Below are 144,179 nucleotides of genomic sequence, written 5' to 3'. Positions count from 1 at the left end.
TTTTTCCTAGATCCACTTTTATAATACCCATTGCAACGACAATTATTGTACCATTTGAAAGAAGTTGATTTCTGTGTTTCTCAATGAAAAAAATGCAATTGAGTTTTCATGTCTCACTCTACCACTCTTCCTCAACGATTGATTCCTTACAACTTTTACAATAAAATTAAGCATACCAAATTTAGGTTTGAAGCAAAAAAAAAGTTGAGATTTTTTTTTTTAATAAATAAACAATAAAAAATGTTTTATCATCCGGAAAAATAAATTAACGAGCTGATGTGTGCATCACATGACTTCCTTTTAATCCAATTTTAATGTTATTTCCCATTATTGACAATTTTAATGTGATTCAATAGTTTACTCTCTAAATATCACCACCAATGGCTAAATTGAAACCAGATTTTAAATTTAAAAAAAATCGCCAAATTTGTCGTCTACATTGAATGGCGATGTATTGCCAATTGTCTGTCAAATTATAACACCACTTGAGTGTACATCGAAATTAGCAATGATTTCTCCCAAAAAGGGGCAAAAGACTCCTTTAGAAACACCCGAATACAACTAAAAGGGGAGGTGCACAACTAGACCCCACTAGGAGTCTACGTACCAAATTTCAACTTTCTAGGGCATACCGTTCTTGAGTTATGCAACATACATATGCACATACATACACACGTACATACGAACGCCACGAGAAAAGTCGTTGTAATTAACTCGGTGAATATCAAAATGGATATTTCGAGTGTTTATACGTTCTTAGGCACTTATCCGCGTGTGGTCGGGTTGAAAAAAAAACTCAACATTAATTCGGGGGTGAACAAAATGGAAATTAAAGCCGAATTTTGAGTGAAATTTTTTTTCGTGAATACAATACTTCCTTTTTTGCAAAAGGAAGTAAAAATCAATTTAAAGTTTCTACGAGATCAAAAATAAATGGAAAAACCAAAGTAATACGAATATAACTCAAACCAAGTATTTCAAATAAAGAGAAATGTCATTGTCGTTAAGCTGACTGACATAAAAAAAAAGTACAATATTTCACACTAAACTTAAGAGGAAAAAAATAGCAACGTAACATGATTTTTGTTGTTGTTACATATTGCTCCCAAATAATCTGAAAAAGGGACAAAGCTGAAATGAACATTTTTATCATTTAGTTAACTGAAACGCATATCTTATTCTTTGCCTTCAAATAGTTCTATTTAAACTTTAACAATGCAAAAACGAGTAACATTTATAATGAGGCTCCTATGGGAGAATTAATTCCTATTTTAACTCCAAGACCTGTAAGCAGATTAAGGGAAAATAAATTTTTCAGGCACAAAGCCTTTTAACTAAAAAAATGTATAGTTAAAGGGAGAATAAATTAAGGACACGTTACAACTTCTGTTTCAACAGTCAAAACATATAAGTGTCCAGAAAAGATTAATAACTGTAAATCATTAAATGCCTGAAGTAAATCCAAAAGGATACGATTCGAAAATTAAAATACTTCAAGGTTCACATTCCAGTTATTGGAGAAAGAGATTAGCAACAAAAGAGAAAAAATATATATATATTTTTTTTAATTATTAAGCAATGAAAAAAATGACCCCAAAAGGAAGAACCCTCTTTTAGGGTGGCACACAAAAGGTTTTAAAGAGTTAATGAAAAATGTAATTATTATATTTTTAAAATTTCCCCAATATTTAAATTATACAAAATATATTAAATCCAGTAGCATTCCTGAAGAGCTAGCGGGCACCGAGAACACTATGGTCTATCTGAAGACGAATTTTTGTTTAAATCTGGAGATTACTTATTTCATATGTATCGGTAATTCTAGAAGAGAAAAGCTTTTACTGCACCTTATTCCTTATAACTGCTACTGTCAAAAATTTAGCAGCTCTCTATTCAAGGAATTTAGCATACAATTTTTTCTTTGCATGCGTGTCTCTCTTTTTGTGGCATAGCAGTAACGTTTTGAAAAAAGGAAAGTTTGATTGGTCTAACCCTTCAAACAATAAGCTTCAAACAGTAATCAGCAACAATTCCCATGGATGTCAAGACATGGTACACAATTTTTCTCGCTTCCATAGCTAACGTTTCGAATCAATAGTACAACCAATCGGTAACGTGCGCATACAGACATTTTCTACTTAATGTGTAGTAGCCATCACAAAATCTCTTTTTATAGATATCATATGAAGGCTCCAGACTGAAGTATTATGGCAATTACTTCTATTTTAGGACTTGGCGCTCTTCCAAATTTATTTATTACGCCCACTAAGTTGGCGGGATTTGTTGTCTTGACAGCAGTTCAAATAGAACACGATCAAATGTCTGGACAAAATTTCAAATTTGAGTACTATGGCAACGTGGTGGTTGCTAATTGCTGTCGTAGCGAAATTTTAATTTCACTGTGCTATCGTAACCAAGCTGACATGAGCCGCGATATTCAACAGTGCATGAAACTGAATGAAAGTTGGTACTTACTGGTACAAAATGTTCTTAGATTTCATGCTGCTCTTTTCGAGTTAACGTGACTACAAAAAATCGCTTACACACATACAGGATTCGTGTTGACACACACACAGACGGACAGACTGGCAGACATTTCCTGAAAATGTTTAAAATAAGTTCCGCTTACCGCAAAAAAAGCAAACCCGCCGAAAATCCATTTTTCTACAAATTCAATACTTTTTTTTCTGTATTTAAAACATAGAAAGAAGTAAAAACGGGTCTTCAAAGGAATTTTTTGATAGAACGCCAAGCGTGGTAGCTTTATTTTACGTTATGGCATTAATAATTTTGCTGTTTCACCTCATATTTTCCCACAATAACATTTTTTTTTCAAGAGATTTTTCTTGGCTAATATTTATGAAATGTTAAGAACAGGTAAAATTCTTTTCCTCAATAAAGTCATTATTTCGGAGTTTGTGGTAAAATTACAATGAAAATATTTAGGTAGTAAATAGTTTCGCACTTTCATAAAAACAACCATTAAAGATCAAGCAGTAAAGGTCATTACTTTCCTGAAGAACTTCGTGATGCAGCCTCAAATGAAACTTCTTCTGGTCTTAAAAAAAAGAAAACTTTCATTTTCACATTGTTTGGTTTTCATTTCATTGCTTCGGATTGGCGACACATTGATCGATTAGTAAATTGAACGAAAACCAGAAGGTGATTATTTTTCTTCATTCTCAGAGTTCCAAAGAATAAGTAATAAAAAGTGGGATGTTTGCTTCCTATTGTTAACTAAAAGGGACAGAACCACAATATTCTGTTGGGCAAAACTCTCTGTTTCTGACAAAACTGGTTTTTTATTGAATTTAAAGAAAGTCTTCACTTAAAATAATTATGTTAATAATAACTGGGTAATTCCATGCTTGGCATGATCAATGGGGCAATTTTTCCTTATTTGTGTGGTTTAAGTATCTGATATTACTTTTGAAAACACTCTTGGAGGTGGAAGCAAGCTAAGTTATGAATGGTAGGTTTAGTGACCATTAAAAACTGTTTTTAATAGTTTTGTTTAATTTGTTACGCATCTAAAGATAAGATTACTATTTACACTACAACAGCTGTAACTAACGAAAACTGCTTAAAAATCCGTTTCTTATTGACTGCTTTATCAATGCACAAAAACTTGCGTTAGTTTTTATGTTTTTTGTGAAGAGTCTTAAATTGCACGAAATGAAATTCAACGTGGAAGCAAGTCTAGTAATGCGTACGTACTTTAGTAACTTACAAAAACTCTTCTTATAGTTTATTTGAACAATTACTCTTCTAAAGATGGGTGTATTAACAACACTAAAACAGTGGGACTAATATAAATTTTAAAAATCCTTTTCCTACCAACTGCCTTGTCAGTGAATACAAACTTGCTGTAGTACGTTTTTTCTAAAGAATCTCAAATAATACAAAATAAATTTCAAAAACTTTTACTTTAGAATGACTTTATTTACCACCGAACATCGAATAGCGCCCCTTGCATAGCCTTCTGAGTTAGGGGCATAATAAGTTTGAAAAGACTGTAACAAAGGACTTGCTGTTTGCTTCGTTATAATTTTCTAGTAAAAGTCATTAAAACAATATAGAATATATTAATAAGCCAATTGTAGTATTTTTTTTCTTTTGGGGGCATTTTTAAACATACATACAAAAACTGTATGTGGGTCATTCTCACAAAAAGGTGACTTTAACAGTCCCTTAGTAATAAATAATAAAAACTTCAGTATATTCCTTAATATTTTTTTCATGTGTTTTAGTTAAGTTTTGAACTAATTAATTTTATGCATGGCAATTAAATAAATTTAATATTTCAGTTTTGTTTTTTAATAAATGTTGCTTTAAAATCCCCTCCGTGGACGTCCCTTAGTCTGTGAGACAAAGCAATTTGTAATTGGTCTCAAACTGTTTAAATTGGTATTAAATATCTTTGATTGTATTAACTAGCTAAGAGTTCTAAGATGTTTTTGAAATAAAATTTTTAAAAAAATAAATTGAATTTATAAAGAAAATGACTCATAAACTTTGTCCCTAAGATTGAAGTCTCCCTCCGTGGACACTTAAAATAACTTAATAAATACATAATAGAGGGCAACAAAAGTCAAGTCCAGATAAGGTAAATGGTAGGATACTTAGCCATTTTGTTTTCTAGTGATCAACTTTATTTCTCTTGTACACGTGTTGGATTGTTGTGTCTCAATCTGGTTTGGCAAAGTTCTTAGTGTACTCTCCGTGGTCATCATACAAAAGGTAAAATAAAACTGTTTTGTATTTGAAACATCATTTTTAGAGAGCAAAAGTAGTATATTTGATAAAAAGAAGCATTCCATTTTTTTTACTTTAAAATTAAAACTCTGAAAATTTCTAAAGCTTACTTTTGTCTCCTCTGTGGACTTCCCCTCCGTGGACGTAGCATATATATATATATATATATATATATATATATATATATATATATATATATATATATATATATATATATATATATATATATATATATATATATATATATATATATATATATACATATACATATATATATATATTCTTTTAATAGTAGAAAAAAATGGCAAAACCAAAAAGTAAAAATAAGTCAGACGTTCAAATCCAAAAGAGGAGGGAACAAAAGAAACTTAGCATGAGACGTGCTAGACAGAAATTTAAAAAAAAAATCCTCTTATGTTTGAAGAAAGTAAGAAAAAAGAGAGAGAACGTTACTACCAAAGAAAGGCTAGTGGAAAAATTAAATGTGTTCAAGAAATGAATGAACGTGAAAAAAGAAAAATAAGAAAACTTTGGAAAGAAAAAGCAAGGAAATATCGTAAACAAAGAAAGTTGGAAAGAACTGAAGAATTAATTATAGATACACCTCCAAGCACCTCTTCTCAATTGGATAATAGTAACAGTGCCAAGGAAAACAAGAATTCTGGAATTTTGAGAGGAAAAAAAAATAAGAAAAACCGTTATAAACTAAAGAAGAAGATAGAAGAATTAGAAGAGAAAAACAAAAAATTAAATACTAGACTTGAAAAATATAAAAAAAGATTCAGCAGATCTCAGAAAACTGAAGAAAAGAAAAATGAATCACCACGAGAAAAAGTTCGAAGAGAATTGAATAGTAAAGATAGAAAAAGCAAATCCAATGTGTTTAGAAAATTATTGTTTGCTGAAGCTATTGGCAGACAAATACAAACTAAGTTTAAAAGCCAAAAATCTCCCAAAGTGAAAAAGACATGCTAGAAGTTTTGTCTGTTAAAATTATGAAAAAGTATCGACTACTCAATAAGGTAAAAAAAATAACCTCAATCAAAATGCTTAGCAATTATGATAACAAAACTGTGTCAAAAAGAGATTTCACAGAAGAATCACAGCTAAATGTTCAGAAATTTCTAGAATCTGACAAAGCAAGTCGCTTGTGCCCAGGGAAAAAAGAAACAATTACAAGAAGAAAAGAAAAAAAACAAAAGCTTTATTTAAATGATACTATGTATAATTTGCATAAAATGTTCATAAAGGAATGCCCACAATATCAAACTCTTAGTTATTAAACTTCTTGTCGTCTCCGACCTTTTTGGATCTTATTTCCGAAAGTTTCCGATCCGGAGACATGTTTATGCAAAGTTCACGAAAACATAAAGCTTTTAATAGTAAAGTTACATAGCCTTGTTATTATAAATGAAAAATAATATATCTCAAGTTCTTAAATCAACATGTTGTGATCCTCAGAGAGAACTTTGCCTAAATCGTAAATGTGATGCCTGCAAATTAAAAGAAATTAAAATAAATGACTTTCAAGATGAACCTGTGCTACTTCAAAAATGGGTTAACAAAAAAGTTACTATGAAGATTAAAGGTGAAACAAAAATTTGCCATAGAACCATGAAAGTGTATATTGAGAGTACAAAAAAAGAATTAGTAAAATTATTTTTTTCTGATGTCATCAAATTTTTTAATCATACATCTAACATTGTACACCAATATCAAATGATTTCAGATATAAAAACAAATTTGAAAAGGAATGAAATCCTAATGCATATTGATTTTGCCGAAAATTACATATGTAAGTTTCACAGAGAAATTCAATCAGCCCACTTTGGTTTTTCAAAGCCACAGGTAACTATACATACTTGTGTTGTATATTGTCATAAAGATATTTAAGAAAGTCCTATTTCATATGGAACAATCAGTGCATGTAATAGGCATGATGCATCAGCTGTTACTGCTCATTTGCTTTCACTCAAAGATAATTTAAAGTCTCTTATACCTGATTTAAAAAAAAAAATTCATTTTCTCAGTGATGGTCCCAGTGCTCAGTACAAAAACAAAACATTGTTTCAGTTAATAGGTGGATATTTATCCTCTCAGTTTATTGTGGAGGAAATTCACTGGCACTATAGTGAAAGCTCTCACGGAAAATTTGCTCCAGATGGAGTTGGAGAAGCAATAAAAAGAACAGCTGACAATTTAATTGCCCAGAAAACAGATATCCCAGACTGTGAAACTTTAGTTTCGGTACTTCAAAAAAACTGTAAGAATGTAATAATAAAAAATGTTGAAGAAAGTTTTATAAGTGATGTAGATAAACAAATTCTAAAGCACATTTCACCGTTTCCAGGAACAATGAAAATTCATGAACATGTATTTAAAAAAGACCAAATAAATATGGAAGCAAGATACCTCACCTGTCTAAATTGTGGTGATCAATGTAAACATTACCATTTGGGATTAATTCATCGAGAAAGGATAAGAAGCAAACCAAAAATCAATGATTATGTTGTTGTACAGCAGGGATGCACAACCCATAACCTGCGGGCCAGAAGCGATCCGCGAAGCTTGTTAAAGCGGCTTTTAGCAAGTTCTTCAAAAAAAAGAAAATGAATTTTTTTTTTTTTTTTTTTTTTTTGAATTAAAAAAAAAATATCTTTTGATTTATTAGGGTTTTTTTTTTTTTTTTTTTTTTTTTCTCATTAATGAAACTAAGAACATACTTTCGATAATTTTTTCAATAAAATAAGATATTCATAAAGAGCGAGGTCCTGAGTCTTTATTTCAAAAGCCTCCACATTTTAATTTGTTAATGTTAAGTAAGAGTCACATAATAGTTCATATAGCTTTAAAACGCATGTTTACTTTCATAACAACCTTTTTTGACACTTTCTTACATAAAAAATCTCCTCCGTTGACTATTGTATCCCCTCCGTGGACGAGGTGGGATTTGAAATATTTGAAATCTTTTTAAAAATAAAAAAGAAAACTTAACCACTACTATAGGGACATAATTTATAAACAAACAAAAACATTTATGCAATTTTTATTATTTTTTTACTTAGTTTTGTTAGAAGGATTTTTTTGGTCTATTTGTACCTTTTCTGTGAGAATGATCCATGTATGTTTACATACAGACAAAATACATGATTATAAGAAAGAAATATTCGACAGATACAAAGTCTATAGTAAACCACTATCTACAAAACTCTACAAGTATGAACACATAGCCTTAAAAATTTGTGCGCCAAGGCCATGAAACGTTTTGCAGGATAATATATCGTTTTTTTTTTTTTTTTTTGTTTGTTTTTTTTTTTTTTTTTTTGACTTTCTCAATAATTGGTTTTGTGGTTTTCTGTTTTACTAATTTTACTTTACTGATTTGACTCTTGAAAGATTTTTGCATTTTTTGAGAAGTTACACATGTTTTTAAGAGTCATATTAAGTCGGATAATGACCTTGAGTAATTCTGTATTAATTAACAATAGGGCTTTCATTTGATTTTTTTCTAGTTCCTTGCTTCCCATTAGTGACAATTTTATTATTAATTATTTATTGCTTCTTATATATATATATATATATATATATATATATATATATATATATATATATATATATATATATATATATATATATATATATATATAAACCTTTAGTGCTTCTGTTAGGTCAAATAACATAGTTTCATCTGTTTTGTATCTGTCATGTCACAGATTCTTGGAGTATTTCTTTCACTCAATTCAATTCAAAGTCTGGCTTCGTCTTTTTTTTCTGTACGTTTTACAACCTTTCGCATATAATAATTCTCGGTATTCTACTGAAAGCTCTTTACATTTCCGGCTTTTAGCGTTCAGCAATTTTATATAAGGCGCTGTCCATAAATGTCACGCTTTTTTCTACCATTTTGGAGCCCCTTCCCTTTGTCACAAAGGGAGGGGGCTCCAAAAACTCCTTACAAAGCCCCCCCCCCCCCCCCCTTGGCACACTTCACGGCAATTCATTCTCGTGAAGTGTTTTCGAAAAACTTTTTTTTTTCATTATCATAGTCTGGAAAGAAGGCGTGATGCCACACTCCTTGTTAAGCTCCTCCCTCCTCCTGTTGCAAAGTGTCACAATTTCATTAATCCCGCCCCCCTTGAAAACTTTACATCATTTGTGGACAGTCCCCAGGTCTTCGGAAAAATGACTTTCTTAAGATTCTCATCGATATTTTGCGGAAATGTTTTTAACAGTGAGGCATTAATAATAATTTTCATCACCTTCACTAATAAATCTGGCAAAGTGTTAGTTTCCATAAAACGTGACATCAATTTTTTCAAAAACAAAAAATTAAAGTGGAAGTACTTATTTCTAAATGTTACAGAAATAGTTAATTTAGTATTTTTTTGCGTTGGTGTTATGGTTGTTGGCGTTTGAATACATTTAAATGCAATTAAAGTGGAAGTACTTATTTCTAAATGTTACAGAAATAGTTAATTTAGTATTTGTTTTGCAACTAAGATTGGAAACATACTTTCTCGAAAGTTCGTACAATGGCATCTGTCAATTGAAAACTACTTCCTTCCTAAATTCGATTACAGCTCGACAACAAATCTAACACGCTTTCTAAGTACACAAATCCAACCAGCTGCCTTTCTGTGATAAGAATTATTCCTTGTTGAAATTGAGAAAGTAGCTCTAAAAATTAAAGTACGTTTTGCATACGAGCTGATTTTATCGTAGACCATTACCAGACGTGTGGCTCTAATGCTCTGATTTGTTTCTATCTGAGCTGCTGTTTTTCATAATCTGGTAAGGTTCTCCCTTATTACATCGGAAGAAACATCTGCAGACCTTTTCACTCACATTTTATATCATTTGCTTCGTGAGGAGGTTTGGTCTTGCACGTGAGGAGGTTTGGTCAGTATGAACCCTGCCGTAGGCAGGTAAACAGCAGTTTCTACATAAATAAGTTTTCGAGATATTTTAAGATCGCGTTTTAGATTCAATATTAACAATAGGAAAATGTTGAAATTTCACGCTTTTTTTTTTCCCCTTCCCCGCGCTTTTTTTTTTTTTTTTTTTTTTTCTTTTTCTTCTTTTTCTTCAGTGCAAACCAAATAAGCAACCTTGTTCAATAAAGCTAATACACAATAACTGCCAAAAATACAAAATATAAAAAAATGAAAAATTTGCAATTACTGCCCATTACTTGTATCAATATAAATGCATATATTCTAAGTAAAAGATGCATCATAGGTTTCAGCAAAAATTACTTTTTTCTTTAGAAATGCATTGTTAACATTAGAAACTGAGCGTTCGAAGTACAGACCATCATGTTCCACAGTTTCATCCATTTTCCAGTCAGTTCTTCGATACTACGTAGTAAAAACCATTTTATTATGATTATTATGATGGTAATCAAAACCAGAGAGCGACAAAAACTAAATTCTAGGTGCCAAGTTAAAGACGTAGCCCCCAGACATATCATTTCTCAAAGTTTATAAGAAAATTCAGTATGACATAGCTTCTGGAAAGTTTTTGTTCTTAAATGACTAGTCGCCAAGATACTTTTTTGTTGCCACAGGGGCAACCTGTCACACGGGCTTTGTTGGACCCAGATCATAACCATTATGATAATTGTTGTCATAATAACCATGTTGTAGCAGTGATCGGGGATCCAGAAATTTTTATTAGGGGGGGGTCAAGTTTCAATGGTCAGCGTTGTATTTTGCACATTAAAAAGTATCAGGTAAGCAACGCCGCCCATTCCCCAAGAGTGATGGCGCGCCCCTTCATTACGGAGCATCATCCCACCCAAAGAAGATCAAAATTCATTCAAATTCCCCCCCCCCCCTTAAATTGTTCACTGCCAAAGTCTGTGCCATGGATCATATTCACTCCAATTTTCTTCAAAAATTATATTTCTTTAAGCAAACAGACTGGTCATATTACCGTAAGCTTTGAACACATGATATTACAGGAATAAAATACAGTTGAACTCAGTTAATACGAAATGGCAAAAATCTATGAATTATCTATTAGCCGTACACTTCTACTACCTAAAAAAATGATGAATAGTTTCTAAAAACGAACATCTTAAGTAAAGAGGTCAGAAATATTTGTTAGTCTTATAGCCGAGACTCGCAATTTATTGTACGTATTATGCGTGAAGTTTTTGATGTAATAAGATAGCAAACCAAATTTAACGAACAAAATGTTCGTTTTGGCCGTGATTTCGTATTAAACGTGATCGTATTAAGAAAGTTCAAGTGTAGTTGGAAATAGCCCACACACACATGTAGTTTGAGGTGGAAGAGTGCTCTGGAAAAAAAGTTAAGCTCAACAGAGATTATTATTCTTTTGAAAATGAACAAAAAAACTCAAAACAACCCTAGCCCAGTAAACGAATAGAGTCAATCCTTTGAATTATGACGAGATGAGAAGAAATACCTTACAAAACCAAGCCAAAAAAGGGCTAACATTGATTCCATTGATAATGTTTCGGACCTAAAAAAAATTAAGTTTAATAAATAATAATCGTGACAAAATTCTTGTCACAGGGGGGTCAGCTGACCCTTTAACCCTCCCCTGAATCCGCCTCTGGCAGTGATGATGCTGATATGCATGATAAAAGTGAAGAGAGCTTTGTCCTTTAGCATCGCGTACGTTTAATATTGTCTCGGATGCATTTTGGCCTCGCTCGAACTCATAACGAAAATCTTTTAACTAACTTATTCTGGCTGATCATTTTGAAAACGTCGTATCAAAACTCAAGCGTATTGTGCTAACTCCAGTTTTTTCATTGGCTGCATTTTTCAGTTCAAGCACGTGCGCACACGTTAACAGTATGTTCGAAAAATTTGCATACGTTAAATATAGCAAAACTTATGATTCACCATAAAACAAAAAACAGCAAGTAACAGCTTTAATCTATACTCATTTCAAGTTTGATGTGAAAGAACATGTTAGTTTTTCAATAATGAAGAAAATATCAGAGCGAAATGCTAATAAGGTACGTAAATAAACCAACATGGCAATATCGTCGCCTCAGAGCAAGAGTAAGACATATAATCCTAGAAATAACGCTAAGATATCTTACTGTTGCTCAGAGGCGACGATATGATGGAACTGACACGCATCAAAAATCAGAGGAAAATTAAAATTAATTTCTTTTTTTCATTAATTCCGTTTTCAAAATCCTGTGCTAAATCTTTAAAAAAAATCAAAATCTTTTATTCTTAAGTCTTTTACGCAAATAAAAAATAGGTTTTTTTTTCTTAACTTAAAAACAATCTTCTAAAAAATAAACAATAAAAAGTTTAAGTCGAGTTTGGGCATTTTTCATCTTTACGCGTGAAATTATTGATGAAAAAAAAATGTGTGTCTCTTACATATCACGCACTCCAACGTAACACAATTAATGGTCATTTTTCCATGATAAATGACGATTTTTGTTATCTTTACTACACAAATAAATCTCTAAAGCTACGCAAAAAAGGAAATTCTTGCTCCATGTTGAGCACGTAAACGTATCAATTTTTCATCGCTTTGGTAAATGAGAGAGTTTTGTAGATAATTCATCTATATTTCCAGAATTTCTTCGGTCAAAATGACAACATATGATATCAGTCGGCGAAGATAGTGAGAAAGAAGGAGAAAAATGTACACAGTTATTGTTTGTTTGTGAACAAGTGTACCATTCATTGATTGTACTTCAGAAAAATGATTTATTTTCCGAATTAAAGAGGAGACAAGACAGCATTTCTTGTTATCAAAGTTTGATTTATTATCTGGAATCAAAAGAGAAAAACAACGTAATGGGGTTTTGGAGCAAATATTTCTTATATTCTATTCGAAATATAGTTATGTATATATGTCACTGACAGCGAACAGAAGTAGATTTCATCTTAAATGTTCCACAAACAAATGTCATGGTTAAAACAGAAGTTTTGTAAGTCGTTATAAAGGGCTGTCCACAAATGATGTCATACTGTGAGGAGGAGGGGTTTCGTGAAAATGTGGAAGTTTGTGATAAGAGGGAGAGAGGGGGTTACAAGAAGTGTGACATCACGCAATTGTTGTAAGAATATGTTATTGGAAAATAGCGTGACATGGGACAGGGGGGTCCAAAAGTTGAAAAAAAAGGGTGACATCCTTTATGGGCAGGTCCTAACACCGTTTCGAGTAACTGAAGGATTTATAAAAATATCTGCGAAAAATCAAGACTGCGTGAATTTTAACTGCAAGAGTAGGATTTCTATTAAACTAAAAAACTAAAATTTTCAATTTTTGTAACGGTTAAAAAAAAAACTTTTTTCAAACTTTTCAAACTTGCGCCCTTTCAATTAATTACACGACGCTCTATCTAACCGAGCCAATGTGACTTCGTTTTCAGATGCTAAAAACAATAACACAACTAAAAACGATTTTTTGACCGTGGGTTTTTTTTTGTAAATAGCCGGTACGGTAAGCTATAAAAAAGCGGGGGGTAAATCAAGGAACTTGATAAAGGAATAAGTAAGATCTCACGTAGGGCGACAGGAAAACAGGCTAAAGAAATAATATAAAGATTTTTAAAGCAGCTATAGATTGCTCTATTTTTTGTAAAGTCCAAACAACTTTCACTTGAGGTGTGAAGGTCATGGAATTAGTCACTAATGATATGTCACTTTGCCCATGTAAATATCGCTGTCGAAACTGAAAATCATATTCCCTCTCTCGTCTGATTGAAAAAAACATAAAGCTTCCCCCTGTTTTCTTCGAAATTTTCTTCTGTTTTTTTGTAGTAGGAGTGTCTACTATCCTCACAAATGTCTTCGGAGCTACTAGAATACCGCAGCACACCCGAAGACAGAACTCCAGTACGTCAAAATATTATCCAATTTTCTTCACCAGCCTGAGGTATTGGGAGACTTTTAGGAGTAGTTTTATCGATTTATCAACCGCAAATGTTGGAAAGACATCTTCCAAACATTTGTTAATGTCTAGAGTTTGATTATTGTACCTTTTTTTTTCCTTTCTTCCTCATAAGAGTAAAATAATCAAACATGTGTGACATACTCCTCTTTTTTTTTTCTTTTTTGCACAATAGAGCTCGAGATTTTCAATGTTAAATTTTTGTAAACAATTAAACACTTTTTGGAACCAGGCATTAATTAGTAATGGACGTTCTCAAATATAAAGGGACATCAGTTATACAACCAACTCGTAAGATTACCAAGCTCAGGCTGACTAAATACGGATTCCCTATTTAATAGCGAGAAAGACTGCGCCATCTGTAAAAGAAACTAGAAATAGAAGTTCAAAAGAAGGAAAATCAGATTAGCATTAGCATCCCAGAGACCCCCGTACCTTTTATTTTTCTTGAGTTAACCGGTTTGGGGTGGGCCTCCAGAGAATTTATTTATATAGAACTAAATGCAATATTTTTTTTCTTTACAATTAACAATTTTGAAGTTACAGGTTATACATTGACCAACATATGAAGCATGACAAAGATTGGTTCAAACATTTTTTAGTCATTTCACAAAACTTGTTTTGTTCTTTACAGATTTTTCATACTATAACATTGCTATCTGTAAATTAAGTATTGAATTAAGTCAGGAGAACCAGATGTAAGGGTATGTCCACATGATGCGTTGCGATTACGCTGCGGTTAGAGATAAGCGTTTTAGTGAAACACCAAGTGATCTACGAAATATTCTGTATGCAATTCTGGTTGATTTCAACGCATTGATTTGGAAAGTTGCTTGTTAACTCTGTTTAATTTCAAAAACCTATGCCTAAACTGATACCATCGATTATTGCCACGTTTAGTAAAAAGCTTTTATTATTGTTAAAATAACTCAAAAACTCCACTGATCATTCCTATCATAAGTGGAAAGCCAGAGGAAATGTAATAAAATTTATTATCTCTAAATTTATTCGGAAGGGTAAAACTAAATCAAATTGTTTTCTACGTGATACAGAGAAGAAAACACAACTTCAAAAGCACCTACCATACATATCGTTTATGCTATCCAGAGACGGCAATTTCACCCTTATTAGTAAATATCTTTGGTCTTTCTAGAACAATCTAACAGATCTGGAGGTTATAAATCTCTCATTAGGAGCTGAAATATGACTGTAAGGTAAATATTAGTTTCTCTGAAAGTTTTGTTACTTCCAGCTCCATTATAGATATTAAGGAGTGGTGGTCTCTAAAAGGTGAAACTTCAACGAGCTGTTTGATATTTGTTTGAAGTTGCAGCTTCTAGTTTGCTCCAGATAGAGGACATAACTTACAGCTTAGACACCACTCCACTCTACTCCAGGCTCTCCGTACATGCCACTGTACCTGCTGTAACCGGTTGAATGGGACTCTAATGACAGCTCTGTTTTTTAATCTAGACCAGTAGCAGAGCATTCCCTAATCTAGAACTCCAGAGGCTTATTTTGGAATGGGAGCTTGGAGGACTTTGTGACCACGAACATATTTAACGTGCCCCAGTTACCTTTAATGAGCACGGGGGATCTTCAATCGGTAGGCATTGGACCTGGAACACTCCAATTACGAGTCCGATGCCTTACAGACCAGATCACCACGGCCACTTACAGCTTATATAAAGTCCAGAGATCATAGAGCTTTCCACCCACAAGCACTTACGGCTAGTAATTCTATTATAATGAAAAATTTCAAAAATTCTCCTAAACGTGAACCTCACCCACGTAATGACGAAATAGAAAACAAATCAAATGAGGCAGTGAGAAACAAAGGAATGTTTTTGTCAAATTAAAAAAATGTGGAGATAAGCAGTACAAATGGTAGGTAAACCTTTCCTCTGTCTAGGGGCAGGAGATAGAACTAGTAGCCCTGGTAGTTGATGTTATACAGCATGATTTAGAAAAACTTGTCGATAAAAGCCTACCTAGGACCGGAACTTTAAACACGTTTTACTCAAAACTTAAAAATATCCACTTGCGTCCATTTGCTTCTCACTGCTTTAAATGTTGTGAAGTTTCCTTCTTTCAAAAATGAAATAACACTGTTCTTTGTGAGGGAAATCTTAGCACATGAAAATTCTTTAGCTGTACTCCTCCATATTGTAAGCGTTTCAATTATGTTTCAAAATGTATAATTTTAATGTCAAAAAAAAAAATTGCTTCTGTAGTACCGTGATTATTTACAAAACATCATTTATTTTTTAGTGTATGTCTTTTTGTAGAAAATTGCTTAAGATTTTATCTTATTTATGTCAACTTTTTAACTTTAGTCTTTAGAACACTGGCAGTGTTCTAAAAAAGGGAATTAAGGATAGCCAAATAAAACTCCTGCTCAAAAATCTCCTCGAACTTCTTTTGTATCTTTTGCATATTTTATATTAGACAATGCGCAAGAAGCGCTAAATCTTTATCCTAAGATTTATGAAATTAGATTACTAAGTAATCCTTTTTCAAAGAAGATTTAGATGTGCCTTAGCGGAAATCTCTTTTAAACTATCGTTTGGAAGCCAGCTCCTTTACGCTTCATTGATTATGAGAAAATAAATTTAAAGATAAGCTAGTTAACTTGGTTGAAGTTTTTCAGGCATTAATTTCATAATTCCCCCATTCTGTCGAAAACTAAAGGTTTTTTTTTTCTCTTCTTAAAAACAACATGACTTTTCCTTTATTGGAACAATGGACCTTTTTTAGACAATATCATTTTTTATTTTAATATTTCGGAAGTAAGATTTTCATATAATGCAGGAAATAGTAAACTGATAAGATGAGTTACATCTATGTATCTTTTTCTCTTTTTTTAACACGCTTTTATTAACTTCACCTATATATATATATATATATATATATATATATATATATATGTATGTATGTATGTATGTATCTTGTAACGGAATCTTGCAGCTCAAATTTCGCCCACTTCCTGTGATCGGATTCTTTTGAAATTTGGCCCGTGACCTCAGACCCGATGACAATGCAATATTCTACAATCAAATTAACTCTTTTAATTGTTAGTTTCCTCCAATTTTAATCAATATTTTGGCATAAATCCAACAATGTGAAAAAGGAAAAATTTTTAAAAATACATTAAAAAATGATCGCAAAAATTATTTAAAAATATCTACAAAAACATTTAATTTTTTTGCATCAGACAAAATTTGTTCCAATGTTCTAAGGTAATTAGAACATGAAATATAATTGTTTTTAACTAATTTCATCCCAAAATTTAGGTGAGCCTTCAATTGGAAATTCATTGCTGATGATCACACCATTGTTGAACAAAACTTTTATTCAAATGCATCTCAAATTTTCAAAGTAATATAAATATGATTTCCGCAAACATATATCGATGACTCACAGTAGCTTCCCATCGGGGTGCCTTTGTCTTAAATTTAAGATATTACCCCGCACTCGTTTTATAAATAATTTCATCGCCTGATAATTCTCCAACATAAGACTAAAAAACAGAAAAATAAAATAATAGTTTAAAAAACTAAAAAAAAAAACACGCTTTCGTAGCAAAATGAACTAAAACGTGAAAAATACTCTTTGGATGATAGTAGTTGACCAATCACTTAATTTTAATGTACTACAAAAAAGCGGGGGGGGGGGGGCTTTTTATCAGTTGTCTCGAATTTCTTAAATTTGTTGTCCAAGATAAAATGTAAATAGACAGCACCCTACGCTTTTTTGTATTACATTAAAATTAAGTGATTGGTCAACTACTATCTTCCAAAGATTATTTTTCACTTTTTAGTTTATTTTGCTACGAAAGCGTGTTTTTTTAGTTTTTTAAACTATTATTTTATTACTGAATCAACATTAAGTAAATGATTACGCAGTTGTAATGTTTCATTTGGTTGTATTTAATTGTCTAAAGAATAACTTGTGAAACTCTGTAGGTAACTATTCATTTTGCATTTATTTTGTACTGCTGGATGGCTTTCAAATTTCTACTGTACATGGATAGTTTCCGCTTTCAAATTCTACTTATCTGCTGGTCAAATGTTGCCAAAATCAATATCGATGAAATTTTATTTTTAAACAAAACAAGACTAAAAGTTCTATAGAAATCAGAAGAAAATCCGCCAAATAGTTAAACCATTACAATATACAGTATTTTCCGCCAAACAGAAAAAAAAATCATTGGCTAATGTGTAGAAGTTTGCTAAAATGTAAAATTAAAGTAAAAGAAGCAAAAAGAATATGAGTTGAATAAATATCTGTGCGCATGATTAGTAAATTACGATGTTACAACGTTTGATTGCGCAAATATTGCAGATTGCTGCAGACACGTTTTTCAGTGTAACAAGGAACGCCTTTTTCAATGCAAAAGAGGAGAGCTTATCGATGAAAAGGCATCCGAAAAAGTGCTTTTTTGCATCATATTTTCATCCATAAGCTCACTTCTTCCGCATTAAAAAAAGTGGTCTTTGTAACACTGAAACACGTGTCTGCAGTAATCTGTAATTTTTGTGCAATTGATCATTGTTATGTCTTATTTTAAAACTAGTATGTTGTGGCCATCACGAAACATTCTTCTTCAACTTTCTTATAAATTCTGATCCCTCCCCATGCTTGACGAGGAAGCAATATTCCCAACAAAAACAAAATTACACATGCAAAAATTTGACGACTATCCCAATGCCTGAAATATCGCAAAAGTAAAGCAAGGAGCGAAAATTGAAAGTTATTTTAAAAGCCTTGCTTAAATTAATTACACATATTTTACTTGTTAACAAACATAAGATGACAACAGTTCAAAATTTTAAATCATTGAGGTAATATTTCCGATCATTTCGCAACAATTATAATCACTCGAATAACGCAAACAGTCTATCACGATTTATCTTTCTTATTGTTGCATTAATAAAACTATTTTTATTCGCACAAAAAAAAATCAGCTCCTCTTGGAGTGATTGGGACCAAAATTGAACCAACACCTGTTTACGTACAGGTTCACATTTCTTCCAAATTTCATCCAGAACGTAGCATTACTTCTTGAGATATGGCACTCGCAATGTAAAAGAAAGAACATTCGATTGTGCCACCCCCTTTTCAGCTATTGACGCCAAAACAGAATCAGCTCTTATACCTGCTAAGGGCTACTTGTCAATAAATTTTTGTTTTATTTCGTTCATTATTTCTTGAGATATAGCAGTCACAATTGACGACGAAAAACGTTCTATAGCTCAGCCCCCTTTTGAGCTGCATCAAACTGCATCAACACCTGTACATGTTGAGGTCAACATAAATAACAAATTTTGCTTGATTCCGACTGTTACTTTTTGCGGAATGGCAGACACGCATAACTCAAACGTTCCATTGCTCCACCCCCTTGGAGAAATCCGTGCCAAAAACCAATGGGCATAAGTTCACATAGGGACTTATATGTGTACCAAATTTCGTTCGATTTCATGCGGTAGTGTTTGCTGTAGAGCGGCCGCAAAAAACCGGTCACACATATACATGACACACACACGGACACGGACACAGACATTTTCCAAAAATGGTTAAAATGGACTCAGCACACCTCAAAACGTTCAAATCCTTCGAAATTCGAAAATTTGCACGAATCTAATACTTTCTTCTATATATTAGATATAGAAGAAAGTAAAAAGCATGGTTATATACGAGAAGGGAAAATTCTCTTCGATTTGTACATTTTCCACGTTACGACAATTTCAAACTTTCTACTGCTTTTGGAACATAGATTTTCACAAGCCACATGACATGAAGACAGCAGCATGAGTCACATAATTTTCTAGCCTAGAGCTTTTGACGCGCGTAGCTAAAGCAGGAATAAAGCCGCATTTCCTTCAGGAAATTCGATGTGCTTCACTAGATAAAGAATTTAATTAACATCTTGACGCATTTCTGGCCTAAATAAATAAGAGCAACATTTCGACCTTAGTGATTGATGAAAGACTAATTGAGCCATGCAGTTTAATAAAGTTTCCTGATATTATCGCTAACGGTTGAAGAATTCTAGTTCAATTTGAAAATTAACAACCGGGCTACGCTTGGCGATCAATATGTGGACAGTTTTCAATTCCCCCACAATAAGATATTAAGCATTTGCATCAGAAACCGCTTTTCGGGCAACCTTTTCGTTGTCCCCACACAGTGTCAGGAGGCAGAAATGTCCCGTTTCTGAAGGTTAGCAACCTACTCCAGAAATTTAGAGCGGCGATCAAGTTAGTCACATCTATGTAAAAAAAAAACAGTAAAAAATCGAGCAAAGTAAGCATTACCACGCAATTAGTAGATTCGTACAGTAAATATTAGCCAACTATTTGGCTTTTTTTATAAATCATACTTGGCAAATTAAAAGAAAATCAAAGGAGCGGCTATAATATCGCCTTAAAAATAATATGTTAACCGTGTCTACAGTTAATGAACTACATGGAAAGATTAGATGTTATTACCCTGAGAGGTTTGACTTCTTTATTTAAATACAAGACAACACCAAAAAGATTTACAGCACAAAGAGAGGAAATAACACCTAGGGCACCGATAGGAATCGAACCCACTACCTCTGGGATACGAAGCAAAGTATCGAACGCAATACTACTGAAGCCCCAGTTTTTAATTCAAAAGTTCAAACATTTAGAATTTCCATACAAATTTTAGTGTGCATTAGTGAAGTGATTAACTTTACTACAGTCCGTCTCTGAGAAGTTGAACTATGGCCTTGAGCAAGTCCATTTCTTTCAAAGGAGAGCAATCAGTGAGAAAAGGAATTTTTAGCCGCAGAGTTGGGCTACCACTGCAACCCTTTTATTGGCGAGAAAATCCTGTACCGCTTGCGACTTCTTACCTGAATTATATTGTTCGCCAAATGGGCAAAAACACTGCAAACTAAATCCGCAAGTTCTTAACCACTTTGGCGGCCCTAATTCAAGGAAAAATTGTAGCCATATTGCAGCAGGATTTCGCGCGTTAGTTTCACTGCAGCACATATTGGAACTCTGCTTCTCCCCCTGGAAAGTGCCAAGGATTTCTTCGACCACGCCTGCCTTTTAGTTCGCACGAGTGACTTCCAATGCTCCCCATTCCTGGGCGTGTTCGACGGTCAGTTGTAGAAGGGTGTAAAAGAGAAGGAATTTGAAAAGCATTGAAAACAGATACTTAAACGCTTGGCTTCGTTCTTCTGAAACAACATCATGTTGCTATACTTTTCAACGCAATGTGTGTATAATATTACACATCAAAACTTAGACACGAGCATACACTATATGACCAAAAGTATTGGGACACTTTGAAAAATTCAGTTTTACGGATTTCTCCAGAAAAAAAGAAGCTAATTCTGTGTATTTTTTTTCAAATAAAAAGTATACTCCAGTTATCATTTTCCAATAAAAATTAAGCCTATTCAGTTAGGGGACTAGCAACAATATGAGGAAACAAAAAAAGGTTTTTGATCTTCTTTCACTGTAAATAGCTGGGAATGCGCTACAAATTTCAAAAATAAGTTAAAGAACTATGTAGAAGTTATTTTTATATTTTGGTGAAAGTATCATTAAAAACTACGGAGATATAAGCATTTCTTTGAAAAATACAAACTGTTTTTGACGGTTTTCGGCTCATAACACGCAGTTTTCCGTCAAACGTTACTAAACTTTCAGAATATTTGACAACATACTTGAGAAATATAGTAAGAAAATTTTAAGTAAAAATATTGAAAATTTGATGAAATACGAACGTTTAAAGCAATTACTTTCACTGTGCATGCGCTAACCATAAGAAAATTATAACTTTCATAATCCAAATTCCAGATATATCCTCCAACTATTGAAAAAATTCCACTCGATATCTTTAAAATTTGAAAAGTTGTCAGCGATCTAATAAGCCGAATTCATGGATAGGCGACGAAGCATGAGGGATCGTTCGCAAATAATCCGTTTTCATCATGAATCATTTTGCACGATAAGAGGAAAGTTTTGCCAGTTTGAGAACGACCCCTTATCATTTGTTGCCTAGCCAAGAATTATTGAAATTCAGCTCATTTGAACACTGATAACTTTTTAAATTTTAATGATATCAAAGTGGAATTTTTTTTATGAGTTGTAAGATCTATCTGGAATTTGAATTATAAAGGTTGTAAATTGTTATCTTTTGCGCATGCACAGTGAAAAAATAATTGCTTTAAACATTCCTATTTCATCGAATTTTCAATATTTTTGCTTCACATTTTATTATTATGTTTCTCTTGTACGCTGTCAAATATTCTGAAAGTTTAGTATCGTTTGAAGGAAAACTTTGCATGTTATGAGCCAAATATCGTCCAAAAAAAAATTGTATTTTTGAAAGAAATACTTTTATTTTCCGTACGTATAAGAGATACTTTCACGAAAATATAAAAATAAACGCTGCATAGTTCTTTTACTTATTTCTGAAATTTATAGCTTATTCCACGCTGTTTACAATGAAAGATGATCAAAAACCCTTTTTTGTCAACTCAATTTGTTGTTGGTCACCTAAATGAATATTAGTAGACGTAATTTTAATTGGAAAATGATAACCGGAGTATATACTTTTTATGTGCAAAAAACTACAGAGCAATTGGTCTTTTATTTCTCGAAAAATTTGTAAAACTGTGAATTTTTCAGAGTTTTCCAATACTTTTGGTGATATGTTTATGTTTGTTTTTTGCTCCACAATATTAGCTCTTCCTTTCCTCTTCGAAAGTGCTGCATCTGTGTCGATAAGTAATTTATAATTTCATTTTCTTTTGAAATTTCCTCAGAAGAACCACTGAAATCTTCCTTCCCAAACGTAGACTGAAGTTGATTTCAATTCGAAAAATGAAATTGGAAGGAAACCCCTTCCTTTTTCAGTTCTTTTTAAATAGCTTATAGTTGGTTATGTTGCAACAAATAATTAATTCTCTTAGCTCATTCAGTTATGGAATTGTCATAGGCTTTTTTTAATTACTCCCTGAAGTTTTGATAAGTACATATGAGCGGTATAGCGACAGATGTGAAGTAAAATTACATTTTTCGACTTTTTTCTTTATATCTATCGATTAATATTATTGTGTAGTTTGTATAAGTAGCAGCGGCATAGCGTAGGTTTCTGCCGCCCGGGGCAGGCACAAAATTTACCGCCCCTCTTACACTCTCCTGCTAAATGCCCCCCCCCCTCCACCTAAAAAACGACATTTTTAGTATTTTACAGAACGAAAACATGATTTTATTATCCAAAACAAGTTTTACATTTTAATATAATCTTAAGCCAACACAATTTGCTTTCGATTGTACTTCTCGATGAAAAATCAAAATATCGGCTTCATTTCCATGAGTTCCATGTCCGAAAAAATGTGCACGTTGAAAAAAAAACATAAATAAATAAAATACAATGAATACAATTTTTTAAAAAATTATACATCTTGAAGCACCGTATGTTGCATATGAGCCGACTCCACAGACCTTTAGTGGCAAACCTTCCCAAATTATTTATACTTATTGAAGTTACGACCACACATATAGTGTCCGTTTTTCACGAGAAGGCACGTCGCCACAGAGTACCATTTTACGCGTCTCGTGAATCTTGATTGCAAAATACATAATTCGAATTCAAGATGTAAAATATTCAAAATTTTAAATTTTTTTATATCACTTTATTTGCGTCCTCAAACGTGTGCGTCTTCGTTTTTTCTTCTATTTTTCCGCCCTCTAACCATCTGTGCACCTTCGTGTTTTTTCTTTTTCTTTTCTTATTTATTTATTTATTTATTTATTTATTTATTTTTGCGCTCTTTGGTAGTCAAGGTTGGCGCCCTCTGGGGGGACTCGGTCCGCCCCGGACTGCTTGTCGATTTTTGTGATATTTATTATTCTCTTCAACGAGGTTGATCTCTCCCTTCTAGTCTTACTATGTCAGCTAAAGTGATCAATACAACACATACATGTTAGTATTCAGTATTTCGTGCTCGTGGATGAACGGGAAAATTTTCTTGAGACAAGTGCCCTTTAAAAAAAAAAAAAAAAAAATTAATTTTAATGTAGTGTTACAGAATTTGCCGCCCCTAGCATAGTGCCGCCAGGGGCGAGTACCCCCTTTGCCTCCCTCTACGTTACCCCACTGATTCGCAGCTCTCCCCCCCCCCCCCCTTAGAGACATGAGGAACCCTTTATATTAGGTACACCACCATATTACTGTGTTTCAAGAAGCCACACATTGTGTTTGCTCGCTGTAACGGAGATTTCGTAGCAATTTAATTCAAGCAATTTAACAGCAATTACCTTGGGACTAAAAAATCATTTCGCAGAAACAGAAATTTTGTTTTATTAGTATGCGTTGTAACATGATCTCACTATATGCAGTGCTGTAGTCGAGAAAAAATATTTTGAGTTGTGCGCCAAATAGAAAAGGTTAGAATAACAATTTACATTACACTTGAATCGATTATTTCAGAAAGGGCATGTCACATTTTTTTTTTTTTTTTCAAAATCGATTTCGCTGTGGTGTTAGTTTTACCATACTTGTATGTAGAGAAATCGACTAGTATAGCAGGGAAGTCTATCCTTGTACAACAAAGCACTTTATTGAGGGGTCACATTTTTCGTTAGTGCAGAAAGGGCATAAGTCCCAGACTTATGTCCTTTCATCACTTAACACGAATGACGGAATAGTAAGACGCACTGTGAATGTATGGCAAGATCACAGAACTAGATTTTTTTGGAGTAATACTTAGATCTAGCATTATTACGGTAATGGTAGGATCGTCGGTTAGGGGGGAGGGGATTCGAAATCACAACCTGGATAGAGATAAGGCAGAAAACTATCAGAACGAAATTCGCTAATTTATCGGGGATTTTATTATTATCACTCTACCATCTATATTACCCAAAAAATCACGTGATTTACAAATCCGTTCTGGGGAATTGTGAATGCCTCATACAATTTTATTTTTGTAAGGAATTCGTTAAAAGGTTGTGCGATACATTCTGATTGATGTAAAAGTTTGGATGTAAGTTCTAAAATGTGATACTTTTAACCACTTTTTTTTAAATTAATGATTTGCCTTGAAAACATCAAAAACCATTCACAATTATCGGTCAATCACAATAGTTTTCTATCTCTTTGTTTATTAAATTTAGGTCTCTGTGTCATATGTATTTGTAAGTACAAACCAGTTAGAAATGATCTTAGACCATTGAGACAAGCTCTCCTGCTAAACACACGTGTGGTAGAAGATCCCCCAGGAACGACCCCCAAAGCCGTTTTTCCTCACCCCTCTTTCAACAAAAGGGATCGTTTAATCAGTCGGGCAGAGGAGCTCAACTTGCCAGAGGTGGACAGTACAGAGCTTTTAAATTGTATAAACAAATAATGAAAATAATTCTGGATGACTCGCAAATTTTGAAATTCTGACATCTTAGCTTTCGCAACTTTTTAGCTGTCCTTTTAAATTATAATTTGGTTGTTTTTTGATATTTTCTTGAAAAAGAAACTCAACCCTTAAATCTTCTTAAAATCAAATTAATTCCTTTTTATTTAGTAAATGTTTATTTCTAGACTGGAAATTTCATTCAGAAAAACAATTACATAACCAAAATGGCCGAACAGCAATTTGTTCCTAGTTTCTTTAAAAGGAATACTTTACAAAAAAAAACCGTTAGCATTCCCCCTAAGCAGTTAAACTTTCAGCAATCCAATTTCCTTGGGAATTTAAATCCAGTTTGCTTTCAGTAAAAAGTCATTTATCTTAAATAGAAGGAAAATATTTTCATATCTGCTTCAGCAATTTTTAGCCATTTTTCATCCGATTTTATCAAAACTATTATCTGTAATTGAAAAGCAATTCATTTTTTTTTCTTACGTCAGTTCAATCATCCCTGAAGTTAAGGCTTGAATATTAACTTGAAAATATACTTTTAATTCCATCGGGAGTTAAATCTCGCCTGCAAAAAGCCAAAATTTAAATAAGAATTTAAATATTTAAATAGTTCAATTATGCATCATAAATGAATAAAACGTTTTTCCTCAAATTATTTTTATTACAATTATGGATGACTGTGGAGATATAGAAAAAAAATCATTGTTAAATATTAAAGGAAATTACTCTAAATAACATTTAGTTCAACTGAAATTGTTTTGCTTAAATTTTCCGTAAATTTAAGGTTTAATTTGCCTTTCGGGGCATAAATGTGTTTGACAAAAACGGAAAACAACTTCCTAATTTGAAGTTTAAAAAATTTAGACTGAGCACTTTTGATTACTACTTATCTTCACTAAAAGGTTTTATTTTATTTATTTATTTATTTATTTATTTATTTATTTATTTATTTTGAAAAATATGCTGATTTATAGTGCAGCACAAATATTTTTAATAGTATTAAACATAATTTTTACGTAGCATATCATTGTTTATTCTACAGTGTATTTCCAAGAAAATGTTTTTCATTCATGTGCCATTCCACGAAAAAGCCGCCATTTTGTCTCTCAAATGACATCTCATATTTTTCGTTAAAAAGTAATAATTTTAAAATATAATGAGCGAAATTTTTTGCTCAAGAAATCACACATACGCTTGTGATTTCTGAAGCAAACACATTTTGTTCATTACCCTTTTAAACTATTCTATTTAATAAACATATAAACTGTCACGTGCGGGAAAGAAATTCCGATTTTCTATTGAATGGCCTTCCTTTTAAACAACTGAACTTTTCTTCAACTAATAACCATCCGTTCTTTGAAAGAAGAAGTGCAGAAAAATGTATCAATACTGAACTTTAAAAATAAAAACTACAACATTTTCTTCATTTTTTGCTACTGACAAACTAACTTCGAAAAAATAATTTAATTACACCCGATAGACAAAATTTTCAATTACTTGGGAAGATTTAAAGATGCTTTCGCCCATATACAAAATAAGAGTAATTATATTCATGATAGTAATAATGATGATAATAATTATAAAAATGATAATAATGAGCAATGATGATGATAATGATAATAATGAGTAATGATGATGATGATGATGAAAATAATGATGATGGTGATGATGATAATGAAAATATGAAAGATAAATATAATAAAAATTGTAATAGCACTAATAAACTTAATGATAATAATAATGATAATAACAGTGATAAATAATAATGATAATAACAATAATAAATAACAATGATAAAAATAATTATCATGATGATGATGATAATAATAATAATAAAAGGTAGTAAGGATAATAACTATCACTGAAGCAGCTATAATAACGTAAACATTTATAAGTGTGCAGTAGCAGAGTGCTTTAAAGTATGAAATATCATTTGCACTCATCTAATAAAATTTCTAATTAATATCATCACTATTTTAAACTTAGTAGCGATAATTATAGTAATGACAGTAACTAGATAAATAATAAGAAAAACACTTTGGTTGCACCAGGAATCGAATGTAAACAATACTACGTGTCTATTTGAATACAATATAAACAATTGCTACTAACTGCTTGTGGATGCTGTTCCCAATGGATATAAAATCAATAGTGCGAAAGTTTCAATTATAGTAACGCAGTAATCGAAGCAATACTTTAGCTGGTATAATGTATTCCATAATGTGAAATCTAATAATGTAAATGATAATAACAGTGAGCAAAGTAACAACAATACAAATATTAATAGAAAGTTATAATAGAATAAAGAAAAAAAATGTAGTTACGAATGAACTTAGATAGAATATTAATAACAACTATCACAACACTCAATTTTGTATAGCAGCATTGTTCAAAGCATTGATCGTTGCATTAGAAATGCTGTTTGTAAAAATACCTTTAAAGTAATAAATCAAAATGTAAATTTCAGTGTTACGAAAAACTCGTATGCAGTAATCTGACATTTTGTGAAATTAAACGATAGTTCATATTTTACAAATTAAAAAAAAAGTTTTTAATAACAAATATCACACGAATGGCTATGTAAAGTTTGATAACTAACCCAAGCAAATTTAGGAGCGAAAATTCTTTAAGAATGTTTTCTATAGATTGTTTCATATTTCTATAATATTTCAATACACGTCCCTAAAATCAAACGAGCTCCTTTCAGAAAGAAAACTCAATCAATGTAAGTTAGCATCTAAAATGACACATTAACAGAAAACAGCATTTAATTTAAGACGAATACAACAAAAAGAAAGTGCCTTTTTAACATGCCCCATTTAAACAACAGAGTATCAATTACACAATTCGAATGTCATTATCCCTTTGCCGATAACAGACAACTGATATAGAGCCTCAATTAACCGACCGAATACGCCTTTACGGTGTCCTGAGCTGCTTCATGGGGTTAGTTCCATTATAGAACGGAGGATAATTTGAAGACAAGCGATGATCTCCCGCAGCAATTTGAATTAACTGATTTTGAAGAATGGGCTGGGATCTGAACTTGGTGTGTTGTGTTTACATAGATTTAGAAAGGTTATTGTAGTTGCACGTGCCTTGTTCTTGTTGTGTTAGTATATCAAGTTTCTAAAAATTACAATCGCTGGACTGACCGATAGAAGCTTTGCTTTTCTTGAATAACATAAGCTTATAACGTTGAAGTTGAATATGTTGAATTGATAAATTTAACTGTATTCACTGAAACGGAATTTGATTTGTTGTTTTAACAGATATTTAACATAAAATGTTCTGTTATTGAAATAAAAAACATGGCTTCTGTCGGCCTTTTTTGTTTCTGAAGTGAAAAAACATATCATTCTCCGGATTGAGTTTGAACCACCAACCTTTCAGTCAACATCTGATTGCACCTCGAAGGCTTCCCTCTCGATGAATTGTTTACCAAGTTAATATAAACAAAACTCCGCTCATGCGCCATGAAGGTAGTATGTGGAACGCCTGTTTGCAACCAGCTACGAGTATGGATATTTTGCATTTAGTACTTCCAAGATCTGAGACCAGTTTAAATATTTCAGCATCAAAAGTAGTTTATGAATAAAGTAAACATTAGGAAACCTTTTATTTTTGTTTTCATATATTTTGGCACCAACTTTTTCACCAAGTGGACGACAAATGTTAGAATGCATTGACAACTAGTCGCCAATTTATGATGCTATTTCAGTTTGCATTAATATTATTTGCCACAAGAACAAGTAAAAGTTTCTTTTGGAACATCTGATTCTCCCAAAATAGACGTTGGACAGCACAACTGAACTTCTTACAAAAGAACCAAAACGAGAGCCAAGAATTAAAAAATGGAGCCTCGGTTTTCTCATTCTTAAAACGTTGTTACGAACGTTCTAATAGACTCGAAAAGTTCGATATATATATATATATATATATATATATATATATATATATATATATATATATATATATATATATATATATATATATATATATATATATATATGCATGTATGAAAATCAGAAATGCACTATATGACCAAAAGGGACACTTTCAAAAATTCACATTTTTAAGGATTTCTCACGAAATAAAAAAACAACTGCTTTGAAACTTTTGTCACATAAAAAGTATGCTCCAGATGTAATTTTTCAATAAAAATTATATCACCCTTGCGTTTCGGGAGTCAGTAACAAATTGAAGAAAGCAAAAATGTTTTTTGGTCATCATTCATCGTAAATAGCTGAAAATAAGCTGTGAATTTCAGAATTGTTTCAGAATTTTAGTAAGCTTACTATGCACAATCATTTTTGAAAAGGTATCACTGATATGCATGAAAACATAAGCATTTCTTCCAAAACTACAAATTTTATTCCTGGGTATTTGAACCATAACACGCACATTTTTTCATCAAAATTTCCGAAAATTTCAGAAAACTTGACAGCATACAAGAGAAGCCTAATACTAGAATTTGAAATTGAAATGTTGAAAATTTGATAAAATATAAACAGTTAAAGCAATTTTTCACTGCGCGAAAGATAGCAATTTCAAATTTTCATAATCTAAAACCAAACTAACTTCTTCAACTCATAATAAATTTCTAGTTCAATATCTTAAAAAATTAAAAAGTTATCAGCGATCTAATGAGCCGAATTTCAATAATTCTAGGATAGGCGAAGTACCGTAAAGGGTTCGTTCGCAAGTTTAACATTTGCTTGCAATCGTTCAGTGCGATTCATCATAAAAACAGCTTATTTGAGAAAGATCCCTCGCGATTCATAGCCTATCCAAGAGTTATTGAAATTCGGCTAATTAGTTTACGGATAACTTTCTAAATTTTTAAGATATTGAACTGCAATTTTTTTATGAGTTGAGGAATCTAGTTGGGTATTAGATGATAAAAGTTATAAATTGCTGTCTTTAGCGCATGCGCAGTAATTAATTAATTGCTTTAAACGTCCATATTTTATCAAACTTTAAAAAAAAAATTTCAAACTTAGTATTATGCTTCTCTTGTACGCTGTCAAGTTTTCTGAAACTTTAGGAAGCTTTGATGAAAAATTTTGCTTGTAATGAGCCAAAAACCTTCTAATAAAATTTTTAATTTTGAAAGAAATTTTTATATTTTCGTGAATATCAGTGATGCCTTCTCAAAAGTATGAAAAGTGATTGTACAGAGCAAGCTAAACAATTTCTGAAATTTACAGCTTATTCTGAGCTATCGAAGATGAATGATGATCAAAAACCTTTTTGTTTTCCTTAATTTGTTACTGACCCCTGAAACGCAAGGCTGATATATTTTTTATTGGGAATTGACAGCAAGAGCATACATGTTAGGTGACAAAAGTTACAAAGCAATTGGTCTTTTATTTCTTGAGAAATCCTTAAAAATGTGAATTTTTGAAAGTGTCCCAATACTTTTGGTCATATAATGTATATTATGCGTGCGCGCTGTGGGTATACACGTGAAAAGACCACTAAGTGAAAATATTTCTTCAATATTTTCATCTCTCTCTTTTTCTTTTTAAATACGCATAATGCTGTAAGCATATTGAAACTTCCTATTTATGATACAGAAACTATGAAATTATATCTGACCAGACCGCAAAATAAAAACATCTTAATAGATACTAGAACTGATCAGTTGCAAATTCTGGTGTAAACCGATACATTATCTTGCTGGAAAAAAAAAACTCATAAAAAGCACTTTTAGCTCACCAAACTTTTTTGTTCACCGAACTTGTCATTTTTTTCTGTCAGCTGTAATATGAGACGTAGTGCTAAGAGTGCCCTAACGAAAGAAAAGCTCTTTGGAAAAATATGTCTGTAAACAATGTGTTGGGTAAACATTATTCTGAAAGGAAGAAAATATATTAGCTATCTGTTACACAGACAACAGTGAAGAAAAAAAAAACTCACAGAAACATATTAGAGACTACTTCATATTTAATTAATTATTATATTTATTGGCATCGCTTGTGTGGAAATTTTTCGCATTTGATTTCATACGAAGCAAAAGTTAAATATTTCTGGAAATGACGTGTTATGTTTCCTTTTTTGTGTTTGGCTGTTCGTGTCACGTTTCTAATGAAATAAAATATTTTACTACGATAGTTATACTGTTATTATCATAAGGGTATTCAAAAAAAAGTTATACACCCCTTGGGGTATCTATATGCTTTTTAACTTAAAAAAGGGGTATATAAAACAGAGCATTTTTTCAAAATTTATGTGGTGCACGCAAGGATTTTTTTTAGGCAGAAATAAGGAATCATTTATCATTTATCTCTTTTTTGCATATTATTCTTTAAAAAATTGGCCTTTTTTTTCCAGAACCCCTGATCAGGTAAAGTCAGAAGACGAGTGGTAGGTGTCTTAAGGATATTCAACAAATTTTCCAACTTAATTCCTAGTATTATAAATATATATTTTAGAAAGTCACATTGAAAAAGGTGTAGGTCCGAAAAATATCGAATTATTTTCCGCTAATCAAAACTAACATGATAATCTCACCAGTAATTTAATAATGTATAGAAATTGTGTTTTTAATTTTTCAAAATAAATTACAGAATGAGACCCCCCAATTTCAAAATCTCAAATACGGGAGACCCGAAATCCGGAATTTTTTACTTTAAAAAATTAAATTATTTTTTTTTAATTCCATTTTTTTATCTTTTAGGTTTAAAAGTTCAAAATTGCTTCAGTTCGGCACTTGTTGAGAACTCTACTTTCAGTTCAGCTTTTTCAAAACGTTTTTCGATGACACGTGTTATGCGTGAATAAGCGTTTTGCTGCAGTTGTGCAACTATCTTTTGACATCTACTTTCGGTTAACAATAATTCTTTTTTCTTCTCATAAGTATGCAGCCCGAAGACTATTGATCAAAAGCGCAAAAATATTTTTGTCAAAAATATGAGTTATTAATTTTATCAATCGGCACATTGAATAGTAATAAAAAACATCCATTGCAAACTATCTCCGACTTTTATTTTATCACAATAGAGTATACTTGCATTCAGATTTTTTTTTCATCAAAATAAAAAAAAAAAATTAATTGGAACGTTAGCGAAACATGTAAAACGTAATCAATATTGCGTCACAGAAGAGTTTTCACTTTTTTTCGAGTCAGAATGCAAAATCCGGAAAATTCCGAAATCCGGAAAGGTCGTGGTTCCAAGCATTCTGGATTTGGAGTCTCATACTGTATTACTTTACATAAAAACTGTTCTGGTAAAAATTACGCATCTCAAATACTTTTTTCCGATTCACCTGTAAAATTTGATTTTTTGGACTTACATCCAATGTCAGTGCATCAATTGTATATTTATCAAATACTAAATTCAAAATTAGAAAATCTTCAAAAATAACGAATTCTAGAATCTCTAAATATGACTTGCATTTTTCATGAATTAGGAGCAAGAGAATTGTTGGGAAATTATCTTTAAATACCAGTTCGAATGTAATCTCGGTTTATTGAGATAATTACTATCCCCAGCTCAGTTGCGGCTATTCCAGACAGATAAGAATTATTCATGAGAGTGAAACAGCACTCTCTGGATGCTGTTTCGAGCTGTGTGGTATTTCCTTGTACTTTGGCCTTGCTTTGGCTGAGGGGTGTAATTTTCAGTTTAATTACCGAATGCGTAGCGTTTTTACATTTGGTTTGCATATTTTGTGTCGAAAATCAAAGTTCTGCACTTAATTTCTTTAATTTCGTCAATATAAAAAATTTACATTTTATTTTCCCTCGTTTTTCGGTTCCTTATTTATCCGGACATTAAAATTAACTGTTTTCAATCAATACAAATTTTTAATCACCCATTGTTCGATTACAACCGTTCACATAGCACCAAGTTTTTGAAAAAAAAAAAAATGCAATATTAGATTGGTCTTAAGTTGCAATCACATAAAATAATAAGCTGTAGTGATTGATCTGACCTGAACCGATTAAGATAACAGGAAGTTTTTTTTTTCTTTAGATATATGATGTATTTTTCCACTGATAATTTTACACTTTTATGGAGATATGTTTTTTATTCAAAAGGAAAACTATATCTCAATGCTTATCAATGGCTCGTTTTATTTAATTGGCGGGATGTTTTACATTTAAATGGTTTTAATCGCTCTATTTGTTTATTTAAAAAATTATTTTTCATTTTAACGGAGCTTTTGATCTTGTTTAACACCTTGTTTCCTTTGAACTTACTGAAAAGCAAAATAATGTGTGAGTAACAAGTTTTTCCACGTAACGTTTTTGCCGATACCTAATAGAGTGTCCATACAATTGCAGAATGTCGCCAAATAAACCACGATAAACACATTTCAAAGCCCACGTATCCTTTTTAATACGCTATGGCCCAGGAGTTTTTATGTTTCATAAATACAGTCGGATCCCTACTTACGCGAGGGATGCGTTCCAAGACTCCTCGCGTAAGTCGAAATTTCGCGTTGTGGAAAAGGATATGTACATTATTTTTTTTCTTAACATACCAAACTATTTTGGACATTTTTAAACACCTTTTCAAACTGTTTTAGACCATTTTTTAGCTTTCTATAACTGTTTCTTACATAAAGAGCAAAATTTTTACAGTATTTCTGAAAAAGCTGCATTATTCAACATAAAATACCGTATCGATGCACAAAACCAATGATAAATTGGAGTGAGAGATATATAAAATAAAACAGTACGGTACGTACAGTATGTAATAATAACAAATTGCTGCACCACACAGTAGATACAATTATAGTTACTTATAACTTAAAACATTTACATTCATAACTTAAAAATTGAAGATGAGGATTTATGATGCGCAATCAGATCGTTATTCTAATATATTTTTCTTAAACTGTCGCAAACTTTCGCTTTTTGTTTTTATCAAACTTGAGATGAAACAACGTGCCTAGGTGCCACGCTTATTTGATCACCTTTCATATTAAGTACAAACGAATGAAAAATGTGGAGTGGTTATTGATACACATCAACATTGTGATGTTTGGACTAGTGCGGTGTGTGGGAACTTGCACAGTCAGCGATGCTTAAAGGATGGAAGTACCTTCACGAAATCAATATTTAGTAGTCAGTAACGAAACCGACGTTTAGTACCCTGATTCCTTTCCAAGTATGTTCGTGTTGCGAGCGAGAAATTCGCTGAATCTCTTAAATTCGTTGCTCGTAAAAAAACTCGCGTTATAGCCTTTTCGCGTAAGTCGAATCGCTTTGCATCGACTGTATTTCAAAAAAGAACTGTTTTTGCACATCTTACCACGTTGAAAACCATAACTTTTTCATATTTTATGCAAGATGCGTCTATCAAAATTAATGAAACGTAACTTCATTTATAGCAACAAATGCACTACTGTTTGTCTATTATTGATTAAAATGCCATCCACAGCCGACAATATCAGCCTCTACGTCACAGCGCCTAAAGCAACTGTCAGAAGTCTGGAGTTTCGTGATCCGTTGCTGTCTTGTGTTTTTTTGCTTTAGATGACAACCGCCAGAAACGTCTTCGCTATTGTGACTGGAATAGTCTTTTTTTAACCAATTTCCTGTAATTCTCTTCATTTCTAGAAGTTACGTGCTTTGAAAATCATATTGAGTTTGCGTATCATATAGCTAAGGAGAGTTAATTACAAAAAATGTATTTTGGGCAGTTTTTGAAATAAGTATACTTTTATAAAATTCTGAAAACATGTGTTTTTATTGACTCGGTTTGTTATGTGTTCGTAAGGGAACATATTGGAATTGATTTTTAACTAACTTCTAGATGAGCTGGCTTGACGTTTTGAACGCAGGGGAGGCCGGGGTAATAATAGACAGCGGTAATAAGAAACGCAGTCAAAAAATATATTTAGACTACTTTAAAAATGTAATATAAAGTACCATATGTATACTTTATGACAATACACTTATTTAAAAGTTTATAACATGCTTTGAATTTTTGTTCATACGAAGAAAAACACCTTCACTTTATACTTACCTTAAAAGTTCGTGACTTTTTTTACGTTTTTATTTCGTAGGTGAGGTGTTTGGGAGTTATTAATGTATAAAATTCTGACCAAGACTATGACTATTCGTGTACTATTTTTTGAAATCTTGAAAGATTTCTTTATTTATAGGTCGTGGGCCAGTCTGTTATTACCCCATTTTTATTTTTTGTGGGGTCTCTTATAACCCCATTTTTATTTAGTAGGGGGTAATAGAGACGGGTGTCTATTACCATATACTAACAAATTTGTATGTTTTAGGCAAAATACAATGAGTTTGATGGTTAGTCTAAGTTTAGCAAGTTGTTAGAATAGATTTTTTTTTTTTTTCAGCGTAGCCTAAATCTAAAATCAGCTATTCTCATCAGGGTAGACCATATTTAGATGTTATAAATGTACGATTTTATGCGTAGAATGTCTGTAAGTTATTAATTAGTCACTACTACTTCATCAGATAATAAATTGCCTAAGTTCATTTATACTTAGAGACTGGAGAAAATCCCTAGTAACATTTTTACGAAGACACGTTTTTTAACATATTTTTGACTATGCCTTAGAGAGCTTTTAAAATATTTTCTGGCCACATTAAAAAAATAATACATTGATGTTTTTCGTTAACCCTTGGTTACGTACATTATTTAGAATTATCATTAAGTCTAATATTATATTATTTAGGACCTAGTATTATAAGAAATGAATTTCACAAACACATTTGTATACATTAATTTTTGAGAAAAAATATTTTTTAGCGAATGAAAATATCAAAAATTTAAATATATAGGCGGACTCAGAATTATTTGCAGATGCCTCTCATTAGCCCACATGATTGTACCTTGCTATATGTGTGGAGTTGCAGCCTTAGTCTCTTATTACCACACATGGTGTTATTAGAGACAAGAATTTATTGAAATTTTTAAACATCTTGTTAACCAAAATATTTAAATTTAATAATCACGTAAAAAATCAAGCAGAGTCCATTTAATTCAGTTAATATGAGGTATTTGTTTCAAGTTGTTTGGAATATTAACATAAATTTTATGTTTTTTTTTTTTTTTTTTTTTTTTTTTTTTTTTTTTTTGTCTCTTACTATCCTTTTTGTTTCTTACTACCCCAGCCTCCCCTGATTCAGAAAAGGATGACAATGCAATGAATTGAGTTAAACACATTCAACAATGTTAGAAATTTAAATTTAAAACCATAAAATTGCATAAAAAAAGCTCTTTTGAATACAAAGGAAGTATGTATCGCTCCGCATTTCATATCATAGGAAAACCTGTAAAAACCTACCTTGGATAATGTTCGTTCGAACAATGTGTGACGTTTAGAATGCTTGGAATAATTGTTTTTTTTTTTTTTTTTTTAAATTCTAAACCAAATAATTTAAAGGCTGTACTTCATCTAATGCAATTTATCGTATTGAATAATTGCCGCCAACAATAAACTTTTGATGTGACAAACTAAGAGCGACCTATTTAAAGTTAATAAAAGCGTTTTGTTTTTATTTTATTTGGTGCTGTGAATCTCTCCTTACGAGCTTGGCTAGGCTAGTACTTTACCCGAGCAGGAAATATCGCAGCATGCAATTTTATATAGTACTACTGGTACCCGCACGGCTTTGCCCGTAGTAGAAAATTAAAAGGTCATTTGGTTAGCCTGTATATTTACAAATAATGGATGATGAAGTTCTCGCCAATTTGCTATGGCTATTTGCTCGCCCATGTTACGGTTCCATGTTATGATAATTTGGTAATTTATTCGTCCACGTTATGATAATTTGCTAAGTAAAATTTTCTTAAAATTGGAATAGCAAAAGTACAAAATCGAATTTTCGAAAAATCGCTTCGAGGTGCACACACCCCCATGCACCCAAAATTGGGTGCCGAACTTCACGAAAATCGGCCAAACGGTTTAGGCGCTGTGCGTGTCACAGACATCCAAACGGACAGAAATCCCGATATCCAGACAGAGAGACTTTGAGCTTCATTTTTAGTAAAGAAAAACAACGTGTGACAGCTACTGTCTCATTTCTTCGTTTCACGGAGCAACGATAGAAATACCAAAGTTAACACTGAGATGAAGTCAAAATTCATACTGCTCTTCCGAGTGTCGGAACTGAAGTAGTAGAATGAGTAATTGTTTTGTAATGTTAATCAATGAAACCTTAGTCACTAAAATCACTGAAATTTGATTCTAAACAAATGGGAAAAAACTACTTTTTCAGTTTTTTTTTTTTTTTTTTTTTTTTGTGAGAGTAGAACATTATATTAATGCAAGAACTTATATGTTTAAGTTACATTCTAAAATAGTTATGCTGATTTAAAAAAAAAAAAAACTTTTCGAGCGATATTCATACATAGATTAAAAAGGCAAAACTCACAAAATAATAATAATTTACTTAATGAGAAGACCAAAACTGCATGTGTTGTTGTCGTGTGCCAGCTAGACTGGCAATTTGGGGTCCCGCTGCTTCACTTTTCAAACTGTAACGTAATTTGGTGTGAAGTCCAACTGCCGCAGTACACACATGCCATAAGATCCCGTTTATAGGTTAGACAACCATTCACAGCATAACAACACATTCACACAAAGAAAGAACAAGGACAGGAGAGAGAAAGTACGTCCATACCCGAGCTGGGATTCAAACACTGGACTTCCCCATCACATCGCAGTCAGACTGACCACTAGACAAGGCGGAAGGCAAAACTACATTTAAAAATAATAAAACTAAAAAAGTTGTTTTTTTTTTTCTTTTTAAGTGTTCAAATAGCCCAAAAATGAAATAAAACAACTAAATTTTGCACTCAGTAAAGTAAATAAGTACAATAAAGCAAAAAATAATAAAAGAATACACGTAAATATCGTTAATAATCGCAGATTTTCTTTTCCAACAAACGCTACACTATAACTAAGTTTACAAACATCATAAACACTAGTATAAAAGGCGAATGTTACAAAGAACTAAATGTTCCCTTAGAGAACAGTTTGTTTAGCAACTCATGAAGATCTTGTTATTTACACTACTCTTCTTCATCAAAGTAACACCTTCTTGAAATATCTGATATTGTTGTGAAAGTGTAATTTATCTTTGTCTACTTGACCTCTATTGCACGTTACTATATTTATCTGTAGATGATAAATCATTTTCTTTCTTTTATTAAAAATTATTTTCCTATGATGGATTTTCGGATCACGAATGTATATGAAAAATAATTATTATCATTAAAGGATATTCTTTGGTCTAAAAATGGCACGTAAAATTTTAATTGTTTTAGAGTATTATGGTGTTTTTTTTTTTTTTTTTAAATGGTTGTAACAAAGTCCAGCAGCGTAGTAGCCAATAGTAACGGAACTATTACCGCAATGTAAAAAAAACATACATTATGATTTTTTTTAATGAGAAGAAAGACTATCTCAATAATTGTTTGTGTAAAAAGTGAAATTGGTTGCATGAAAACAAAGGTGATTTGAATTCACTTTACATTGGTAATTACTTAATCGAGTTCTTACTTTCCTCAATGTGAAGTTACTGAGAAATATATTTTGCATTCTACTTATAACGTTTTTTCTGTTTCTTGAAACTGTTTTATCGGCTCTTTGAAACTGAAATGTTGGAATAAAAAGAGTTGAATTTCTTCCGTAGTAGCTAATGTTAAAATTTCTGATTTTATTCAAAAAAATACGTTTTAGGAAACCAAACTGACAAACACGATTTAGTGATTGTTTGAAATTATAAGAACTTTCCAATAATGTGTATTCAACGCAAATCCACCAGTTTGATGAAGGTTTATTATGGCTCCAAATTTCCTTGTAGAGTTTCTTTTTTTTTTTTTTTTTTTTTTTTTTGAGTTGCTCAGAAATGGACCAAAAAATGTTTTTAGTTCATGATTCTTACAGTTTAATGAAAAAACTTTTTGTGTACTACTGTATCTACATTATGAGCTCTTTCCAGTAAAGTTTGTTTGAAGCGAAGATGCCTGTATGACTAGCATTCATTTAGGATCAAAATTTCTCCGTAGAGCCAATGCAATTACAATTGTTTTTGGGTTTTTTCAAAATTGGATGAAAAATTGCTTTCATAAAAAAATAATAAAACGTGAAAAATACTTAAGTCCGAGTAGAATTCGTATTACAAGGGTGTAAGTGTCTCTATCTGATGAGAAATATGTCGTCTAAATTATCAAGCAGCAGAGATATAGCGAGAAAAAATGACGTGTAAGGATTTATTAATGCCCGAAGGGGGTTACTTTTTGAATCGAACTTATAGCGAAGTGGGTCGGGATTTGGGTTAATGCCCGAAGTGTGCAATTGACGTATAAAAAGTAATCAGAATAACTAGAACAACATTTATTAACCTTTACAAGACGTAAAGGTTAATAAATGTTGCTCTAATTGTGTTGCTTACTTTTAGCATTTCCAATTTCAAGTTTCTAACCAGGTTCAGGAAAATTAGCTCTGATATTGCTTTTTGACTCTTTGTCCTTTAAAATACATTCTATTTTAAAAAAAAATTAAAGCTCCAAGAAGGAGTTGTCAAAATGAAACGAAATTTTACATGGGTGGGGGCAACATTGATATAAAAAATTGATTACCGTGTAAGCAAAATGATCGCTTATTACTGGCAAAAGTCCAACTGAATAGAGGTACAGTAAAACCTGTAAAGTTGACCCCCCTTGTAAGTTGACCACCTGTCTATGTTGACCGCTTTTGTCAGGAACGGAATTAGCCCTATCTCATATAATGAAGGAAAAACCTCTGTAACTTGACCACCTCTCTATCTTGACCACCTGACTATCTTCCGTATGACCGTATATATAATGTACGACAAATTTGGTCTGGAGTATTGTAAAAAACCCTTTGTAAGTTGACCACTTGGTTTATTTTTTTAAACTTTCTTCAGCATATTATTTTATTTTATTACTTATTTATTTATTATATTTTTTTTTTTTTGATAGCGTTCAAAGAATGTTTTTAATGCTTTAATGACATACTAGCATTTTACTAACTAAACAGCAGCATAAAGTTTATGCTGCTCTTTATTCTCCAAACTTGTTTTTCATTTGTTGTTCTACTTGAGATGGCTTTTCGTATTCCTTTCAATAAAAATAGATGTCAGTAGAAAGGTTCGTCTTTTCTTTCAGTTGCAATACGGTGTGGCAACACAGGAATTCTGCTAAAAAGAGCAGGCCCGGATCTATACATTTTGGGCCCCCTGCAACAAAATATGTGGGCCTCTCCCTAGTGGCCAGCACTGTCTATTTGAAAAGCGATAAGCCTAAGTGCTAGTTTTTTCTCTTTTTTTTTTCTCTTTTTTCATCAATTTCTAGGGAAGTTAGCCCCTTTAAGGACGCGGGCCCCTCGCACTGCGGGTGAGTAGATCTGGGCCTAGTAATGAGTAAAGTTACATGTTTCTGGTGCAAGGGATTAAGACATTTTAATTTTGCCTTTATGAACTGGGAGAGTCGAGCTTGTTGCTCTTTGTGCTATAAATTTTACATAAAAAGGCTTCAAAAAGAAAGTTAGTGGAACTTGAGATTAATAAAAAGTATGAAATATTAAGAGCAATTGAAAATGGAGAAAGCCAGAGAAAATTAGATGGAATATTTGGAATTTCTAAATCTACAGTGTCTAATATAGTTAAAAACAAGGGAAAATAACAAAAGTATTTGAATAGTATGTTTAATTATTGTTTCACTTTCAATAATGTTAAACAATGAAAGTGGAGCTGAACAGAAAGAGTAAGGGTGAATTCCTCAAAAAATGAATACATGGTGCAAGAAATGACAAAAAAAAAAAAAAACATTACCGCCCTTTATAAGTTGACCACCTGTCTAAGTTGACCGCCAAAGTACTGCACCGCGAGTGGTCAACTTACACAGGTTTCACTGTATTAGTGCTGCATTGAATGTTTCTCAATAAAGTCCAAACTGACAGGCCCTTTTCAGCTTACTTTCCCAGTAAAAGTCAGAAAAATAAGAAAAAAGCGTAAAAGAAGGCTTAATGCATCTTAAAAATATCGCGAAAAACAAAAAAAAAGTCAAAAATAAATAAAATAATTAAATAAATATCGAAAAATTAAAAATTGGAAAGTAGGGTATTGAGATGGGGGAAAATGTCTGTCTGTCTGTCTCCCCCCCCCCTTAATAACTTTTGAATAAATAGTCCGATTCGAACAAACATTTTTGATCGAAAGATCTCGGCGAGGACAGCTCATTCTCATATTTCACTTTTTAATTTGAACTACAATATTTTTTGTTCAATTCTGAACAGTTCAAAAAAACTTAACACTAGCGACTACGGGGAAATTCAAGGCAATTCCGAACTGAAAGGCGAATTTGCTTTAAACAAACTTTGTAGGAAAAAGCTTTTGATGAAAAACTTGTGTATAAAATATTTTTTGATTTGAACTATTTTCCGTTCAATTTTGAACAGTTCAAATCCCTTAACATTAGCGCCTACGAGGAAACTGAAAGTCAATGTAGATTCCGTACTTGAAGGCGGATTTAGTTCAAACAAATTTTGTTTGAAATAGCTCTTGACACCAAACTCCAGATTCCGACTCCGAGAATTTAGGGGCACCTGACTCCGACTCCTGTGCCCGACAATTAATCGAACTCCGACTCCCCGACTTCGACTCTGACTTCGTAGCTTTGGTAAAAATTTATACACAGAGGACAAATGACTGACTCCGATTCTTGGATATTCGGCTCCGACTCTTTTATATCAAAATGAGATTGACTCCGACTCCGATTCCGCAGCTATGGTTTTAACTGTGAAATAGTTATTGTTGATATGACTAGTTTTTATTTTCACGCTGAAGTTTTAATTTAGGTATTCAGTTTTCGGCGAATAAACTCGAAGTCATTTATGTTTCTACATAAAAATATGGGCAGACGATTTTTTTTTTTTTTTTTTGACAATGAAAATTATTTCTTTAAGTTGACATTTTATTGTTTTTATTTATTTTGGTAAGTGCATTAATTGATTTAAAAAATTATTTTTGGCAACAGGGATAAAAGAAACGATTATTTTTTAATATGATTTATTTATTTTAATGAGCTTTTTAATTTGAATTATTTTTTCGTTTTGAAAGCTGTTAAAGATTTTTTTAATGGAAAAAAGTGTATTAGCTGCTTTGTTTAAAAAGTGCTGCTTTTTTATTTGTTCGGGTTTTTTTTTTTATTATAGATGAGTGTGAGGAATATATATTTTATTTCTAGAAATCAGCTTAAAATATTTTGCGATTTTAACTATTTTTGAGAATATTGATCAGGTATTTGAAAGTAGTATGGGTATACGGGAAAGTAGGCTCGTTTAGTTCTAGACGGAACTTCTTGTCAAATACTGTTTTTGGATGAAAAAAATTAAATGCAGAAAAACCTTCTTTAGAATTAGCCTTATGTTTCAATGTTTCCTATCGAAACACAGAAAATGATTAAATATTTACATGAAAGGAAATAAAGATAGCACTTAATTTCTTTGACTTATCCTCTCGCCAATGGGTATTCGGTATTTTAACTTGGTGGCTGTCAAACACCAAGTATTAATTGCTAATAACAAAACACATCCACTCCCATTATGCATTAAGATGTCTTACTGGAGGCAGAAATATGTCTCAAATAGCATCATCTGCTTGTTTGTGTATTTATCTATTCAATATAAAGAATCGAAGTTTTCGCGCTACATTAAGATGCCATTAAGAATGTCTGCGTCAATTTTTAAAAGCTTTTAACTTTATGAAAAGTCTTGAAACCACTTTTAATATTCCCAGTGAAACTGTGGATACATGTTGCGAAGCATTTGAAAACTAGTGTACTGAATGATTCCATGTATTTATTATTATCCTCACTCTCCCAATACATTAGTGCGTCGTGTCCTATTATTTTTTTATTCTTATATTAAATTAACTTTTCTCTCTGTGCATTAAAAAATGAAATTGTTTACAGGTTTATAAGTACGTTTTATTCGTTCTAAAACTAATACATTGGTATAAATCTCACTAGATGAAAATATCGTCTGAAAAACAATTTACTTACCAAAATATAGAAGAAAAGCCCAAAAATATAGATGAGCTAAATTCTTATAAAAATTGTTGATAATGATTTTAAACGTGATGCTGTAGCGTAAACTTGTTACTTCTTAGTTGTCTTTAACAGGAAATTTAAAGGACAGTATTCGTTTTTCATTCCTTAACAGTCCATTAATTAGTCCGTTACTTCAGTTCACCCCCTTTAATTTGCTTTTTTACCCCCCCCCCCGGGAAAAACTTTTAAGACTATAATATCACTGACATGTCAACCTTTTTTTTTTTTCTTTGAGCAATCACGAGTTGCTTATTCCTTTCACTTGACCGCAGTGATGTTGATCTGATTTTTCAGATCACCATGACGACGAGGATGAGTCTAGCTCGTTATTTTTGATACTTATAAGAGGACTAATTTTCGTCGCTATGGTTACAAGTCGTTCGCTTTTTCGTTCATTCATTTCTTTAAGGCTTAACTCAAACAGATTTTACATTAAAAAGGGGGGGGGGTGGGTTCTTTAGCAAAATAACGTTTTTCAGGAAAAAACCTATTAAGATAAACTAAATGGGCAAACTTCATCTAAATACGATATTTCCAGATTCCTGATTTCTATCATTTAAGATTGATACGAAATAAGAATATCATAACGGTGTACGCTGTAAGTAAAATCTTTATGATAAGTTTACGGGTGCAGATTGGCCGTAATAACCATATCTTAATCATCGAATCCTAGTTACCGTTTCTTTTGCTATGGACGAGCGTCTCCTATTATGTAATCTAGAAAATGACCAGTCATAACATGACAGTAAGAAATTCTCCATTTCCATTCCATTTAATTTTTAGCAACTAGAAACACAATGAATAAGGTCCTATCGCAATGGGGTCGTTTCTCAAGTTTTAAAAGTATTTTTTTCCTGAAAGAGCATGCTTAAAAACACAGGATCTGACCATTTTAAAAATAATTTGACCAAGTTTAATATTTTTTAAAAATTACTTAAATTGGTGCGCTTTCATTGTTTATTCTTCTGCCGAATGACATCACATATGATGAAATGATATTCAGGGTTGCCAATCACAGAGCAAAATATTTCATTCGCATCTTTACTCACGTGTATTGGCAACGATATTGTTGATATCAAGCATAGAGCGCAATTTTAACTCGCTTCTTGATTATCATAACGTGGAAACAAGGTAGAAAGTTGCGCCAAAGAGCATCATTTGTGACGTCATCAAGACCACGCCTTGTTTGAAAAAGCGGACATTAAAAAAAATTAATTAAAAAATAACTGTTGGGGAAAATAAATGTATTTTCTGGTTCCATGCTATTTTTCTTGTTTATTCTATCAATTTCAGTGCCTAAAAGTAGTAGTTTTGACTGAAGGAAACAACCCCATTCGGGATTGCGGAAACATAATTTGAATGCAAGACGTCAAAATTCAGTGGATTTTTATTTTATGTTATTTTATTTTTAATACTAATTCCTTTTTTTAATAACTTATTATTATTTTTTTATTATTTTTTATTTATTTAAATTTAATTCATTTATTTGCAGACATTCAACGGTTTCTGAATAAACGAAAAAAATTATGAGGGCCAATGAGAATGAAATTACGAAATGTCTCTGTTCACCGAAATGTAATAGTTCAAGAATTTCATGAAATTATTTGTTAAAATTTCTGTCAAGCGATTGCTATGTACTAACACTTGTAAGAACTACCAGGTTTTCAAAAGAAAAAGAAAACATTCAAAACGTCCAAATTCAAATTATTTTTTTATTTATTTTTTTTTTTTAATATTTTTTTATATAATTTTTTATTATTTTTTACATTTTTTGTTTTTTATTTATTTAAATTAAATTCTTTAATTTAAAGACATTTAACGGTTTTTAAAAAACGGGGAAAATAATAAGAGGAGCAATAATAATGAAATTACAAAAGTTCTCTGATCACTGATATGTGATAGTTCAAGAATTTCATGAAATTGTTTATTAAAATTACTCTCAAGCGATTATTATGTACTAAAGTGCGTAATAATTGCAAAGTTTCAAAGAAAACATTACTAAAGTACAATACATAACCAGCACCATCTTTAGCGTGAAAGCGTTTAACGATCACACAACCTACTTAATTAAACGAGCAGAGTAAATCACGTTGCTTATACGAATTCCATAACTCGGGCATCCTATATGCCACGGACATTATCTACTGGGAGGAGCTTTCTCTTGATTAAATTTACCAAAACGGCTGTTTAGATGAAATTTATCTGCACCCTGTAATGGATTTTCCGTTCATGAATCTTTTCAGCGTTCTAACATTTCGCAAAAGGATACACTAGTTGTCATTGTTTAAGTTAGACTGTTTGAGCTGCAAAGTTGATGGTTAAAATTTCCCTTTCAAGCAAATTCATATTCCGAGCAATTTTGTAAAGGATTTTAGGATTGTTAAGTAAGATAGCGCTTTTGAAAGTTAAAATTCATTCTGTTAAAATGGTTTAATTTTCCTTTTGTTCTGAAAATCAAAGTATTCTGGATATGTAATGTATGAGAAAAGAAAATAAACGAGCTTATGTGTGCATCACGTGACTTCCTTTTACATCAGTTTAATGTTATATCTCCATTATTGGCAATTTTAATGTGATTCAATACTTAACTCTTTAAATATCACCAACAGTGGCCAAATTGAAACACATTTTTTAAAAAAAATCGCCAAATTTGTCGCCAAGTTGGTGACTAAAAGACTGGCGATATATCGCCAAGTGTCCGCCACTTGAGTTTGCATCGAAATGAACAATGATTTCCCCCAAAAAGGTGTAAAAGACCCCCCTAAGAGCACCCGATTGCAACCAAAAAGGGAGGTGCACAACTAGACCCCACTAGGAGTCTACGTATCAAATTTCAACTTTCTAGGACATACCGTTCTTTAGTTAAGCGACATATATATGCACATACGCATATACATACATACGTACATACGGACGTCACGAAAAAACTCGTTGTAATTAACTCGGAGATTGTCAAAATGGATATTTCGGGGGTTCATACGTTCTTAGGCACTTATCCACGTGTGGTCGGGTTGAAAAAAAAAAACTCAACACTCATTCAGGGGTGAGCAAAGTGAAAATTAAGGCCAATTTCTGAGTGAATTTTTTTTCGCTAATACAAAACTTCCTTTTTTAAAAAAGGAAGTAAAAATAAAGAGCTTAATATCAAGTAAATTTCAGTTAACGTGTTTTAAAAAATAATCAAAGCGAAAAGAATACTTATTTAAGACGAAACTGATTTTAAAGCTACTTTTTGTTCTGTTGTCTTTGATGATCTTGTCGTGAAAATTTTCGTGGCACTATATATATATTTTTTTTTTTTAATTACCATGATTTTTGCGATTAATAAACGTTTCTTCATGCAAATGTGAAGCATGCAGTAACTCAAATGATTTTTAATTATTTTACCTTTACGTTTAACTTTTTAATTAAATATTTTAAACATATTAAGTTTTAAAATTTTTAAATAAGTATAAGAGTTTTATTCCTATTCCGTAACTCTTAAGCTGTTTCAATTTCGTAAAAAATAGACTAATTCCGTTAAAAGAAAAAAATGTACGTAAATTAGGACCACTTGGACCAGAAATTTCATAATTTTTTCCGAGTTTTACACTGAATGCTTTGTTAAATTCATAATGTGAACTGATAACCTTGTTTTTTACAATTTTCAGACGTTCTGCTGCCACATATAGCCTTTTCAAACAACAATTTTAACTCTTTATATATTTTTTCTATTTTTAAAAATTGGGTTCAAGTAGCTCCGCGCTGGGGCAACTTGGGCTCAATCACCAAATCCATTAGGAAAAGTTATAAAACAGCTATTGGTATCAAGAAAGACCAATGATTTTGAAAAATAAACTCAAAACGAACATTCAAGTGAGCAAACTATTTATATAAATTGCAAATTTTTATATAAATTGATATAAAATCAACGTATACATAAAAACATGTTTTTAAGCAAACATAATTTTTTAAATAGAAACGTGATCTAACTACAGCTAAAACCAATTGAAATGTCCAGGCTTGTCTTGTGAACGATTTTTTAATTTCCTTTTTTAGATTTGATATATTTAATTCAAAATGGGCTCATGCCATTCTCTGACATTTCTGCGGAATTCGTTGAATCTGGACACAATTATAAATTTTCCTCTTAATGATCCGCACTATTTCCTACTTCAATGGGTTCTCTTTTACTTTTGGACCCTTTTAATCCCCAGATCTGCAAAAAACGGGTATAAATAGTAACTATCCTCTTTTTTACTTCCTTTACAAAAAAGGAAGTATTGTATTCGCGAAAAAATTTTCACTCAAAAATCAGCCTTAATTTCAATTTTTCTCACCTCCGAACGAATGTTGAGTTTTTTTTTTTTTTTTTTTCGACCCGACCAGACGTGGATAAATGCCTAAGAACCTACAGACACCCGAAATATCCATTTCGACGACCCCAGAGTTAATTACAACGAATTTTCTCGTGACGTCTGTATGTGCGTATGTGTGTATGTATGTATCTCGCATAACTCAAAAACGGTATGTCCTAGAAAGCTGAAATTTAGTACATAGATTCCTAGTGGGGCCTAGTTGTGCACCATCCCTTTTGGTTGCATTCGGATGTTCCTAATGGGGGTCTTTTGCCCCTTTCTGGGGGGAAATCATCGTTAATTTCGATGTGAACTCAAGTGGTGTTAGAATTTGTCGGACACTTGGCGATATATCGCCAGTCTTTTGGTCGCCAAGTTTTGTCGCCAACTTGGCGACAAAGTTGGCGGATTTTTTTTTTTTTTTTTTTTTAATTTGGTTTTAATTTGGCCACTGTTGGAGATATTTAGAGAGTAAACAATTGAATCACATTAAAATAGCGAATAATGGGGAAATGACATTAAATTGGAGTAAAAGGAAGTCATGTAATGCACACATCAGCTCGTTTTAAAAAAGATTACAAACTTTACTTAACATAATTTAGTGATGAAATGTGGTTTGGGGCTGTTTGAACGCTGGGTTCAAGTAGCCCTATTTTAAGGTAACCAGGGCACTTTTACTAACTTATATTAGTTATTCTGATATAGCTATAACCTTAAAACACTGTTATTTTATTATGAAATAGAATGCAAACATAAAACAATCTTGACCTTGATGATATCGGATGTTTCCATAAACTTACATGTGAAAGTCTGCAGACATAAAAAACAACTGTTAAGACAACTTGCAACCATAACCTCAATCAGAAAAAGGCTGGAATAGCAGAAACTTTGTTTCATGCTCCAGCCTCTACCTAGTAATGCTATCTGTCATGGAGAAAGTTTTTTAAGTCTATGCATTGAGTTATAAAGGACCAAGACGGATTTTAAACACTTTTTTCTCATGGGTTCAAGTAGCCCCTGGAGGCTCAAGTAGCTCCCTTTTACGGTAGCTTACATAAACTACACAGCAGTCCACGTTCTTGTCTACCCCTACACGTGGGTTAACCTGTTGGATGGAGCCCTGAAGAGAGCTCTTTTTTTTATTCAAACCAGTGCATGAGAAACCCCTGATCCAGCGTTCCTAGAGTTAGACCTTTAAACTCAAATTTTTAGTTAGTCGCCAGTGGAAGGTATAGAGTCTAGTAGTCACTTTTCAATCATGAGTAGCTAGCTGCTTTGTTCAAGACTCCTTCTTTTTTACGAAAACAAAAAGGCCCTACACTAAAAGGCAAGTTGCGGAAAAAAAATTGCCGTATGAGACCTACGTGAAATTTCATTCATTTGCATTTCTTTTTCTTCTGTCTAACCACAAGATGCACTCAAATCTTTTGCAAGGGCCACAAGCGGGAGCTTGCGCTTGCAAGTTCTTGAGGAAGGGGAATCGAAGAGGAAAGTGACTTTTCTTATCCATTGGTGATAGGGAATACTATGTGGGAACTTAAAATTTTTATATCACAAACTAAGCGAAAAGAAATGACTTGTTTTGTTAATAAAATAAAAATCAATAAAGTAATAATTATCTGCCGTAGGTTTAATTTTCAAAAAGTGGCCAGCTGAGCATATTAGTTAGTCTCCAAAGTAAGTTGTTTATTTGTAAGCTGTTGATTGTTTATTTTCAAATTCACTTAGAAGTGATGATTGAGAATGAAAATTTGAAGGATTCTGTGGCCCTGACAAATTTAACATGAACCTTATAACGAACGCTTAGAATCTTTAATCAGTTTACATCGAACTAGGTACCCTCCAGTTAAAAGTCTTATCCATTAAGTCACCAAAATATAGTAGCTTATACATAAAATATTATGATAAACAATTAACTAAAAAAAAAAACACTTTGCAAGTAACAAAAGTGAGGATCGGGGGAAGAAGAAAGCACTGTTTTAATTTTTATTGTCATTGTAGTAAAATATAATGCTTCAAGTGGTAAGCAAATACCCATCAAGTCCATTTCTCTTTATGCAATTTTTTTACCATATATAATAACACTAAGAAAATCGAAGAATTTGTGTACGAAATACAATCGAACAATATATTGTTATGAAATGAAATAAATACACACAGCGAAAAGGCTAAATGAGTTAGATTCGACTTAAACACGAAATGTGAAAAATGATCCATTTGACGAACGAAATAATGGAATCAGTGAGAAGGTACTGAATGCAAGATTTTTTTTTTTTTAGTTTTGAGTATGTCACGGTCCAAGTCCCAAACCTAGGTAGTCTTACATTGAAAGGTTTTTGTAAATAATTATGTATAGCAGCACATATTAGAGCTACTAGTACCATCTTTATTCCGCAATCGCATTTATTTTCCATTCGAGAAAGATGCCAAATTTATAAGATAAAATTGCGTTCAAAACTTTTGGTATTAAAATTGCAACTTATTCACAGCAGTGTTCACAGATGCTGGTAAAATTAACAAATTCTGAACGCTAAAATAAACGAAGCACAAAGCAAATGAATAAGAATGATATTACTTTCGCAAGATGGAGAATATATATTTTTAATAAATATATTCTTTGAAAAGAAGTATTATCTTTATGTTGAACTTTTATCTTCTTTCTGTTTCTCCCATTAGTCAAAGATATTTTCATCGCTTTTCTATTCCCAGATGTCTCTCTGAACACTTTCCGTACTCTGAGATTTAATCGTAATCTTTTGCGCATTCCATTTGTCTCCACAGAAGACAGTTGTCGCTTTTGGCAACACGTGCAATGAATCTTCCTTTTCTTTCGTGAATTAAGGCATTGCAGAATGCAGAGTTATTTAAGTTAAAGCCACGGAAAATGAAAGCTGGAAATCTCACAATAAAAAAATAAAATTTTGATTGCGTATAATTAATTAAGTATACGCAGTAGCGTCATAACGGGTGGACAAAGAGGGTAGTTCGCCCCGGGTGGCATATAAGCAACTTTTACTTTGATAGAGAACAAGTAAATATTTAGAGACTGCTGATTGGTAACCACGTAAAAACGTCATTCATCTTTTTTAGATTTTTTTTTTTTTTTTTTTTTTTTTTTTTTTTTTTGCATATTTAAATTATTGTTTCCTTTTGAAACAAGGTCTTCTAGATACCGTGTTACCCCGTATTATCCAGCATGCCGTAAAATTTACCAGATTTTCAATAGCACTTGAATATATATTCAGCTTAAAAAATAATATAAGTTTTATACATATTTATTAGTACTAATAATCAGTTTAATTTCGTAAAAATATTAACTAACAATGTCATTTGTTGTTTTAACAAGAAAAATATTATTAATTAAGCATAATTTTATTTAAAAAAATAAATTATAACTAAGCAAGCATTTAATCAGTGAATCACCGCACCTAAGCCAGTGCTAAAGAATTTACCATAACTATTCAGTAAATAAAAATTTAACTCGACTCTTCTCTAAAAGGAACCTAATATAATTTATTTGAAAAAACTATGAACGAATCGCAGTAACAATGATTTCTTTTGAATTGGTTCCGTTATTGGCATGTAATTAAATCCGTTAATAATGACCTACCATAAATAACAAGCACGTATTAAATGCAATACACAATTGGAACTGAATGGGGAAATTTGCTTTTGTTTTATTGCAAAATAAACCTGAAATTATCCGGCATGCCGGAAAATTCGAATTTACCGGCCTGCTGGTCAACCTCGCTTTTTTCCGGCATGCCAGATAATGCAGGGTAATACAGTATTATTAGAAGGGAAGATATTAAAAACTTTCAACTGTGAATCCACAACTTCTGAGGACAAAAATGTGTGCACATCCGTTGCATTGGGGAAAACATGGTCAACAAGTTTGAGTCAGCTGACCAATCAGAAGGCCCAAAATTATTACAAGGTTTCAGGCTGAGTAAAAGTTGTTTACATCCCCCCCCCCCCCCCCCAGTGTCATCCGTCTGGTGGTTGACACCCAAAACTTGCTAGATAAAAAAATACTTCAAACTTAAAAAATATCCCAATTATTTTATATTATATTTACTTAATCAAACTATGAGCATAGCCACTGAGGAGGACGGGGGGATGGGGGAAAGAAGGTTGAGCAAGTGAAAACGTCCTGACATTGACACCAAAATTAATTTAAGAGCAATAAAACTTATGAAGGTACTTCAATTCGAAAAAATTTTCACAACATAAGCATAAAAACAATATCATAAAATGCGAAGTATCAAATGTTCCTAAAAATATTCAATGCAATGGGAAAGAAGTGAGTCGCTGCAAATTGGATTTGAAAAAGTTTGTCGCCATATTTCAAAATGTGCGAATATTTCTCATGTTTTTTTTTTTTTTTTTTTGGATTCGATTTTTGAATAGAGTGTCAACGTGTGATCGAATACATGACTGAAATATGTGACTCCCCCCCCCTCTGGCTGCGCCATTAAACTCCACAGAGCATCAACGAGACATGGCGCGGATTTCAACAGTGTTACGACAGGGATGGTGTTCTGTCAATGTTTATGACTAAGACTTCAAAGAAACTGAACTGTGCATAACAAACATTCAACTATAATTGACATAATGCTGAAAATAAGGGAGGGGGGAGCCACTTTCAGACCATTCTGTAGTAGGAGAGATTTTAAAACTTCTCAAAAAAAGCTTCCAAACAGGGGTTGCAAAATTATTGGCTGATACAATTAGCTCTGTTCATTGTTGCTAGTTTCTCTTTCCAAAATCAAAAGTAAGCAGCTGATTTTACAATTGAATTGTTTACTTCAAAAACCTATCAAGCGACAAAATTGTTAATTTTAGGAAAAGATCTCTGTCATTCTATTAAATTATAAATGATGATTACAATAGTGCTTACTGAAAGAAATACACCTAAATATGTATCTCTTTTAGTTTTAAACATTGTAATCCTTATAGAAAAATTTTAATACGAAGGTAAAAATTCTTTTTCAAAATTTTGGAGTGTGTCGCTTTATAGGTTTTTGAAATTAACAGCTCAAGTCAAAGTGCAGTTTTTTTTTCTTTTTTTTTAAAGATCCAAATACTAATAATCAACTCTAGGTAACTCGAATCCTTATTGTGTTCCATTGCGTTCCATTTGTGTTCCATTGCGTTCTAAATTTGTGCCATCTAAATGTGTTCTATTGCATTGTAAATGTGTTCCATTTGGATTCTATTGCGTTCTATTTGTGTTCCATTGAGTTCTAATGAATTTAGAACACAAATAGTACACATTTAGAATGAAATAGAATGAAAATTCTTATTATCGAAGTTTTCATTGGATCCCAAACTCTTGAGAAGGTTGTGCGATCTTTTCATAACTCGAATTACCGATAACTCAAAGGTATTAGCCAGTTCTTCGGTCCTTTGTTACAGTTTTCTATTAAGGGGTTCGCCATAAATGATGTCACGCGTTGAGGGGGTGGAGCTCGTGGAATTGTGATAGTTCGTAACAAGGGGTAAGGAGGGGGTAACAAGACGTGTGATATCACGGATTTTTCAAAGAATATGTTTGTCAAAAGTAGCATGACATATGATATACGGAGGAGGGGATAAGGTGAAAAGTGACATTTTGTGACAAAGGGTGGAAGGGGTCGAAAATGTGAAACAAAAGTGTAACATTTATGGACAGCCCCTAAGTAAATAAACGTCTTTAACACAAGAACACGTATCTGAAAAAGTTTAAAATGAGAAATTAATTTTTACAAGACCACATTTAACTTTTTTATTCTTTTTTATCATATAGGCTTTCAAACAGAACGAATTTTAGCAACCTATAACTTTCTATGCTTTTACAATTTGTAATGTACTAGAATGTTTACAAAACAAAAACCATTACATTATTTTGAAAAGTTTGTATAATGAATGAATAGCCATTTTTAACTTGAATTGTAAAATGATTGATCAAAATCTTAGTAAAAAGAACAAACACCAAAACTGAGTTGAAACAATGTTTTCCTTCAATATCCTTCTTCAAAAACACATTAACTTATTTATCTAAAGATACATTCTTTCGCTCGTTACGTCAGACAATATGAACTAAGACTTTCAAAGTTGAAACTGAATCGAACTGTCTTAGCGGATAACTAGTTCACTCTCCTGATTTGCTGAAACTAGCTTTGACCTTAAAACGTTTTTAATGAAAGGCACTTTCTGCTCTGTCAATGCCACTTTGAGAAAGTGAGTGATATCTTTGGCTTTCTTCGGAAAGTTTCTAATTTTTTTAAGGGGAAAAATCAAGTATTACTAGAAATGCATTTCAGATACTTGTTACTAAAATTTCATTACACTATTTTCTGTTTTTTGGATTCTATTTTATAATAATTAGTACGCACATAAATTGAAATTATAAATTACTTGAATTCTACGTTCTTCCTGTTTCCTAAGATCAAGAAAGTATCTCGTTAAGAAATAAAGTAATATCCTTTTGAAGAAAGTAAATATTACAACGTTAAATTGCACAAATTTTGTAGAGAACTGCAGACATGTGTTTTGGGGTTTAAAGGAACCTCTTTTTGATGAAAGAGTTCAGCTTATACATGAAAAGACATTCGAAAAAGGTTATTGTGGGATATATTTTGAAAAAGGTTTTCTTGTAAACCCGAAATGCGTATCGGCAGCTTTTTGTAAATTTGTGCAAAGTAACGTTGTAGTATTTTGCATTACTTTGAGGGTTTTTTTTTGTTTTTTAATAAAGTTGAATTTTGTTTTAAACGGGATTTTCCAAAAAAAAGAAGTCTCTTTCATATTTTACAGCGGGTTGAATTACGGAGTGTCCTGTTTTATATTCTTGGTCAGATTACATTCGCATTTATTGAAAATACCCTCGTTTTCAAAATTTCTGAAATTGTTACCGATATTTTCAAAAATATATGTTTTACTTACACCTGGCAATGTCGTTTTTATAAAACTAATTAAATCAACAGCTTGGAATAAAATACGGAACCCGTTTTCTACTGCCAAAAGAAACTGTCTGTAGGTGACTGTACTTATGTAGTGCTTTGATGTCTCGAAGACGGCAAAGGGAAAGACATAAAAGCAAGTTACTTCGTCAGAATAAAGGAGAATAATTCGCCTGCATGAAGATGGGTTGTTGGATTGTTCTGCCGCGACTACGGGGCTTAATACTTCTACAGTAATGTGTTCGGATAAGCAAAACACTAAAGAGCATCAAACGTGTTGAAAATCCAGTATTGGACCATAAAATATTGTAACGGATTCGGTGCGACTTCCACTTTCTTGAAATGAAGACACAGTTCTTGATAAAAGCACAGGAAATTTATTTACACTATGTACAGGAAAGATCGTCAACAACTGCTAAATTATTCATCAGCAATTAAGCAATTATCACACAACACCGTAAACTCAACATTTACACACGTATTTACTTCCAAATACGAAAACAACACAGCGAAATGCCTCGCAATAAACAGAGCAAAAATGCTCTCAGTTCGAAATCTCAATCGAAACTCAACTGTTTATCACGTGGGACGCCTTTATAAACATCGAAAGAAATCTCTCAAATATTCCACAACATTCTTTCGGCTTCCCGAAATGCGTAGACCGTTATCAAATTTTATCAATGAAAAGAAAAGGAAATAGGGGATCGTATACTTTAGCGGAATGAAAAGGGGTTGTATATTCATTACGGGAAACTATTTACAGGTTACGTTACTACAATAATTACTATTTAAAGAATTTGTAACATTGCCCCCTTCCTATGGACTGCACGTCCCGGGCAGTACAATCCCCAGAAAGGGTGCAAACACAAGTCTATCACAAGTTCACAAATACACACAATAATTAATAACTAACAGATACAGAAAACAAAATAATAACAAGAAATATTACTAAACATTAAAAGCAAAAATTATCTACAACTTTTATGTTATCAGCCATGGTTGTTTACGTAATACTCATGAACTATGGCCATAGTATGGGGCTAACCGATCATAATGTACAACCCTAGGTTTTGCATTAGGTGATTTTTGGATCCTCACTACGACGTCATTTAGTCGGTTAAGGACTTTGTAGGGTCCATCCCAATGCGACTGCAATTTGGGTGACAGACCTTTCCGTCGGATGGGATTCCATAACCAAACCTTGTTGCCTTCGTTGAATTCATGTCCAGTAGACCTTGTGTCGTATCGGGTCTTCATCTTCTCCGCCGCGATGTTGATTCGCTCTCGTGCGACGTTATGAACGTCTTCCAACCGGGCCTGGAGATCCTGGATGTACTCCTCAGGCGATGCAGGCGCATCCGGAGGACGACCGAAGACGAGATCACAAGGTAGCCGAAGCTCTCGTCCGAAGAGCATCTGAGATGGGGCATATCCGGTAGTCTCGTGGACAGCACTGCGATAGGCCAGCAGGAACAAAGGTAGCTTCTTGTCCCAATCCTGTTGATTTCTGGAGACCATAAGCGAGAGATTATTCAGGATTGTGCGGTTAAATCTCTCCACCATGCCGTCCGATTGTGGGTGTAGTGGTGTTGTCCTAGTTTTCTCAATTCCGAAAATTTGACATAGGCCCTTAAACACAGCAGAGATGAAATTCCTCCCTTGATCGGAATGAATCTGCAAAGGTGTTCCATATCTCGAGATCCAGTGTTGGACTAGAGTCTCTGCTACGGTGGTAGCTTCTTGATCTGGAATGGGATACGCTTCGGGCCATTTGGTGAAGTAGTCGATGGAAACAAGAATGTATTTGTTCCCATCAGCAGTTCTTGGTAGAGGACCCAGGATGTCGATCCCAATTCGTTCGAAAGGAGCTCCAACGTTGTACAGATGTAGCTTCCCTCTGCTTCTCTTCTTCGGTCCTTTACGAGCAGCACAGGCGTCACAAGAATGGCACCACTTCTCCACGTCATCCTTCGCCTTGCTCCAGAAGAAGCGCTCCCGAACTTTATTGAGGGTTTTCAAGACACCAAAAGGCCCTCCAGTCGCACTACTATGTATTTCTTTCAGAACATCTGATATCCTTGATCGGGGAAGTAGTAACTGCCACCTAGACGTTTTGCCGTCATCAGATTCCCATTTTCGGTACAGTACGCCGTTCCGTAAATGGAGTGAATTCCATAAAGCCCAGTATCTTTTTGTTGCAGGACTGAAGATGGAAACGTCCTGCCAGCTAGGGCGTCGACTGTCACTTTCCATGAACTGTAAAATTGGTTTTATGTCAGGGTCTTCAAGTTGATCTTTTCGAACTTGGTCATCACTCCATGGATCAGGTTCTGATGATGTTGGAGTCACTGTCACCTGATAGGCGGTAGGGCTAGTCGGTCCATACTGTTTCTCGATTCGGGAACAATAGTGGCAGTTCTCAGGACAGGGTCTCCTTGATAAAGCGTCAGCATTACCGTGAGATAACCCTTTTCGATGCTTGATCTCCATGTCATATTCCTGGAGCCGCTGTATCCATCTGGCTATCTGGCCTTCCGGATTTTTGAAGTTCAAAAGCCAAGTTAATGAGGCATGATCTGTCCGAAGCAGAAATTTTCGGCCGTAGAGGTAATGATGGAAGTGTTCTACAGCTTTCACTATGGCCAGTAACTCCTTTCTGGTGACGCAGTAATTTCGCTCCGACTTTGATAAGCATTTGCTCCAGTAAGCGATGACATGTTCATTTCCGTCAATTTCTTGGGATAAAACAGCTCCGATGCCCTCGTTGCTCGCATCAGTGTCCAGGATGAAGGATTTTTCAGGCTGAGGATAGGCGAGGATAGGCGTTGATGTTAAAGCCTCCTTCAGTCGTAGAAATGCATCTTCGCATTCTTTGGACCATTCGAACTTTTGCTTGCTCTCCGTCAGCTTATGCAAAGGCCGTGCAATGTTGGAAAAACCCTTTACAAACTTCCTGTAGTAGGTGCAGAGCCCCAGGAAACTTCGCAGCTGATGGATGTTTTCGGGACGACTCCAACTCTTGACAGCAGACACCTTTTCTGGATCGGTTTGTACACCTTCAGAAGAGATGATGTGACCAAGGTAGTTCACTTCCCGGCGGAACAAATTACATTTGGACGGGCTTAACTTCAGATTGGCTTCCTTAAGCTTTTGCAGCACCTTCCTAAGATTTGCCAGATGTTCTTCGAAACTGCGTCCCACGATGATGATATCGTCTAAGTAGACCAGACAGGATTCGTAGAAAAGTCCTCTTAACACTGTCTCCATAAGACGCTCGAAAGTAGCTGGTGCATTGCAGAGGCCGAAGGGCATCACTTTAAACTGCCATAAGCCTTGTCCAGTTGTAAACGCTGTTTTTTCTCGGTCATCAGGGTGTATCTAAACCTGCCAGTAGCCGCTCTTCAAGTCCAGGGTCGAAAACCACTTGTGTCCGGAAAGAGTGTCCAAGGTTTCGTCTATCCGTGGAAGAGGGTAACTGTCTTTCTTGGTGATTTCATTCAGCCGTCGGTAATCTACACAAAATCTGGTGGAGCCATCTTTCTTTCGGACCAAGACGATGGGAGAGGCCCAAGGACTGGATGACGGTTCGATTACATCATTCTCCTTCATCTCTTTCAGAAGGGTTTCAACCTCTTCCTTCTTAGCGAACGGTAGTCGTCTTGGATGCTGTTTAATAGGGGGGTGTTCTCCAGTGTAGATCCTATGCTGCGTTAAATTCGTACGGCCAACATCCTCCGATGTAGATGAAAACAGATGCTTGAAGTCATCCACCAATTGTTCCGCAGCAGTTCTTTGATCTTTCGATAAGGGTGCACTCCCAATTAACTTCGATGTGAAGGACTCAGAAGACACAGTCTCGTGGGAATTGATTCTTCTAATGATGCAGTTTACTGGAGTACAAGTTGCTAACACTTCACCTTTCCGGATATTCCTTGACCTCACAGGAATTACATCCTTAGAAAGGTCCACAAGCGTAGATGCTACGAGCACTCCTTTTGGGTTATTGCTTAAGTTGGGGGATTCAATGAGTCCAAATCGAAAACTATTGCTTTCTTCAAGGGAGCCAGGTATTAATGATTCTGACCTTGAGGGAATCGATAAATCTGTTTGGGCTATTATTTGATGAGCGGATTTTACATCACTTTCTGCGGGGAAAACGGCTATGTCTTCTCTCATCGAGTGCAGCTCATTAGTCTTGAAGTCGAGGTTGAAATCATACTTCTTTAAAAAGTCCAATCCGAGAATGAAGGGGTCCGTGATATCAGCAACGAATGCCGTATGATGGTAGGTGGCATTCCCAAACACTATTTCCAAGTCCACTTTACCCTCAATCTCAATTTTGTCACCTGTCACAGTCTGGAGACTTACGCGTGGCGATGTCCATAACAGTTTCAATCCAACTTCACGAGCCACATCTGTCCTAACGATTGTCACATTGGCTCCAGTGTCGACAATCAGTTTGCAAGGATTCCCATTTACATGTGCGTAAATGAAAAGTCCATCACTGCCACTACTAGTAGAGGAAATCTGCAGAGCTCTGGTGGAGGTGATCTCTTTCCGTCGCGTAGCTTGGCGAGCCGGACAACTCCTTCGCAGGTGTCCTTCACTACCGCATTTCCAGCACTTCTGCTCTTGTTTCTTTTGGGCAGTTATGCTGCTCAGATGTCTTTCCAAGTCACCGAGTTGTCTCTCAAGTTCAGCGAGGTGGGACGACCTGGAATCAGACTCATCAGCTTCCTGAGTCCGGATTAGATGGCGACCCACACGGGTTGCTTCTTGGGCGGCCTCGTATCTCATCGCATACACAACAGCAGAATTCAGGTCTTTGACATCCGCCATCCGTAGAGCTTTCTGGATTTCCGGATCTCGAACCCCGTCGATGTAGTAGTTGAGTGCCAGGTTGTCTCGAACATCAGCAGGGCAGTCGCAAAAAGCAAAATGAGACAGTCTCTCGATGTCCGCCGCAAGCTCTTGCAGGGTTTCCCCGGTTTTCTGGAAACGGGACTTCAACTGGAGTCGACTGAAATCTTTCTGGCACTTCTCACCGAAGCGAAGCTCCAACGCAGATGTGAGGGCAGCGAAATCCAGGCGCTGGCTGTCCGGAAGGGTCTGGAGAATGTCCGCTGCGTCACCTCTCAGGGATGCTGCAAGATGACAGGCCTTGGTAGCAGAGTCCCATCCGTTCGCTTCCGCCACTATCATGAATTGAGTTTTGTAAACCTGCCACGAAGTTTTCCCATCAAATGTGGCAAGTTTAATGGACGGTCGAGCAACCGATGTGGGAGCGCCAAACTGTACAGAGCTGCTTTCCGCGGTCGCCAATCTCCTTTCCACGTCCTTAAAGATCTCTTCTTTAAGTAGATGAAATCTTCTATCTTTTTCTTCAAATTTATTTTCTACAGCATTGAATCGGCTTTCAACCGTATCAAATTTTTCTTCAATAGCATCAACTCGATGCTCTATGTCATTAAATTTATTTTCCATCACAGTCTTTACCGAAATAAGGTCGTTTTTAATTTCCTCTTGGTTAGACGCTAAGTCCTTTTTCAGCACCGTTAAATTGCTTTTTAACTGGTCTTGATTTGCCAACATACTTGCAGTCAGATCACTTTTTAATTGTTCTTGATTAGCCGCCATATCATTTTTTAATTGTTCTTGATTAGCCGCCAAACTTTCAGCCAAGTCGCTTTTCGCAGCATTAATTGCTTCCAGAAGTTGTTTTAATTGGTCATCCATTGCGCGAGTAATCACCATAAAAACAAAGTCTATAAATTCAAACAGTCTTTATGAAAAAATGTCCAAAGTCACACTTACTCCAAGAAAGTCCAGAAGAAGCCCCACGTTGGGCGCCAATTGTAACGGATTCGGTGCGACTTCCACTTTCTTGAAATGAAGACACAGTTCTTGATAAAAGCACAGGAAATTTATTTACACTATGTACAGGAAAGATCGTCAACAACTGCTAAATTATTCATCAGCAATTAAGCAATTATCACACAACACCGTAAACTCAACATTTACACACGTATTTACTTCCAAATACGAAAACAACACAGCGAAATGCCTCGCAATAAACAGAGCAAAAATGCTCTCAGTTCGAAATCTCAATCGAAACTCAACTGTTTATCACGTGGGACGCCTTTATAAACATCGAAAGAAATCTCTCAAATATTCCACAACATTCTTTCGGCTTCCCGAAATGCGTAGACCGTTATCAAATTTTATCAATGAAAAGAAAAGGAAATAGGGGGTCGTATACTTTAGCGGAATGAAAAGGGGTTGTATATTCATTACGGGAAACTATTTACAGGTTACGTTACTACAATAATTACTATTTACAGAATTTGTAACAATATTACTTCGCACTTGATGAAAAATACCTAATGCGCATTGCAGTGACGGAGCACACGGAAGAATTTCAACGATTGGCACAGAATTGTAGTAAGGTGTGTTGCTGCCTTATTCCGCCGATTTCTTTCCAGCAAATGTGCAATTAAATGTATTTACGGACTCCTTTTTAGACATGAGTCTCTTGATACTGAATCACCAATTCTTCCTTCTATAAAGGGCTCATCAACAGAGATACTGCTGCCCAGACTGATAATTAATCATCTGCTCTGATGAAACTAGTTTCAATTTGCAGCACAAAGATGACCGAGTTTTCCCTAGATGATGTAAAGCTGTCGTTCAGAGGGCATTATCCAACCTCACATTCGACAAACTCTAGGCTTGGTACTCTAACGTGCCATTGAGTGTCATGGATGATCTCGTTTCGGAAGAAACTAGTGTACTCTGAATAGCAACGTTTCATTTCTGCACAACAGATTTGGCTCCTTCGTTTACCTCTCCTTCATCGGACAGGTCGCCTATTGAACATGCCCTGGATTTTATCAGTCGACAACTAGCTTTGTGATGCTTTTCAAGTAACCAATACTCCTGAATTTTGGGTCAAAACAGAAGAAATATGGAATGATGATCTTCAAACACACGTTTGGTGTTTTTTTATGACACAATTGGTTCTGTCAAAGCTTCTATCGTATCGCGTAGAGGCTTCAAAAATGCTAATTGTTGCAAGTGAATATGCTTGTATAGTTTTAAATCTTGACTCGTATGTTTCTTTTGCTATTGCCGATAGTTGCACAAATTTCAATAAGCTGTGATAAATTTTTAATGGTGCTGCAAGTTTAACAAATTTTAACGTACGTCCTTATGTTTTTTTAAATCAAAATATGAAAAAATAAGGGATTAATTTTATAAGAAAAAAACTTCGGTCCTAAATTACTTCGAAGTTAAGAACAATAGCACAGAAAGGCATTTGGGTGAAACCTATTGTTAAAACATATTGTTTAGTAGTTGAATACACTTCATTAAAATAATAATACAACTTTTTTTTTACTTTTCGTCTGAGACGACATTTTCAATTAAATATGGTGATTATTGATAGCTACCTCTTAAAATAAGAGTAATTTAAAGAATTAAAAAACTAATTACAACTGACGCCTTTAATTAGGCTTTTGAACAATTTTAAACTATTAATTCCGGATTCGGAACAAATAGGATTGTTAGCATTTTTAAAAATATTTATTCGTCGCAAAGAAAAAGGATTGCAAAATTACTAATTAAGAGATTCAATGATTCAAGTTTCAAAGAAACTCTCTTTTATGATAAAGACGCGACACATTATTTAGACCAAGCGAATTTTCTGCAAATTAAACGGTATTAATTTATGATTGGTTAAATTCAGAAATTAAAGAAAACATTAAAAGATTTTATCACACACACACATTTCATATGCATTCGGAAACTTTTTTCGAATACAAGCATTTCTAAATTAAATAAATAAATACTCATTGCGTAACTAGTTCAAGCCTAATTGAACTTTTACTTCCTTTTACAAAAAAAAAGTCCTAGAAAGTTGAAATTTGGTACGTAGACTCCTAGTGGGGTCTAGTTGTGCACCTCCTCTTTTGGTTGCAATCGGGTGGTTCTGAAAGGGGGCTTTTGCCCTTTTTTGAGGGGAAATCATTGTTAATTTCGATGCAAACTCAAGTGGTGTTATAATTTGGCGGACACTTGGCGATATATCGCCAGTCTTTTGGTCCCTTTGTCGCCAACTTGGCGAAAAATTTGGCGATTTAAAAAAAAAAATATTATTATTTTTTTTAAATCTGGTTTCAATTTGCCCACTGTCGGTTATATTTAGAGAGTTAACTGTTGAATCACATTAAAATTGCCAATACTGGGGAATAACATTAAGTTGGTGTAAAAGGAAGTCATGTGATGCACACATCAGCTCGTTTACTACTGTGCGAAATATATATATTTAAAAAAAAAAAAAAAACATTTTTTAGATTGCACATATAGCAATACAATTTTAAACACGTATTTTTCTGGGTTACAATGAATCCCTTTATCAATACAAAGCAAGGAGCTTTTGCCGGCTATATTTTCATGCCAACGCTCAGTTCTTTCTATTAAAAAAGGGCTGATTGTAAGCCCGAAACACATGCGGGCGATACTCTTCCTGTTTGTTGATTTAGAATGTTTGTAAATATATAAATTCATACTCATTACAAAAGCGGGAATGGAAATTTGTTCAATAGTAAAAAAGAAAAAAACTTTTTTTTCTTCTGGCTTCGATCGCTAGTTCGTTCGAATTTAATTAGGTTATAACGTCAGACGACTATGTTGCGCACAGTATACATGGGGTAAGTGTACCATTGCTCGGCCAGGCTACAGAAATCGATTACAACGTCAAAAAAAATTCTATAAATGGTATATATCTAACTTAAATCAAGTATGACGCATACCCGTACCTTTCACAAATCATCAGATAATAGCAGTCAGTGGCCTGTAATAAATCATTTTATTTAAAGCATTGCGCTCGTCGTTCTAGTTTGCCAATCAGCTTCCTTGAATGGCAAGTGCTCGTTTGTTTTTAGTCCTGTTGTAAATTTTAATATCTTTAAATTTAAAGAAGTATATAATCTAAAGTTTGAATTTAAAAAAAAAATAAACATCTCTTTGGATCAAGTGTTTAAAGGGTTAGGCCGATCAATGTGTATTGGTTTCTTCTGCTTGCATTTGCGGCAGTTGGTCATTGTAGGTTGACTTGCGATACTGCGCTGTTTGGGGTTTTGGGTTGATTGCTCGAACCTGGCAGACTGCTATTGCTCCCACCTTATATCATTACTCAAATTAAATGTCTGAGTGAAGAATGTATGAGTGAATTAAATGTATGGGTGTACGACCATACAACCAAATTTCATAAAATTTAATACAAAAATACTTTTGCACATAGTTTTAAGCAAAATATCTGTGTAGTCAGTTGTGTTTTTTACTAATGCGTCCATTCTAATACGACATCGGCATCAACTGTTTTATAAACAATTTGAAAGTGGAATTAAATTCCTCGTTCGGTACAGCGTAAAAGGTTAAGACTCTTTAGGGGAAGAAAGTTCCTAATTGTCACCATGTGTGCAAATTGAGGTGGACACGGATTCTTTGCAGAACAACTTGATTTTCTGTGACTTTAAAAGAATAAACAAGCCCTGACATGTTAAGAAATTTCCCCTGTGGAGCTTAAACCTGGGTCGGAAGAAAAATGACCGACTCCGGGAACTTTAGAGCATTCGACTCCGACTCCGCCTCTGATTCCGCTAACACTGGCAGTTGCGGACATTCGGGGACTCCGACTCCTACTTTTGAAATTTTACACCTTCCTCTTCCGACTCCTAGTTTACTCCGAAATGAGTCCGACTTCGACTCTGACCCCTCAAGCTCTCCCCAGTCGGACATTACCTCTCAAGTCCGCGACTCTGGCAGAGTTGTGGACTTCCTGGGAAAATGTCCGACTCCGACTCTGACTCTTAAAATGATATCCCTTTGACGCCCAACTCCGACTCCTTTACCCCAAACTCACTCTGACACTTTAACTACAATTTCGCAGCCCTAACTTAAATAGAGATATTGGATTAAATGGCAGCCGGTGAATCTGACAACTATACTTATTTGTAGTAAAATTTTATGCATCATTAATACTATCAGCATTTGTTTTTGATCAAACCAAGGTGGTGGTGCATCGATCAAGTGTTCCGTTTCAACTTTATTATTGGACAGTGCTTGGATAATTGGATAGGTTTAAACTTTCTAAGACATTGTTCATCAGAAAAGGCCATCTAATAAATGTGTCTAACAAGGGCATTAAGCATACTTCTAACCGTCGTGATTATTGAGGGAAGTTGAAACATTTTTTAATTATTTCAGAATGAGGGATAAAATATAAAAGAAGAATCACACGTACACTAAAATATACTGTATACATTTACTCTCGATTTCTTCTTTGTTGCATTTTTCGTGTTTCAAAAGTATTCCACCACGGTAAGACCTACGCAAACTGCAATTCTACTTCTAGTTGAAATATTTTTGGGTACGATTCTCGATTCTCTGAATCCTCCACGGAATTAAATATTTATTTCATAATGTATTATCTACTTTTCTTATTTCAAGGAGAAGTAATTGTGGTGCTTAGGCATTCGCTTAATTATCTTTGGCTTCCTGGTGCAATCCCTCAGGTTTAAGATGTGGTGATTTGCAAAAGACGAAGCAGATCTAACTGCGGAATTCGATCGTTCTGTCCCTAGTGGATTCATTCAAAGTACGTAAAGTGTAGTAATTGCTGTGATTAGTTAGCTTAATCATAAGTAAAATATTGTGTTTCTTCTCGCTAATGCAGATGAACTAACGAAAACAGTGAAATTACTTATTCAATATACATAAGCGAGCTTTCGGAATGTAGCTAATGAAATTATTAGCAGTTTTCAAAGTAATGCTTTCTGTTCCACTATTTTGCATTAACTTTTTCGGTCCCACAAAAATGTCATTTACATTGTTATTAATTATGGTTTAGTAATTTTATTTCTAGAATTTTCCGTTTATTTTATGTTGCATTAAAGATATTATTTTTAAGAAACGAATTTTAAATAATTTTGTTGTTTTATCTTTTGTTCAATTTTTAATCTATTAATGCCTGACATTTTTTTTTCAAAGATTTTTTGTTTACAGGTTGCAAATAGTGTTTAATAGACAGGAAAAATAATTAAAAAAATCTAATGCAAAAAATAAATGTTTTATTAAAAACAGAAAAATCGTCCCTAAAAAGGGACGCTAGGCATCAGAGGGTACATGCTTTTTCAACGACAAATATTTTTTTGCCGACCATTTAATACTTGAAAAAAAAACATTTTATAAGATAAAATAAGAACAGAAATTAACATAAATCGTAAATTGAGTTTAAAGGACAATTAAATATTGGTTTCATTTAGTTAGAAAGTCAACAAAGCATTTGTCGTGTAAACCTACATTGCATTTGCTGCATTTCCTATAGACTTTTTTGTCGCAATAAGCACATCTTACTTGAGTTTTATTTACAACAACATAATAACTTTCTTCATCATATCTAACTAAATCCGGTACCATTGAGTTTAATTTCCCTGGTTTACCAACAGTCTTCCAGGTTTAAAATTACGATCTGCATTATATTTTTTAAAGTACGCCAAACATATTTCTCTTCGGAATTGCAGCAGCTGCAATGGGTTTACATTTGATGAAGGACAGTCTCTGTACAACTGCCATGCATTCTGCACAGCAGCTTCTAAACCAAAAATGAATAGAGGCCACCACCATTTTTTAGATCGGATGGAAAAACGGTAATTGCCAATATTTTGATCCATGCGATCTGTCCCCCCCATGCAACGATTGTACTGGGCAACCATATTTGGTTGATCTATTTCAATTATTTTCTTTTCGCTATTTGACCATCGCTTGGCCTTTACTATAGGGTAAACACCATAAACATTCGACTAAATAGTTACGACGTTGATGTCATTCCACCTAACCAGCATGACATTATTTTGTTTCGCATCAAACATGTATTCAAAACTTCCTCTCTTTTCTTTTTTGAACAACGAAACTATTGTTAATGGGCATTTTTCAATCCGATTCTTCCGTCGAGCATAGAGGGTGCTCTGAAAAACAAATTCATCCAGTATTTCATCTGTAAAAAACTCTTCAAATATTGACCTGGTGTCCATTCAACATTCAAAAAGCTTGGTGTTTCCACATGCCATACATTATTATTTTTTTATTGATGGATATATCTTTCTTAACCCAATTTCTTTCTGTATTTTTTTTCTTTATTTTTCTGCGTTTGCTTGGAAGATGCTGCTCAACATCATCACTGTCACTTGAATGACTATCTCCAACACATACTACCTTATCCTGGTTAACTTTTCTAATGGTCATTGTAGCAGAAGATTTCAACTGTTGACCTGATAATTGATTAACATCAACTGAGTAATCCGGCCCACTGTCTTCGTCAGTAATTTCACTAACTTGTGAAGGTGGACAAATGCATATATCAGCCTCCTTGAATTCTTCATCATCAGAGAGCTGTTCCAGAAGTGCTAAGGCTTCTTCAACAGTCAGACTAAACAATGAGAAAATCTCAATGAGTTATTGAAAACTATTAATGTCAAAAAATAACTCAGGTTTCAAAGAAGTTAATTTTTGAAACAGTTAGCTTTTCAAATTTACCTTAGTATTTTTCGAAATTGCAGAAAAAATTATTACTGAAATATCTTTAAAAAAGGTAGTTTTATTATTAATTAGTCTTTTTAATTTTTAAAAATAAAACATATTGCCTATTTTTTAGTCTAAAAACATTTAATAACTTCTTTTGAGGCCGATTATGAATTCTAAACAAGAAACTAGCAACGATTCATCAATGCAGCCTTTACTGCCTAGTGTCCCTTTTTAGGGACGCTCTTAAATTGCTATAAAATCCATGTAATTTTTAAAATCTACAAAAATGCAAGAAAAGATAAACTGAAATATTGATCAAAGTAACATATGTATCAAATACAAATTGATTTACTTGTTAAAAATTTCGAAAACTTACTTTTTTGTTCTTGACATTGTGAACAATGAAATTCTTCACGAAGATCATAACAAAATGGTTACAGAACCCACTTTATAACGATTATGTGCTGTCATCTGTTAGTAACGAATTGAATCAATACTAAAGTAATAAATGAACACAATTATTGAGTTGAAATGTTTACTTTTGTGAAATTGAGACACAATTTTTGGACCGTCCCTAAAAAGGGACGCTAGGCATTAATGGGTTAACACAAATCCGTTATAAAAAAGACAAGCATTAGTTTTCCTCAATTAGATAAAACATTTAAATCATAAGTTTTTTTTTTTTTTTTTTCAATTTTTTCAATTTTTTTTTCAACTGTAACTATGAGTCTCACGTTTAGTTTCATTTATAAATAGAACACACCCTCAATAAAGAATTAGAAGGTGTTCATACCAACTCCGACTTCTTTATTGAAAAGTTCGCAACTCATAAAGATTTTTAAAAAAATACTAAGCTATTTTCATAATGAACTCAAAGGGACAAAATAACTTTTCTGGATCAGAAACGACAGTTTCAGTATTCCTGTATTTTTCAACTGTTCCAAGAAAATGACACCACAAACGAAAAAAAGTGCGGCTCAAGTCATGAAGAAAATTTCTTATTATTATCTATTATTATCTATATATTTAGCTTTCAATCATAACTTTAGTGTTGAAAAATGCATATTTTTCTTTTTGAGAAAAGTTGGTTTGAAATTACTAAAACCGCACCATTTTTTCATTTGTGGTGCCATTTTCTTTGAATTTTTGAAAACTACAGGAATACTTAAATTGTCCTTTCTAACTCATAAAAGTTATTTTGTCCTTTTGAGTGCATTATAAAAAGTGCTTAGTATTTTTTCAGAAATTCTGTTATTTTATTCTTTTTAGTGTAAATATATCTCAGAAACAGAATAGTGTTACCATCACAAAACTTCACTTTATTTTTTCATATAAATGCTCCGCACTAAACGGGGGAAAAAAACTATATATGAGTCTAAAACTTTAAGAAGTTGGCACTAAAAATTAATCCTTGATCCTCTCTAGGGTTTAATTGTTTGCTAATTTAGTTAAAATCATTTAAATATTAAAGGTTTCCCAAACTAATTTATGTTTCCCAAAATAATTTATGTTAATAAATTATGTTAAACATACAAGTTACTCGTGATAAAGATCCTAATATGTATCTTTACTTAACCTCGTTATCGATTAATGTCATAGACTAGAACAATGATAGGGAATACATTTCATGCTTGCTCCAGAGAAGCCATCATTCAAAATTTTCATTATGATTACTATTACTATTGTAAGGCAACAAATATTTGTAACAATGAGTATTAGATTTAATCATTTAATGGGGAAATTACATGAAATTTGCTATTTTCCATCCTAACCGAAATAATAATTTCATTTTAGAATTTTAATTTCTCAGCGTTAAGTTGTACCTTAAGATTAAACGAATTGTTTAGTGAAAGTCCGAAGTCTCTAAATAGTCTAGTTGTGGAGATATAAGCAGAAGCAGGCCTCAGATTTTTCCGTGACAAACATGCCTGGTTTTATACAGTGCTTGATAATGACAAATTAATTTAGGCAACCCTAGGTTAGGTTGATGTGTAAAATCAAGTGGTGGTGTTGTTTTTTAATCTTTACATGGAAATACAAAATTCAGTTAGTTTTACATATTTTTTTTTCTAAGCACAGACTTCCTTTGAAATTCTTTGGCTCCTCACAGATTGAGAACCTTTGACTTTATTGACTGATAGAACGAATAACTTAGGCGTGCCAGGATAAATTTATTATCGGCAAATGGTTCAAAACTTGAAAAGGTTCAACTTTCCATTGATATTCAAAATAAGTTACTCATTCCAAGCACTTTAAATGTACCTGACAAGAGCAAAGATCCTATTTCTAACAATTTTTTTTGAGAGATGTTCATTGTTCAAATATTCGTTAACTAGCGTTACCAGTACGGCTTTGCCCGTAGTAGAAATTTAAAAGGTCATTTGGTTCGCCTGTATATTTACACATAATGAATGATGAATTTCTCGCCAATATGAAACGTTCATTTGTTCAACAATGTTATGGTAATTGACTCGACCATGTTATGGTAATTTACTCGTACATGTTATGGTATTTCGCTCGGTAAAATGGGCTTAACATTGGAATGGAAAAAGAACAAAATCGAATTTCTGAAAAATCGCTTCGAGGTGCTCACCCCATGCTACTAACTAATTCTGTGCCAAATTTCATGAAAACTGGCTTAACGGTCTAGGCGCTATGCGCGTAACAGAGATCCAGATATCCAGAGCTCCAAAGACACAGACTTTCAGCTTTATTATAGTGAAGATATAAAGCCGATGCATAAAATATATAAGTAGAATAACACACATATTAATTAAGTCATATCACGCATTTCCCTTTTAATATGCTACCTTGTCGATATTTCATAATTATTTCACTACAATAAGTACTACGTAAGCCTAAATTCCATTTCTTGTAGGAACATACTTACTTACGATTTTCTGAAATTTCTAAGACCTTATTTAATAAAGGGGATAATATAAATTATCTATTAGGATAATATAAATTATTTATACTATGATTATTTATAGAGCAATAATTGATGATCAGGCTTTTATTTAATTATCTTCGGGTTCTGGCAATCCTTAAAGTGCAGGATGCGGTGATTTGCAAAAGACGAAGCAAATCTTAATGCAAAATTTCGTCATAGTGCCTCAATGGAATATTTGAAAGGAAGAAAAATTCCGTAATTGCTGTGATTAGTATGGCAAACCATATGTAAAGTATTGTATATGCCATTAATGCATTTGAACTCACAAAAGCAGTGGGATTGCTTACTTGGTATGCATAAGCCAGTGGCGGATCCATGGAGGGGAGTAAGAGGGCTACATCTCCCCTCCCCCAGATTTATTTAGATGTCATTAAAACTATGAAGATTTCCACATAAATACATATTAATATTATTTAATGCCCATGTTTTCGCTTATAAATGAAATTATACTATGCTGCAAATGGAAAAAAAATGCTTGGGGGCTTAAAAAAAAGAAAAATTTTACAATTAAGTACATGCAAACATCATACAAATAAATATATGAAAATAATTTACATAACATTTTTTTTTCAAAAAAACGGAGACGGCGTTCTCCGCGACCCCTCCCCCCCCCCCCCTCCGCAATCTGCAATACTGCATACATACAGTATTAGACATACAAAAGCGAACCAACCATTAAAGGTTATCATACCTTACGATGAAAAGAAGCCATTTTAGTTGATTTCCTGTAAGTGCTTTCAGAATCGTCAGTTTTATGAAAATGTATAAAAGAAAATAAGATGTTTTAAATACCAGGTATGAGAACCAAACGTTGTTATTTAAAAACTTTTATGTATAAGAAAAAATTCACTAAGATGGTTGAATCCATTTCAACGCTAATGTTATCAACTTTTATTTAACCTCTGAAGCAGACCATGAACCAACATTAAAGTAAGAAAAACAACGTTACCGCTGATATATTCCAAAGTTTATAATTTTGTATTAGACATGAAAATGTAAAAGAACTTCAGAAAAATCATTTGGCATAAAAAACGAGATTCGTTTTTCCGGGATTTCTCCGTGGAACAGAATGTACTTTGTATGTGAAAAATGGAGTTTTTATTGAGATTCAAACCTGACAGCTTTCAAACGCAATGGAATTTTATATTTCTAAAATATCTTCGCAATATACTGTTTGTATACTATTTATATCTCACAGACGGTTCCCAGTTTTCCAGATGTGATATAAAGAAAAGGGCTCTTTTATATAAAGACATTACGTTTTCTGTCTTGAAACCTGTCATTTTTCTTCGATATGATTTCAAATGCACGCAGTTTATACTGTGTCGAAAAGTTGAAACATTGGAAAAATCAGACGTCGTTTGTTAGGAGACGGGAAAGTCATCTTCCTCTACTGTTTCAAAATTTACAAAACATTAAACGTATTTTATTTTTTGAGTAAAAAAACAATAGACCCTCGTTTTACGCGGGTTTATTTTACGCGGTTTCGATTATACACATATAAGATTTGACACCTTTATTTACGCGGATGAGTTTCGGTTTTACGCGGATGCGGCAATGCAAACACATAAAATTTTCCCCTCTTTCAAAATCCAAACTCCTAAATGTTGCAGATTACACGTAATAAACTGAATTTTGGCAAGCTAATAATCGAGCTTGGTCCACTGGAGACATTTTATCCAATTGGTTCCACAGAAAGAAGTAAAGTTATTTAACTTACACAGTTCAGAACTCACTGGAAGGAGAGCTTTCAGGAGTGACAAAAGATTCCAAAACCAACTAGGATACCGACATCGGTGAATGCACAACCAAAAACGTTCACATTGAAAATTTTGAGCCATTTCTTCTAGACAATAGAAATGATTTTTATTATTTGATAGTGAAGGAAGATTCTATCATTGGAAATGACGCAAGTGATGCGTTAATGCTCTGCAAAGATTGGGGTGGTTTCCTTCAGTCAAAAGCACTACCGTTAGTCACTGAAATGGATAGAACGAGCAAACAAAATAACATGGACCCAGAAAATACTTTCATTTTCCAAACAGTTTTTTTTTAATTAATTTTTTTAAATGTCCGAATTTTCATACAATGCGTGGTCTTTACGATGTCACAAATGATGCATTTTGCCGCATCTTTCTACTACGTTTCCACTTTATGATAATCAAGCAGCGAATTAAAATTGCGCTCTCGCTTGGTACCAACATATCGTTGCCAATACATGTGAGTAGATGCGAATTAAATATTTTGCACTGTGAATAGCAACATAGAATGGCATTTCATCATTTGTGATGTCATCATCAAGAAATGTAAGCAATAAAAGCGAAACGATTTAAGTAATTTTTAAAAAATATTACACTTAAACAAATTATTTAAAAAATGGTTAGATCCTATGTTTTTAAGCATGTTCTTTCAGGAAAAAATACTTTTAAAATTTGGGAAACGACCCCATTACAGAGAAAAAGTCTGCCAAAAGTATGTCAAATTTTTTGTGTTAGTACTTTTTTTTCATTGGATATTATTTCCCTAAATATAAGTTAGGGGACCTAGGACCCGTATAAAAAGTTATATTCTGTATTTTTGACTCAATTTTTTTTTTTTTTTTTTTGCTTTAAACTTTCAATATCTTAACCTAGCATCAGACTTAGAACATTTTTGCAGCTGGAAGTATGCATCTAGGACTAACGGTTTCAAAAATAGAGGTCTTGCAGATTAAACCGGAACACCCTGTATATATAGCTCCACTAGTAGGTAATGTAAGCAAAAGTTTTGCCTTGGAACTGGAATTTTTAAAAGAAATTACTTCGTATCGACTTTTTTAAAACTGGTTCTATCAACCTTCGCAGAACTACTGCGCAATAGAAAAACTTTTAAAAAAAAGACAAATGTTAATTCTTTACTTTTTATTTTTGATTCCAAAATTCTACATATATATTTTTCTTTCTACATGCAAATATGTAGTTTTTCATATCATTTACTTAGTTACATTTTTCCATTAAGCATTTTTTCCCCTTTATATCGATGAATAGATGTCAGTCCTTTAGATATTCACATGTTCTAAAAATAAAGCTCCATTTTTTCTATTTCCTCCATTTAGTATAAAACATGTCTCCAGCGGTTCACATATTTCTTTTGAGACCAAACACCAGACATCAAATTCGAAGACAAATGGAACTCTCGAACGAAAAGAACGAATATTGTTGCGGAAGGAGAAGAAATTATAGACAGTAAAGATTGGTAATGGAAAACTGATGAGATTCTGCTTGATAAATGGGTGAAAAAAGTTACACAAAATCTTCGGGGAGCGAAAATTCTTCTTGCAATTCTTGATCTTCATCATTGTGCTACATGAAAATAAAAGGCAATATAAGGTTTTTTTAAGTAGGGGAATATGGAGCAAAGTGAAATAGCGGGGCAGAGTGAAATGGTGAAATATTTACTCTGCTTTTAGCGCCACATACCTGATAATATTTTAACTACGTAGAAGCACATGCAAGGTATACCAGTCAAGAAAAAAAAATATCGCCGAATGTTAAAGCAATACAAGCAAATTTCAAAAATTGATGCTCATATAGTAATATTTTGCTGTAAGTTAAAACAAATTTTGCTGTTATAAAATGATAAAGTTCTTTTTATTAACATTTTAAATAAGAATTGAGACCTTCTATGTTCGGTGCAGTTTTTATTTATTTAATATTAAGCTTATTTATGTTTTAAATATTTTGTACAATTAATCAAGTACATTCGGGGCAAAGTGGATGGGCAAAGTGAACTAGTTTATTTACTCACTCAATCATTAGGTTAACCACTTACAAATTAATTTATCAATTAATTCATTTACATTCCTTCATTTAGTAATTCACTTATTTATTCATTCATTCACTTATTTTTTTATTCATTTGCTCTTTTACTCACTCATTTTCTTTTCTTCATTTATTAATTAATTTCTTGACTTAATTTAGCCATTTATTGCTTCAGTAACTTTTCATTTATTCATTCAACCTTTTACTTACAGATTCATTTGATAGAAAATATTGTATATAATAGAGTAGAAAATATTTCATTGTAAAAAAAAAAATTTCACTTAGCCCCATAAAAAAGGTTTTTTTTTTTTGAAGACGCAAATTCACAATTCATTGCCAAAAATTAAAAATACTCTTTCATTGAAAGTTTTATTTTAAATGCAATGTTTCTTTAGGTACTGAAATTTTCAAAAGAAATTTCCAATTTGTCCATTTTGAAAAAGCTGAGTCATCTTAACTATATCACTTTGCCCCACATTCCCCTAAACGCATAGTATACGTACAAAAAAAAAAAGCCCTTTTATCTTTTCAGAGCTAAAGTATTTTCTAAACTGTGCTGTTTATGGCATCCAAATATGTTTGCTGTAAAGTTCATGAAAATTATAAGGGACATTCCACAGAAAACAGCCATTTTTGTCCCGCACGTGACAGTTCATATAATAAAAATAATTTAAAATGGCAGTGAACAAAATTTTGTGACTTAATAAATCACAAACCAATGTGTGATTTCTTAGGTAAAACATATTTTTTTATTCATATTTAAAATTAGAACTATTTAATCAAATACGTGATCTGTCACGTGGGGATAAGTTGGTGACTTTTCTGTCGAATGGACCTACTGTCTGACCACGGATAGTATGGAAAAACAAACATCCGTTTTACAACCGGAAATGGACGAATCTATTATTTTTTAGCGATGCCAGCTTTTGCAGAAGCAGAGTCTCATTCAAATGAGCGAAATACCGGCATCAAATTTTTACTTTTCCCCCTCATTCAGATAGATTCGTCTTATCTGGACGTTTGAAAATTCCGTACAATCCGTAGTTGGAATTATATATCTTTTTTTTTTTTTTTTCAAAAGTTCAAATTCTTATTTCTCAACGAATAAGATATGTTTCCTTTACATTGGAACCTTAGCTATGAAAACTTACACTTTATTTTGTGATTGCTATAAAAAATAAATAAATAAATAAAACGAAATATTTAGTAAAAATACAACTACTTTAAGTCTTTGAACCAAATTTAATGATTAAACGAGCTGATGTGTGCATCACATGACTTCCTTTTACACCAATTTAATGTTATTTCTCCATTATTGGCAATTTTAATGTGATTCAATAGTGAACTCTCTAAATATCCCCAACAGTGGCCAAATTGAAACCAGATTTAAAATAAAGATGTAAACTTAATTTTTTTTAATTATTTTTCCCTATTTAAGGATACCAAACTACAACTTTCCAAAAGGGAAAAATCGATTTTTTCGAACTACCCTAGTGCACTACTCTAGTGCTGATACCCAAACTTCAACATTTTACGACATACTGTTTTTAAGTTATGCGAGATGCATGCGCCCATACACTCGTACGACGCGAGAAAACTCGTTGTAATTGTCTATGGATCGTCAAAATGGATATTTCGGGCATCTATACGTTCTTAGGCACGTGCTGTAGGGTTAAAACAAATCACTCAACTTTCATTCGGGGATGAGTAAAATGGTAAATTAGGACGAAATGTGAGGGAATTTTTTTTTCGCGAATACAATACTTCTTTTACTATCTAAAAGGAAGTAAAACGTTCTGTACAGATTAACATTCCCAAAATTGGCAATTTTAATGTGATTCAATGATTAACTCTCTAAATATTTCCATCGGTGGCCAAGTTAATACCAAGTTATTTAAAAAAAAAAAAATCGTCGCCAAGTTGGCGAAAAAACTTGGCGACCAAAAGTTTGGCGATACGTCACCAAGTGTTTACCAAATTATAACACCACTTAAGTTTGCATTGATATTAACAATGATTTCCCCCCAAAAAGGTGCAAAAGACCCCCTTAGGAACATCCGAAAGCAACCAAAAGGGGAGGTGCACAACTAGACCCCACTACGAGTCTATGTACCAAATTTCAACTTTCTAGGACATACCATTTTTGAGTTATGCGAGATACATACGCACATACGCACATACGCACATACGCACATACACACATACGCACATACATACAGACGTCACGAGAAAAGTCGTTGTAATTACCTCGGTGATGGTCAAAATGGATATTTCGCGTGTCTATACATTCTTAGGCACTTTTCCGCATGTGGTCGAATCGAAAAAAAAACTCAACATTCATTTGGGGGTGAGCAAAATGGAAATTAAGGGCGATTTTTGAGTGAAAATTTTTTCGCGAATACAATACTTCCTTTTTTGTAAAAGGAAGTAAAAATGTGTTAACTATTGTTTAGCTGTTAGTTTTTGTGCCACAGAGAGGAATACAGCTCATCAAAAAATAAATAAATAAGAATTTCCATAATCGTAATTAGAAAGAATTACTTTTTTGCATATTTTAAAAGAATCCGAAATAATACAAACTTAATTCTTAAACATTATTTCTTTAATTGACAGAATTGCTTTTATTGAAAAAGAAACATAGTTGTTAAATCTTATTAATGATTAATTACTCGTTCAACTCAGAGAATACATAATTGACAAAAAAGAATTGCAATTTTTGATCTTTTTTTTTAACCCGAAAGCTCTCATTTTTGCTGAAATAATTGAATCATTATCTGTTACTCTTCAAACATAAAAGAAAAACGTAATGCAATAACTTTTTCGCTGAATTTCAGTCAAAGTGGAAATTTAATTGGACAATTTTAATGAGGAATGGGTGTAGTTTATCTTCATTTATTTGTGATCATATCAATCGTAGTTTAAAAAGGTAAAATATGAATAGGGTTGTTTCCATCAGTCAAAAGTACTACTTTTAGTCACTGAAGTTGATAGAATGAGCCAAAAAAAATAATTGTAATAATAATAATAACATGGAGCGAGGAAAATCTTTTACTTTTAAAACGTTTAATTTTTAATTATTTTTTTAATTGTACAATTTTTCAAATAAGGCGCGATCTTTATGACGTCACAAGTAGTGCACTTTGGCGCGTATTCCTCCGGCGAGCTGAATATTTACGCTTGCTGTCTACCACGTTCCAGGATATGATAATTCAGACGGGAATTAAACATTGCGCTCTACACTTGCTATCAACCATATCGTTGCCACTACATGTGAGTAAAGAAGCGAGTTAAATATTCCGCTCTGCGCCAATGGCATCAGTAGATGGCATTTCATCACTTGTGATGTACAGAAGCGCAAAAAATGAAATTGGTTCTGCTCACCGATTAAAATATTTTTTAAAATATACTAAATTATTTTTAGAAAATGGTCAAATCCTATGTTTTTAAGCATGCTCTTTCAGAAAAAAATACTTTTATAATTTCGGAAACGTCCCCATTGAAGTAGTGGTGTGTATTTATAAATGCAAGATTTAGTGACAGAGGGATAAAGCAGAAAATTTAAATATTTATTTTAGAAGCAGCTCTTGGTGGATATTTTTTAAAACATAAACTTTTAAAAAAAACAATCAATTTCTTTTTTTTTTTCTTTTGCAGAATAGCATTTTTTTCACTAGAAATTCCAATCCTACTTTTGTCATTATATCCACCAACAAGAAGACGTATTTATGTGTTTCTTTTTTTTTTTTTTTTTCAGAGTGAGAGAGTGCGCGCACTGCCGTGTCGCCGCGCATGTCTCAACGAGAAAACACCAATTTCAAAGACGAGTACAATAATTACATTCTGAAAGAAATAACAACGCTCTATTATTGTTATGAATAAAAATAACAATTGAGGACAGTAACAAATATTTGTAATGCACGCCAGTTCAAGCGCATTACACGATTTGAAAGCCAGAAATACACTTAAAAATTTCATTTCACTTTTCGCAATTCAACATTTAGTAACATAAAAACCATTTTAAAGAACTGATTTAGGATTTTTGCTAACAATTGTTTTTAACAACATATTGTAGAAATAAACGTAGCATTTCTTTTAGAGATAATTTTTCTACATTCTTCTAGGGGCGCCCCGAACTTAAATTTTTGGAAGGGTGGAAATTCTCAATTTGCAGAATAGAACTTCAAATTTTGTCGAATGATAAAATATGGGTATGCACACATAAATACATCTAATGACAAGGGACTTTCGGGGATTGAAAAATTGCAATATTGCAAATATGTCTCCAAATTTTCCAAATTGTCAGACAAAATTTGCCGAATGAGGAATTTTTCGAAAGGTCACAGTGACTTCCTATGACCTTCCATCCAGGCGCACCTGCATTCTTCATATACTTAAATGCGTCGGAAGTAGTATTAAAGTTTGAAGAAAAATGTTTGATTTGTCGGTATACATAAAAACATTATAAAAAGTGCACTCTCATCATCTTTTAATAAGAAAAAAAGAACCGACTTCCAAAAACTAAGAGGAACTAAAAATTAAAAAAATAATGGGTTAAACTAACATACGATTTCAAACCCAAACGTATAAATCAAATTTATTTTACAATTCCAGTACAAAAATCAACTAAACTAAACACCCAATTATAAAATAAACACTGATTTTAATTACTATACGATGAATTATTTTAATACCTAACGAATTATGTACGAGTTCTTAATTTTTAATAAACATTTGAAGTCGAGGCCTCCTATAAACTACTACCTAACGTAACTGAGTAGGTTTAGTTTTAAATACTTTCGCATTTTGTAAAATTAGTGTTTAACTCAGGATTTGGTGGGTTTTCATCAGATTCAGAAAAAATTAACATGGGACCATCTGAAAAGTATACCCTTCCAAACAAAAAAAGAATTTTTCAAATCGGTCCAGTATTCTTGGAGAAATACGAAAACATACATAACAAGCCGCAAGACTAAATCATAACCTTCTTTTTTGAAGTCGGTTAAAAAAGAACATCAACTTGTCATCAAAATTACGGCGTAGAATGAAAGTTGGTGTAAAAATTGACCCGAAGCCCCCAAGGGTTGCTGATGGTGCCAAATGGTACCCGTTTGGTACCAATCACTCCAGCGTGTTGACTATACGTTGATCTAAGTTTTTCTAATGAAAGGTAATTGCTCCATTTTGTAAGTAATGCAAGGATTAAAATAAAAATAGTACTGGTGTACCCAAAAGGTACAATGGATTATATTTTTGGCACAAATTGCTCCAAAAACAGCATCTAAAATACATAAGAGAAAGTTTGGTGAAGGTCACAATGCACTTGTTTTCTATATCAAAAACCGACATGCTAAAAAATCACTTATTTGGTAATCAAATTTTCCTATGGAACCTGATGCTACATTTTGTGATCAGTTCAAAACAATTAAATGAAAAATGTAATTTAAAAAAATAGAACGTTAGAGTAACGGCACCATTAACACACATGCTTAAGACATCGCTCTCAGGTTAACTCAATTTTCTGAGTCTTTTAATGTATTTAGACTTTTTAAACTAGATTTCTCTCATGCAACTACATCTTATCTAAAGTTTGGCTGCTTCTGGATCTTCTGAATTAGTTAATTTTATTTTTATTTGCTCAATTTGGAAAACAAGTCCCACCACCAGTAACAGACACCGGTAAATATGATGATAACCAGTAACAGATAGGATACGGAAAGGATGAGTAATGGACAGAATTCCCCTTTTTCTCTTAAAAATGTTCAAAATATGTTTATTGAGCAATCACGATTGCTTATTGCTTTCATTTGACTGTTTTGATGTGCTATCATTTTATTTTCCCGCCAGCACCCTCTGCAGCATCACCGTCGAGCGGCTCCTCACGATGCTGCTCCTATAGCGAAAACCGTCTCCAGGTTGCATCCATATCCTACACACACGCGCATACATACACACACACACACACACACACAAACACATACACACACATACACCTACACACACACGCATACATTCAGACACCTACACATACACACACACAAACACATACACACACGCATAAACACAACTACCCACATATTCATGCATGCACACAGACACAAACACATATGCCTACACACACATACACATACCCCGCCCCCACGCACACAAACACTCATACACACAACTACCCACACACTTATGCCTGCACACAGACACAAACACATATACCTACATACACGTACACATACCCCCTACACACAAACACACATCTCCCCACACACACATAAACACACACGCCTGCATACACACACACACTCGTGATTGCGAAAAGCATAATTTGAATTCCAGATGTCAAAATTCAAATTAATTTTTTTTTTTTTTTTGTAGAAATAAAGAATATATTAAATTCAAACGAACATGAAACACCAGCTAACCTCGAGTTGGTTGTTCATAACCTTCCACCACTGCCTTGTAAATACCAACTGGTTCATGAAATTTACTCTGATAACACTGGATGGTTGTACCGTATTCATGGGGCACAGCAACATCAGTTTTACCGACCTAAATTTCTTATTATTAAAATCCAAACTTACGACTGTCTGTTACTGGACCCTTGTCTGTTACTGGTGCCGGAACTCGAGTTGCTTTTTTTTTTTTTTTTTGAGCAATCACGATTGCTTATTGTTCTCACTTGACTGTTTTTGGCGTCCTATCATTTTATTTTCCCACCGCCACCCTCCGCACCATCACCGTCGACCGGCTCCTCACGATGCTGCTCCTATAGCGAAAACCGTCTCCAGGTTGCATCCATATCCTACACACACGCGCATACATACACACACACACACACACACACAAACACATACACACACATACACCTACACACACACGCATACATTCAGACACCTACACATACACACACACAAACACATACACACACGCATAAACACAACTACCCACATATTCATGCATGCACACAGACACAAACACATATGCCTACACACACATACACATACCCCGCCCCCACGCACACAAACACTCATACACACAACTACCCACACACTTATGCCTGCACACAGACACAAACACATATACCTACATACACGTACACATACCCCCTACACACAAACACACATCTCCCCACACACACATAAACACACACGCCTGCATACACACACACACTCGTGATTGCGAAAAGCATAATTTGAATTCCAGATGTCAAAATTCAAATTAATTTTTTTTTTTTTTTTGTAGAAATAAAGAATATATTAAATTCAAACGAACATGAAACACCAGCTAACCTCGAGTTGGTTGTTCATAACCTTCCACCACTGCCTTGTAAATACCAACTGGTTCATGAAATTTACTCTGATAACACTGGATGGTTGTACCGTATTCATGGGGCACAGCAACATCAGTTTTACCGACCTAAATTTCTTATTATTAAAATCCAAACTTACGACTGTCTGTTACTGGACCCTTGTCTGTTACTGGTGCCGGAACTCGAGTTGCTTTTTTTTTTTTTTTTTGAGCAATCACGATTGCTTATTGTTCTCACTTGACTGTTTTTGGCGTCCTATCATTTTATTTTCCCACCGCCACCCTCCGCACCATCACCGTCGACCAGCTCCTCACGATGCTGCTCCTATAGCGAAAGCCGTCTCCAAGTTGCGACCATGTCCTACACACACGCGCATATATACACAACTACACACACACACACACACACACAAAAACACATACACACACATACACCTACACACGCATACACATACACACACACAAACACATACACACATGCATACATACAGACACCTACACATACACACAACTACCCACACACTTATTCCAGCACACAGACACAAACACACATGCCTACACACACATACACATACCTCCTACATACAAACACACATGCCCCCCACGCACAAACACACACGCCTATATACACACACTTGTGATTGCGAAAAACATAATTTGAATTCAAGATGTCAAAATTCAAATTACTTTTTTTTGTTATTATTTTAAATTTTAATATGTGCAGGAAGTTAGATTAAAAACCATGCCCAATATCAAGTGATGATTGTATATGATCCCAGAACAGCTAAAAATGTTTTAAAACATGTAATTCTTATATTAAAGCAATAACCAGACTTTTGTTTCAGGGTGGGATTTACCAAACGCATTCTCGTGAAGAAATTTTTGTTTACAATAAGTAATTTAAGTAAGGGAGTGCGGCTTAAAGGGCATAAACATGAGCAAACATAAAATTTATCCTATCCATTAAATGAATGAAAGAAATATAATGCGTACATAACTTCATCTCTGTAAAATATAGAATGTATTTTAGTAACTCAAAAGAATAGATACATGTACTCATACACATGTACATTCAAAGTAATGCTTTGTAAATTCATAGTTTTTGGCATTTATAAGATATGTCATAACTGCAGATTAATATAGAAAAATATAGAGCTTGGCACTTTCACTTTCAAGCAGTTTGATACTTTAGTTAGCGTCAGGTATTCAAAATGTGAAGGAAAACGCTGCATTGTTTTGTAAGAAAAGGTATTCGCAATAACTACAATAAGATTAAATGCTGCAGATAAAGCACTAAGTTTGTAAAATTCTTCAATAATAATCATATGATTTTTGAAGTGAAATGAAAAAATAAATAAATAATAAAATAGTAAGGATTTTTTTTTCTAGATAAAAAAAATATAACAAAAGCTTTTTATTTTTTGGCAGGGGTGTCCATCCGCCTCAAGAGCAAAAGTGCACATGAGATGGCATTTAGGGAAGAGGGCTAAATACCATGAAGACCCCCCCCCTCCCAAAAAGTGAGATTTCCCCAAAAAAGAGAAGAATACCCCCTAAAACACCCACTCACTCCCTAAATATTTTAATGCACCCCCCCAGGGGGGAATTCCTGTTTTTGGAATGGTTTTGAAAATTTTCGAAGTTGATCTGCACCCTAAAAACATACCAATTAAATACAGCCCTTTCTTATTTAATAAATTTCTACTATTTCATCTCAGAATTGTGATACTCAAGCAGCTCTATTTTAGCTATGCATAATTTTCTTTTGTCATCCTAACACTCTACCCTCATATACCAACAAAGAATATAAAGTACTTTGGAAATAGCAGCTATAAACTTAATCAAGGCTACCCTCTTAGAACTTTCAAATTAAATGATCAAAAAATAGCACTCAAATCCCTTCGCAAGATTTATGTGTAAGATTAATAAGTAATCCTTTTCAGAGAAAATGCGCTCCTGCCTTCAGAGATATCCTTTTAAAATACTTCTATGAGCACTTTTCACACTTCATTGATTAAAAGTAAATTTGTTTGAAGTTCAGATTTAGTTTGTTTGTGCAAGATTTTCGGGAATTTAATATTAAATTATATTCATTTGTCTTTTGTAAAATAGGCACTTACAGTAATGTCGTAAAATGATGCGATTCTTCTTTTTAAAGCACATGATCTTACGTAAGTTTGGTGATGGTTTTTTTCCCCTGGACATGATTGAGAGATCGCATTTTTACCGCATCACATACTTATCGCATTTTTTCCAAAATGCTATTTTTAAATTAACTTTATATATATTTATAATGAGTTATAATGCAGCCGAGTCGGAAAAACCACTCAACATTCATTTGGGGCCGATTAAAATGGAAATTTGAGGGGGGGTTCAATGCTTCGTTTACTCAGTAAAAGGAAGTAAACAAAAAAAAAAAAACATTTCAAGAAAATTCAAACCAAGAATGCAATCCTTAATTACATATAGTTGAACTTAAGAAAAACATGTTCTTTTCCTCCATTTTTTTTTTTTTTTTTTTTTTTTTTTTGCAAAAAGTTGAACTTGAATAACAACAAAATGAAACCAATTGATTTGCCGTTTGTTTTATACACAATTACTGTACATTTCCCTAAAAGAACCTGTACTTTTTCAAAGCCCAAGTGACATCTTGCTGCCTCTGAGGGAAAAAAAGTTTCAAAAAAACTAAACTTTTTCAAAACTAAACTTTGTCAGAAAACATTTTTTTTTCTTTTTGCTCTTAATTGCAAAAAGTTGAACTTTAATGTTAAAAAACCATAACCAACTGATCTACCGTACGTTTTAAGGCACTCACACCACATTTTCGCCAAATAATCTTTATTATTTCAATTTTACACGATCGGATGCCCATGGGACACCATATAGCCTTTTGAAAATAAAAAGTTTCAAAAAACAAATTCTTCAGAACCAGGCTGTAATCATTGATTGCGAAAACTTAAACTTGTCAAAAACTTATTTATGTTTTCTTTTTTTCTCGTCTTTGAAAAAAGTTGAACTTTAATATCAAAAATAATCAAATGTAGTGCCGAGTGTTTTGTATTCAGTTACTGTACATTTCCTTCAAAGAATCTGCACCATTTCATCCTTACACGCTCGGATGCCCAAGTGACATCTTTTAAACTGTTGATATGTGAAGAAAAAAAAGCAATGCTTGAAAAACCAGGCTGCAATCCTTGATTGCAAAAACTTAATTATCCTTTCCTTTTTTTCCCGTCTTTGAAAAAAGTTGAACTTTAATATCAAAAATAATCAAACGATCTGTCGAGTGTTTTGTATTCAATTACTGTACATTTACCTCAAAGAATCTGCAGTATTTCATTCTTACACGCTCGGATGCCCAAGTGACATCTTTTAGCCTCTTGATAAGTGAAGAAAAATAGTTCCTCATAATGAATCCTCACTCAATCTTCGTAAATCTCGCATGACAAGGTTAGGTCTTTCAAGGATAAACGAGATTTCATAAGAATTTCCTCTGAGGTTGAAGCTGGAATGTTTCCGTATGAGTAAATCTTAATTTCCGTGCTTATTCTTTTAACTTTAATTGAAAACTTGCGAGTTATTAATTAAAGTTCTATCAAAAAGATCAAAAGATTACGAAGAATAGATGTATGGATGAATTTTCTGCGACAGCGCGATGCTATTTTTGGTTTTTTGCAGTAGAACACTTAGACTAAAACTAGACTAGAACTGTAAAGAAAAACTCCGACTTCCGACTGCTTCACCCCAAAAGCAGATCGGCTCCGACTCCGCAGTCCTGATCATACTGTCATACTGTAAAAGGATTTTGTTATATATATATATATATATATATATATATATATATATATATATATATATTTAACACGCAAAGCTTAATTTATGTATTCTATTTTTGGCAACGGCAAACTCAGCTCAATTTGGAGTCCTTTATGTTCTAACATAAAGGGCTGCGCAGACTTTTTTTTTTTCCTTTATGTGGAAAATTCGTTTTTTAAGTGAACATTTTATAATTTTATATTTACTTTTTAAAATATATTTTATTTTTATTTATTTATTTTTTTTTTTTTTTTTTTGTATTATTTTTTGGCAACGTCTGCAAAATAAAATCAGTGACTCTTTATTTTTACCCAAAAGAAAGAGCTTTAACAAATGACTTTTTTTTTTTTTTTTTTTTTTGATATTATGTGTTTATTTTAATGAGCTTATTATTTGTAACTTTTTTTTAAGCTATCAAAGATTTTTTTAAGGAAAAAATAGCTAGTATCTGCTTTGTTGGAGTTAAAAGGTGCAACAACTTTATTTATTAGTTTATTTATTTTGTGCATATCTATTTTATCAAATGAGAGAGGCATATTTTGTTTCTAGAAATAAGCTTAAAATGTTAAAAAGATATGTCTGACATAATTTGCAGTCTTGGCTAATTTAGAGAATATTGATTAGATAATAGAAAGTAAATATTCGTATACAGGAAAGTAGGCTCGTTTAGTTCTGGACAGAACTTTTTGTTTAATTTGGAAGACGTAAGCTTATGATTAAAAGGCCATTAGACAAGACTCTAGCCAAAATGATTTTTTCTAAAATAAATATTATGTTTCATGCGGTTTCGCATAAGAAATTTTTGAATCTTGAAATGGTTTTCCTGTTGCAAGTCAATGTAAAAAAAATTGCAACTGATGTTTTTTAATAGCTACGTTTATGGATAACCTTATCCTTTTTTCAGTACAAAATGAAAGTAAAATGTTGCACAGTAACATAAATTACCAAAGCACACAGTAATATTCATATAAAATAAGTAGAAACTTAAATGTTAAATTGCACTCGAAAAAAATCTGAATTTCATTCAGAAAAACAGCCAAGTCAAAACAGAACTCAGCGTTGAGGAACTGATGTTTTGTTTAGGCAATTTAGTATTAAAAAAACGTTTTCAATTCCCCCAAACAATCTTATAACACATGCAGATAATTCAAACTGTGAAAGTTGCTAAATATTTTTCATTCCACTAGGTAATCAAATTTATCAATAACACAAAGTCTCATTCTTGCCCGTAAACAAACGCTCGACCTCAGCAAATAGTGTAGAAGAGTTTAAATTAGTTCTGAGAGTGTACCCATTGGAAAGCAATACTTAGATGGCTGACAAAAACTTTCTTTAAGAATAGAATAGTCTTGAACAAACAATTCCAGTGTGTACTATGTCCCAGAGGGTTTTACGTCAAAGTGTGTTGAAAATATTGTGTTATTGTTTGTTAAGCTCATCATAACATTTATCTATGAAACTTCACTTTTCTCAAATAACTCGATTAAGAAAGAAAAGCCAAAGTATCACAGTATTTATTCTGCCTTATGGAAATCATAATGTTTTATCCCAGCGGGAGTAACTCAAAACAAAGTTAAACAAGCGGAGTAATCATTAATTAATGCTCATTTAAACAAGGAAGAACATAATACTTAAAATAATTTAACTCAGTTAATTTGGAATAAGCTGCAATGCTATGGAGAATTGATCCTTGGCACACGTGTTGATCTGCATTCTAAGTCTTGTGTTTATGTTTTCCAAAAAATGTACTCCGTATTTGTTGAAGATTACTACAGCAATAAAATGGGGAGTAAATATTTTAAAGTAATAATTTTTAGAACTTTCACACACTTAAAAGAGTTCTACAGTACATAAACCTCATTTAAAAATTATTAGTTTGCTATTATAGCTACGTGTATTACGTTTAGCTTAACTATTTAAAAATTAGAGATATGACGTCAGCAAAAGTACAAATTTCACTTCTACATTATTTATATTTGACAATGAACCCAGTTTTGTCTTCTAAAATTCAATGAAAACAAAATTGAGTTCTGTCGTTGCCAATATCTAATAAGATACGCGCTAAACATCCTATGCAATCAATTTTTAACTTGTTAATAGCAGCGCATAGGCGGCCGATGCACCAAAAGAGTGGGGGGGGGTCAAAAGAAGTAGGGGGTAGGGCCGTGGCCGTCGCTAGGGGAGGCCAGATTTCTGAACGAAAACCAGTTGTCTGAGTCATCACATTGAGGGAGACGAACGAAGCCCTCTTCTGCCGAAGAAGCACAGAAGGGAGAGCGTTAGCGTCGGTCGAAATGTCCTCGTGGTCAATAAGAAAGTTGGAATATAATCGTGGTTTTCGCATGAAATAATCGAATTTATGACAACAAAGAAGGTCTAAATCCACAAGGCAACAATTTAATTCAAGGTGAGTGAAAATGTTTTTTTCATTTTATCTTATGTTTATTTAAAATGCTAACGAAAAATCAATGTTAACGAACGTTTGCTACGATTGGTAATAAGCCTAATGGATTGCTCGTTGTCTTAAACTAACTTATTATTGTTTTTATTCTTGGTTTGAAATTTAACTGAGGTTAGAGCTTTTCATATATTAAATTCACGCACAATTTATTATTTTTCAATTAATTATTCGTTTTACAGGTTGTGTTTGTATAATAGAAACAAAACAACTTCTCACATCAATTTTTACTTTCAGTGCAGAAAAATAAAATCATATTTATGTTACAAATGTTTTTTTTTTAATGTAGTCAATTTTAACAGTGTTTAAATTAGAATTTAGAAACACCTTCTCTCCGAAAGTAGATAAGTTATTTTAAAATGAGATCACATGAGACTTCTATGGTCGTGTATTAATTTACAAAAATTAAACGATAAGGTTGTGTAAATTAAATTTTGAATTTTTCCCACTCTTTGTTTTAATTATAACGCTTAGATTTTTCAATGTTTTTTTTTCGTATTAAATTATTGTACATAGATATAGTATTATAACTCTTCTTTTGATATGATGCGATGACAGTAATTATCTATGGAAAGTTTTTTGAAACAGCATAACTTTTTAGTTAAAATTATTTGTATTGATTTTACATTCCAAAGCTCTACTCATGTATGCATATATTAATGTTATAAACAAACGAAATTTGAGATATTGTTTTGGGCATTCAATAATTTCCGTTCAAAATCATGTAGTTTACTTTGAAAAAACAAGAATAACTAAGTAAAATCATAGACATTTACATTCCATCTAAACTACGAAATTTGTTTAATTTAATTATTAAGTTGCATTTTAAAAATAGTTTCAACTTTTGATGTGGGTAAAGTACTTTTCTTCTATTAATAGTTTCATGTAATTTATTTCCAGATGCCAAACACTTGTTGCGTCCCTAAGTGTAAAGGGAACTATAATCAAGAAAACAGAGTGGTGGTCTTCAGTTTTCCAAAAAATGAGGAACTACTTCAAAAATGGATGAAAGCTATACCAAGAGAAAACCTTGTTGTGACAAAAAATACAAGGGTAAATAATTTTATTATGTATTTTAAAATTGTAGTTGAAAATACGATTTTAAGCTTTCACTCTTTAAATTGGCATTTTGTACAAACTAAGATATCTGAATGTTTTTTAGCTTAGTTTCTTCTTTTAGGTTATTTGGTTTTAATATTGCATAATGTGAATAAATCGAAGGTCAAGTCTTATTATTCATAGAAACACAAACAACAATTAACGAGAAAAAAAAGTTCGTTGTTGCAAGGTTCAAACGGTGTGTTTATACATATATTAAACTGTCAGAACTTTTTAAAAATGGGTAGTAAAAACAGTATTAATGTTATTTGACAGCTCATGTCATTGGAAGTATAAAAAAAAGCAAGCAATTTATGAATATTTTAGGTCTTTTCTTTAAGCATAAATTGGTTTCTCAATCCATTAAAACAGTTTTAAAAATAAAAATATAATGTGTAGAAGAGAATTGAAGTTGATTTTTTTGATGTTTGAAAAAACAAAAATGATGCCGATATTGTTTTCTAGCTTTTAAAATATAAAACATAATAAATTACAACTCACTTATTTATCTGTGCTTATTGACAAAAAGTAGAACAAAGAAAAGGAAAATAAAGTTGGAATTTTGGAAATAATATATTTTGTTCAGAAGTTTGATAGAAAAATTATCACATGTATGTGTTGAGGAATTACCAATACCATGAAGCTTGGATGTCGTTTAGTGTAATTTTTTTTTTCTTTTTAGGTTTGCGAAAAACATTTTCAAAATGATGACATTGAACGACATACATCCTTTTACAAAGAGTCGAGTGGGGAAACCTTGACTGCCAAGTTAAAAAAGCCGCGACTGAAATATGGAGCCATTCCCTCAATATTTCCGAACTGTCCGAAGTATTTATCGTCAGTAAAAAATATTCGTGATGATCCAATTAAAAAGAAGAGGTATCTGGAAGAGAAACATATAAACAAGGCTTTGGAGGACAGCTTGCGAAGTAAAGAGGACTTTGATAAAAGGTTTGCATTTAGCAACTTCAATGAAATGAAAAAGTGCTTTCAATTAAACGAAGTACCATCATTTTGGTCTATAATTGAAAAAGATCAAAATTTAATCTTTTTAGCTGTAAATACAACTGAAAATGTACCTACTATAACATATATTATAAACATAGATTCAGAACTAAAACTGAATGCTTCATATAAAAGCCAGACTATTCAAAATTATAAGAAATCTAAGTTACCCTTAAAAGTCAATAATTTTAATGAAGTAGTCGAAATTTTAAATTTTTTTGAATCTAAACCAATGTTTAACAATTCTCTGACAGAAAATATAGATACCATTACGTTACTTTTAAAAAATTCCTTAAATATTGTTGATGATAAATTTAAATATTTTTTAGAGTTTTTAATTGAACAAATTGATCTTTTGAAATGTAATCCATCAAGGTATCGTTACTCCACTGATATGTTAATTTTTTCATCATTGTTTTATCACATATCTCCTCAGGCATATAAATTTTTTCGTAATTCTAATAATTTAATATTACCTGCCCCGAGTACTATTCGGAAAGTTAGCTCAATGCTAAAAACAACTCCAATTTTTGAGCAACAAGATAAATACTTCCTTTTATATGCCAAACAAATATTTTCAAAATTAAATTGTAATGATCTAACTGTTTTTTTATTGCTGGATGAAATATATATTAAACCTTACATGGATTACAAAGGGGGCAATATTGTAGGTTGCTCACCAGATAGCACAGAATTAGCCACTAGTGCTCATGTGTTTATGGTGAGCAGTATTTCTTCTTCGATGAAAGATGTTGTACATATTTTTCCAGTAAGGCATATTGTTGCATCCCAATTGTTTAGTTTAATAAAAAAGATAGTTTTGGGACTGGAAAACATTGGCTTTGATGTGTTAGGTGTTGTTACAGACAACAATTCAATCAATCGTAAAGCTATGTCTTCTTTCAGTGATCCTCCAAAATTTCAAGTTATGTATTCACATCCAGCTAACGACTCCAGATTTCTTTACTATCTTATTGATACAGTTCATTTAATGAAATCTATCCGAAACAATTGGTTTAATCAAAAGAATGGTAATTTTATGTATTATCCTCCATTTGAAGGTGGAGATAAATTTCAAACTGCTTCACTTGATGTGTTGAGGAAGATGTATGAAATTGAGTCCAAACAGTTACTGAAGTTTGGTTATGGTCTCACGCGAAAGGCTCTTTGGCCGACGAATTTAGAAAGGCAGAATGTTGGTCTTGCTTTAAAGATATTTAACAGAAATCTGGTTCAAGGAATATTACAGTTGGGAGAAAAATATAATCTACCACATTATCAAGAAACTGCAAACTTTATTGACATATTTTGTAATTGGTGGGACATTGTTAATGTCAAATCTTCTTTTAAAGGTAAATTTAAAAGAAACCCCATGTGTGAACCAATTACTAACTCTCCTGATGATGTAAAAAAAATATTTTTAAAAAAATTTATAAGTTGGTTAGACAAGTGGGAAGCAATGAATGCTGATAATGGGAGACTCAGTAGAGAAACACATTCAGCTTTACGTCACACAACACAGGCTTTTTTAAGTTTAACAGAATATTGCTCTAATCATCTAAATATGTCATATTTATTATTAGGGAAAATTCAGACCGATAAGCTAGAATCACGATTTGGCCAATACAGAAGCTTATCTGGTGATCAATATCATGTATCTATCCGTCAACTTTATGAAGCAGAAAATAAACTTCGCATAAGCAGGGAATTAAAGCTTACATCTCATACTTCTGGCAGTTTCAATGTAAATATATTTGATGATTCTGATTTCGATGAAACAGCAGACACCAAAGACAGTATTGAGGAGTTATTTGAAGAAATTGAAGTAATGGATTCTGATATAGATAAAGTAGCCGATTTGTTGCCTATTATTACATATTTAGCAGGCTATTGTGCACACGCTGTTCTTAAAAATATAAAATGCATAGACTGCAGAGAAAAAATGTTAACCGACAAGGAAATGAATGTTGACGTAAATTGCCAGTTTATAAGAAATTGCGATAGGGGTGGGTTACTTTATCCATCAGAATTCATTACCAATGTTGTCCTTCATGTTTATATAGTGACCCAAAATTTAATCAGTGAGAAGTATGAACTTCAATTTTTAAAAGTTATAAACCAACGAAACTTGGTGATGAAGATAGTGAAAGACATATTAATTGGTAAAGATATGTGGGATTTCCCAGTATGTAGCTGTGGCTATAATTTTGAACAAATCATTCTTAAAATAATGAGATCGTCCACAAATACATTCCTTAATAATTATTGTAAACTTAAAAATGATATGCACCAAGGGAAAAAAACAAAGCCTCTAATAAGGAAACAGGTAAAGAAAACGCTGAAGAAAAAAGAAAACTAAAAACACTAACTAATAGTAACACTTCAAATTCTGATTCTCGTAAAAAATCAAAACTACAAGCTTAAACTCCTGAACTTTTCTAAACTTTTGTACTGTCATTTTTAATATAAATAACCATTGGTTTTCAAATTTATTAGTAACTACTTAGTTTACATAAAACATTCATAGAGGCATATCACAAAAAATATGTGGAACTTTTTTTTATGTCTGATTTTTATTTTTATTAATAGTAAAACTAACAGTTAGTACATTCTCTGTTTCAAAAAAAAAAAAAAAATGAAGCTTCACTCAAAGAGGAAAGAAAAAATTAGGTAAATAAATTCATTTTCTTGAAACTTAAATTAATGGACGTCAATATATATTTCAATACTGTATATTTCAATATCAAGGGGAGGGGAGAGCATTGTGTCGACGGCCACGATTGTGTTCAAGAAGTTTTTGTTCCAGCATACTTTGAAAAATTATCAATTTGTTTTTCCTCCAAATTTAAACTTACATTAATACTGTTGCTAAGCTGAAAGTAGTCCAAATCATGGAATTATAATGTTAAATAATTTGAAGTGCTGAAAAGTGTTAATTTGGTTGGTTTTCTTATCCTTTAAAGACAAATTGATTTCCTCTTGCCACTTCAAGTGATAAGATTGTATTTTGTAATTGTTTTGCAAAAATTATAATATAGAATCTAGATTCTGTTGAGCTTGATGTTTTGTTACTGATGTATTAGTTTTTATTTGAATAAAATGTTTTTCTCATTATCAAGTTTCTGTTTTTATTTATAGTTTAATTTCTGTAACACGATAAAATGAATCAATTTTTAAATATCCTATTTTATTGGTCCTGTCATGAAACAGAAAATATCCGAATGAGTATATGTATGTACTCACTGAAGTACATTATTTGGAACTAATAAGTATATTATTTGGAAATAGCTATAAGACGTGATTATTAAAAACTATTTTTGGAATACATATATTTTTGAAAAGAACTGGAATATTTCATGAGGAGAAAAAAAAAACACGAATTAAATGACTTTTTCCTCTATTCATCCATAAACTATGCTTCCAAGTTATCGATATTTGGGAAAGAAATTCATACAAAATCAAAGGTTTTATGAAAAAAATAAATAAATAAACTTATGATTGAATTCTGTACAATTTTTTTTAGACTACGCATATATTTTTGTTATTACTTTTTTTTTCTTTTTCTATTTTGTTAAATTTTACTGAAAGCACTTAATATATGTGTCTAAATATTCCTTTTGAAACTTCAAAGTTCCTAATGGGAAAAAAAGATTAATGAAGAAAGCTGAAAAAAGTGAAGATTTCAACAATGCCCTTAAGCTATTCTGACTATTTAAAAGTCATCCCATACGTGAAGTGTTTTTGCTTTTACAATGTTATTGCTATTATTTTAATGTATGTGTGAAATTCAAGTTACTTCTTTATCAATTCAAAAAGTCAGTTTTCTACTAGTTATTTGTTTGTCACTACATTTTAAATTTTTACAAGTTGAAAATAGGAAAATAATTGTTTACATTAAGTTTGCAACTACTGAAATGCATGAATCCAGATTCATGGAATTTATTTTGAGCATAAGAAGGGGGAAAAAAAGTATTTAAAGCAGAGGGATTTTTTTTTCTTTTTTAAAGCATTAAACGAAGTTGTGTATGCTATTTTTCTCTTTTAATTTAAATAAATAATAATAATAAACTAGTAGGTAGAAAAAAGCTTAGAAAAGGAAAAAAAATCGTTTTTGTAAAAAATTTGAAATGATGAGATGAAGATTCGCTTTGTCTCAATAAAAAATCTAAAATTAATAACATGTGCATTTCAAAATGTTTAAAGAGTAGCACGCTGTTTCAAATGCAAAAACATCTCGGATTCTACATCGCGTATTCAAGGAGGTCTGAACTTCTTCCCTCAAAGTGATGACTCAGTCCCCCTAGCCAGCAGGCCTCCCCTAGCGACGGCCACGGTAGGGCAAGGTACCTCTGAAGCTGTTTTTTGTTAAAATTAAGCTTGGATTTTAACATTATTGATTAAATGATCTCTAAAAAATGTGAAATAAGGCCTCAAAAATCAGGACGGATGGCCAAGGTAAACTTTCTCCCTCCAACTCAAAGTTCTATTCGTATGAAACAACATGAGAAAAATATATTTATTTGTAATTTTCAGTTTTTATTTTCGTGAAATAAATTAATCCATCCTGTAAAAAATTACTTTTAAATCGTTCATTAATTTTTAAATCAAAAAAGGAGGGAGGGGTCAGTTACCCCTCCCTTTTTTGATGATTTTTTTTCGATTGTTAGCACTGTCTACATGTGCCTATGTGAGGAATTTGACACCAAACCCACTATTTTCCCCAATGATCACTTGAAAATTATCTTTCAGAATTACACACACAGCACCATTTTGATCAATATTTTCATTTTTCTATTTTGACTTTTCTTAAGAAAAATAAAATGGTAGCAAAACTTACTTTAGCTACCATTTTTTTGGCACTCTCAGCTTCAATGAGTTGACACTTTAGAGTGACCTAATGTGTCTGGATTTTCTGGTATTGTTTTAAATATTAATGCATTTCTGTACATATCCTTTGACATTTCTTTGTAAAACAATCCCTGGCTGTAAAAAAAACCTCGTTTGTTTCCTTTCAGTTGGTAAAAGCTAAAACCAACGTATTTGAGCTTTGGATTCTAGACGAACTTCGGGGTGCTATGGCATCGTAATTCAAAATAGTGGCGAAACAAATATGTGGCTTCCTAAACCAGACCTCATGAGCCTATTGGTATATCAGTCCTTGGCCCTGGCTGTAAACGAGCTGATGTGTGTGTGCATCACATGACTTCTTTTTACTCCAATTTAATGTCATTTCTCCATTACTGGCAATTTTAATGTGATTCGATAGTTTACTCTAAATATCACCAACAGTGGCCAAATTGAAACAGATTTTTAAAAAAAAATCGCCAAATTTTCGCCAAGTTGGCGACAAAACTTATCGACCGAAAGACTGGCGATATATCGCCAAGTGTCCACCAAATTGTAACACCACTTGAGTTGACATCGAAATTAACAATGATTTCCCCCCAAAAAGGGACAAAAGATCCCTTTAGATACACGCGAATGCACCCAAAAGGGGAGGTGCACATCTAGACCCCACTAGGAGTCTACGTACCAAATTCAACTTTCTAGTACTTATCGTTCTTGAGTTATGCGACATACATATATACGTACATACTGACGTCACAAGAAAATTCGTTGTAACTTGTAATTAACTCGGGAATCATCATTATGGATATTTTACGTGTGTATACCTTCTTAGGCACCTATCCACGTGCGGTCGAGTCGAAAAAAAAAACTCAATATTCATTCGAGGGTGAGTAAAATGGAAATGAAGGTCAATTTTTGAGTGAAATTTTTCGCGAATACAATACTTCCTTTATTGTAAAAGAAAGTAAAAATGAAACTCGTTTGTTTAGTTACAGTTGGTAATATCTAAAACCAATGTCTTGTTTTAGATTCAAGCCTAACTTCGGGGCCCTGCGCCATCACGGGGTCCCACGTAGCCGCGTAGTCCGCTTACCTTTAGACCCGTCACTGCTGTTACCAATCTGAGTAGCGATCTGTCGCTTGACTTCACAAGGGTATTTCTAAATGTTCGAAATGCAAACTGGTTCCTCCAAATTAATTTCACCTTGAAGTAATTGCTTTAAGAAAGATTTAATGGTAGACGCGGGTATTTTTTTTGTTTGTGGAGGTTCATATTTGCCAGTTTACGAGTTCAGTGCAATCTCGACGGGCACTTTAAACTGTCTAAAGCCCTGGTTTCCTAGAAGCGAATCGCCGATCTCCGACGTCGCTCCTCGCCGTGACGCTGAAATCAAAGTCAAGTGGATTCCGGCGTGGCCATCCACGACGTCGATTTAGGTCGGGCGCGCATGCGCAGAAGAATCAAGTTTTCGCTCCGGCGAGGAACCCGGCGATTGCCGTGTTCGCTTCTAGGAAACCAAGGTTTAACTAGTGTAGCTAACTGTTCACTTAGCGGATCTCTTATTGACAAAATCCCGCGGTAGGCTAGAACTTGTTATGTCTTCTTTTATCAGCCAGCATTGATAATAATATGTTCTCTGAATGAGCGAAAAATGAATTACGTCGTCCACGATCGTTTTTAAGCTGTTTGGTAAATATCTGGAAAATGCGATCATTCTGTAGAGATGATGCGCAGTGTACAGATTGGTAACAGAGGCTTCAGAATCTGTTTGTGGTGATAAAGACGTGATGGTTTTATCTTGAGCAAACTAGAGTTCAAAATGCCAAGTTCGACACTAAATCAGAATTTCATGCCTAAACTATTCTTGTTCATGTTGGGTGTTTGTTAAGTTGTTTTGAGGTACTTTACGAACATATATTCATGAATAATGAAGTACTCAATTTCTTGGAAAGTGAGGTAATACAATACTATGTTTTCATTTCCAAAATGCTACTTTTGTTTCTTTATAATGTTACAACAAAATTAAATATATAACTTGTAAAAAATTTTAGATTTTGTGTTTAAATATTTATATTTTGTGCATTTAATCTATTTTTGCTTCGTAAGGTAGTGTAAATTGGAAAGAAAAATGGGTCGATTTTTTGTTCATTTTGCTGATTTTTAGAAATTTAAAGAAATTATTCTTTTGAAGTAAAACTTTAAGGAGAAATTAATCTTACCAAGAGTTAACATTTACCCCCTCAAACATTTTTTTAAAAATATTTTCAATTTTGTAAAAAATTTCAAAAAACCCGATTTTTTTTGGGGGGGGGAGGGGTGATTTTGGAATCTAAAGATTGGAGGCTAAAATTTTAGGGGTGGTCTATTGATTTTAAAAGGCAACTTTTAAAACCCCAGGTGTTTTGAAATTCGAAAGTTTTTTTCCCCTCCACCCTGTTGAATCTTGTTCCTAACTTCTTAAGTCACTACCTCGTTGACCTATCAAAGTTCCTATGACTGCAAATAGAGGGCACATAAAGCTATTTCACGAATTATAATATCTTGGTAGCCACATTGCATAACAAAAAATTGATATTTTAGTTCTGTCGCTCTCGGAGGGAAAATTTGACAGAGTTGGACAGAAAGTTTCTTTACTTCGTCACTCCTTTCTTAAACAAACTTCTTATTACCGGTTGATTTATAAGTCTTTACGCATAGTTAAATCTCACTAAGCCTAATCACTAACTAATAACTGAAAAAGTTAAATGGCCACTTTATTAAACTTCGTTACTTTCTCACTTAAAATTTTTGCTAAATTATTGCTGTTAAAAAATAAATGCTAATCACCAGTTTTTTTTTTTTTTTTTTTTCAATGTTTTACAAACAAAGTAAAAGATAAAATTTAATATCATCACCATATTATAAGTTTTAACTTTATTAATGTCTGACATTAGTTATATTGTGTAACTTCGGTAGACTACGTGTTAATGTAGAATATTATTTCCATAAATTAATATTTTTAATGAATTGCAAGTTCATCAGGCTGTCAATTCAGGAAAATAGTCTTGTATTCTTTTTAAAACTGATTAAGATATTTCCAATGTCGATTCGACCAACCTTGCAGTCATTTTCACTTAAGTAAAGGTTAGGCATAAAAAAAATCGTGCAAAAATGAAAAGTGATTGATTACGGGCAATATTTTTCCTAATAGAGATGAGCTCAGATTAACTCATACAAAAAATAAACCACGTGTTTCTAACTTTTATTTGGTCTATTTGGGGAGAATCACCCTTAATTTCAATGTATAGGGATTGCGCAAACTAACTACTGTAACATTGTAAAAATGTTTCGCAACTGTCAAACAAATAATCACTTGTAACATCCATTACACAACTGCATCTCAGAACACTGTTTTTATTCATAACACAAATCATTAACTTTTACACAACTGTAGGTCCGGCATTTTACGTACTAGTCGGAAACATTAAAATAGAAAAAAAAACAGAGATACTTGTACAACCTATTAAAAGGTGCCGTGAGATTGGGTGCCTTTACCTTTTAATGGTAACTACAAGAATCATGGTTTAAATTACCTAATTACACTGAAATATAACTTTGATGGATTTTCAAATCGAACCTTATTTCGTACGTGAAATACAAGGTAGGATTCAAAAGTAATAAGCCTTCGTTGAAAGAAATAGATTTATTGAGATGATCGTTACAACTGACTTATAGTTTTCGAAATAAGCATCTCCTGCACCAGTGCACTTCTGTAGGCGAGTTTACCAGAACTCAAAGGCATCGCTGTAATTATGTTCCGAGATTTCTGCAATGACTGTTTGCTTGGATGCCCTCGATAGAGTCGAAACGTTTCCCTTTCAGCGTTGATTTTAAGCGTGGAAACAAGAACAAGTCAGGATGCGAAAAGTTCGGACTGTCGGGAGGCCAATGGCTCAGTTCTGTTTCCGTTCTTCAGTCACAGCTCTCGGCACAAGTTTCGCATAGAATTTCGGCATGTGCAACACCTCGGTAACAATGCGTTGCACCGTTGTCTCCAATAAGTTCAGGACTTCTGCAACTTGGTGCACACGTCATAACGTGAAGCTCATTACCTTTGAATCCTACCCTGTATAACTCCTATTTTAGTGTTCCAAACAGGATCTTTCTTGGGGTACCTTATTATTTGTCATTAATGTAGGAGCCCAGACCGGGGCGCCCTAGCAACAGACTGCCTTGAGATGGCTGGAGCAGCCGGCGTCACCGGGAACTGACACATCCCACGAGTTTGCGCGACGAGCGGAGAAGAGCCAAGAAAACGAGAATGGAGGGACGCGCTGGAAAGCCGCCCGAATAGTTTTCGCTGTGAAATGCCGTAGTTGATAATGTAGAATTGATATTTGATTTCATAATTGTAAATAGCTGTTGTACATAGGTTCTAGTATTAATTAAAATTCCCTTATGAGTGCTAATTGGAATCGTTTGTTGAGTGAGTGTCTTTAGTGTCAAGATCAGAACCCATCGGATCCCACATTAATGCACAAATTTAGATGAAAAAAAATCGTATCTCTTTCGAAAAGCGACAAATAATTTTACGTCGATAAAAATAATGAATAATACAAACAGCCAATTATACCTACAAGCAAACTAAAAGGAAATCTTTAGAGGGTTTCATATAAGTTGCCATTTTATTATTGGAAATTTGAAGACAGTTGAAAACTTTCTTTGAAATACGCTAATTGTCTTGAATAAACAAATGTATTATCCCGCAGGATTTTATGTGAATAAAATACTTGTGTTTGTCAATCTAATCATTATATTTATTCACGGTATTTGATTTCCTTCACACAATCTAATTAGAGAACAAAAGAGTTTGCTTCACACACATATTTTTGTTCTTAAAATCACTACATTTTGTGCCAGAGAGAGATAACTCTAAACTAAAAATAATAAACAGAAGGTAATCATTAATTAAATCTCGCTTAAACAACGGAAGAACAAATAATCATGAATCGTTAGGTTGCGTCTTGAGAGGTCATCATTACAGACAGTAAATCCTTAAAGACCATACTTGTCTGCACTCAAACAATTGGAATTAGTTTTAATTCGCAAGACAAAGCAGAAAATAACGTACTAAATTAAACGTAAATGCATATTTGGACATATATTTATCTCCAAGGTTGTTTTGTGAAAGCTTCTTATAAAATAAATACTTAAACGGAGCTTGTTTAGTAGGTAAGTACAAGTGCATTACAAGTTTGTTGAGTAAATACTAACTTTAAGTATGTTGTTCAGTAAATAAGGACACTTTTTGTGGATTCAGTCAAACTTTTGTTAAATGCAACACGACTCTGGACCAAACTGTAAACTCTTCCCAATATATGCTGTTTTATTATTTTTATTTATTTATTTTACCTAGGCTCTAAGTTTTTGCGAACATTTACGATTTTAAATCACTGTACATAAGCTGAAGGATGGACCGAAAATTGATATTTTTTTTATGTATGATTTCGAATAGAGAAAAACTTTACGTGTTTTGGCAACCTAATCAAGGATAAAAGTTTTTTTCCCCCCCATGATTAGGATGATAATATTTGTGTCTTTTGAACGTGCATAAGCTTTAAGGGTTTATTTTAAACACTAAACAAGTTTTAAAATTTTGTGTTAAAAACTACGTTTTTATTTTTTGTTCCACTTTAATACTTTTTTCATTTATCTATAAAATTATTAATTCCTTTTACATGTAAAATACTGTAACCGCGAAAAAAAAATTTAAACTTAGTTGACTATAACTTCGCTTCTAATTATCATAGAGGCAAAAATGAAACATTTTTGAAGTCCTAAAAATCTATTCTTTAAAAAAATAAAATAAAGTCAAACAAAAAAAAGGATTTTTTTTAACTGTCATTTTAGGGCAGGCAGATTCAAAGATAGTTTATATCACTCAAGTTACTCGATATTTGTAAACAGTTAGTGGTATTCGCCAGAAAGACTGTTGCATGCACAAACACTCAGAAAGTGGGGGGGGGGGTTCTAAAGTCGAGTTTTTTCTAGAGCTCTTAATAAGCATTACTTACTGCGTTTAAAGAAAAAAATAACAGTAAGCTTTCGTAATGTATGGGAGAAGCTAAACCTCTAGATTAGCGGCCGCCAGTCGCCAGTGGGAGACCATTCTATTGAAAATATCTACCAAAAAGTCATGTCTTAGTCGCCAAAAGTAGCTAGCTTTCTTTATTTGTTAAACATCATATTGTCTATCGTTGTACGATAACACCCTATCAATCCTAAGACGATCAGCTCGTCAGTCGACTCCACCTTGGCAATGTAATTCGGAGCAAACTCCCCTAAAATTATTAATTTTTGAGCTTAATATTTTTTTTAATTGCTACCAACAGTCAAAAATGCCTACCATTTTTGCGACTCGATAGCCAGTGGCTACCATTCGGAATTCCTAACCTAGAGCTTCATTAGAAGCAATATATACGTAGACTTTCTACGAATACGTAAAAAGCAGAACGTTTCCCAAAAAGCAAAAAAAAATAATAATTATTATTATTATTACTTGAGTATTACACTACTGAAGTTATGCATTAGTACCAAATTAAATTACTCTGATAGTTAAATTATTCAGAGAGTTAATTCAATGAAAATTCTTCTAACTCTACATAATGTCTCAGATAAAGCGGAGTAGTTTATTCTTAGGATAAATTACTTTGATAGAAGTTGCAACAATTTTTTTAGATGTATGTCGATAAAAATATAAAGAAATAAGTAACCTCACAAAGTATTACTCCGAATAAATATAGATTTTTTGGTTTTGCTATAGGTAAGTTTGTAAATAAGTGTTTAGAAAAAGAAAAAAATAATAATATTATGCTCTGCTCTCACATCTAATTTTGTTCGATGTTGATTGTGACAATAAACAATAATCATTCTGTTATTTCTCTCTCTCTCTCTCTATCTATCTCTATCTCTATCTATCTAATGTTTTTTTTTTTTTTTTTTTCAAATTAATAGTACGGCAAAAATATCAAATAAAGTCAAAAGAAATAAAAGGTAGTTTTTCCAGGAAACTTTACTTGTTCATTACCTTTTTTATTTGCATTAGCAAATATTTCGTGACTGATTTTCAAAAGAATGGCTTCAATTTCTCAAAACTACGTCTTTTAAAACTTGCTAATGATGAATAATGTTCTTTCAGCACAATTTAGCATCAAAAATGCTGTACTCGAATACATGAGAATTAACTGAATAAAAATTTCCTTTCAATAGAATGAAAAATAACTTTTCACTGCTTTAACTACTAGTGCATAATGTGTTGCTATTTTATAGCATTGATTTATTTCACTGCTGAGCGTTAAGGTTCGAGGAAAGACGATTTCTCTAACAGTAACAAGATCTGATATAAGTTTTTTTTTCCTTTTTAATCACCTGGGGGTCGACCTTATATTAAGATATATTTCGTGAACCTGTACACGTGTGAAGTTTAAATATATTTTTTTTAAAGTTTAGATAAAATAGAAAAAAAACAGGAAAGCAAAGGTATTGCAACTTTTAACTTCTAAATTTTGCTGGTTGCAAAAGCAGAATCAAGAAAGAAAATTGAAAATCCCTTCAAATATTTTGCGCACTAGAATCAATTACCAATCATAGGAATAGAGGTTCTGACTTTTTCTAAATGTACTTTAACAGGTTACAATTCCAGCTCTATATAACTGGTAACTTTCAAACAAATATTATCATGCGAATAAAAATTTGTTCTTTCAATTGACGCTTATACTTTAAATGCACGAGTAAGTTTTCACTATCAAAACTTCGAAAGAATGATGATTCATTTTTAGTTATATCTTGTAGTCCTAGAAAGACGAGAATTAGTTTAAAACACTCTCGACTAAATCAGCTTTCAAAAAAAAAAAAAAAAAATCAAAACTATTTCATCCCTTTAAGACAAAAAGAAACGTAGATATACCAATACACAGACACGGCAAACCTTTAAAAATCTGCCTTTTCACATCGGAAGTTAAAACAACGTTTATAATACTTTTTCAAATGTTCATGAATGTCATTTTTAGCTTAATTCATGTACAAAAAAAAACTAACTACCAAACAGCACGACCTTGCGTTTCACGGATTTGGAAAAAATTCTAGGTATAGGTCAATTCCCACTAGGTATGAGGACAGGTAAAGCGGTTTGACTGCATAGGCCCTAGTTCGGCTGCAACGGAGGTTTAAAGTTGTTAATTTGTACCCAGGATGCAATAGAGTTTTCCTTAAAATTACCATTTTTGTATCCCTTTTTCTGCTGCAGTACTGCAGTATGAGCCATTTGCATGCTTATCTTAGAATTAATCATGTTGGATACGAATTTTTAATAAGCGGTTCGTAAATTTAAATTGGCTACCTACTTTCAATTTCAATAACTTCAATGCCAAAATAACATAGTTACAGGATATTTATCGTTTGCAAATAAAACTAATTATTTTCGTTTTATATTAATCGTCTGCTAGTAAAAAGTATTTATCGTATGCTAATAAAAATATTTACTTAAAACGGATATTTATCGTCTGTTGTCAAAGTTATCCCACACTGATAAGTAAAAATGGAAAACGGGAGAAAGCTCTGATTTATTTCACATGGCACGCACACACGCACAAAAAAAAAGAAAAAGAAAAAGAAACAAGAAGATCGTTTCGATTTTTCAAATAACTTAGAAATAAATACTTTTTCTCCCTCATACTCAATTTACTAACAAAAGAATCCAAAGGTTTGGGATATCGAACATACTTAGTGTTGAAGTCTGCAATTCCAATGGAGACGCCACTGCATTTCTGGGGCCAAACTAGCAACTTCGGACCCTCGTTGCAGACAAACCAGGGCCTATGCAGTCAAATCGCTTTATCTGCGCTCATACCTAGAGGAAATGGACCTATAGCTAGAATTTTGTGCTAATCCGTGACCCTCAAGGTCGTGCCGTTTCGTCGTAAGTCATAAATGAAAACAAAGGAAACTAGTATGTCGTGGCCGTCACGAAACTTTCTTCTATATTTTTCTTTTTTTTTTCTGATCCCTCCCCATGCTTGACAATATGCAATATTCCCAACAAAAACAAAATTGCACATGCAAAAACTAGATGACCATCCCAATGTCTGAATTATTGCAAAAGTAAAGCAAAGAGCGAAAAGTTATTTTAAAAGCCTTGCTTGAATTAATTATAAATATTTTATTTGTTAACAAACATAAGATGGCAACAGTTAAAAATTTTAAATTATTGAGATAATATTTCCGATCATTTCCATACAATTAAAATCACGAGAAATACGCAGACGACAATCTATTACGATTTATCTTTCTTATTGTTGCATTAATAAAGCTATTTTTATTCGCCAAAAAAAAAAAAAACACCTCTTGGAGCGATTGGCGTCAAAATTGAACCAAAGCCTGTTTACATATGGATTAACATATATTCCAAATTTCAACCAGAACGTAGTATTACTTCTTGAGATAAGATACTCACAATGGAAAAAAAGAACGGGCGATTGCGCTACCCCCTTTCTAGCTGTTGACACCAAAATAAAATCAGCTCTTATACCCACTAAGGGCTACTTGCCAATAAATTTTCTTTCATTCCGTTCATTATTTCTTGAGATACAGCAGTCACAATTGACGACAAAAAAACGTTCTATAGCTCAACCCCCGTTTGAGTTATTGACACCAAAATTAAATAAGCACCTGTTGCTGTTGATGGCAACATATGGACCAAATTTTGTTTGATTCCGCCAGTTACTTCCCGAGGAATAGCAAGCACGCGTAACTCAAAAAACGTCCCATTGCTCCACCCCCCCCCCCCCCCCTTGGAGGAATTCGCGCCAAAAACCAATGGGCACAAGTTCACATAGGGGCACATATGTGTACCAAATTTCGTTCGATTTCATGCGGTAGTTTTTGCTGTAGAGCGGCCACAAAAAACTGGTCACACACAGACGTGACACACACACACACACACAGACAGACAGACATTTTCCAAAAATAGTCGAAATGGACTCAGCACACCTCAAAACGTCCGAATCCGTAAAAATTCGAAAATTTGCACGAATTCAATACTTTTTTCTATATATTACATATAGAACAAAGTAAAAAGTATAATACTTCTCTTAATTATCTCTTAATAATTATCTCAAAAACAAAAGTAAATCCAAAAATAAATATAATGACTTCGAAAATATTTACTTATTTTCCTTTTTTTTAAATAAAACTATGGTTATGAGCAGAACCCAAAAAATGCAAAATCGTAGGAATCAGAAAAAAAAATGGGCTCCAAATAATTTATTGCTCGGAGTTAATAGGAAAATTCAGATTGACATGTCTTTTCCGCTAATCTGTTGCAATGAACAGCTTAACTCTTTAATTAAAAAAGTATTATAGATTAAACCAGGGCTTCCCCAATTGTATTCTGCGGAACCCGTGGAAATCCGTCGAATCACACTAGGGAGTTCTTGGCAAACTTCGAAACAAAAACCATTAAGTGATACAAGTGGTGATCAAATGAAAAGGTACGAAACAACAATACAAAAACAAATGTACTATGTAAACTAATGGGTACAAATGTAGACTTAAACACCAAAATATACACCATAGGCCTGAGCAAAACGATCCCACTGATGAACAAGCCGCAGGATTCCTTGTTCCCAGAATTCCTGTGGCTGTGAGTACGTCGTCCGAGTTGAAGTGCTTCCCTTTCATGTGTTTCTTCAGTGGACCAAACACATGGAAATCGCACGGAGACATGTCTGGAGTGTAGGGCAGATGGTCCAACGTCTCCCATTTGAACTTGTCCAGTTCCATTTGTGTGACTCTAGAGACTTGTCCAGTTGTCCAGTTCCATTTGTGTGGACTCTCCCCGAAAACGGTCACCATCTGCCGGTGAATAGTTGCCAGTTTCTCACCTTCCGTTGTCAGAAATTGGATAACACTTCGCTGCTCCTCAATCGTCAAATTTTGCAACGCGAACGCCATCCTATCCTCATACAGATTGCCGCATCTTTTGGACGCCGCTTTTTATAAGAGCCCTTGCTCCCTCTCCTGCGCATGCGGGCGCCCGCGCATGCTCCGATCAGAGCCTCCAATAGCATCCCGGGATGTCTCTCTACATTCTCCCATGGTGGAATATGCAAATATTTAACTGTTTCATTTCTGAGTCGTTTCGTAAATTTTCATTTGATCAACTCTTGTACTTAAATTTTGCATTTGAAAATTAGAATTGTCGTCTTCGAAGTAAGGAATTGTCATTTGAGTCCTACTCCCCTCAAGGTACAATGTGGCAAGATCATGCATAGATGGTTGAACCGTTATCTACTTCGACAAAACCGTGCAATCTCGTGGTGTGAATATGAATGTATGATAAATATAACTTCAAACTGCAACTTGAAATCTACCTTCCAGGATACTTTACCTCGAGGTTCCGACAAGTCAGAACAAAAAAGAAATTTGGCGAATAAATCTTTTAAAACAATATAATTTTATAAACCATGTTACACTGAATTTTCTCGTGAACTCTGAAAAAAAATCAGTTGTCTGGAGACTACAAATTTTACCTGGCTCCTAAGATTTTACAATTTTTGTCAGTCTGTGCTGACCCCCATGTTTGGCTTTGGCTGGAAAACAAAAAACACCAATCGTTGGAAAAGCAAAGCCCGTTCTTCCTATTGCCAAAACTTATGGATGCGAATCCGAATTTGCAACCGATGCAGCCACCAAAACTAAATACCGAAGCTACCTAGATGCTTAAAATTCTGTCAGTTAAAATAACTTCACTTATTCCATCAGTTTGAGGTTCAATTTTGATTTTAACTGTCTTGTTACCTGTTGATTTCTGTTTGTTCAATTTGATTTTTGTACTCTAGACTTTGTGACTTTGTAAATAAAGTTACGCATTGTAAACTACCACCTTTTTTTTAAAATAGTAATGTTCCCTCTACTTAGTAATAATTAATTTAAGCAAGTTCAATTATTTTCTAAATACAAGTATTTATACGCTCTAACGACAGGTGTCCGCAATAAACATTGCTCCATAGAAGGGGTTGAGAAGTCCTGGATTAAACTATTTAAAAAATAAAAACTAAAACTAAAGCAGAAAAAAGTCCTTATGTTGAGCTATTCGAAAGACGCAATTGTTCTTAAACCTCAAATACACTGGCCTCAATAAGTTAAGGTACAACCGGTTTTTTGCGTCTAATTTGCAAATGAATGAATGTAGGAAAAAAATTTGGAGGATATATGTGCATTAAAAAGTTTTTTACTGAATGCGTTATAGAAATTTGTACTAGTGTATTGCAAAAACGATTAAAAAAAAAAAGCAATCTTTGCGGAAAAGTCCATTATTGAAGAAAACTGGACATCACAGTGTTATGTAGAAAAATGTCGTAGAAACAATACAAAAATGTGTTCTAATAAGGAATGTGCACCCTTCCCTAACTTGAATTCATTGGCGGCATCAATTTTCCATGCTTTTTATTAAGTTGCCGGGCACCGGAATAGGAAACGAAGACCAGACACAGAGTAAGCCTTGTTCCAGCTCATTTAACGACTTTGGTGGAGGGTTTGAAGCAGCAAATTGTCTGCCAAGATAGTCCCAAAGATGTTCTATCGGAATCAGGTCTGAAGATCGAGCTGGCCATTCTATTCGTTCCAAACTGCGGTCTTCAAGATACTCTTCAACAATCCTTTTTCGGTGAGATCGTGCATTACCATCCACCAGAATGAAGTCATTACCAATAGCACCAGCACATGGGCGGACATATGGATCAAGGATCTCATCCCTATACCTCAGACCAGTCAGAGTTCCTCCATGGAACATATGCAAGTCAGTGTGACCAACGAGCGAGATCTCTGTCCAAACCATGATTTCACCTCTGTATAACTGTGCCTTTCAACAGTGTTGTATTGATGGTATCTAGTGCGCTGTTCCCTCCAGATCAGTAGACGCCCTGAATCACTCTCCAATGTAAATCTGGACTCGTCTTCGAACAGCACAGAAGCCCATTGCTGCTGGGTCCAGGAAACATGTTCTCTTTCTCAGCTTAAATGGATCCTTCGCCGTGGGCCGTTGAGCGGAACACACACAACTGGTCGTCTTGTATAGAGATCTGCTTTGTGAAGACTATTTTGCACCATTGCAGCAGAGATTCTTCTTCTTGATGCTACAACGTGGTCTGCAACGTGCAGCGGCACAGTAATTGTTATAATCCTCCGAGCCAAAAGAACTAAAAAACGATCTTCTAAAGGTTTAGGTTTTGTAGCCCGTGGTCGGCCTGGAATAGGTCTTCTGGGCACAGAATCTTCTGATTGATATTGATCTTAAAGTCACTGAACATTACCACGAGACACATTGAGACGTTCAGCAGCATCAGCCTGAGACATTCCCATTTTCGTCCTCCAACTGCCAGCCACCTTAACGAATCGGGCAAACGACGTCCCTGAAATATTTTCTAAACTCTATTGACTATTGTCATCGAAACTGCCAACAACAGTTGAAAATCAACACAATTTACACAGAAAAGTACGAAAGCTTGATATTTGCACATTTTTTCCTCACTCATAAAAATAGGTTCTTTTCTACAAAATAAAAGTGGCAGCTATCGTTTTTTGATAATGGTTTTAAAGTTCGTTATTATCATGCATAAAAACTATGCATTTTGTTGTTACTGCCACTGTTTTAATGGTGAGCTTTGAAAAACATGTGGTACCTTAACTTTTTGAGGCCAGTGTAATTACAGAAAAATTTTTACAACACCAAACAAATTTTCCTTGTTCAATTTAGAATGCATTTTAAAAGGTATAGACATACTAAATCTATGTACAAACAGACATTATTCAGTTTTCTTGTAAATCAACAACTTTCTGTTTTTTATTTGAGAACCAACTCTGACTCAGTTCTTCAATTTTAAATGAAACGGTAAATAATTAACTTACTTAACTTTTTTCACACCAGTTTATACATTTGCTGGACGCTAATGATGCATTGATTATAAGAAATGTAAAAAAATGTCGACGGTTGACCTTTTTATACATTTTATACATATTATATATGTCAATTTTAATTGAAGAGCTGGTTCCCAAATGGTGTTTATCATTTTTTTTCCATTCTTGGAAGAAAGCAATTTTATTATGTAAGACTTATTATTAAATTTAGACTCACTAGAAATTTCAAAGTACTAACTTACTTAACTTTTTCCATCTCAGTTTGCACATTTGTACGACGTTAATGATGCATTGATCATAAGAACGTGGAAAATGTCGATGATTGACAGATTTTTACAGGTGTTAAATTTAATTGAAGGGTTTGTTCCCAAATGTCGTTTATCATTTTTTTCCATTCATGGAAAAAAGCGTTTTTATTACGGAAGACTTATTTTTAAATTTAGACTTAGTGGAAACCCCTGAACTAAGCCATTAAATACATAAAATTTAGATGCGTCAGGAGTTCTATGTATCGGTTTTAGTCTTGATGAATTTTTAGTTATTTTTCTAGCTTGTATTTTTTCTAATTTTCGTGAAAACGAGGGTAGTTTCTGCTTAATTGAAATTTATTTTCTAAGACAACTTTTGAATAACTGTTTTTCGGACAACAGAAGGATTAAAAATACATTATGTTAAAAACCTGTCCTCCCATCCTTCTGGTACATCTGCATCCTCAAGCAATTTTTAAGAGACTAGTCGATAGGAGTTTAGTTCAATTCAAACAAAGTTTTTACTGTTCAAAAGATCTCAGTCAGAGTATCTTTGTTCCAAGTTTCATTTTTCTGTTTGGACAATTTTCTTTCAATTTTGAACAACAAAAAAAAATATCAATAGACTGCGATGGAGAAAATTTGAATCCTATGTCTATTGTTACCTGACTGGTGAACTCTTAACACAAAATATTAGCGAATGAGCAGAAGAAATATTCTATAAAGAGCTCAGAAATTTTTAACTTTATTAATTGTCAATTTTTTTTTTTTCATTTAAAAAAAAGCAATTACGTGAAAATCATTTCGTAACGCACAATAGTATAGAAAATTTGAAAAGTTTTAAATATGATTTTAACAATCACAGCCACACGCACAAACATGCAGATGACAAACCCACACAGTTATTACGCACAAACATGCGGATGAAATATCAGACAAATGACACATGTTTAAGAGAAACCCGTTTTTAGCGAAAAAGAGGTATATGTTCTTATGTTGCAACGCATATCTTTTGAATAGGAAATGGAGTTTTGAGTAACATCGGAACACGTATAATCAATTTAATTAGCATATTTGTGCATTGTAATGCTGTATGGTATTTTTTAAATGTATGCACATTAAGTGCAACTGCTCAAACTCAGAATTAAAACGTTTAACTTTGTGCAAGAACAAATAACCGAATAACTGGAATTGATTTCGCAAATATGCAAGTTCAATTGTATTTGCGAGCTACAAGAAACCCTGAATTCAGTGCAAAAAGTTATATTTGTTTGTTTTAAGCTCTAATCGATGTAATTAAAAAAGAAGCTCATTATAAACCTCAAATTCATCCTTTAAGCTAAATTTTTGTTTTTGTGCTGCAGTAAGCACAAAATCTGTACCATGGAACAACAACAATCAATGACAGATTTTGATAATATTTAGTTCATAATAGAAATATAGTTATTTTTTGGTGCGACAAAAACCAATGTGATGTGTCACCCTAGTATTCAGTTCTACATAGTAATCACATTTACTTGCGTCAAAAATGTTCCTAAAGATGTTCTTAAGTATTTTTATTTAGAGCTAAAGCAAGCAACGTTAAAAAAAGCAAAATTCATTTGCAACAATAAATTTGAAGCGACAACTAACTAGGAGGTAATTAATACCGTGGCAACGTTATTTAGAAACAACAATGTAACAAAGGATCAACTCACGGAACATTTGCAAATTCCTTAAGAATAGCAATAAAAAGGCCGTATGCCATCAAGACACCGAAAGCACTGAGCACCAAACCTTTCCTAAGAGGTATAGTATTTACCTGCGTCATAATTGTTTCTAAAGATGTTCTTGCGTATTTTTATTTAGAGCTAAAGCAAGCAACATTAAAACAAGCGAAATGCATTTGCTACAAGAAAGTCGTTTAAATTGAGTATCATCAGCTATAGGCAGGTCGTGAAGCACCGGCTTCATCAAAATTGCAGCATCTCGCACAGATGATGCTGAGCAACAGATTTGCAAGAAGTAGAATATGCTCCCAGAGATTTGCGTAAATTACTCCCAGAGCTAAGTCCCATTCTTGAAACTGAAGAAATTTGGGATAGTATAAACAGTGGAACAAAACGAACAATAAGTATGTGCATGTAATGAAAAGCAACCAATGAAGTTTCTCATTATCCCCGATAATGTAACAAAGTTGCAAATTATGGCGCATTTGCAGATCTCTTAAGAGTAGCAATAATAAGGCCATATGTCATCAAGGCACCGAAAACAGCGAGTACCAAACCTTTTCAAAGAGGTACCATATTTACCTGTGTCATAAAGATGTTCGTAATTATTTTTATTTAGAGCTAAAGCAAGCAACGTTAAAACAACGAAATGAATTTGCAACAATAAACTTGAAGAGATAACTGATTAGGAGATAATTGCTACCATGACAACATTATTTCTAAACTATTGATAATATAACAAAGGAGCAAATCATGGTGCAGTTGCAGATCTCTTAAGAGTAGCAATAATAAGACCATATGACATCAAGGCACCGAAAGCACTGAGCACCAAACCTTTTCCAAGAGGTATCGTGTCTAAAAGCGTGAATTCCAGCTTCGTATGATGGACTTGCATTAATAAGGTCAGTCGTTTTAATTGTTTATCTTCAGTTATAGGCAGGTCGTGAAGAACTGGCTTCATCTTATTCGCTGCATCTCGTACAATTGATGCTGAGCAACAGACTAGTAAGAAATAGAATATGCTCCAGAGACTTGAGTAAATTACTCTCAGCACAAAGTACCATTGTTCAAGCTGAATGAACATGGGATAGTATAAACAAACGAACACAACGAGCAATAAGTATGTGCATGTAATGAAAAGCAGCCAATGAAGTTCCTCGTTAGCCATAATACTGACTTTTAAAATGGCATTGTGGATACTTAAAATGTATTGGTAATCGATTTTTGGTACTTTGGTCAGGTATATGCTGCAAGCCAAAATGTATTGCTCTAGTACGCTGCAGATGAAATAGAAAAGCACACAAAACTGTCCAACTACACACTCTATACCCCAAACAATGACAGCTGTGTGCAGATAGCATTGGAAATCTCCATGGTTACACGTGAGTACTTCTGTTATAAGAAGTACGGTGTTTAAAACAGTATTTATTACAAAGATTTTTCGTACATGTTTTGGAGCTGTGCATGGTAGATAGGAATTTATTCTTTCGATATCCTGTAAGAGGATTTCAAGTTTTTTTCTTTTGAAAAAAATAATGCTTCTGAAAACTATCCCTAAACTAAACATTACCATCATAGTAAGTTCAAGTTTGAAATATATTTCCTTCACTTTGAAGATGCTATAGAAAGTAGAGAACCAAATATAATAAGTGGATAAAGTTAAGATGATGCATAAAACTTTCAAAGAAGCAGTCACACATAATGGCATCCTCTTATTGAAAAAATTGATGACGCCAGCGCCATGTAGCCCAAAGGTAAGAGAAATAAGCCACAGGTCGTCTTCGAAGCGTTGAAAAATAACTTTTCGTTTTGAGTTAAGGTTTCTTTTTGAATCTGAATTGCTAGCTGTTACTACTCTTCTCGCTTTGTTAGTTGCTTTCATTTCTTCCACCATTACCAGTTAAGCAAATGTACTTTACATCGCACAACGAATCCTAATGTAGATTACTGATAATCCGTAAATAGACATCTATATGTGCGAAAATTAAGAAACTTCATTCTCGTGATTTTTACCGAAGCAGTTCAGAAAATGTTTTCACCTTAATTGGAATGAAAAATTAAACCGTATATTTCCTCAAATATGTAAACGGAAACACGTTGAATGCAAAAGTGTTTGGTTTCTTGTATGATGTAAATAGGGAGAACTGTATGAATTCTTTTGAATATTACTTCACCAAACTTGCGCACTAGTATAAAACTAAACTACTGTGACATATCTGGTAGTCAGAACATTATGGTCAGAGCAAAGTATTGTAAGCAGAGCTATAAAATGAATATGGTGATTGCAAAAGTGTTTCGTTTCTTGTAGGACATAAGTAGGGAGAACTGTATGATTTCTTTTGATTATTACTTTATCAAACTTTGGCACTAGTATCAAACTAAACTACTGTGACATATCTGGTAGTCAGAACATTATGGTCAGAGCATAGTATTGAAAGCAGAACTATAAAATGAATATGGTGATTGCAAAAGTGTTTCGTTTCTTGTAGGACATAAGTAGGGAGAACTGTATGAATTCTTTTGAGTATTACTTTATCAAACTTTGGCACTAGTATCAAACTAAACTACTGTGACATATCTGGTAGTCAGAACATTATGGTCAGAGCATAGTATTGTAAGCAGAGCTATAAAATGAATATGGTGATTGCAAAAGTGTTTCGTTTCTTGTAGGACATAAGTAGGGAGAACTGTATGATTTCTTTTGAGTATTACTTTATCAAACTTTGGCACTAGTATCAAACTGAACTGTGACATATCTGGTAGTTAGAGCATTTAATGAAGTAGAATACTTCTGAGTCTGCATAATACATTTTTTTATGGCAAGACAAGTATACTTTAGAGAAAATTGTAATATCATTTTACTTACGGTATCCGTATTGAAATCATGGAAAGAAATAAAAGACTTCTCAAAAACAACTGCTCCCAAAATGAACTTATTGATTTTTGTTGAAACCGTGATCTTAAGTAAATATTTAGCAAAATGAAAATGGGAATATTTTGCACTCACATCAATTATAAAATGAAAATTGTTAGTCTATGTTGATATTGACAGTAGACAGTAATCGAAGTTTTTATGTTTTTCGTTTTATCTGAAATCAATTATCAAATAACAATTTGCATACATTTTTGAGAAACTATTCTGAACGGTTATGAACTGCTGGAAAAAACATTTCGCCTTGAATTTAAAAGCTCAGCAGCGAAAAATAAATCAATACCAAAAAATAGCCATACTATTCGTAAAGTAGAAAAAAGTTGCCTTTTATTTAATTGCGAGGCACATGTACTCAGTTTAATCAAAGGTAATAGGATATAGTATGCTGATGTTCCATTGTGAAAAATGTTTGTTATTCAAAATTAGTAATTTTTAAAGCCCATCGTTTTCAGACATCAAAGCCACTTCTTTGAGAACCAGCCGCGAAACATTTGTAAAGCGAATAAAATGGTAAAATAGCAAAATAAACTCCATTTACAGTTTTCACAAAAAAAAAAACTACTATAATGTCATATATATTTTCATTTTTCTTATATCTTTTTCATAATGTTTATTTTAGTACAAACGTTTTAAAAAAACATTGATGCATTTCCATGGAAACAACATTATTCAGTTTCGAGAAAAAATTATTAGAAAAAAAATCCAATACAAAAAAACATAATTATTGTCTATCAATACCAACGTTTTGTGAAAGATGTGAAAGCAGAATAATCTTTCATTTTCCTAAATATTGATTTAAAAAACTCTGAGCAACAAACATTAATAAAGTAAAAGATTCATATTCATTGCGATTAATATTTGGTCCGATACATAATTTCTTTGTATGTCTACAAATTTATACGTTTATTATAACATTTTCTGCCAAAGTAATTTACCCCACTAGTTTAAAACCTAAACGGAGACACTTAGCATATTGAATAGCATTACGTTTCTTTTTATGCTGTGAATGTTAGAAGTATCACGGCATTTTTCTTTTTCACTGGTAGAAGACATTACACTATGAGACATTAGTAATGAAGCTCAAAATTCAAATAATTTTTCCTCTTGGTGCTGGCAAAAACAAAAAAATTCTGAGATGATCGCATTCGCTACCTTGTATCATTCAAGCATTTATTAAATTATGCTGTTTATTTTTTAGTAAATACTTCTGAACTTCTTTGATAAGTAATATCATTAACATTAAAACTTTTTTGAAATCTGTTTGGCGAGTGTTTTTTGGCTCTGATAATATGAACTCGAACGAATGTTAAATGACTTCATTAAAATAGACAGAAAAGAGGAAAGCTGGTTTTCTTCGACACTAACACTCTTATAGTTATTGGCTTTGTGCTAATATAAAAACACCTGTTGCAGAAATGAACTCGTCCAAGATCAGACGTTTTGTAAGCTGGGACACTACATAAATACCGACCTGTAAGAATCGAGTTGTTTGTGCGGCACAAGTTCTTTTTCGCCACTCTTAATGTTAGAAGAAATGATAGCAAATAACAAAGCAAATAAAGTAGTTACAACTGGTAGTTATTTTTTAGAAAAAATAGTTGACCCAAAGAGGAAAAATATTTTTCAATGCATACAAGACGACTTCTGGCTTCTTTCCTTTGCATTTGGATTGCATGGTGTTGGCGTCATCAACTTCTCCCATAAAAAAATGCCGTTACATGTGACTGTTACTTTGAAAGTTTTATGCGTGATTTTAACCTTAACTACATTTTACGTTTTTATCTTGTCAATATATGGCTTCAACGCAGTTGAAGAAAGGAATTTTAAGTTTGATCTTATTCTACTTTTCATGTTTGGTTTAGGTATAGTTTTCAGAAGCATCATATTTTTAAAGAGGAAAAAACTTGAATATCTTGTATGCGATATACTAAAAACTAAGTCTTATATACCATGCACAAAGCCACAGCGATTTCAAAGAAAAATTATAATATATTTTGCTATGAACATAGTTCTTGTTGTACTAGAACTACTCACATGCGATTGTGAAGAGTTTCATTGCTATCTGCACATAGCTATCATTGTTTACTGTGTAGATTCTGTTTTTGTACTGTTTTCGGTGCTCTTTCATTTTATCTGTAGCATACTAGAGCAATGTGTTTTAGGTTGCTGCATGTATATTTCCAGAGCTAAAGAAATTGATTACCAACGCATGTTACTTCTCCACCACGGCGTTTCTAAAGTGAACAGCAATGCGAGGGAAAAACTTCACCTGCTACTCTTCATAACATGCACATATTTGGTACTTAATACGTTTCTAGCTTCATACCATCTCATATTCTTTCCATTTCAAAGCTGGATACGTACTTTTAAAGCGTTTATCGCATATCTCTGGAGCATATTCTATTTCTTGCTAGTCTGTTGGTCGGCATCGGCAGTCCGAGAAGCAACAAGTAAGATGAAGTCATTGATCCACGACCTGCCTGTTACTGATGATACCTGCTTAAAGCGATTAACCTTAATAATGCAAGTACATGATACGAAGCTTGGATTTACACTTTTAGATTCAATACGTCTTGGAAAAGGTTTGGTGCTCAGCGCTTTTGGTGCCTTGATGTCGTACGGAATTATTATCGCTACTTTTCGGAGGACGGCAAGTTCGCCGTAATTTTCTCTTAGTCCAACTATATAGACTCCATCGAATTAATGTCCTAAATGGCCTCTTGTGCACCTCTGCTGTCAGGGGCCCTCCAATGGGAGGTCACGGGAAGTCGCTGTGACCTTTTAAAAATGTCCTTACTCGACAGATTTTGTCTGACGATTCGGGAAATTATTACCATTCGCCGAAATTGTGAGTTCTATTCGGCAAAATTATCAACATTCAGCGAAATTTGGAGTTCAATTCAGCAAACTTATCATCATTCGGCAAAACTTGGAGTTCCAGTCGGCAAAATTATCATGATTCGGCGAAATTTGAAGTTCTATTTATTAAAATTATCATAATTTTGCGAAAATTGGAGTTCTTTTCAGCAAAATTATGATTATTCAGCAAAATTTGAAGATTTATTCGGCAAAATTATCATCATCCGGCGAAACTTGGAGTTCCATCCGACAAACTTTGGAGTTCTATTCGGCAAAAGTATCATCATTCGACGAAATTTGAGTTCGATTCGGCAAAATTATCATTATTCGGCGAAACTTGGAGTTCCATCTGACAAAATTTGGAGTTCTATTCGGCAAAATTATCATTATTCGACGAAATTTGGAGTTCTATTCGGCAAAATTACTATTACTCGATCAAATTTGGAGCTCCACGCTGCAAATTGAGAATTCCCGCACTCCCAAAAATTTACGTTTGGGGCGCCCCTGTCTGTAGTGGAGCTGAAGATATGGTTGTTGACTCAGTACGTAAGTACAAAAGCTTCATGATTCTGCTGTTTTCTTTCCGCTATTAGGAAGTCTAGAGAACTAATGTCTACAGTCATTTAATTCTGCGTTTTGTGTAGTTGTCTCTGCGTCTTCTGTATTGCAAAGTTAAAAAAGTACGGTTCCGCTCCACTATCTCGAGTAAATTCACAAAGAAATAACTTTGTCATTGCGGTTACTACCTCCGAAAAACATGTCTCTTCACTTTCATTGTTGTAAAAGCCTTTCGTGGTACTTCAAACACTGAAAACGCATACTGTATTACTAGTACTACATAAACATACTGTATTGTTATGTAGCTACTGGTTACAAAGGTTGAACATATTAATGCAAGTTTAGGATCTGAAGCTGGTATTTGAATTTTTAGACAGTTTGGTGCTCAGAATCGTCGCCTTATTGCAGAATGGAATTATATCACAAGGCGTGGGAGAACATTAAATTCGCTGCAATTCGCTGTTAAATCATAGTATCATTACTAAATATGAGGGAAAATCTTATCGCTTTAAGCATATAAAAAGCATGTAATGTACAGGTACTCATCAAAATAATGGAAACACCTGTGAAAAAAGTGACATTTTTGAATGCGCTTCGTACGTAATAAGGAATAAAACTAAATGTATGTTTTGTTTTATGATTAGCAATGTATATATTCTGATAGTATATGGTGGCTTAATTGAAGTTCTGGAAGTTTTAATTTTTTTTTTTTTTTTCAGACGCGTGAAATGTCGGACGTCTCAAATTTTAAAAAAGATCAAATTGTTGGAGTGCGTCTAGCTGGAGCAAGTGTAACTGAATCACCTCAACATTTTGGCGTTTCTATAGGTACAGTATCTAAAGTCATGACAGCATACACAGAGCTCGGTAAGACAAGCTCGGCAAAGCAAAATAGTGGGCGGAAAGAGACGCTCAGTGAAAGAGACGGATGGATATTGAAGAGGATTGTAAGGTTCAAAAAGTGAACAACAGCAGCAAAAGTGACCACAGAACTCAATCATCATCCATATTCATCCGTGTGAGGGATTGCAGATAGAAGGCACCATTATAAACAGAACATTTACGGCAGAGTAGCGATTCCCAAAACACTTGTCGCAGATGTTAACGCTAAACGTCGTCTACAGGATTGCCACACTCACAAATCCTGGTTGATAAATGAGTGGAAGAAAGTCATATAGTCTGACGAATCGTTTTTAACAGTTTTCCCTACTACAAGACGGGTACATGTTCAGACAGGACATCTTCACAAGCGTCTGATCATGATTCTCTCCTTCCAACTGTCAAGCGTGGAAGAGGATCTGTCATAATATGGGCAGCCATGACGAGGTTTTTCGCTGGACCAGTCGTAACCCTGAAAGAAAGGATCACTGGGGACAAGTATAGAGGCAGTTTAGTTGACCAGATCCATCTTATGATGTAAACTTTGTTTCCCGAAAGAGATGGAATTTTCCAAGATGATAATTCACCTATATATACAGGGTGACTTGTCCAATCATGGTTTGATGAACACGAGGATGCAGTTAAACATCTGCCTCCGGTAGCACTGTCACCTGACCTTAATATAAATGAGCCATTTTGGTGTATTTTGGAGCAATCGATACGGTATCGATATCCTCCACCAGCTCCTCGCCCAGAACTTTCTCAATATCTGCATGAAGAACGATATGGAATTCCGCTGAACACTATTCAACACTTGTATGAATCGAATTCTCGGAGAATCCAAGCTGTATGACATGCTAAAGCTGGTTCTACACCATACTAACAAAAAATACTTTATAAATCTCTAGTGTTTCTATTATTTTGATAACTACCTGTATACATGCATTATATAAATATTTGACTTTAAATTAGCTATCCCGGTGCAGGCACGGATGTACTTTCTCTCTCATGTCCTTGTCCTTTCTTTGTAAATGCTTCATTCTGCTGTGAAAAGTTTCTTACCCTATAAAAGGGTCCTTACATGAAATGTGTGTACTGTGGAAGTTGGACTTCACACCAAAATTACGGTACAGTTGAAAAGTGAAGCAGCGCGCCCCAAATTGCTAGCCTAGCTGACACAAAACAGCAGCAACAACATTAGATTCGCTATACTACTTTGAAATTTATAGAAGTAAGGAATTTTCATACCAATAAAATATATTGAAGATGTTTAAATCAAAACTCCGCTTTTAAATGTATTTCTAAATTTAACGTGTTGTAAAAATAACGCTAAAAACATTTTTTAATTCAATATTTTTAACTCAAATTGAATAATGAAATAAGTTTTGAGATAAAAATAAGAAGTTCGAATCTAGATCCAGTCGAGCCAACTTTCCCGTATGTCGAAATTGGTCTTCAAACAACGGCCATTCATTCCTCTATGGACTGCCTCAGGCTTTAAATTAATTCAAAGGTATGTTTCAGTTTTAGGAAATAAAACAGTTTAGAAATATATAAATGACTTACGTTACCAGAAATCAGCTAAGTTAAAATAGAAGGGTCATTCTAGATAATTTCAAAAAAATAAAAAGTTGCAGCCGCTGCACCCTATTTGATGATTTTTCCCATATACTGTACATACACTGTTTAAAAAAATCGATAAATTTTATGGTAAAAATTACTGGCATTTATGTTGCCAGTAACTTTCACCATATAACTCTATTTTTAACCAACTTCAAAAAAGGAGGTTATGAATTCGTCATGCGGCTTTTTATGTATGTTTTCGTATTACTCCAAAAATACTGGACCGATTAAAAAAAAAAAAAAAAACATTTGTTTGGAAGGGTATATTTTTCAGATGGTCCCATGTTAATTTTGTCTGGATCTGATGAAGCGTCCCGGAGAAATCAAAGAGACTTTAAATTTCATACGTTGTGGCTACGTAGACCAGCTTTCGTCAGCTGCGCGGTATGTCACAAGTCACGTGGTTTTAGCGTGAACGGTGCATTTTTTCGACTGAAAAGTTTTGTCTTGAACAATATTTAATTTTCACGCATCGGGATGTTTGATTTTCAAGGCGCCGTCTGTCACATTTAATTATAGTCTTTCTAATTTATTACTCATGTAGCAAATGAATAAATTAAATGTATTTTGCTACGAAAATAGTTGAATTAATTAATTAATTTTACATTAAAAAAATATTTGCTAATAAATAACTTCATTTAGTCATTAAAGTTTTTTTTTAATATTTAAGTTTTGAAATATAGATAGTGTTCAATGCTCAATTCAAGGAGAATTGAAGACAAAAATCCCCCCCCCCCCCGCTGCAAGCCCTTCAGCTAATACTGTAACAATGGGGGGAAGAGTTGCTGAAACAAGGATTAAAAGTAAAAATAAATTATGTATAACCCTTAAATATATTTTACATGAATTTTCTTTAACTGTCCAATACTTTAAGAACAAATTGTAGATCTACTTTGTCATATTGCAGTATATAAGACAAGTAGGTTTTCTTTTTTCCCATTAAAACAATTCTTTTTCTTTTCTCATCCGTAACATTTCTTTCGATTCGAAGATCAACTGCAGTTTTTTTTTTCTCCCTCTATCTCTTGATAAAGGAAAAGAAAACGTTACCTGAAAACGAAACAGGATGCGTACTGCTTTTCCCTTTTCCCGTTTTCATTTTCTTATTTTCCTAAAAGGAACAAAACGGATTTGTAGCTTCTTGAAATTTACATGCCACAAATGTTTTACTTTCGTTGTTCTAGTTACGAAATGAAATGCATGAGACGTGTTTTGGCTTTTCTCTATCTCTCGCAGATGTATACTTCGAAGTAAAAAATACTCCACCGTTCCGCTTGCTTTATTGTAAATATGCATGAACAATTGAAACATCTCCGAGACTCAAAACTTCGCTCGCAACAAAATATAGATGTCCAAAATGCCGTTGGCTCTTAAATTTTATGCAATGCTATTCAATGTAATAAATCTTTTCAATCCAAACATGTTTTAACATTATCATAATGCGAATGTAAAAACTCTGTTGAATATAAATGAAAATAGGAATAAAGAGATAATAAAAAATACTAATTTAAGCCCAGAAAAATTTTTGTGATACGCAAGAGACAATGGAAATTTAAGATTTATTAAGTTAAAATTTATTGTTTACAAATAAAACTAGAAATTGTTAGAAAAATTAATTCGACGTTACAAAATTAACACTGGATAGCACAGATTGTGAGATGGGGTGACTCATTCTTCCCTTCTTCCAACGTCTCTTGGGGGGGGGGAAACAGATCCCATCTAAAGTTTTTTGCTTTTGTCACTAATTTAGAGTTCATAGGCATAGCGCCATCTACTGTCTGTTTCGAGAGTTTAACATCCATCTGTTACACTTCATGTATTCACACGAATGCAATCATTAATTACATTCAAGCACAAAGACTACTCTGTTAAATATAGCACAGCAAATAACAATGAAGCAGTGGTTGGAAAAACTACATTTTTTTGTAGCGAACTACAAGTACAACTACTTTTTCACAAATGTAGTTAACTAGAACTACAACTACTTTTTTTAATGTAGCAACTACAAATTACTTTTAAAATGTAGTCGCTACTTCACTACTTTTCAGAAAATAAGTAAAGAAACAAAATACTAAGTGGGTCTAAAGTGTCCCACAAAAAATGAAAGTCGATTTTTCAAGTCGCATACCCTCTTATATTTTTCCTATTATGTAAAACAATTTGAAAAAAATATTTCATATAATTTGAACAACTGCCATCCGTCCCGACTTGCGTCTGAAAGTGTAAACCAGCACTTGTATACCAGACCAAATCGGGAAAAAAATTAATTTGAATTTTGACCTCTTGAATTTTAATTATGTTTTTCGCAATCACGGGTGTGTGTGTATGTAGGCGTGTGTGTTTATGTGTGTGGGGGGGTATGTGTGTTTGTGTGTAGGGAGTACGTGTATGTGTGTGTAGGCATGTGTGTTTGTGTCTGTGGGCAGGTATGAGTGTGTGGGTAGTTGTGTGTAGGTGTGCGTGTATGTGTAGGTATGTGTACGTGTCTGTATGTATGCGTGTGTGTATGTGTTTGAGTGTATGTATGTGTTTGTATGTATGTGTAGGTGTATGTATGTGTGTGTTGTGTGTATATGTTTGTGTGTGTGTACGTGCGTGTAAGTGTAGGATATTGACGCAACCTGAAGACGGTTTTCGCTAGAGGAGCAGCATCGTGAGGAGCCGGTCGACGGTGATGCGGCAGAGGGTGCTGGTGGGAAAATAAAATCATAGGAACGCCAAAAAAAGTCAAATGAAAGCAATAAGCAATCGTGATTGCTCAAAAAAAACTCGAAATCTCTGTTTATAAAACGTTGCCTCTATACCCCGCTCACCACATGTACCATAAAAATATTTATGGAAGTTTTAAAACATTTTGATACCCAACACTTGGCCTAAAAATTATAATTTTCTTCAAAAAAAAAAATTTTTTTATATTTATCTTTTAAAAACTTACATATAAATTTAAACGAAATATCAAGTTCAAAAGTTAGTAGCGAACACATTTTCAGATCAACATTTGCAAATTAATAAGAAAAAAAATAACATATTTAAAATAAAAAATTTAACTTAACCTTGAAAAAATCAATATCTTTGAATACTATGTGGAAGACAGGGAGTTGCAGGAAATATTGCAGGGGAGCAAAAATTTATATTTAACACTAATTACCTACTTTAAAGTTGATATTTTTCAGCTTGATAATTTTGTGAAAATTACCACACATGTTTTCAAAATATGTATCGAAAAAAATCAATTTTTTGAAGAAAGTTATAGATTTTAGGCCAAGTGTAGGATACCTTAATGTTTTGTAATTTGAATAAATGTTTTTATGGTGTATGCGGGGTATAGGGGCAACGTTTTATTTACAGAAATTTTGAGTAATTAGAAAAAAGTTTTTTTTAATTATTATTTGGAACTGGTTGCCGTTGTTCAAATTACATAAAACATTGTTACAATTGTTTTAAAGTAAAAGAAAAAATATAAAAGGGTGTGTGACTTGAAAAATTAACTCGCGATGTTTGGGGGACAACCTAATACAAACACACACCGTAAGAACATTGAACGAAAAAAAGTTTATAATCATAAATTAGCCCTTCTGAACATAGAATATTACTAAGAATTATCTATTATTTCTTTTTTTTTTAATGTCCGTTATCATACTCTTACATAACACTGTAATCCTTGTATTCATTGTAAGCTGGCCGGGGCAATTCAATATCATTCTCTTCTATAACATTTACTTCTTTATTTGCTTTTGCTTCATTATTTGGTGAATAATGTAAAAGCAATTATTTTCACGAGACCTTAATTTTCGTGATTTTTGCGTACCTGTCGTAATTACGAAAGTTTAAGCTTCACGAAGCATTTTTTTTTTTTTTTTTTCAACTTTTGGTCTGTTTATATAAAATTCACGAAATTTTGAACTCGCAAAGTCACCGATGTTTTCATTTTCGCGAAAATAAGTGCTTTTGCAGTATTGGAACAACAATCTCTTTGAAATTTAAAACGTTCATCCACGGGACATTCTCGGCAGCCAGAAAAAGCAAAAGAGTTACTAAATTGGCTGTTTTATCGCCGATTCATATATACTCATTCTTCCAACGTAAAACAGCTTTTATGTCAAAAGTAGTCTTCCAGCCGAGAAGTGGCAATACAGGTTTCTATAATGGAATGCTAAATACATTGCTAACGTCTACAGATTGCATTGTCATTGGTGTTTCAAAAAGTAATACACTTTTATTGCAAAGCATATTTTTTGTCGGAGGTATTTTTTCAGCAGGGAAGTGGGAATATAAATATCTATAATAGAATGCTAAATTTGCGAATGCAGCTTCTGCGTTTAAAGACTTAATTATCATTGATGCATAAAAAAGAAATTCACTCTTACTGTACAACAGCTTTTATGTCAAAGATAGTCTTTCAACCAAGAAGAGGTATTACAGGTACCAGTGATGAACAAGTAGTACCCCGTAAGTGTTTTCTGTCAGCAGAGAATGCCATGTGGATATCCATTTTAGATGTCCATGAGATTATTGTGCTAATATCCTCCTATATGGAAGCTACTATAAATGTTATATAAGAGAATGACACTGAACTGCCCTGGTCGGCTAACAATAAATATTACAGTGTCATAGAAATATATGATAACGGAAATATTTAGAAATTCCTCTCCGTTATCATTTCGGATTGTTTTTATTTTCTTTCCTGCAAATCTCTCTGTTCTCTTTTGAAACCTGACAAAGTATTCGAAAACCTCACTTTTCTTCTTTAAGAAATTAACCAAAGAGTTTCTTGAAAAATCGTCTATTATTGTGAAAATAATCTCCCCCCTCCCCTAAAAACACAACTGCTAAGGAACCCATCGCATTTAAATGCAAACGATCTTACCCAGCTTTGGTTTGAATCTACGTTACAGGTTTGAACGAAATTCTCCGATTTTTCGCTACTTTACATGGATAACAAACTGACATATTTTTAATTTTTATATGCAGTGAAAAGACAGTGAAGTTGACTCACCCTTTTCAGTATTTGTAATACAGTTTTTGTCTTCATCATAAACATGTTGATGCCAAACTTCAAGACTCAAAGGAATCGATGGGTTGTGGATTTGGAAGAATGGTGGTCGGAAAATACACACCAACACACATTAGACTAACTAATCCCCTTTTTGCGCCAGTAGTTTAAAAGTTAAAATGTAAGAAAATTGACGAGTTCAAGGTTACAAGAGTTTCAAATAATTAAGGTTCTACTGTAGTTCTCGATCATCCAGTTTTCTAAATAAGCATGGTCTTTAAGGTGAATTAAGTATTACAAACAATGCATAACAATGTAAAGATTCTACTTTAAATTTAAAAGTTGTAGTTTTGACAAGAGCGCAACACTGCCAGATAAGAAATGAAAAGTTGAAATTTTTAAAATATAGCCAAACACGGCCCGAACTTAAATATTTTGGGAAGACGTTTAATCTCAATTTGTAGAATGAAACTTACATATTTGCCGATTAATAAAATACTGGTGCAACACACATTAAGTACGCACAGTTGAATACAATATCTAATGAAATTTGGACATTCGAGCATTCAAAAATTGCAACATTACAATTATGCCCCCAAATGTGCCGATTCACCAGACAAAATTTGCCCAATATGGCAATTTTTGGGAGGTCATAGAGACTTCCCTGTGACCAATCATAGAGTGACTTTCAATATAGCTTCTAAAAGTATTTTTATGTTCACAAGTCTCAATGGTACTAGTGCATTTTTCCTGAAGTAAAACTTTAATTTCCTGCTGACGCAAATATAAAACTTTTAAAAGACAAGCGCTTCGTGTTTGTATCTTAAGATGCTTATTAGTTTTTTATTAGTTTTTTTTTGGAGTGCTTCAGTGATGATTTTTTTTATTCATATTATTTTTGGGCTCTCCTCTGATATGCCCCCCTCTTGGCGAGATTTTAATTTTTCGCTCGATACGAAAATCGCCAATAAGGCGATAACTTGGCAACCCTGGTTTTGCAACTTGAACGCTGGAAAGTAGTTTCTCGAAGTCTGTCTTTTTGCACAGGTGTGTGTGGTAGGAGGTAGGTGCTCATATGTTCCGCTCTTAGGGAGATTTTAAGTTGAATACTCTAAAATAAAGTTTCAATTCAAACTTTATTTTAGAGTATTCTTTTTCTTGTTGTTTTTTAATGTTAATTTAGTTGAATTTTCTATTTTAATAATGAGTTCGGTTTGTGATGTTGTCCAAATGTATCAATTGAAATTTTTGAATGAATCTTCTTTTTCTTTTTCGTCAGGTCGTCCAACGTTAGGACGTACCGGAGTCCTAAATAGATTTTTTATATATATATTTTATATTTAAATATTTTTGTAAAGTAATGATAATAAAAAATGGGATAATTTCCCTAAGAGCGGAACATATGTGCACTGCCTCACGTGAGGAAGTAAAAGAAAAGTAAAAAAGGTAAGTGAACATATTTTGAATTATTGTGTTTTTAGTGTGTTTCTGGTAGTTTGTATTTTGTTCTGGTTGGCATTTTTGTAGCACAAAAATGGTGTTAATTTCACATAAAATCTGTGACTTTATTGTATACTGAACGGAGGAGATCTGTGACTTATATCCGACTGTGATGTATATTAAAAGTCGGAGGGATAACGGACCGAGCGGCAGCGAGGTCCTGGCGAGCCCGAGGTCTCATAGTACTTTCGTAATGAGACCGGGGCAGGGCCGGCGAGCCGAGGTCTCATTACGAAAGTACTATGAGACCGAGGGCTCGTATCCCGGAGAAACAACGGAAAAAAATTAATGCATTAATTTCATTAAATAATTAATGACATAATTTGAATTTTTCCTGTTGGCGCTAAAAAAGCATCGCTAAGAACGATGTATGACATATGATGTATACATACTGTAAGTCCCTCATTGACTTTTTGAGGCTCGAAGTGACAAAAACAGCACTTTTTGAACCATGATTTGACCACCAAAAATTTCTTATTAGCCTTACCTTAAATCGTTTATTTTTGTGCACAAATAAAAGATAATTAATTTAGCTTTACAACCAGCCGTGTTTGATATTTCTACCATTTTAAATGAATTTACTACAATTTTTAGAAAAAAGATCAAATATGGCAAATTTTACTCATCCGCGGAGCATAAAAATGGTTACATCGCAAGAATAAAACTCCTCCCAGAAAAAAATCTAACAGTTTAGGAATACAGAATATTGGTACATATTACCTACCAAATTTCATTAAAATCAAAAACGGTGCGGCACGGTTCATTTGTTGGTTTAATATGGAATGACCCTAAAACAATTTTTATGTCGAAGGTAGTTTTTCAGTGAGAAATTGTAAAATAATGAAATGATAATTTTTTTTTAATGCAGTGCGAACATCTAAAAGAAAGAACTGTCATTGTTGTATAAATACAGATTTTTTTATCGATGGTTGTAATCTCGAGGGAATATGCACGATATTTAGCAACATCAATCTCGCGGGATTGAGACCAAAATCCCGCATGATTTTCAATACCACAAAACTTTTCATGCTTACTTTTTCCAACTTTTGCCGCTCAAAAAATTATATTTTCAGAAGCATGATTTGAAGTTAGAATCATCATGTCCGCAAAAAGAGCAAGAAAACTTTGCGTCTCATATGATGAACCCGGAATTTATCACTTAAGAACACAATAAAAATAGAGTATATTTATCTGAGAATGAATCGATATTCTCGTTCAAGGTTTCAGTTTGTATACGTTCAGCAACTGAGAAAATGCGTAAAAATTATAAACGTTTTCAGAAACCATCGCTAAAACCTGAAATCCAGAAAATTTGCGCTGTAGAAAAAAGTGAGAAAGTGTATTACAGGTTACAAAACTTGCTAGAATAGTCTGAATGTAATGTTGGAAAGCTGCTGTAAGCTTAAGGAATACACTCAAAACCTTTAACTTACTAAAAATGCACAATATTTTTCTTCGAAAAAGAAATCAATGGAAACCTGACATTATTTATGGTCTCTAAGTTCTAGAAATTCCCTGCTGAAGTCTGGGCCAGAGTGAAGCTGATATTAAAAATGTGGGCATATATATATATATATATATATATATATATATATATATATATATATATATATATATATATATATATATATATATATATATATATATTCGAAACGACTCTAAAAGAGACGACAGAAATTTAGATGAAACACAGGATGACTCGCATACAGCGCAGTAAGTTAAGCTGCTCTAGTTTTTGAATGTCTCTTTAAAGTGAGAGGTATTAGCGAAATTATCCGAAAACTTTTACTTAGACAGCGGCTTGGGGAATGACAATCAGCTTTCACCTCCTACTTTAATGAATCAAAATGCACTGATCAACGTTAAAGAAGCAACATGGGTATTTTGAATGCAAGTTAAATTGGATACAGCAATACAAAAATCAAAGAGACATAGTTTCTGTCTGAAGTTTTCAGTCCTTGAGCAAAAACCAAACATGCATCCCTCCCCCCCCCCCCCACCAATAAGAAAAGAAAAATCTATTTTATAAGGGAATAAAGTTTATAGTCATCTTTTGCCAAAATGTCCCAATTATTAAATCACTGTAAAACCAACTGTAGTGGAGCCACTGCACGCGTTTTCATCAGGCGTATTATTTTTTTCGCAAAAAACCTTTCCCATGCCACACCAGAGTTGCTTTGTTCAGATGCATCGGACTTTTTAGCGCACACTTTTGCGTACCAAACCATAGTTGCCAATTGGGGTGAGACTTTGTAATTACTCAACAATTAGTATACGGAATTCGAGAAAACTACTTATTCAAGTAACAAATTCCAGCAGTCCTTCTAAAAAAGCACTATTTTTTTTTTTTTTTTTGATATTATAATTTAACTTTTAGAAAGAAAAAAGTCAATCCCGTGATTCCGCGTGATTGGTTCCTTACAATTTCGAAATTCTGTGGGATTGAGTTCGGCGCAAGATTGGAAACCCTCTTTAAAAGATAAAATTTAAAAAAAAAAAAAGAAAAAAAACGAGCTGATGTGTGCATCACATGACTTCCTTTTACACCAGTTTGTTATTTCCCCATTATTGCAATTTTAATGTGATTTAATGGTTAACTCTCTAAATATCCCCATCAGTGGCCAAATTGAAACCAGATTTTTTTAAAAAAAAATCGCCAAATTTGTCGCCAAGCTGGCGACAAAACTTGACGACCAAAAGACTGCCGATATATTGCCAAGTGTCCGCCAAATTATAACACCACTTAAGTTTGCATCGAAACTAACAATGATTTCCCCCCCCCCCAAAAAAAAGATGCAAAAGACCCCTTTAGAAACACCCGAATGCAACCAAAAGGGGAGGTGCATAACTAGACCCCACTAGGATTCTACGTACCAAATTTCATCTTTCTAGGACAAACCGTTCTTAAGTTATGCGACATACATATGCATATACGCACTACGTACGTACGCACATACATACGTACATACAGACGTCACGAGGAAACGCGTCGTAATTAGCTCGAAGATTGTCAAAATGGATATTTTGGGTTTCTGTATTTCGTTACCTCAAAATTGCTTTTAACTCCAGGTCCAAGGAATTTAGGTGCTTCATTTTCCTACTCGAAAGGAAAATTTAATCTCAAATGGATTTTTGTCCGCTTTCCCATGGAACCAAATTCGAAAGGATATGGTAGTACATTCACGAAAAAAAGTGATTCCATACATATCGCGCGATTTGGTACATTTTAAAAATTGCAAAATTTCTCTATGTTAAATCTTGACCATCAAAGCAAAGATATTAAATATCCAACGCAAACTGAATTTAAAGCCCTCGATCCGTCTCTTAAGTGGCGACACGCTCCAGCGTCCGCCATTTTGTGTCGTTCCGCAACTTTCTCCCTATCTCAACAGTAGAAAAATACATAGTTTCGCTCATTAAAAAGTATCTTTTTATCAACGAATGTTTAGATTTTTAATCGTAACCTATGTAACTGATAATATACATACAAAAATGTTGAATTTTACCTTAGTAAAATATTTTTTTTTATTATTAAACCGAATATTAGTAAAAAGGTGTTTTGAAGAAATTTTCGACCATTTTTAAGAGTAATTTCTTTTTCCCCCCATATAGACCTTCTGAGTTACAAATTACTTGAAATGTTTTAAATATGCGTTTTATTATTAGAAAGTTGGTGTAGTAGAACCAGGGGCGGATACAGAAAAATCTCTCGGAGGGGACCCGGGAAATTGACTAGTACCTCTTCCTTCCCCCTGCCACATACGGTGTTTCATAACAAAGTTTTCATTGCTTTATTTTAAAATGTCTTTTTTTTTTTATTCTTTTGGGATCCTTTAAACTAATGATCCACTTCTAAGTACATACATATTATGTACCAATATACTTTGAATGTGGACGTAAAACATCTTTACCTTTCAAGCCAATTAAATACTAAACCATAATAATGTTACCGAAATGCTATACAATTAGCAGTTTAGCAGGTAGTTTTTGTTTCGCTTCATCCGTGTACGATAAGGCGCGAACTTTGAAGAATCACTGAAAGGCCTGCAAATGGCTGCTTCAAAGTACACATTTTGTGTGACGAAGAATCACATTTAAATCATCTTAGATTTTCTTTAAGAAAATCCAAGCGTCTATAAGAATAAATTCTCATAGGAATTCACGAAAGAGGATGAAAAGAAAAAATGGGCCGAACTCGCCCATCTGTTAAACCCCCGAGGGCTCCGGTGCTCAAAGCATTCTCAAATGGCAAAAGGTAAGTCATGTTTTATGCATATTTCAACATTACAGTGTCTAAAACAATTATAGAAGAGGGGGGGGGAGCCAATACATAAATAAGTTGAAAATTAAACGTAAAATATGTTGATTTACAATATAACACCATCGATATTAGTAACTTTAATCAATAGTAATAATAATAACCTTAAAAAATAATCATGATATTAAAAAAAAAATCTTTACTATCATGAATGCAGACGAAGAAATATAAATTGTCCGTAATCGTGGATTGAATATATGTTGTTATTATTAATGTCGTGTTTAATGAAGTGCAGAGTGCGAAAGGTTTAGATGCACCCGAAAGTCTTCATGAAAAAATCTGCCATTCAAATTTAATATATAAAAGACTAAAATGCAGGGGTGAGCGCACCAAGGAGGAGGAGGGTTAAGTCATTTCGCTGACTGCACCATTGAAATTTTAAGGGGTGTTTTTTTCATTTTGGGGGCTCTTGCTTTTGGAGAGGGGAGTCTTCGCGATATTTGGGGGGCCCTTGCTCTTAGGGGGGGCACCCCATGTAAAATGTAAAAGGCTTGTTGGGCTAATTGAGCTTTTTGGGATGAGAGCAAACCATAACAGAGTATATAATCTTCTATATTATGATTGGTTATGTAAAAACCATGGGCTGCTGGGGATACCCCCCTTCCCCCTGTCAGTTGTAATTATAACAACAATCTCAGTTTCGAAGACATATTTCAGAGTTTTTTTTCTCTTATCTTTAAAAGTTATAATTTAATAAGTATATGCTAAATAAAAAATTTATTTCTTTATTATTCCTGTTTTCAAGATCCCATTTCTCCTAAGTAGTTTTTCAATTGCTCTTCAAAAAAGTACTTTTCTCGATTTCTTTTTTTAAAACAAACAACTTGTACATATGATTACATTCCATCTTTATTTTCAAGATTAAAAAGTTAAACCAGCAATCATGTGGTTACAAGAGCAGTTTAAAATAAATAAAAAATATTGGCCAAGGAAATAATTTTTTTAATCATAGTTTCACTTCAGCTGATAAAGAACTTTAAAGTAAGTTCAATCAAAGGGAAAGATTCTAAATTGAAGAAGAAATGAAAAGGAGCTTTTTGATGTATTCTCTTTTCTTTCAAATGCATCATATTATACAGCAGCCAATTTACAAATGCTTAATTTTTTCAAATGCATTATCTCTTGAAAATAAGGGGCCCCCGATCCCTCCCCCCCCCCATCTTATTTCCTAAGTGATGGATTTGGTTAAAAGAAAATGAAATCAATGGAAATAATCAACCTTAGCCGTGAATGCATTTTTATTCATCAACTCACATCTTTTACATTGAAAAAGGAGCTCTTAATATCTCCGAAACACGTGTCTGCAATTTAATTCGGATGTTTGTGCATTATAATGTTGTTATTAGTTGGTTTAAGCCTTTTAAGCTTTGAAAACTTGTTGTAAAGCGAGAAATGTTGCATAGATACCTATTTTATGTTTGCAGTTATAACCCCCCCCCCCCCCCCTCTGCATCCTGCACCATTTTTAGGGTTGGCCACATCCTAATTCGATTTCCTCGTGCAAATACCTTTCAAAAAAACTAACTCCCGTTTTTGCGTCACGAAAATGGAACGGAAAACCACTTCCCCCCGGTACAGTTATGACCCCCCCCCCCTTGCCACCTGCACCATTTTCGGCGTTGGCAAAATCCTAATTCCTAATTCGTTATCCTCCTGCAAATAAATACCTGTCAGAAAACTTACTCCCGCAATTGTATCACAAATTGAATGGAAAACCACTAGCTCCCCCCTCGTGCATTTTTACCCCCCCCCCCCCCGCTCCCTGAACTATTTCCGGGATTGGCAACATCCAGTTCCCGAGACAATACCTTTCAGAAAAACCAACTCCCATAATTGTATCACAAAAATCGCATAATCTCACCTGCTTTGGGGCAGTCGAGATTTCGCTCGCAAGCAAACGCGCGAAAAGTCGCTTTTCCCCCTTCTTTTGGAGATTGGAATTGGAACTTGCGAGATTCATTCCGCGAGACTGCGATTTTCCCTAAAACGCCATCTAGTGAGACGATCAGAACTAATCTCGCAAGGTGAATTTCGAGCTTGGAATAAGCACCCAGTATGACTTCTTTAGCAAATAAAAATACTATTATTTAAAATATGCTCTATGTGTGTTTTGTGTTCTGCTTAATTAACTATATAAAAAAATGCTATGGAGTAGTCAATTAAAAAAACTACATAAATAAAATAGTTAAATCCTTTTGGGAGGTACGGGCCTCCTGCCCCCCCCCCTTAAATCCACTACTGAGTAGAACAGTAGTGAACTAAATTAATTATGTCATAAATTATTTGTAGGCAACAGTTTGAACTTATTCATGCAAAGCAGTATCATTTATATTACTAATGTGTGTAGTTTTCTTATGGAAAAATTCCTTCTAAAAATTGCATTTTTTTTTTTTTTTTTTTAACTAATAAGGTTTTATTTTTAGCAGGACTCTTCCTTGTTTTTTTTTCCCCCATACATTTTGCCGATGCTTTCTTGTTTCCCATGCCGATTTACATTAAAAAATGCCTTTTATTGAAAACCTGATTTTTAAGGATACTACTACTTCTTAAAAATTCAACGAACTGATAATAAAGTGTAAAAGTTTTAAATCAATATTAAAAAAATAATAATAATTGAATTATTTGATACCAATAAGAATTCAAATAAAAGAGCGCAGATTACATCTGTGACGAACTGTTATATATAGTAATAATGAATTTTTAAATTAACAGATACTGGGATAAATCATATATATATATTTTTTTATTAAAAAGGTTTTCACATCAAAATAAAATTAAACGAAAACAGATTTTTTTCCGGGAAAAAAAATCTTCACGTAATTATATAACTTGGCTTGAGTTACATGTTATTATAATCTCAAAGAAGCTTATTTTTTTTAATGAATAATTTCATATTTTTAATATCTTAATTTTTATGCGCAAAATAGATAAATAATTAACTTGGCAACACACTGAAACTCATGGCTATGACACAATCAAAAGTAAGATGAGGTGTTCTTAAAATAATTTAGCTACAGTCATTGAGACATTTTGAAACTAACTAAACAATAGAAAATTTACATTAAAAATAAATAAAATAATTAGTATATTTAAATTTTGACGGCTTTGCTATCTTAAACTCAGAAAAATCAGTTTTAAAAACAGGGCAAATATTTTACTACCGCTAGCAATTTATTAGGTGCCGTTACATAGTTCAGCTTTACAATGTTTAAAGGAACTATTTATGATGATTTTAGTGAATGTCCTTATTATAATATGAAAATTAACAAATCATCAGACAGTTTCATGAAAAGTAAATAATATTACAATTTCAAAAAGAGTTTCAAAAAGTATCTGAAATTGAACAGCAGTATTGATGAAAACATGCTGCATTTAAAATACATAAATAATCTTTCAATGTATTTCGATATAGTAATTTTGAACTGTTAGAACATCTCAATGCACTACACCAAGGCATCTTCACATTAAAGATAGCGTTTGATGAAAAATACGAATAGCAAAGAGAAAATATCTAGTATTCCGCACAGTGAAATCACACAGGCAACGACACAAAATGGCGGACTGAACCCACGTGACTGCCCGCCTCCAATCGCAGTCGAAAGCGGCGCGCAGTGCATGGATCAAAGTGTGGCGCCACTTAAGAGAAGGATCCAGGGCTTTAACTGAATTTGTATATGACAGAACATGCACAGAATCATACATTTGTATCGATATAGATAGATATTTCTCTCTCCCTTTTTTTTTAAATTTTACTTGTGTCTGAAAATTATACATACATTTCTGAGAAAATATTCTAAACAGTTTAGAACTGCTGGAAAAAACATTTTGCCTTGAATTTAAAAGCTCAACAGCGAAAAATAAATCAATATCAAAAAATAGCCATATTATTCGTAAAGTAGAAAAAAGTTGCCTTTTATTTAATTGCGAGGCACATGTAATCATTTTAATCAGAGGTAATAGAATATAGCATGTTGATTTTCCATTGTGAAAAATGTTTGTTATTCAAAATTAGAAATTTTTAGTTATTGAAAATTAGTAATTTTTAAAGTCCACCGTTTTTAGATATAAAAAGCCACTTTTTTGAGAACCAGCCGCGAAATATTTGTTAAAGCGAATAAAATGGTAAATTAGCAAAATGAACTCCATTTAGTTTTCACATTAAAAAAAACTACTATAACGTCGTATTTATTTTTATTTTTCTTACATCATTCTTATAATGTTTATTTTAATAAACGTTTTAAAAAACATTGATACATTTCCATGGAAACAACATTATTCAATTTCGAAAAATAATCCAATACAAAAAAGCATAATTATTGTCTATCAATACCAACGTTTTGTGACAGATGTGAAAAAAGAATAATCGTTCATTTTCCTCAATATTCATTTGAAAAACTCTGAGCAACAAACGTCAATAAAGTAAAGGATTCATATTTATTGCTCGTAATATTTGGTCCGATACATAACTTCTTTGTTTACAGAATTATACGTTTATTATTACATATTCTGCAAAAGTAATTTATCCCACTAGTTTAAAACCTAAACGCAGACACTTTGCATATTGAATAGCATTACGTTTCTTTTTATGCTGTGAATGTTAGAAGTATCACGGCATTTTTCTTTTTTACTGGTACGAAACATTAGTAATGAAGCGCAAAATTCAAATAATTTTTCCTTTTGGGTGCTGGCTAAAACAAAAATCTGAGATTATCGCATTCGCTACATTGTTTCATTCATGCATTTAATAAAGTATACTGTTTATTTTTAAGTAAACACTTCTGAACTTCTCTCATTAGAAATATCATTAACATTAAAACTTTTTGAAATCTGTTTGGCGAGTGTTTTTTGGCTCTGATAATTTGAATTCGGACGAATGTTAAATGACTTCATTAAAATAGACAGAAAAGAGGAAAGCTGGTTTTCTGCGACACTAATACTCTTATAGTTATTGGCTTTGTGCTAATATAAAAACCCCCGTTGCTCATCGAGCAGAAATGAACTCGTCCAAGATCAGACGCTTTGTGAGCTGGGACACTACGAAAGTACCGACCTGTAAGAATCGAGTAGTTTGTGCGGCACAAGTTCTTTTTCGCCACTCTTAATGTTAGAAGAAATGATAGCAAATAACAAAGCAAGTAAAGTAGTTACAACTGGTAGTTATTTTTTAGAAAAAATAGCTGACCCAAAGAGGAAAAATATTTTTCAACGCATACAATACGACTTCTGGCTTCTTTCCTTTGCATTTGGATTGCATGGTGTTGGCGTCATCAACTTCTCTCATAAGAAAATGCCGTTACATGTGGCTGTTTCTTTGAAAATTTTATGCGTGATTTTAACTTTAACTACATTTTATGTTTTTATCTTGTCGATATATAGCTTCAACGTAGTTGAAGAAAGAAATTTTAAGCTTGATCTTATTCTACTTTTCATGCTTGGTTTAGGAATAGTTTTCAGAAGCAATATACTTTTAAAGAGGAAAAAACTTGAATATCTTGTATGCGATATGCTAAAAATTAAGTCTTATATATCATGCACAAAACCACAGCGATTTCAAAGAAAAATTATAATACATTTTGCTACTGACATAATTATTCTTGTACTAGATCTACTCACATGCGGTTGTGAAGAGTTTCATTGCTATCTGCACAACGCTATCATTGTTTACTGTGTAGATTCTGTTTTTGTACTGTTTTCGGTGCTTTTTCATTTTATCTGTAGCATACTAGAGCAATGCATTTTAGGTTTCTGCATGTATCTTTCCAGAGCTAAAGAAATTGATTACCAACGCATGTTACTTCTCCACAACCGCGTTTCTAAAGTCAACAGCAATGCGAGGGAAGAACTTCACCTGCTACTCTTCATAACATGCACATATTTTCTACTTTGTATGTTTCTTGCTTCATACCATCTCATATTCTTTCCATTTCAACGCTGGATGCTTACTTTTAAAGCGTTTATCATAAATCTCTCTAGCATATTCTACTTCATGCTAGTCTGTTGGTCGGCATCGGCAGTCCAAGAAGCAACAAGTAAGATGAAGTCACTTCTTCACGACCTGCCTGTTACTGATGATACCTGCTTAAAGCGATTAACCTTAATAATGCAAGTACATAATACGAAACTAGGATTTACACTTTTAGATTCAATACGTCTTGGGAAAGGTTTGGTGCTCAGCGCTTTTGGTGCCTTGATGTCGTACGGAATTATTATCGCTACTTTTCGGAGGGCGGCAAGTTCGCCATAATTTTCTCTTAGTCCAACTATTATATAGACTCCATATTAATGTCTTTAATAATCTCTTGTGCCCCTCTGCTGACAGGGGCCCTCCAATGGGAGGTCACGGGAAATCACTGTGACCTTTTAAAGATGTCCTTACTCGGCAGATTTTGTCTGACGATTCGGCAAAATTACTATCATTCGCCGAAATTTTGAGTTCTATTCGGCAAAATTATCAACATTCGGCGAAATTTGGAGTTCAATTCAGCAAACTTATCATCATTCGACGAAATTTGGAGTTCAATTCAGCAAACTTATCATCATTTGGCGAAATTTGGACTTCCAGTCGGCAAAATTATCATCATTCGGCGAAATTTGGAGTTCTATTCGGCAAAATTATCATCCGGAGAAGCTTGGAATTCCATCCGACAAACTTTGGTGTTTCATTCAGCAAAATTATCTCATTCGACGAAATGTGAGTTCCATTCGGCAAAACTTGGTGTTCCATTCGGCAAAATTATCATCATTCGGCGAAACTTGGAGTTTCATCTGACAAAATTTGGAGTTCTATTCGGCACAATTATCATTATTCGACGAAATTTGGAGTTTTATTCGGCAAAATTACTATCACTCGACCAAATTTGGAGTTTCACGCGGCAAATTGAGAATTTCTGCCCTCCCAAAAATTTACGCTTGGTGCACCCCTGTCTGTAGTGGAGCTGAAGATATGGTTGTTGACTCAGTGCGTAAGTGCAAAAGCTTTATGATTCTGCTGTTTTCTTTCTGCTATTAGGAATCTAGAGAACTAATGTCTACAGTCATTTAATTCTGCGTTTTGTATAGTTGTCTCTGCGTCTTATGTATTGGAAATTTAAAAAAGGTTCCGCTCCAGTATCTCGAGTAAATTAACAAAGAAATAACCTTGTCATTGTGGTTACTACCTTTGAAAAACATGTCTCTTCAAACTCATTGTTGCGAAAACCTTTCGCGGTGCTTAAAACACAGAAAAGGCATACTGTATTACTAGTACTACATAAGCATACTGTACTGTTATGCTGCTACTGGTTACAAAGATTGAACATATTAATGTAAGTTTAGGATCTGAAGCTGGTACAGTAGAGAACCAATTATCCGGGAAGTTCGGAACCATAGCTATCTCGGATATCTGAATTTTCCGGTTTTCTGGATCGCTAAAAAGAACTTTTGGACTATTGTTTATAAAATTTCAATTACTATAATAAATAGTAATACGTATTAAAATAAGAGGAAAACAGTTCGGAAATGCTTATCAATATCGAAATATTAAAAATTACTAGTGAGAGAATACCTTAAATACCAAAAACCTTAAGTTATTTAATAAGACCTGAGACCCTCACATTCATTTTGAAAAAGGAAGAAAACACAAATTTCGATATTTTAAAATGAAAGAGAATGAAGGGAAGGGAGAGAAACAAGTTCTTGAACGTAAATGTGCGATTCTTCTACTATAGTGTATGAGAGAATTTGTTTTCATGAACGCATTTTGTTTTTTCATTTTTTTTTTTTTTTTTTTTTTTTTTGTAAAGGTTTGACGTTAGCGATTATTGATAACTATTGCTTTCCCCCCCCCATTAAGTTAATACCAATTGAAATTTAATTTATGAGTTCCTGCAGTCTTATTACAGTCTTGCGTCTAATGATTTCTAGATTCCACCATCCGGAAAACTATCCGGAAAAATTCGAGAATTGCGGCGTTTCACACGCTTTTGCGACATCACTTCCGCTCTAAACGGTTTTAATTAAAGGCCATTCAATATAATATTGCATTATAATGTAACAACATTCGTTTCTTTAGTTTTCAGTTGGAATAAAACACAAAAATTGCAGACTTACTTGCGTACTTTTTAGTTCAAGAAAATATTTCGGAAATTTTTCCCTGCGTTAAAGACAACCCTTTGACGTTCATTTTTGTAAACATTTTCTCGAGTTATAGATGAGTAATATGATATTTATTAAAAAAACCGCTCATTTTCTTTTAGGTATTTCAAAAAAAAAATGCTTAGTTTTTCAAAAATTGCCAAAAATAAGTATTTTTAAAAAATGGCGGGAAAATCGGCAAACGGTTGCCGGTTTTCTGGTTTCCCGGGTTTTTGGTTAGCGGATAAAAGGTTCTGCACTGTATTAGCATTTTTAGATAGTTTGGTGCTCAGAATAGTCGCTTTATTGCATAATAGAATTATATCACAAGGCGTGGGAGAACATTAAATTCGCTGCAATTCGCTGTTAAATCACAGTATCATTACTAAATATGAGGGAAAATCTTATCGCTTTAAGCATATAAAAAGCATGTAATGTGTACATGCATTACATTGATATTTGACTTTAAATTAGCTACCCTGGCGCAGGCATGGATGTACTTTCTCTCTCCTGTCCTTGTCCTTTCTTAGTAAATGCTTTATTCTGCTGTGAATAGTTTCTTACCCTGTAAACGGGTCCTTATATGAAATGTGTGTACAGTGGAAGTTGGACTTCACACCAAAGTTACGGTACACTTTGAAAAGTGAAGCCGTACCCCAAATTGCTAGCCTGGCTGACACAAAACAGCAGCAACAACATTAGATTCGCTATACTAGTTTGAAATTTATAAAAGTAAGAAATTTTCATACCAATAAAATATATTAAAGGTGTTTGAATCAAAACTCCGCTTTTATCTGTATTTCTAAATTTAATGTGTTATAAAAATAACGCTAAAAACATGTTGTTGTTTGTAAGTTCATAGCGCCTAACTTAGTGAAACGATTTTTATGGTTTTTTGTTTAATGGATAAGAGTGATCTAACTTAGGTCCCAAACCTTTGCTTCACCATATTTATTCTTTGGAAAAAAAGTTATAACCTTAAACAATAAACTTCATTTAATTTCAATATTAAACGATTAAATCCATTGTTGAAGAAAGTGCCATAAAACAAATGTACTTTCATTACTCAGTGTTAAAGAAAGTACTATAAAAACGTTAATATTAATCACGGGTGCCACCTTAAGGGCGGTTGGAGGTGTTTTGAGGGGTATTTTCCTTTTTAGGGGGCTCTTGCTTTGGGGGAGTACCCCCTCTTAAATATTTCCCCTGTATTAATCATTAGTAGTCATATCACAAATTTTGAATAAATACTCCTCTGAAGCAAACGGAAAATTCATTTAATATCATTGCTCTAGTAGTATTTTGATCTTCATATATACAACATCACAGTACATTCTCTGTTTCTAGTGTGGTGTTGATCTATAACGGGGCTAAGTACAGAGAAATGTGATCTTTTTCACGAGTTACGTGACACGTATTATTGTGTGTGGAATATAAAGTAGTTAGGATAACCATTAACATTTAAATGGTTCTAACTAAATAAGCTCACAAATAAATCCTGGAGAGGAACAAAGATCAGTTTTTAGTGTCAATCGTATAAAATGTTATGCGCATTAAGAATTTTTCTTTTTTTTTGACCGACTTCAAAAAAAGACGTTCTCAATTCGTCGGAATCTTTTAATGTATGTCTCCCGTAAACTGAAACACGCATAGGCCAATTTGGAAAATTCTTTTTTTTCTCATACTTCCCAGGTGATCCCATGGTCATCCAGTCAGTATCTGAAGATAGAATCCTTGAAAAATCAAGAAAACTCTTCAAATTCTATGGGCAAAGTTAGACGATTTCTGTTGTTTTTTAGTGACTCGTGAATTTGTTTCGGAAAGCATACTTTGATAAAGTCAAACTGATGACGAAGACAATTTTCTTTGTAAATAATTGTGCATTTGAAAAAGCCTTTCTTCACAATCTTCGGAAGTCTCCGAGACACTGCGCTCTTTGTTTATTTCTCTATTTTGCTCATCTTAGCTGTTCTCAGACTCCTGTGCTCGAAGCTATCTCACTCGAGATGTATGTAAGGAGTATACTACACACTCTACCCTACGTACTTATTTTACATTTACACCACTAAAAAGCAAAAAATAAACTATCTTCAAATGAAAAATGAACTGACTTCAAAAAACATAAAGGAACTAAAAGTACAAAATAATTGCTCATATTTACATACGATTTCCTACACAAACGTAACTGAAAACCGACCAAGTCCTGTGTTAAACACTAATTTAACAGAACGCGAAAGTCTTTAAAACTAAAACTACTCAGTTACATTAGTTACCAGTTTTTAGGAGGGTCCGACTTCAAGTGGTTATTAAAAAGTAAGAGATCATATATAATTAGTTAAGTATTGAAATAATTCATCGAATAGTAATTAAAATCAGTGTTTATTTTATAATTGGATGTTCAGTTTAGTTTATTTTTTTACTGGAATTGTAAATAAATTGGATTTATACGTTTGAGTAGGAAATCGTAAGTATGATCAATTATTTTTTACTTTTTAGTTCCTCTTTGTTTTCTTAAGTCGATTCTTTTTTTATTTGAAAATAATTTATACTATAAAATTTTACGGTAGAATAAACGAGAGTTACAAAACTCTACATGCGAACAGCAGGTTCGAACTCGGTGCCTTCGCATTGGCAGGCAGCTGTGCTCCAGTTGGCACACATCGAGCGAGGGAAAATACTGTGTTATGTGTTTCGCACTGTAAATCACGTGCTGTATCAATTGGCGCTGCAACCGTTTATTTTTTTTTTCGGTACAATTTTTTTTCTGTACTGTTGACACTCTATTTTACAACAATATATACCACAAAAGTTTCCTGAATTTTTAACGGTGTAAAAGCATCATCTTTATATATTAATAGCCAAGCCGTTTTCTTTCGGTACCGATTCTCCTCTGTTTGTGAACCGATTTCCTTCCTTCTTTTTTTTTGTTCGGTAGCCACTGCCGAGTTTTAGTGTCATCAATAAAAATTTTTGAAATCGAACGCTAATTGACGGAGATATTAATAAAAAACGCATTTTCGCCCTAAAAGGCTCTTTCTACGCAAACGGATGGTCCAATTTTTTCTAATTTGATATGGTTGGAAAGGTTTTTAAAAAATACTCCTAACGAAGAAATTGTCAGGGCGCCCAAGGTCCAATAACATAAATCCACTTGAAAAAAAGTTATAAGCGTTTTAAAGTCAGCGAAACTCAAAAATTTGAATTTTATCTCTTTTCCATTGTTGAAATTCATTGTTGGAAGCGTGAAACATTAAGTTTTAATTGTTTTTTTAAACAGCTCTTTCTACATGAAAAATGCATTTTAGCGCTTCGAGCTTGGTATGGTTGGAAAGCTCGTGCAAAATACTATAAAACACGTTCTACACGGTTTACCGTTCGAAAATGCCAATCCGCTAAAATGTCTAGAAAACGCGCTAGAAGCAATTGAAAGTTAGTGAAAATTAATTTTTATTTGCTTTTTCACGCGACATAGCGTGAAGAAATTTCTGGATAATATTGTGGTGTTGCCAATTCTCGCTTGAGCATAAAGAAATGAAATACTTGCATTTGTTTTTATTATTGAGGCTTTTTGGGTAACTACGGGCATTTAAAATCTTTTCATTTTGATTGTGTTTTGCGATTTCAGCATTGAAATAAATTATTTTACGGAGTGAGGGACGACTTTCAGTTCCAGCTCCCAATAATACCTGCATTTGCTATCACCACAAACACATCTCAAGGTGAAATTTTTGATTAAATTGGCGTATTATTACGACGTCCAGCGCTTTCGCATGGACAATTACATGTTGCCGTGAGTAGAGTTCATTCATTTGACTATTGAAAATTTTATATTTAAAGGCAAGATCATGCCTACTTTTACAAAAAAAAAAAAAAAAAATATTGTTTGTACAGAAGTTTTACGTATTAAGGGAGTTTTGCGGCATCATTTTATTCAGAACGACTTCCATAATTGTGAAATTAGCGAACTTTATCCATTTTGGCACCAATGCCAAGACGAGAAATAATTTATCTTTTGCATTCGTAAAAAACGAGTACAGAAATGTCTATTTGCAAGGAACTGACTTTGAATGAAGTCCCTCTTTAAGGTGGAGTTCATTAAATTGTAACCGTTCTTGACAAGGCAGAGGAAATGAATGACAAGAGGAACATACAGGTACAATGGGGAGAATGGGACATCAAGCTTTTTTTTTTGGTAAGAACGTTCATGAAAAACAGTGTGATATGTGACAAAGGGACGAGGGGTTATGGTGAAGTGTGAAACTTTACAACAAAGGGGACGATTTTTTTAAAAATTACATTACTATTGCGACGTCCAGTGTTTTTGAATGGACAATTTTTAATGTAGCAAGTAGGATTCGTTCATTTGACAGTTTGGAATTTAATAATTCTAACAGCAGAGGTCAAGGCAACTTACTATATAATATTAAACTTATTAAAAGAAGCATTGTTCATGCAGAAGTTTTACGTATATCTGAGTTTTGCAGAATCATTTTATTCGGGAAGATTTCGATAACTGTCAAATTGGCGGGCGCTCTTCATCTATTGGGGTCAAATTTTAGCGCCAAAAATGTTTTTCCTTTGCATACGTAAACAAAGAGTAGGGAAATATGTATTTGCATAGGGTTAGCACAAAGCAACATGATATCCAAAATAAAATTATTCAAGCCAGCAATTTGTCGACCGCACCAATTTCTCAATGGGGTTGTTTTCTTCAATCAAAAGTACTACTTTTAGTCACTGAAATAGATAGAATTAGAAAACAAAAAATGTTGAACCAGAAATACCTTTTATTTTCTCAACAGTTTTTTTTTTTTTTTTTTTTTAAACCTTTTTGAAAGTCCGATTTTGAAAAAAAGGCGTGACGTTATAAGTGATGTACTTTGGCGTGCGACTCCATTGCCGCGTTGAATATTTACGGTTTGCTCTCAATCGCGTTTTCGGGTTATGATGATTTGCGCTGTGAGCTAATGGCATCAATGAGTGGCATTTTATCGCTTTTGATGGCAAAAAATTAATTTCAATCTGCGCACCGATTAAAATAATTGTTAAAAAATGTTAAATTCTTTCAGATTATTTAAAAAATGGTTAAAACCTTTGTTTTTAAGCATCCTCTTTCAGCAAAAAATACTTTAAAATTTTCGGAAACGACCACATTACCGAAATATCCCCTTTCATTCATTTATTTTGAGATTAACAGATAAAAAGCAAAATTGGAATAAATTATTACTGTGGTATTGTGTGTTCGTATAAAAATTGTATGTTTTCAGATATGCAGTTAACATGACTAAGAGTAAAAAAAAATTTTGGATAGTTAAATTCATACAAGTTTTCTCAAACATTCATTTATGAATATGGTCGAATTTCGACCACTGGGCGGCAGAAGGGCTGGTTGGTGTCAGTTAAATTGCGCACTTGAAATTTGAAGGTTTAAAGTGACGGAATCAATTAGGATTAATTAGGATCCACTCGACTTCTCCTGGCTTAGTGGCAATAAAGAAAGGGCTGTATTGAAACCTTGAAATAGCTTTTTGTCTATGTAAAATTTAAATAAAATTATGACTGCTTCTATCTATTTACATTTTCATATAGCCGATTTGCGCTTCTTGAATTATATATTCGCTGATAAGAAGGGATTAAAAATTTAACGGTAAAATTTTTACAACTTTTTAATCTTCTATTGCGACGAATATTCGTAAAAAATGTTAAAAAATGGTTTAGTGACATTTTAAGGTTAATGGCAACAATTAAGAGGCGCTATTGAAACCTGGAAATAGATACTTGTCAATGTAAAAGTTAAATCAAATTATGACTTCTATTCTAATTTTCAAATAGCCGGGTTACACTTCTTGAATTAAATATTAGCTGGCAAGAAGGGATTTAAAATTTAAAGGTTAAATTTGCTTAACTTTTTAATTGTTTGTTGCAGCGAATATTTCTAAAAATAGTAAAAAATGGTTTGGTGACAAATTAGCTCAAAAAGAAAAAAGAAGAAAAATAGAAAGAAAGAATAGATAATTCTTAGTAATATTCCATGTTCAAATAAGCTAATTTATTAATCTAAACCACTTTTCGAATTTTTTCGTTCTATCATTAAACGGTGTGTGTGTGTGTGTGTGCCTTTTATTTATTTAGTTTTTAAAAAGTAGCGAAGTAGCGACTACATTTCAAAAGTAGTTTATAGTCACTACATTTAAAAAAAATAGTTGTAGTTATCTACATTTGTAAT

General features: G+C 33.2%; 2 protein-coding genes across 2 annotated transcripts; both read left to right on the top strand.

Annotated features, from left to right (window-relative positions):
• The first annotated feature begins 88,217 nt into the window (after nt 1-88,217).
• LOC129224951 (THAP domain-containing protein 5-like) lies at nt 88,218-89,533 on the top strand. Its single transcript, XM_054859498.1, has 3 exons — nt 88,218-88,370; nt 89,098-89,472; nt 89,522-89,533. The coding sequence occupies exons 1-3, from the start codon at nt 88,218-88,220 to the stop codon at nt 89,531-89,533; spliced, it is 540 nt and encodes a 179-aa protein (XP_054715473.1).
• A 605-nt stretch (nt 89,534-90,138) lies between these two features.
• On the top strand, nt 90,139-117,948 carry LOC129224950 (uncharacterized). The gene is made up of 3 exons (XM_054859497.1): nt 90,139-91,687; nt 115,526-115,693; nt 117,761-117,948. Exons 1-3 carry the CDS (start codon nt 90,139-90,141, stop codon nt 117,946-117,948), a joined length of 1,905 nt encoding a protein of 634 aa, XP_054715472.1.
• Nucleotides 117,949-144,179: the final 26,231 nt, after the last annotated feature.

Source organism: Uloborus diversus, chromosome 6 (genome assembly GCF_026930045.1).
Source record: "Uloborus diversus isolate 005 chromosome 6, Udiv.v.3.1, whole genome shotgun sequence".
In the NCBI taxonomy this organism is placed as follows: Eukaryota; Metazoa; Arthropoda; class Arachnida; order Araneae; family Uloboridae; genus Uloborus; species Uloborus diversus.
The sequence above is the reverse complement of the archived record's forward strand: the minus strand, read 5'-3'. Positions and strand labels throughout refer to the sequence as shown.

Bases quoted from the DNA above. Each gene is read 5' to 3' on its own strand.
- LOC129224951 (XM_054859498.1), top strand. From the start codon at position 88,218: ATGCCAAACACTTGTTGCGTCCCTAAGTGTAAAGGGAACTATAATCAA. The intron at 88,371-89,097 runs GTAAATAATTTT...TTTTCTTTTTAG, and splicing joins TTGTGACAAAAAATACAAGG to GTTTGCGAAAAACATTTTCA.
- LOC129224950 (XM_054859497.1), top strand. From the start codon at position 90,139: ATGGTGAGCAGTATTTCTTCTTCGATGAAAGATGTTGTACATATTTTT. The intron at 91,688-115,525 runs GTAAACTTAAAA...ATTTCTTGCTAG, and splicing joins TACATTCCTTAATAATTATT to TCTGTTGGTCGGCATCGGCA. The intron at 115,694-117,760 runs GTTTGGTGCTCA...GTACATGTTCAG, and splicing joins TTCAATACGTCTTGGAAAAG to ACAGGACATCTTCACAAGCG.